This window comes from Mus musculus, chromosome 11 (genome assembly GCF_000001635.26).
Source record: "Mus musculus strain C57BL/6J chromosome 11, GRCm38.p6 C57BL/6J".
In the NCBI taxonomy this organism is placed as follows: Eukaryota; Metazoa; Chordata; class Mammalia; order Rodentia; family Muridae; genus Mus; species Mus musculus.
In genome coordinates, this window is record NC_000077.6 from 61,183,075 (window position 1) to 61,301,249 (window position 118,175).

The window sequence follows — 118,175 nt, forward strand, 5'->3', positions numbered from 1 at the left end:
ATAATACCAGAAATCTTAGCTAGAACAACACAAGAAGGAAACAATGAGTTGTATTTGGGAAAGGAAGAACTGGAAATATCTAGTTATCGGCATAATACTGACCTGCCAAATACAGCTACCCAGGAGGGTTGAGCAGAAAATGCAAGAAACAGGATCTGTAGTGAGAAAGTACAAGAGACCTCTCTGTAGTGAGAATTGGTTTCTTTAAAAACCCAGTTATGGTATGTGACTATGTTTTTGTTTTAACCCCAAGTGTGGTGTAAGAGGCTGCCTCACAGCAGGTGACTATGATTTGTCTTGTGCTCTGGGAGGGGTGGGATTTTTGCCCAGGTTCAGATAGTTTATGTTTGGAATTCTGGGAACTTTTCAGAGGGTGTAAATGCCAGAGCCCTGAGACAGGCCAAGTAAACTCCAAGAAGGTAGTGGTGACTGCTGCTACTGTTGCTGTTATTGTTGCTGCTGTACTGTGCTGTGTGTGCTGTGCTGTGCTGTGCTGTGCTGTGCTGTGCTGTGCTGTGCTGTGCTGTGCTGCCCTGCGCTGCACTGGTTGTTGTTGCTGCAGTTTTTCAAGTGGTCATGAACAAAGAGACAAAAAGAAGAAATTAGATATCCTGACTACAAAGATTGGACTTGGCCCAAGAAACCTGATGACCCTAATCAGCAGGAAGTCATCTAAAGAGGTCTATACCCCGTTTCTCTAACCTTCTTTTTCTCTTACCGAGTGTTGGGGGGTTGGAAGGAATTAGGGTGGAATAAGGGTGGAGAATGGTGGTAGATATAAGAACTCAATAAAGTAGCACAAAAATATGTCAACATCCCTCTCATACATAGACACTCAGGACCTGAAGAGACCATGGGGCACAGGGGGCTGAAGTATCTACCAGGAAAGTGCTTACATACCACACTGCAGAATTCCAAGAACACTGAGGCTGCAGAGCCCAAGACTCCCATGCATACTTCTCCCATAGCACCACATGGAACCTACTAGATCCAGAGGGATCTGAGAGGACACTCCCTTACAACTCAGCAAGACTGTGCCAGCAATGTAAGTGTTCTCTTTGTTTCCTGCTTTCTAAGCAAGGCTGTGCCAGCAATGTAAGTGTTCTCTTCGTTTTCTGTTTTCTATTACAGAGATTCCACTCATATGTAAGTCAGTCCTGTGATGGTTTTGCTTTCTCTTGTATAGTGCTTTGTGGGTCTTACAGCACTCGTTTCTCCGTCTGGTTTTCCATGAGGCATTCTTTACCCTTCAGGCCCATCTCACGGGCCCTTCCCTCTCACATTTCTATGCCTTTTCGTTATCTCATCCTGGTCCTTTTTATTTTTAATTTTTCTTTACTGTATAGTTCTGGCTAGAACTCACTGAGTAGACCAAACTGGCTTCCCAGAGATTCCCCTGCCCCTCCCCTGCCCCTGCCCCTGCCCCTGCCCCTGCCCCTGCCCCTGCCCCTGCCCCTGCCTACCGAGTGCTGAGATTAAAGGCCTGTGTCACCAGCAGTTCTGATCTACAACGCAAGTTCCAGGATGGCCAGGGCTACACAGAAAAACCCTGTCTCGAAAACCTCAAATAAATAGATAATAAAAATAAAGCCACGAGTCACCGTGCCTGCTGCTTCTTAGTTCTAAACTACAACCTTCTATAGGCGGAACATTCTCTAAGACCTGTGTATCCCAATAGTATCCCAACCCGCCTCTCCACCACTTTGCCCACTTGTGTTGTTTTCTTTACACAGTTGAGCTGATAATTATTCTTTATCCTTATCCACCTTACTTCCCTCCCACTTCTAATCTTTTCACTAAAATCCAAGAATACCCCATACTGTCCTTGGGTGTTTATCCTCCAATACTTACTGAAGTCAAAGGGGTCCCTGCTATTGATTCGATAGTATGGAGAAGCTGGGCATGGTGAGGCATGCCTGTAATCTCATCAGAAGTTCAAAATCATCTGTAGTTATGAAGATTTTGAGGACAGCTAAGACCCTGATCAGAAAAAAAAACACAAACAAACAAACAAACAAACAAAAAACCAGAAGAGGGCTTCAGAGAAGGCTCAGTGACTAATAGTGTGAACTGCTCTTGCAGAGGGCCCAAGCTAGATTCCTGGTGCCCATGCCTGACCCTTTGAGCACCTGCACTCACAAATGCACCCCTCCCCCACAGGCATACACATAACTAAAAATAAAATAAATCTTAAACCCACAACAAAATATAAAACAGACAGGAAAAATAGCTCAGGTGTTAGGAGTGCTTCCTGCCCTTCCAGGGGTCCTGAGTTCAGGTCCAGCAAATCAGGTGCTCACAACTGGCTCCCACTTCAGTGAATCTGAGGCCTTCTGCTGGGCTCCGAAGGCATATGCTCACACAGACATATACACATAAATAAATATTTTTAAAAGTCAATTGATAAATTAACACCCACTAATAACAATGTCTATGTAATCCAAGTTAAGGCAAGAAAGGGGGGGGGAGTTAAAGAAATAGAAGTAATCCAACAGCTAACTTTACAGTAAACATGTTGGCAAGTCCACTGAGTATAACTAGAAGGTTTCAAACCATTCGGTGGTGACATATGACTTTAATCCCAGCACTCAGGACTCAGAGGGATCTCTAAGTTTAAGGCCAGCCTGATCTATAGAGCACATTCCAGGATAGCCAGAAATACACACAGAAACCCTGTCTTTAAAAATAAAAATAACTATAGGGTTTCTACTGGTTAGGCTTATTTTGTATTTTATATGGATATGTGTTTTATCCTGCATGGTGTCTGTTTACCACTGGGTGCCATAAGAGGGCACCAGATTCTCTGAAACCCTGAGCTGCCACCATGTGGGTGCTGGGAATTGAACCCAGGTCCTCTGGAAGAGTAGTCGTCTCTCCAGCAGCTCTTAACCACTGAGCCATCCCTCCAGCAGCATCAGTGTTGGTTAGTTTTAACAGTTAACTTGACACAACCTAGGATCATTTGGGAAGGGAGTCTTAATAAAGAAAAGGATAGATCCATTTGACCCGTGGACAACATTGTGGGTGATTGTCTTGTTGGTTGGCAGAAGAAGAAGCAGCCCATCATGGTGGCACCATGATTTCCTAGGCAGTTATGAGAGAAGAAAGCTAGCCAAGAGCAAGCAAGCAAAGGAGTGTTTTTTCTTCCTTATCCCTTGACTGTGAATGTGATATGACTAGTTGCTTCAGTTCCTGACTTGGCTTCTCTGAAATGATGGATCATGGACTATAACTTGGAATTGTAAGTCAAATTCTCCCCTCAGCTATATATATATTTGTTATTGTTGTTTTGGTTTGGTTTGGTTTGGTTTCTGGTACAGGATATTTTATCACAGAAATGAAACGAGAACAGATACCAGGACAGATTTTTCACTCCTGCCTGAGAAACAACACAAACCTGATAAAAAGCAAGAAGTGATGTTTTCTGATGTTTCTTTTTGGTCTTGTTTGTTTATTTTTCTAGTATCAGCGGTTGAGACCGAGGCTTTATGACTGCTAATTGGTGCTTTGTAGGTGAGCTACTTCCTAAACCATCTTTTTACTTTGTATCTTCTGACAAGTTCTCACTAGCTACCCAGCTTGGGCTCTAATGTTCTATCCTCCTGCCTCAGCCTCCCAAGCTGTGATTACAGACCTGTGCCACCAGGCCTGGCCCAGAAACAATGGCTTTCAGACACTAGGAAAGAGTGGGGCTAGAGATGATGGCTCAGTAGGTAAGAGTGCTTGCTGCTTTTGCAGACGACTTGAGTTCAGTTCTCCATGGCTGCTAATACCCACCTATAGCTTTAGTTCAGAGGACCCAATGCCTTCTTCTGGCTCCCACGGGTTATACACATGTGGTATACAGACATACATGTAAGCAAATCACCCATACATGATAAAAATATATATATATATAAACACTGGGAAACAGGAACTACCAAGCTGTGAGCTTGTATAGAAAGGATACAAAGAAACTGAACTAATGGCCCTGTGGGTTACTATTTGGAAAAAAGCTTGTGATATGTGGGTCAAAGGTAGGAGCCTCAGGATCAGTCCTGTTAGGCTTTTTCTAGGATCTCTAGGTCTTGGGTAAACTGGTGTCTTATTTAGGGCTTCACTGCTGTGAAGAGACACCATGACCAAGGTACCTCATAAGACAATATTTAAATGGGGCTGGCCTACAGATTCAGAGGTTCAGTCCATTATTATCAAGGCAGGAGCATGGCAGCATGCAGGCACACATGGGGCAGAAGGAGCTGAGAGTTCCACCCCTTTTTCAGAAGTCAACTAGGAGAAGACTGGCTTCCAGGGAGCTAGGACAAGGGTCTTAAAACCCACATCCACAATGACACACTTTCTCCAACAAGGCCACACCTCCTAAAAGTGCCATTCCCTGGGCCAAGCATATTTAAACCATCACAACTGGGAAGCCATTGAGAATATACAGAGATGGGGCTCTCTGTTGTCTGTCATAAGCCTGACAACCCTACTCCCACCCCCACCCCAGTTTGATGCCCAGGACCTGCACGGTGGAAGGAGAGAACCAACTCCCCAAATTTCTCCTTTGTCTCACACACACACACACACACACACACACACACACACACAAAATAAAAACAATGTAATTTTAAGATAATAAAGAATACAGAGAGGTAATTGTGGCTAGAATGCATAGGGCAGGTGACCAGAGGGCTGTTAAATGTGTCTTCCATTAATCCCCACACTTGGGAGGCAGAGGCAGGCAGGATGTCTGAATTTGAGGGCAGCCTGGTCTACAAAATGAGTTCCAGAACAGCCAAGGCTATGGAGAAAGTCTGTCTTGAAAACACAAAAAACAACAAACCAACAATAACGATAACAGCATAGTTTCTTCCATTAGCAAGTAATAAACCAGAAAGACTGAACATGTTAAAAACATAATAATAAACATACAGGACCCCAGTTATACTAATAGACTTCCAGCAATCAGTAGCTCACCTGTGTAGCACAAACACTAACACCAGAGCACTATGGAGGAGGTTGAGCATCCCTCACAAGGGTGACAGACAGATGAGGGAGAGAATAAGCACCCTATATAACTACTGACTTCCGTTGTTGGGTGCGGCAGACATCCAGTGAACACACCGGCAAGTCTTCAGATCTTGTCATTCTGTGTATAAGCTGCTGGGAGCTATGCTAAGGAGGATGAATAGGTGATTTCCATACCTGGTCCAAGGAGCTGAGTTGGTGAAACTCTTTCTTCCCTGGGATCCATAAGATCCATGAAGTAAAAACCCTGGCGGGCAAGGAGTTCAGTCTTATGGGCACCAAATCACAGCCCAGGCAGATCCTTATTGATGACTGGGATCCATCAAGCAAGACTGCCAAGAACCAGGGATCTCCAAGAAACCGATGGGCATACGGTGTATACAGCCTGCTGGGAGGCTCCAGATCTTAAGACTCACCAGCATGCATGCTATGAGGCTTCCATGTACATGCTGGGGTTCCTCCAAGTCTCTCTTCCAGGTGGACTTTTCTTCTCATTGTGTAAGTAGCCTCTAGTCTAGGCCAACCAGACCAGCACATCCCTTGTTGGACATCTGCAGGCACAGGCATGGACATTTGGACATTGGATCCAGAATGGCCAGCTCATGAACTATCTATGATATCTCTTCAGTCTCCAGTGCAAACTCACTGGCCCCTGGTGTTTTCATTTAGCTCGTGATAAAGAACACACTGAGGGCTGGTGAGATGGCTCAGTGGTTAAGAGCACTGACTGCTCTTCCAAAGGTCCTGAGTTCAAATCCCAGCAACCACATGGTGGCTTACAACCATCCATAAGGAAATCTGATGCCCTCTTCTGGAGTGTCTGAAGACAACTACAGTGTACACACATATAATAAATAAATAAATCTTAAAAAAAAAAGAACACACTGAGACTGACACCATGTGGTGAGCCTGGTTTGCCTGTCTGACATGGACATTGGGACTAGAGTTTGGGGACAGAAGCTAGGCATGGGTCTGCTTCCCACTATTGCCAACCAAAGAAACAGTATGTATGGAAATCAGAGAAAAGAAATGTAATAAGTGTGCATCAGAAAGAGGAACAAAAGGGATCCTTTAGCTCATCTGAAGTATACAACCTGAGCCTTGGGTTTAAGTGGAGGAGTGGAGCAGAGGGAAAGATGCAGAGGATTAGATGGTCCCGACAAAGTCCTAGTTGGTCATTGTCTCAACTCTGGTCTTCCAAGGTGATCTTGGAATAAACTACCAGTCTGCTCTTTACTGTCATTGCCTGAGAAAACCAGAGGTTCCTACGAGATGATCATTCTTGTTCCGGGGTAGAGCTTTGCTATAGTGGATAACCATTCTCTCCAAGAGGATGGTGTGGTGGTTTATATGTGCTCGGCCCAGGGAGTGGCACTATTAGAAGGTGTGGTCCTGTTGGGGTAGGTGTGGCTTTGTTGGAATAGGTGTCACTATGGGTGTGGGCTTTAAGACCCTCCTCCTAGCTAGCAGGCTTCAGATGAAGATGAACTCTCAGCTCCTTCTGCACCATGCTGTATTCTCACTATGATGATAATGGACTGAACTTCTGAACCTGTAAGTCAGCCTCAATTAAATGTCCTTATAAGAATTGTCATAGTGTCTGTTCACAGTGGTAAAATTCTATGACAGATGGTCTGTTCTTAAGAGGCTCTACTTTTCCCAAAATCCAAGCTGACTTCAAGCTTAGGACCATGGCTTATTTCTGCCTTCAGCCTAGGAGGGCAACGAGACGGGTTAGGTAGAGAGAGGCTCCTGTAGTGTTTAACATCCTATAGAAATCGAGCAAGTGCCTGCCCTAAAGTAAAGGTGGCAGGCTCAGAATGAAGGCAAAGGACCAGGCTTTTTAGTTATGTTTATAGTTAGCTTGTTGGTTCGAGTGGGGAGCTTCTGTGTGTCTCTTACAACACCACTTACAGCCAAGAGCAATCGGAGAGGGCACCAGCCTGAATAACAGGCAGGGACATTCTCCAAAGACCTTCTGTCTGAAACTGCAGATCGGGAAATGATGGATGTGGGCAAGGAAATTGAAACAAAGGGAAGGTTTTAAAGCCAGAATGGTGACAGGGGGTCGGGGGGCAGTTATATTGTGGTGTTATTAGGCCCTAGGTTTGAGCCCCAGCATTGAAAAAGAAAAAGAACAAAATGGACCGATGGTTCCTTAGATGCAGGCTTCACTGATCTTGGAGAGTGTGGTAGTTTGAAAGAAAATGGCCGCCATAGGCTCATAGGGAGTGTAGTCATGGCCCAGCTGGTGAAAGTTTGTCACTGGGGATGGGCTTTGAGGTTTCAAATGCTCAAGCCTAGACCAGTGTGGCTCTCTCTTCCTGCTGCCTGCCAATCTGGATGTAGAACTCTCAGCTACCTCTCCAGCACCATGTGTGCCTGCATGTCACCCTGCTTCCCACCATGGTGACAATGGACTAAATCTCTAAACTGTAGGCCAGCCTCGGTTAAATGTTTTCCTTTATAAGAGTTGCTGCAGTCACGGAACTTTGCAGCAATAGAACACTGAACTAAGACAGGGGTCAAAGGCAGGAGGGTAGCATCACAATGAGATGCTATTTGTGGGCAATTATTCTCCTCAGAGCATCACCTTTCAATTGTTGCAGCTTTACAGAACTGTTAGAGGTGATCGTTGTTACAGAAACCTGTGCATATTCATGAGGCTAGTAGTTCATGAGATTCATGTAGAACCCTCTTCTGAGTAGTTCTTGACAGATGACCTATCATTCCAGTGTGTCTGAGGAGAATAAGTTCATCTTGATGTCACTGAGTTTTCTCAAGGGAAAACAAGGCAACCTAGTGGCACTCAAGACGGAAGGACCATGATACAAGAGGATGTATGGAAGGGCCTTAGGGCTTCTGGACCAACTGGCCATGCAGTGCCTGCTAGCTTCAAAACCAGTGTTGCCTTGGAAACCATTCCCAAAGGCTGTGCTTACTCAGCAGTGCTTTATGAGACTGTGAACCGACAAAACTGCTTTGAACCAGATCTCTATAGAAACACACTGATCTTCAAAATCCTGGCTTCACAGAAAGCTCAATGACTGACCTATCAGAAGCCATAAAAAGGTTCATATGGAGCTTTAGATAAGGGGGTTCTCCAACAGATCACCCCACATTTGCTCTTACTTTGAATTTCGGAGGAAATGGGACTTGGGTCCACTTCTCAGCTCAGGGCCATGTTAACTCATCCGTCCATAAATCCTGTGTGACTAAGTCTACCAAGAAAAAAAAAAAAGCACCGCTTCATTTAAGATTTCCCACACATGGCAACCCTTGGTCTTGCAGAGCCCTTGCCTCTCCCTGCGATGCTTATTGTTTTATTTGTTGGTTGTTTGCTGTAGTGTCCCCCACGTGCCCAGCACTGAACTGATCCCTAGGTCTTTGCCTGTGTTGGAGACCTGGGTTTTCTTGTCAAGGTGTCTCACTTGCAGCACAGGAGTTGCAACACTGTCTCTGTATGTGTAGACTATTGGCTTGTCCTTGGTGGATTTTGTTAGAACTGGCAACAGTGTGTTGATAGTCTAACAGAGAGGAAGGAAGTGTTCGAGCCATAGAAAGAACAAAGAACAGATTACAGAGGGATACTCACAGAACCCTGTGTACTTCACAAGAGAAACACTAGGCCTGCGGGATGTCTCAGAGGGTAAAGGCCCTCGCCACCAAACCCGACAGCCTGAATTTGATGCCTGGGGCCCACTTGGTGGCTGAAGAGAGTCAATTCCCAAGTCTTCTGACTCTCACATGTGTGTGGTGGTATGCACACCTATGTGTACCCAAATACACAATAATTAAAAAAAAACCTTTTTTAAATACAAAAACATTTCCATACTTTGCTCCTTTGAGCAACTGTCACAACAGTTGTCCTTTCAAATTGATGCTGAGAACATCTTCTCATGGTGAAATGTATATTTATGCCTGGAGAGATGGCTCAGCAGTTGACTCCAGTTCCAAAGGGATCTGACACCTCTTTCTTCCAGGCATACCTGTACATATATACAGACAGGCACATACCTAATTATAATTCAAATAAAACAAATCTCAAGAATTATATATTTGAATCTCTTTCCAGATAAAATATCCTTTTAAGCATCCTTCCTAGGACATGGTTTACAGACAAAGTATTTGCTTGGCATGAGTGAGGTCCTCAGTTCTAGTCTCAGTACTTCAAAAATATATATAGAAAAAAATATAGTCAATCATTAAGTAAGCATCATCCAGCTTAGACACCAATCAACTTATGGTTCATCTTCTGTTGCCCCCTCCTCCCCCTTCTCCCTCCTCTCTTGCGCGCGCTCGACTGGCCAGGAAGAACGACGCTGCAACAGGATCCTTCTGCACACGTTTATTGGGAGAGCTTGATTGTAGAGGCGAAAAGACTTCGAGCCCAGAACTAGTGCTGCTTTTATAGGCCTAGGAGGGGCGTGTCTCACACCCGGATTGGTTATGCACTAAGCCTCATTTGCATGTTCCTCATCTGATTGGCTACTCTCTCTCAGTACCTTACAGAACCTCATTATCATACCTCATTTGCATGTCTCACATCTGATTGGTTATACTCTCAGTACCTTACAGAACCTCATTATCATACCTCATTTGCATGTCTCACATCTGATTGGTTATACTCTCAGTACCTTACAGAACCTCATTATCATGCCTGGGCCAGGCAGTGTCTTTGCAAAAAACTTTACTGCATATGTACACATTGGTTGTTTGTCCAATCTTATGCGTGGTGGCCAGCAGTAGTCAGTGCCACTCTGCAACGGCACATGTGGCTTCCCACACTCCTCCCTCTCTTCCTCCCCCATTCTCCTCTCTTTCTCCTCCTCCTCCCTTCTTCCCCCCTCCTCCTCTCTCTCCTTCCCCCCTCCTCTCTTTCTCCCCCCATCTTCCATTTCTGTAGATCAAATCTAGAACCTCATACATGATAGGTAAGTGCTGTACTGCTGAGCTACATTTGACCAGAGTGTGGGGTCCTTAGATGGAGGCTGGCCTTCCCACACAAGCAAGGAGAGAGAGATTCCCCCTTCCTACTTTGCAGATTAGACATGATCTCATGGAAGCCCCCTTTTTAAAAAAGGTTTTAAAAGTTGTTACTGTATATTTGGGTACACGTGGGTGCCCATGCCAACACACACACACACACACACACACACACACACACAAACACACGAGTCAGAGGACGTGGGAATTAGTTCTCTCTTGTCACCAAGTGGGCCCCAGGTATCAAACTCGAGCTGTCAGGTTTGGCGGCAAGCTCCTTTACCCTCTGGGCCATCTCACAGGCCTAGTGTTTCTCTTGCAAAGCACACAAGATGCTGTGAGTATCCCTCTGTGATCTGTTCTTTGTTCTTTCTATGGCCCTGAAACTTCCTTCTTATCTGTTAGACTATCATGGGAATTTGGGCATTCTTGGTGGACCACAGTCAGAGGAAGTTGTCCTTGGATTTGGCCTGCTCCACTCTGAGAGACTGCAGCACACAGACACTAGATGGCGCGCTAGGACCTCTTGCGATGCACTGGGCGTGACAGTTGCCGCAGAAGCATCCCGTGCTCACTGTTTCTCTCTTTCCACTTCCATCCGACCCTTCTCGCTCTCAGGGTCTCTTATAGACATTGAAGGCCATGCCTAATAAAGTGGGAAGAGGGTCTCAGAGTCACTGGCGTGATATTTGAAGTTTTTGTTTAAAGTTTGAAGAGGGTTGTCTTATAAAATGTGCATCCAGGCTGGTCTGAGTCTGGAGTTCCCTGTGTTATCCCCACAACCTGTTACAGTAGTGGCTTTTAAAATGGATTTGGCGGATCCTTCCCCCCCATCACTTTCTATGTCCGTGGTTTGATATGATCAGTGAGGTTCCAAATCAGGCAACCAGAGGAGCTTGGCTCCGCTGTAGCTCGATTACAGGTATGAACCCATTAACCCGTCTACACTAAAGATCAGTCTCAGGGTTGCTTATGTGTGCAGCAGGTGGTGGGGACGACACAGACCATCTTGTCATGTTAGGCCAAAAGTCACAGTGTGTCTTCTGAATTCCTGAAAGAAAATATAGGGATCCTGGCTAAATGACCACATCGGATTGTATTTGGGACACAGAGGGGACCTGTAACCAGATGGTACCAACGTCCCCCTTAGCCATCTCATGAAGGGAAGGAAGTCCTCTGAGGAGAATTGTCTCCTCAGTCCCATATATGAAATTCTAAAGTGGATATGTGAGGAGGGGAGTGAGAGAGGGAGATGGAGATGTTAAGGGGGAGGAAGTGGGAGCAGAATTGCCAGGTGGAGGTGTAGATTGTGTGGAGACGCTCAAAGGTGAGTGGGTGCTTGAGTGTGCATCAAAATGGCATCTGGGGTTAAGGTTATGGAGACAGACAGGCTAGTGGACAAGTCTAGAGGGGCATATGACATCCTTCTCACAGCTAAGAGGTCACAGTGCCTTGCATGTGGGGATCCTCAGAGTCGATTTTTAAAATTATGCTGAAAGAATAATTGGAGGGCATGGTTACAGCTTACTGTGCTGTGATGAGATGGCATCTCAGAGTGGATATAAAGGAGCATTCTTGTTAGAAAGGAAAATAAATGCTTTTTTGAGAGTCTAAGGGTCAGGTTTAAACAAGCATTTGACATCCCAGGAATGAAGGAAAGGGAACAGAAGGTGCAAGCCCATTGTGCAGGCGCTACCAGAAGCACAGGATTTACCTAGAAAAGGTCTTTCTAAAATCTATTAGCAGATTGTAAGCGACGGACTGGAACCCAGTGGAAGACATAAAGCACCCAGATCAAGATGAAAATGACATTCAGTAGAAGTAGTCACCAGGAGAGGGGTCAACTTTAATAGTAGCTCCTCCCAGAACATGTGCCGAAAATTATCATCTCATGAGAGGTCAAGGTGGTAAGCCAACCTTCATAGCATTTTCAGTTTTAAATAACATTTACTGTGATGCAATTATTGGCCAACTTTCTTTTCTTCTTTCATTCCTTTTTTTAAAAACTTTTATTGAGGAAGCTGGAGAGATGGCTCAGTGGTTAAGAGCATTCACTGCTCTTCTGAAGGTCCTGAGTTCAAACTCCAGCAACCACATGGTGGCTCACAACTATCCGTAACGAGATCTGGTGCCCTCTTCTGAGGTGTCTGAAGACAGCTACAGTGTACTTACATCTAATAAATAAATAAATCTTTAATAAAAAAAAAACCTTTTATTGATTCTTTGTGAGGTTCCCATCATGCACCCCAGTCCCACTCAGCTCCCAGTTCCCTCATATCTGCCCTTCACTCTTGCAACCTCCCCCCCAATAACACCTAAACAACCCCAAAGAATAGAAAAGATCTCCCCATGCAAGCTGCAGTGTGTCATAGTGTGTCCCACTCTGTCCACACATCTTCACTTGCAAATGTTCACTGCAATGAGTCATTGGCCTGGTTCGAGGTCCCTGGCTTCTGTGACACCATCAATATCGGATCCTCACCTGGACACCTCCCAGTTATCCTGTTGTCGCCCCATGTTGTGAAGATCCTGCAGCTCTGAATCATCGAGACTGGCCCTTTCATGTGTCCCAACCGTTTGTAGATGATATAGATTCTGGGATGGGCCAACTCAGAGCCCTGGCTCTGGGCCTGGGTGGTAGCTGAGCTGGTCAGTTCACCAGCTTCCCCTTTCTCTGCACCGCCAGAGCCAGTTGTCCAGCACTGCTCCAGCTCAGGACGGCTTAGGCGATCCAAGGTAATTTGTGGCTTATACATGGATTTTAGGATTTTTTTTTTTTCAGTTTCTGTAAATAATGCCATTGGTACCTTGATAGAGATTGCACCAACTCTCTGGATTACGGATAAGGATTCTCAGATGCCCTCCTTTCACATTTGTATCCCTGGTGTTTGTTTCTCTTAAAGCTTTAGCTAAGACTGTTCAAGCATTGTCTTGAATAAGGGTGGAGAAAAGAGACACCCTTGTCTCGCTCCTGATTGTTGTCTAAGCACTTGTAATTTCCTCCCAGTTACTGTAAGGCTGGCTGTGTTGCTGTGTGTTATGTAAGCCCTAGTAAGGGCTTATCTCATGAAGAGATAGTAGATTTTTGTTAAAAAGTCTTTCCATCATTTATGTGACTCATATGCACATTACATTATTTCTTTTAGCTCTCTCTGAGTTTTTAAAATATAGGCTTTTGTAAGTATGAACTTCCTTATAAGACTGCAGGGTTATTATTATTATTTTAATCCTCAAGTTTGAATGTGCTGTGTTTTTGTTTTCATTCAATTCTAGAAATATGTATAACTTTAATTTTTGGATAAGCCATTCATCATTTAATAGTTTCTGGTTTGATGTCCACAGGCCAGTGCACATTCTGCAGCTTTTCTCCTGCTGCATATTTCTGGCTTGATTCCATTGCACTCAGTGGGCTCATTGAAAAGAATGGGAGCCCTGTATTTTTGGATGGAATGTTCTATAGATGACAGTTAGGTCCTTTTAACCTCTGATGCCATTTAACTCCAACACTTTTCTGTTTCTTGTTGTTGTTGTTGTTGTGATGACCTATTTATTGCGACGAGTGTGATGCTGAAGTCAGCAACTCTAACTACATTGGGGTTAATCTGTTTTAATAGCTGCTATATGAAAGTGAGTATAGCCATGCCCAGTATACACGTGTTTAGAACTGTTAGTGCACTCCCGGTGACTCTTTCCCTTAGTCGGCGTGAAGTGGTCGGTGTGTTTGGTGTTCTGTGTGCCTCTTGTCCTCAGAAGAGTCGGTGTGAAGTGGTCGGTGTGTTTGGCGTTCTGTGTGCCTCTTGTACTCAGACAAGTCTCTCTTTCCCTAGGTCTGGGAAACTCTGTAACTCTGTGGAGTCAGGCTATGATCAGGGATTCCTGGGCCTGCTTGTGGCTATGATCAGGGATCCCTGGGCCTGCTTGTGAAGATTTCCCAGAGGGAGGCTGGCCCATTTTCTGGTCTCTTATTAATGGTCTCTCCTTCATATCAAGAGAGTCCAAAGGGATCTCAGGAATTAAACAGGGAGATAAAGATTACGTCAAAAACCTGAAGTCATGAATGCAAACCAGGCCATTCGGAAACGCAAACAAAGCGAGTGTTCTGCCAGCAAAGCAAACTTTCTTGTCACATAATCAAACAATTACTTAGCAAATGACAAGCCTTCTGAGTGTACCTGGTTTCCCCAAGACTTTAAAAACTTATTATCCTTTGAACATTTCCATACACATATGTTAACACACACATATGTAGTCCTTTGGTCAAATTGCCCCCATTTTCTCATCTTACAAAAATATCCTCTTCTTTTTTTTCATGCTTGTGTGTGTGTGTGTGTGTGTGTGTGTGTGTGTGTGTGTGTGTGTGTGTGTGTGTGTATGAGAGAGAGACTATATTTAATTAACGTTGACTGCAGGAGCTTGGGGATTATTTACTTGAGCAAGGGCAACTTACCAGAGGCAACACCACTAAAGAATACCATCCCCACCACACCACTTCCACTCCAGCAACCATCAGCTGCCCGAAGCTCATCTGGGGTTCAGGTGGGGCCATATGTGTATCCTTACATTATGTTGTTGAACGTTGATGGTCCAGAATGTGTGCAGGAGGCCGCTGCTGCAAGTTTACGAGCATGACATGTCTAGAAGGCAGCATTCCACAGCTCTCTTCCTATCTTCTGCCTCTTACATTCTTTCCACCCATTTCCCTGATGTCTACTGAGCCGTGGAGGGGAGCATCCAACAGTCACCCAGTCATGGCACTTCTGCCAGTCCTGAGTTGAACTGCTGACTGCTGCCCCTGCTAGCAGAGGCTTCTTTGACCAAGGCTGAGAGCAACATTACTTGGCCTGATTGTTGGGGCTCTTCAGGACTCTGTCAGATTCCCTGAAAGGTTCTCTTAGGTGCACACACACACACACACAGACACACACACACACACACACACACACACACACACACACAGATTCTGCCTTTGATTACAGCTGCAGTCCTACACAGTGGAACCTCTAATCTGGCCATACCTCTGTGAATTCCCTTTGGCTTCTTTTCAAGATTTCTTCACAAATTGGCACCAAAAGCACAAAAGAAACTAAAGTCTTGACTGTGAGAAAGTTTGCCACCAACTTTCCAAATCATAAAACCAAACAGCCAGGACACCATTTACAAATGAGACCAGACCAAAACCCATAGCTCTTTCCCCTTTTCAATTCATAAGTATGTACCATAGCCAGGCAGGGCCACTGGTGGTTGTGTGAGAGCCAAAGTTATGTTTTACATTTTAATTATTGTGCCTCAGAGATCCATGAAACAATAACACCTCTAACCTGTAAGCCCAGGGACAGATACTTCATGAAATGCTGGAGGCATTGTTTATGGGAGAAAACAATCCACATATTTTCAATCCCCTAAACGAGTTTATTTAACTCAACAGCTCCTGGTGTGCTTGCCCATATGTAGGCCCAAGGTCCATGGGCAGGAAATACATCAGGAAGTATGCTTGCCCCTGATTGGACCTTTTGGGAAATACGGTGTCCTTATGGGTGTGCCTTTTTAAGCCTTTGCAAAATGAGATTCATCACCATTTGCTGGGAACCCTGGAATGGTCCTGGCCAGAGTTCACCATCCCATCTAGTATTTAATTAAAGCTTGCTTCAAACTTGGCTCAAAAATTATGGCTCTGGTCTTTATCCCATGTGTCTCAGGTTTAACAGTTGTCCAGGAATGAATCTGTGTGAAGGTCCTTGAACAGACACCCACCCCCCACCCCACCCCTGCTTCAGTACTATTCTACCCTCTACTCCCCTTTTCTGTAAATACTCACACTATTCCTATACGGTATATAAACCCAATGTTCCCTGGACTCAGGGTCACACGCAGTGAGTGCTAGGTGGACAAACTGAGTTCGACCTTGTAAATAAAAGACTCTTGCAAGTTGCAGCAGACTTTGCAATTCTTGGGCTCAGCTGTGTTTCCCGTGGACCTGGGGCATAACATAGGCATACCATACACATGATGCAATCAAAGAACATATATTGAGAGCCAGACCAATCCAAGGCTCTCTCAGAGGCCCTGATCAAAGGACAAAAAGACCCTAGTTCTGTGTCCATGCCCAGGGGCAGACTTGGCAAGGTGAGTCTAGGGCTGGGGTTCAGGGCCTCAAAGGAGTCAAAGTTTCAACTCTTGGGTATGTGGTTCCCCGCTGAAGAGACTGGAGTTTTAGTCTCAAGGCCACTGTGCGTTTAGTCTGTAATGCTCCTGAGATATCCTAACTTTGCCATTGCCTGAGCCTCTGCCGATTTAGTCCCATTGTATTATAGTCTCTGCTGATTCTGTTATTTCTTTCCTGGGATGCTGTACCTTAATGAACAGGCTTGGCACAAGTAATAGGTTGTACAAGCCTCCTGATCCCAAACTTACACCTATCTCTTATCTTCTGATCCTTGCCCATTCTCTCAGGACCCTGACACTGAAGAATGATATGCTGGTCTAAGTTAAATATAAAATAAAATAATTCAATTTAAAACGACAGCAAACATACATGGAAGAGCCTCCCACACTGACCCTGGTCAACATCTGAGACATCCTAGCTCGCCCTCAATCTCTTGAGGTTTGCATACATGCTAGGAGATTAAACTGAAATGTGGACTTCCTTAAGACTGTGAGATGAAGACAACATACGTACAGACAGGAGGACAGTGAGCCAGCTCAGCCTTCAGATATGCTGTGGGTGGTGGAGATGCCAAGAAGCAAGCCACTGCCAAGGGAAACACATCAGTAAAGCCAAACCCAGGGGCAAGAAAGCAATCTTCCCATTTCCTGGCCCAGTTAGGGGCTGTCCTGATGATAAGGAGTACATTCCAGGTGGTAAGGTATGAACACATTCATAAAACTGTCACTAATACAGTGTGCAGTGACCTTTGCCTTGCTAACATGGTAAAAATCACAGTCTGAGGGGGAGACTTAAGAAGGCATGATGAGAACAGGAACAAATAAGTAGATATAACCAGACACCACCTCTATACATGGTGGCATGCAGTCTGGGCCATAAAAGCTCCACACCTTTGTTCTCTGCCTGGGGCAGCTTGGAATTTTCTCTCCCATAGGTTGGTTCCTTTATGCACTCCTGTGCTTGGCGGATTGCCCAAGACTTCTGACAGAGGACTGCCTGGGAATGCACTGAGGAGGTAAGACAATGAACACGTGTTGCTAATACAGCATGCAGTTACCCTTGCTTTGCAAACATAGTAAAAGGCCACAGTGTGAGGAGAGTTGAGATGGCATGATGAGAGAAGGCACAGGACATTGCGAGTGAACATGACCAGAAAATAGAGTTTTGGGCCCCTGATATCCAAAGATCGCCCACAAAACACTTGTACATGACCAGTGAAGGAGTCCACTTGGCTTGAGCTAGAGATAAACAACCTCTATACTTTTTTAAAATTACAGTTTTTTTTAACCAATACACTGCCTCAACTCCCAGCTCCCATAAACTGTCCCTTGACACCCATACCCATCCTGTGCACGGCACGTGTATGGGCCCTGCAAATCTCCCTCCTGCATATACACACAAATGTTAAAAACTTGGAAAACATTGGGAAAACAAAGCAAAAACTCTTCATTCTGGGACATAGCAAAACTGTATTTGGTGGAAAAATTAGAGTTAGATACCTTTTCAATTGGAATAAGAAGGAAAAGCAAAAAACTAAAAGACTGATATAGTTTAAGTTCCAAAGGAGAGGAGAAAGGAACACAAAAGGATCAAAACACAAACTAATGAGTGAGAAAGACAGTCTTCCCTTGCATCCGCGTTGATAAGAAGAACAGCAGCCACCTTGTGCATGATGCCAAACAGCATCCAGGGTGGAGGCAGAAGGACTAGGCTAACACGTACAGGAAGGCTGAGACATAAGCTGTAAATACAGATCCAGGAGGTAGCAAGAGAAGTTTAGGGGAAATAGACTCGAGACTCTGGCACCCGGCTTGAAGACTTGGAGGGAACAAGTTCAGCAGAAGCTCTTTCAGGGGGACATTGAGATGGAATTCCCTCGGTGTGTGGCCTTGGCCAATTACAGCCATCCTGTGCCGGCCCCCCTGGGTCTAATGTTCATAGCTCATTCGTGGTTGTGAAGATAGAATAAGTTGGTGTGGTCAGAACAGTCCCTGCAAAGACACAGCAGGAGGAGTGGTGTTATGACACGCCATGATTACAACTCTCTGACTACCAGAAAGAAATCCACTCACTTCCTATGTGAGCTAAATTCTTTAAAGGTTTATTTATTTATTTGTTTTATGTGTATGAGTACACTGTAGCTGTACTGATGGTTGCGAGTCATCATGTGGTTTTGGTGGGTATTTGAATTCAGGACCTCTGCTTGCTCAGGTCAGCCCAGCTCGCTTCGGCCTACAGATTTATTTATTATTAAGTACACGGTAGCTGTCTTCAGACAGCAACAGAAGAGGGCGTCAAATCTCATTATGGATGGTTGTGAGCCACCATGTAGTTGCTGGGATTTGAACTCAGGATCTTCGGAAGAGCAGTCAGTGCTCTTAACTGCTGAGTCATCTCTCCAGTCCATGAGATAAATTCTTGATGAGTTCAAGACAGACAGTGGAGAGGCCAAAATCTTTCAGGACAACTAGAAAAATTAAAGGATCAATTTAGGAGCAGGGAGGACCCTTCTAACCCAAACTGGAACAAAAAGTTGTGCTTAGCTATATATAAAAATATTTCAAAGCAGACAGACACCACAAGCTGGTCACACAGGAGAGTAAGTGGGTGCAGGACTGCTGCTGACCGATACAAACAGACAGCAAGTGTGGGACAGTACTACTCATACCATCACTCAGGGCAGCACACCCCACCAGCCCACTGTCAAAGCAACAGACTTGCAGGGCAGCCTTGGAGGGAAGGCATCTGGCAACACCCTAATTTTTAAAAGAATTAAAAATAATACACTCCCAGGAAACTTCTATGTGAGAATAAAAGCTCAAGGCCTTTTGTAGAGCCTTTGCCTTTGTGAACTGGAGACACAACGCCTTACAGCTTGTTAATACTGACATCCCTAGACACAGTGCACTTGCACTCGATGAATGATCGTCTCCGCACTCCAGAGTGGGGAGTACAGGAGAGTGTGTATGGGGGGGCCTTTGCTGTTTTCTCCTGGTATCAGCTTAGCCATTGTGTTACTGCTGTGTAAGTCAGGCCTCTGTTACTCCCACCAGTAGCAGGAGGTGAATCGACTTGTAAAGAGGACACATTTCCTTTGGCTCCTGGCCCCTGAGATTTCAGTCCTTAGTAGACTGGTCCTTTTGCTTTGGGCCAGTGGCTGCACAGAATGCGCCAGAGAACACGTGGCAAAAGCAGCTGCTCAGATCACGGCCGGGCCAGAAATGAAAGGGAAAAGATGAAGGGGTGGGCTCGGAATGGCTTCTTCAAGGGCATGTGGATACCAGGGGAACACTTTCCTAAGGCATGCATTCATTCTGTCCTCAGAGGCATCCCCAGACCATTGTGACAAGACATTCTTGCCAGACTCCTTACAACTGCCCAGGGTCACACATGAGCTTTCGTGTTCTGTGTATTATACAAGCACTGGGGGAAAACAGGTGAGCATTAACGAGATGCTGAGCCAAGTAAGTGTGAAAGCAAGGCTCAAGTTGAAACATACATCACACGTGTGTGTCTGCGAAATCTCATCTGTGTAGTTCTCAGGAAGAAATCAAACTTCATGCCTCCTTCTGTGGTGAGCAGGTTGCTTTACAGGTGATAAGATACTCGCTGTGTTGGTTATGATCTGAAGGGAGCCTTCCTAAACTCAGAAAGACCACTACAGCCCACTCAAGTATGCCCTAGTCTGACTTTATGGCATGCCAGCTGTGACCCCTATGGGAGCCCTGCAGCTGGGTCTGCCCAAGGCTGTGACTCAGGCAGGCTCTGCCCGGGCTGGGCATGAATTCCTGCTGCCAGGCAGCAGGTGCCTAACTCACAGTGACTTGCATTTTGCTACACCCAGCCCAGAAGGCTAGCTTAGCCATCTCTAACCTTCCATTGTGTTTTCTGTCCCATCAGATTAGCAAGTTCCACCACTGATGCCTCATCTGGAAAAGACCTCTAGCTGGCTGGAAGGGGCCTCAGAGAGCCTTGGGGTGGGGGAGACCCCCGAGAAAAGTGCCCTCATCCCTATGGACAGACATCATCAAGGATACACATACACAAACACTACAACCTCACTGCTCATGTTGACAGGGACACCCAGGGTGGGGTCGTGCTGTCAAGCCCCTACACAGTCTCTCTGCCTGCACCCTCCTCACTGGCTGGTGCCTGCAGCCCTCACTTAAGGACAGCTGTGCAGAGCAGCCCCACAAACCATAAACTGGTTTGGAAAAGGGAGACAGTTGGGCAAAGCCTTAGTTCCCATCCCTAGCACCGCAAAAGAAAAATAAGTAAATAAAAACTTAAAAGAAAAATATTAAAACTATAGGAATATAGTTCACACACCGTGGTGGTTTGAGTAGGAATGCTCCCCATATATTAGCCATCTGAGAGTGGCACTACTTGAGAAAGATTAGGAGGGGTGGCCTTGTTGAAGTAGGGTGTGGCTTTGTTGGAGGAAATGTGTCATGGCGGGTGGGGTGGGGGGGAGGTCAGTGGTCAGGGGTCCGGGTGGACTTTGAGGTTCCAAAAGCCCAGGACCAATGGCCTTGTCTCTTCCTGCTGCCTGCAGATCCAAATGCAGAAGTGAGCTACTTCTCCAGCACCATGTCTGCCTGCATGCCACCATGCTTCCCTCCATGACGACAATGAACTAAAGCTCTAACACTGTAAGCAAGCTCCAGTTAAATACATCCTGTTATAAGAGTTGCTGACTTAGCAGATAGGAGCACCGACTGCTCTTCTGAAGGTCCTGAGTTCAAATCCCAGCAACCACATGGTGGCTTACAACCATCTGTAATGAGATCTGATGCCTTCTTCTGGGGTGTCTGAAGACAGCTACAGTGTACTTACTTATAATAAATAATTTTATTTTAAAGAGTTGCTGTGGTCATGATGTTTCTTCACAGCAAGAGAACACTGACTAAGACACAACATAATTCACTTGTTTATAGTAGGTAATTAATTTTTTCAGTTCTTATAATAATACCACAATCTACCCATCCTACTGTTCTTTCTGGTGTTTTAAGAAAATGATTGCACCATGAAATACATTTAGACACATGCTCGTTAGCTTCTCTGCCTCTCCAGGCTCTGTCAACCACTTTTTGTGTCTTTTGTGTCTGTGAGAATTTGCTTTCTCTGAGCATTTCCTGTAAGGGAACTACTAGGCATGCATATTTGTGCATCTGGCTCCCTTTCACTTGATGCTATATTTTAAGGTTCATTTTTGCTGGGTCCTGTGTCCATTCTTCATTCCTTTTTGAGGCTGGGTTCACTGCAGGGGTGTGCCCCATGCTGTTTGTCCACCCATGACTCTTGGGCATTTGGGTGGCACCCACTTTGAGCTTCAGGAGTAACCGTGCTGTGAACTCTCCCATGTAGGCTATCTGTAGACACATGTTCTGTTTTCTTTTGTGTGCATACTCAGTCATGGGCCGGGTGGGTCATATGATAGCCATCTATGCTGCACTCAGAGGAACAGCCACACTGTTTCCCAAAGGGGCTGGCTGTACCACTTTACATTCTCCAAGAATTATGCAAGGGACTCCCATCTGTCCACCTTCACATCAGCACTTTCCCCAGTGCCTTTTCCATTCTGACAAGGATGCCTGCTGAGTCCTTGGCACTAGAGCCTCTCACCTTGTTTGCCTGTGGAGGGACAGCCAGGGTATGTTTGTGTGGCTAGAGTTGTGTTGCTGTGCCAACATTTATAAGAAATCTGAAGGAAAAGGGATGCATTTTGAGTCACAGTTACAGAGGAATTTTGCCTCATCCTTGAGGAGAGGGCATGGTGGCAGAAGTGACATAGTCTGTTGTTCGGGAAGGTGGCACAGTCACACTGCAGCTAGACCTGGAAGAAGAGAGCTAGGCAGGACTGGAAGTGGATACAACCTTCAAAGATTCATCCCTTGTGGCTTTCATCTACCAGATAGATCCCAAGGCCTAAAACTTCCTCCATTTCCCCAAACATCATGATGGAGACCAAATATTCAAACGCACAAGCCTGTTGGGGACATTTCACACTCAAACCATAATAGCAGGCCCAGCCTCGGAGCCGCTGCATCCCACCAATCTTGATAATCATGGCTCCTGTACCTAGTAAGCTGGGAGAGCAGCCATGCCAAGGTGGCATGGGGCCCTGCCAACTCTGGCTTCTGCAGTGACTTGCCTGGGCTGGCAGTTCCTGCTGTCCTTGCGGTCGACCCTCAAACAAGCAGTAGCTGAGTTTCCACTTACCTGTGTGCCTGCCAGGCCTGTGCTTATCCTACTGTAGGTGGGTGGCTAGAGTTAGGAGTGGTCTCAGTGTTCATATACACTCTCTGCCTCTCTGATTCCACTGGAGAAGTTTTTTCCTGTCTGACTTGAAGCTTCAAGTGTCTGTGGGGTGTGTGAGGTTCTCACCATGGGTCTTGCTTGCTTATTCTGATTTCAGGGACTTTTCTTTTCTTTTTTTTTTTTTTTTACTCAAAGTGATTTTATTGCTTGTGCACACAACAGCATTTATGCCACTAGAGCAGATGCTGTGGATGACTCATATTTCCAATTGGGTGGGAGCACCCGCTTAGTCTTAAAGTATCAAGCCAATCGGTGAATTCTGGTCTCTATCGGAATCAGGCAGAATTTAGCATCCTTATCCTTTCTGTTCCTCTCAAGGTGCTTTCGGACAGCAACAGCTTTCTTAATCAAATGGTAGAGATCCTCGGGGAGGTCAGGGGCAAGGCCTTTGGACTTGAGGATTCTCAAGATTTTATTTCCAGTCACAAAACGGACCTGGGCCACCCCGTGTGAGTCCCTCAGGATTACACCTATCTGGGAGGGAGTCAGGCCTTTCTTGGCCAATTTGTAAATCTGTTCCTTCACATCATCAGACGTCAACTTCAGCCACGTGGGGACGCTATGGCGGTAGGGCAGCGCTGACTGGGACAGGCCCTTCCCGGGAGCGTGCATGTGACCCATGATGGCGGAGGTCTGGCAGCAAAGAGTCAGGGACTTTTCTAACTCATGGCTGATGCTAACATATGCAGATGGTCCTTCATGGACAGAAGGCTAACAAACCAACATAAGCCAAAAACATCTTAAGTCAGGTCAAGGGCTGTGGCCCAGGGATTGCTGTTGCCAAGGTCAAACCTTCAGGGACTCAAAGATTGCATTTTCTCCCATGAAGCAACAAAGGGCAGTAATAAATGTCAAGTGGGAAGAGAGACAGCCTTTCACCAACAAAAATCCATCTAATGTGTTTAAGGAGGTATCATGGGAGTGTAAGTGGCCAGGATGAGCAGACTGGTGGTGGCCTAGCAGCCAGGGCAGGGAAAACTGGAAGCAGGTATTGTGAATGGATTATCGGGGCTTGCAAAACAAACATTAACATTGGACAGCAGGCATCTGCAAGTTTCTGTTACAGTCAAGCTATTCCAGAACTGGAACATTCCTTTTCTATAATGCTCCGTACTGGGCAAGCACTCTACTGTTCACCACATTCATCCCTAAGGCATTTTTTTTTAACCGAAAAAAGAAGAGGAAACAACCCTGGAGACTTTGTTCTTCAACAATTTAAATGGTTCCGAGGCTACTTGACCTACATTAAGCAGTAGCAAGATACCATTGTCATTGATCACGACAGAAGCAAAACCAAACAATTACTAGATGTGTCCATCTGACCAGCTGCTTGCTGCTCCCCAGGCCATGGCCTAACCCAGTCCATGGGACTCCTTACCTCCTGCAGGCCACAGACACATCAATTGTATGGGTGACAACCATTAGCAGTCACACTCTTCTGCTTCCTGTATCTTTCCTTAACCGGCTGTTCCTTGTCTGAAGACCTGTCTCTGCCTTGGGGTGTCCCTATGCACACCCTCATCATCACAAATACACACGCCCATCACTAATGCACACCCCATCACTAATGCAGACCTCCACCAATCACTAATGCACACCCCCATCACTAATGCACACCCCCATCATTACTACTTTTCACGGTGTTTTGAAATTTGTGTTTTCTTTATTTCACCATTTAGCAAATGTTTACTAAGTGTTCACTTCTCAGATTTCCAGCCCATAGCAGATCCAGTTCTGTTTGGTGAGGGAGGGCCAGAAAGAGAGGCAAGTAGCAGCCAGCACAAAACTGCTGTGTTAATTAACTACAAGGGTATGTTTTCAGCAGGCAATTTTGCCTCTGTGCGGATATCATAAAACACACTTAAACAGACAGGGCTGGTGTAGACTTACTACACAGCTCAGCCACTGCTCCAGGGCCACCATGAACAAAGTAGCACAAAATTAGGTCAAGAAGAGGAAATTATGTGGTAACCACGGTATGCATGGGCAGCTGCTGGCCTCATGTGGCACGCTGTTTTCCTTTCTCCTCTCCTTTCCTTGTGATGATCAGAGGGGGACCCTTTATGATAAGGTAAAGAGCAAATGCAAAAGGCACTAAGTCAGTAGTTAGCCCCAGGTGTTGGTTACTGGAATGTGTGTGTTGTGCCTTGCTGCAGCCGCTGCTATGGCACAAAACCAACGGACAAGAGAAATTTCCAACTCCATTATAATCTTATTACCGATAACTGTAGACACAGGGTGCCAGAGGGCATAGCTGCTCTGGAGGAAAAGACTGACAGGACAAAGTGTTGCTATGTGATATGATGTTGGAGCAGAGCCATGGCGTGTGCAGATTTCGGGGAGAGCAAGAACACAGGCTTGGTGGGAACTTGTCCTTTCAGAGAACTGAAATGCAAAAACAGTGGGTGGGTGAGAGGGCAAAGGGGCCTGGTAGAAAGAGGTCGAGGAGCCCCGTGACAGAGCAGTTGTGGGCTGTGCCGATGGTGGTGACTCATGTCACCCTATACACCACAGTGTGGCACAGGCCAGGGGCTCAGAGAACACTGGCTAAACATACAGAAAGGGACTTCCAGGTTCTGTCCTCCCTGGGTGATACAGAGAGGAAATTCCTGGCAGTTCTGGTGGGGCCTGGCCATGTTTTCCACTAATCTTTGAGGGAACAGATCCACTTACTACTGGGGATGCCTTTAGACATCTCCAACCAGTAGGTTGTGTCTGTGCCTCAGTGGGACCCTTGTGCATACGGCGGTGACAGAGTGGGATGTGATTTTTCTGCCTTTCTTGGGTGCTGTGCCCACAACTGCGTGACTGCGGCTTACACGCTGTAGACCTTACATAACAGGGGACGCAGGGACCAGCATCTGGCAAAAGCAGGAAAAGCATGAACTCCATGCCAGGCTGGATTACTCAGTGGCCCCCACGCCCAGGGCAAACACAGGCTTCTTTTGAGGGCTGGCTAAGAGCCCACACAAACTTTCACAGGCCCATCTTGCATTTCAGAACAGAACAAAACAGACAGCCCAAGACACAATCTTCAAAACCCGTGTGAAGCAGAGGTCTGGATTATGCTGCACCCACATTTGAATATTGTTTTATCTTCGTCACGCGAACTTCCTGGGGAAGGACTCTGAGGTCCAAGTGGGCGGGGAGAAGGGTCCTTAAATGTGTTCTCTCTTGGCTCTTGCTTATTCCAGGAGTTCCAGCTGCTGGAGAGGACTGTGTAGAAGGTAACCTACCCCATCTCTCTTACTTCGTCTCTAGATGGGAGCAGACAAGTACATATAGCCTGCTTGGAGCGAGGACTTTGAAAGGCTGAGACTTGCGTCCACTCTGAGGGCAACTAGTCCAGACTCTGACAGGTCAGCATTTCCTGACTGGGTGCACTGAATGCCAAGCACCAGAGGTCTGTCACCTTCCGACATTGGACCAAGAGAGTCCCAGAGACCCTCAAAGACACAGGAACAGAGGTGTCCTTTGGGTGAGAGACCTGTGCCCTGCCAAGCCTCTCAGCCCCTAGAAAGGCGGCAGGGCTGAGTAGCTGAGTGTGTGCAACTTGGGAGCAGCCTGATTTCAGTGCTTGTCACCTGTGAGGGCAAAGGCAGCATGCTTAATGCCATCAGTCCTACTCTTCTCACCCGTGGAACAGACGCATAACTGACCTTTTTTCGTGACCACTATTAGGGTGCATTTAAAAATCAATCTCTCTCTTTTCTGCTCCTCTTTCTCCACCTTCCCTCATGTGTGTGTCTGTGTGTGTGTGTTTCTGTGTGTGTGTGCGTGCACCATACAGGTATATGTGCCATGACATGTGTGCAGGTCAGTAGACAGCCTTGGTTGTCAGTCCCTGCCTTCTACTTTGTTCAAGGCAGGGTCTATTCTTTATTATTGACTGCTATCCAGGTACACCAAGACAGTTGGCCTGTGAGGTTCCAGGGAGTCTCCTGTCTCTGGCCCCCATCTTATAGCAGGAGTTGTGAGATTTCAGAAATGTGCACCCACATCTAGCTTTATTTGGCATCTTGGCACCCAAACTTGGGTTCTCATGCTTTCCAAGCAAGGACTTCACCCACTGAACCATCTCACCAGCTCCACTATGGCGGTTTTCTGAAACTGAAGGGAGTGGGGAGAAGGCGCTGAGTGTGAACGGGTCTGGAAGGCGGGTATAACCTTTAAGGCTGGCTGGTTCTGAGAGAGGAAAGCCGGCTTGTGTCCCATTCAGGTGCCAGGTGCAGCATCAAATGTGGCTCCACCCAACGGTCAGTAACTCCGCAGACAGCACCGTGGTTAACTGCCTCACAGAGGGGGCCCAGGGACCTAGTTCCTTAAAGCCCACTTAGTTTTGAGAGACGACATGGAGGGGCAAGCCCAGCCCTGTCCAGCTGCATTCACACGAGGCCCTTCTCCTCCGAGGACCCTACCTTTGTGTTTAGTGGCTGAGGCTGTGTGGCTCTGCTTGAAGCTCTGGCTATCAGGAAGGACCTGGCCCACCGGCTGGCAGGACAAACTGGCCCAGTGAAGGCACTGTCCGGTCTCCTGGTGGATCACAAGGAAAGGGGCGTGGCATGTCCAGATTTGAACCCTGGATGCCTCTTCCCAGGGTAGGAAGTCTAAGGGTCAACATGAATAGGTGAGGGTGGTGGTGGAAAGAATCTGCATGCAAAATCAGGCACTCATGTCTGACATCGTCAAACACTATATTTATGTAGATTTATATGGGGGTGAGGCTTGGGGAGCACTTGTATTTTTGTGTGCAATTGCAAGAGCTTCCTCCACATTGCAGTGTTAAATATCATATGGTGCTGGACCAACCATCTCTGGAAGGAGGGTGAGGGTTTGGTACCCGTGACTATGGTTCTCTGTGTAGTAGAAACGGCTTCTTGGGAAGAGAGAGGAAGTGCTTTGAAATGCATCCTCTCTTGTTTCATTCTGCATCATGGCCAGGTTTCTCTGCACAAAGATGCAATAGACATTCAGGAAAATAAGCGCATTGCAAGATGTCAAAAGTCATGAAAAATGAAAAGCAAGGTCACTGCAGCTGGGGTGTAGTGTGGCTGTAGAAGCACGTTTATGATGTACAGGTTCCGGGAGAGGGAGGAAGAGAGAGGGAGGGAAGGAGGAATGGAGGAAGAGAGGGAGAGGGAGCAAGAGAGGGGGGAGGGAGGGAGGGGAGAAGGGAGAGAGAGAGAGAAGAAAGAGAGGGAGGGAAGAAGGAATGGAGGAAGAGAGAGAAAGAGGGGAAGAAAGAGAGGGAGGGAAGGAGGGGTGGAGGAAGAGAGAGGTGTGAGGGATGGAGGGACAGAGAGGGAGGGAAGGAGAAATGGAGGAAGAGAGAAACAGAGAGATGGAGGAAGAGAGAAAAGTCACCAATTATTTTTCTCCCCAGTCGCCCCCTGCCCTCACACCAAGGCTACCCCCACTTTTCTTTCACTCATGCACACACACTACACCCAATGTTTAGGTAACACATGTAGGGCAGGCAGAGCCTTTGTGAATGTGCTTGGTAGTTTTCTGCCTTACTTCTAAATAACCAATCACACGGATGCCACAGGGTTCCTTTAGACTGTCCAGGGCTCCGGGGCTCTTAGACTGTTCCCAATGTGGGTGTCACATGCAAACAGTAAGCACCTTCTTGTTTGTGGTGCCCAGGATGCTGCAGGTACTAGAAATTCCTGCACAGACCTTTGCTACTTCTACACAGACTTACCCTTTAAAACATTTAATTATATGTTTTTTTCAGCATAAAGATCTATTTTGATTATTTTTAGTTGCGTGTATGGGTGTGTGCCTGTGTGTGATTGTGTAATTGTCTGTATGGGAGTGTAAGTGCCTACAGAGGCATCGGATCCCCTGGAGCTGCCGTTACAAGTAAGGGACTGGGACTCAGACCTGAGTGGTTTGGATGAGCAGTGAATGAGCGTGGTGAGCCATCCCACCATGCCCTATAAACACTTTCAAGAGGACTTTGCTGGGTATGGTCAAGTTGTCCCCCTGCGACAGCCACCCCAACTTGCCATCCTCATTTACTGTACTGGAAGCAGCAACCACCTCTGCAATTTTGCACAAGAACCTGAGAGTCTGAAAGACTTTTGTTGGCACTGGCCTGTGTTCCACTGGGGTGGACACATTAATCTAAAAGCTAAGAAGCTCACTTCAGCTTTGCCAGGCAACCAGCACGTTTGAGCACAACGGTGTAGCCAGGAAGGGTGTGTGGGAATTTTGATGCTAGTTTTTCTTTAATTAGGTTGAGAGTGAAATCATGGTCTGTATGCATCCAACAACTTAATCCAAAAAGTTGGTTGCACGGCTCCTGGAAGGTTTACCGGCAAGGAACCTGTCCCATTTTGTAAGTAGGTGGGACTGGAGAGTTGCCAAGAAGCCCCCCTCCCTGCCCCCTTCCTCCTGGCAGATTCTGCTTAAAATGAGTGTGGTTCACTGCAGAATAGTGTCACCTGTCTTCAGATGTCTAAAGACATAAGAAAGGCCTAGCCAGCTAAGTCAGAAAAGGGGACTTTCCGGTGGGAATGCATTTTCCAGTCTCTAGGAGAAGTCTTTATCCAAATAAAATTAGCATAGTGGTGGAGTCACTGCCAGGGCGCTGGTGCGGAAGCACAGCCCAGAGCCGAGGACGTGGCCATCCTCCTTCCTCTGATGCAAAGTGTTCTCTATCCCCAGTTACCATGAGCAATATCAGTAGCATCGTGAACCGGGCCCGTGATGCCTTTAACTCAGGCAAGACTCGACCGCTGCAGTTCCGGGTTGAGCAGCTGGAGGCGTTGCAGCGCATGATCAACGAGAACTTGAAAGGCATCTCCAAGGCGCTGGCCTCTAACCTGCGCAAGGTGCGTTGGGTGTGGGGAGAGAGTGGGGCTGAGTGGTGAGTGGGAGGCTACAAGAAGGGACTAGCAGGGATACAACAGGTACGGGGACAGTCGCACCCTGCGCGTAGGGCATCAGTTGCCGGCCACCCAATTCACCGAGGACTACTCTGCTCCTCAAACACTACATGTGTAGTGCAGTGTTATAGAAGGGAGAGTGAGGCTAGGAAAGGATTAGCAACGCTTTCAGGGTCACCTTCTCCTTCCACCACCGTTGAACAGTCTCCTTCCTTCCGCCTGTCGCTTTTTCTCTATGGCCTTGGCTTCTTCACTGACCCCATTTCAACAGACCCAGCCAGCCCCACTCCCGCCCTCCTGCCTCCGTCTTCCCTGGTCTACCTGACTTGCATACCAGGACCACCAAGATCGTGCTCCTGAACGAGGCAGCTCCATGTGGCTTCCTCTTTCCTCCTGTTCCCTGAGGATGCTCTTTCCGTGGCTCTGAGAAAACCCAGCATCCTCCAGATCCACAAGCCTTTCACTTTGCTGTGGGGACTCACCTGAGACTGCTTCCACCCTCCTTGTGGCGCCGCCCACCCTCTGCCCTGTCAAGACTCACTCACCAAACTACTGTCTGTGCTTCCCCCACTTTGGGCAAGAAAGAGAAAAATTCACTCTTTAGACTTCCCGAAGTCCAGCAAAGAGATGCATACCCCATTGGCGCTCCCTCTTTCTTGTCCCCTTCCCATCCCAGGAGGATCTGGGTTCCCCAGCAGCCCCAGTTCCTGCCTCCCTCTGCCATAGTTCTGGATTTTTGCCTGCCACGCTTGGTCACATCTTCCCGGGTGGGGGTTACACCTGTGTCTACTCAGCACGGTGGTCTCCCAAGCTTTCTTGGATTCGGGTCTCAGTGTGGTCTGTAAGCTTCCAACAATGCAATTTCTTCCTTACCGTTCTGGGTCCTGCCTGTGCCTTCTCTATATCCCACCTCCCTGCTATAGTTATGTTAAACAGCCAGCTCACCAAGGCAAGCAGAGCTTTGATTCTTTGGTCCTCAAGTTCACATGGGGCTTCTCTCTAGAATGAATGGACCTCCTACTACGAGGAGGTGGCTCACGTGCTGGACGAAATCGATTTCACGATTAAGGGGCTCTCCGATTGGGCTGAGGACGAGCCTGTGGCAAAGACTCGTCAGACCCAGGAAGATGACCTCTACATCCACTCGGAGCCCCTGGGCGTGGTCCTTGTCATAGGTGCTTGGAACTACCCATTCAACCTCACCATTCAGCCCATGGTGGGTGCCATCGCTGCAGGTACGGGGGCTCCATTCTGGAGGGACTGTTACAGGGGTTGTGATGGCCAAACCGTCTAGCCGGGTCTCCAGGCTGGCTTCTCCATACTTATGGGGAGAGGTGAAGGGTGAGGACTCTCCACTATGCGTCAGGAGAGGCCAGAGCCACTCTCTCATCCAGCCTGGGCATCTCTGTGTGTGTTCTTTCTTCTCTCCCAGCCTCCCAGCCTTGCTGAGGGGCAGGCGGTGCCGCTCTGACAGCACATGCCAGTGCATGTACCTGCAGCAGCTGTTCATGTGTGTACCTGTGTGTGCTTCAGCCTTGTGTTCCTATATGTGTACCCGTGCTTCTCAGCGTGTGCCTGCATGTACTCACAGCATGCACCCATGTCTAGCCTCCCACCCAACCTTCCACTGCCTTCCAAAGGTACAGATGATACCGTGGAATTTCTGGGCCTGGTCACTGGGTGGGAAGAGTCTTTGAGGAGGTCTCCTGAGGAGTCTTCTGACTTTGTATTCTGCAGGAAATGCTGTGGTCCTCAAGCCCTCGGAAGTGAGTGATCACATGGCAGACCTGCTTTCAACACTTATCCCTCAGTATATGGACAAGGTAAGCCCCCCCCCCCGCCCCCAGCTCAGGGATGACTGTGTGTGTGTGTGGGGGGGGTCAGGTCTTTAAATCCAGGGAGACAGTGGATTATTATTGCAAATGGGAGGAGTCCAGCTTCTAACAACAGGTTAGATGGAACCTTTGAGCTAGGAGAGTGACTTACCTGCTAGGGTGCCCATGTAAGAGCTGAGGGGCAGCCAGTCTCCCATTGGCCATTCTATGTGTGGAGTTGGGAGAGGCAGGGTCTTTGCTGAGCCTCCTCGGTCTCTTTGCTGGAAGGATCTGTACCCAGTGATCAAAGGGGGTGTCCCTGAAACCACGGAGCTGCTCAAAGAGAAGTTTGACCACATCATGTACACAGGGAGCACGGCTGTAGGAAAGATCGTCATGGCGGCTGCCGCCAAGCATCTGACCCCTGTCACCTTGGAGCTTGGAGGAAAGAGCCCTTGTTACGTAGACAAGGACTGTGATCTAGATGTGGCTTGCCGGTAAGGAGACTTGGGCTTGGCCGGCTGCAGAGGCTTGGGGCCTGTCGACCTTTCTACCTTGCTACTACCATGATGGTATCAAGTTTTATGGCTGTACCGAGTACTAAAGATGGTCCCTGCCCTTAGGGAGCCTATAGCGTTGGGATGGTAGGGTTGGGGGGGGCACCATTCATAGACGTCTTCCTAGAGGGGGCCTCCAGAGAGAGCAATGACTCTCTGGCATTCCTAGGGGTAGTGATCTAAGTAGAAGCTACATGAAAGGCTAATGTGGGACACTCAGGGCTTAGAGCCCTTTACCAAGCCCATTGCCCCTCTGCAGGAGATCTCAGGAAAGCCACTTCGCTCAGAGTCTAGGATGGGACTCACATCTGGACTAGCGAGGCCTCTGGTCATCTCTGTACTACAAATATATGGAGGGGCACAAGTAGAGGTGTCACCTGGCTGTGCAAGACTCTGAGAATGTAACCAGAGTCATAGAGTATTTGCCCTAGATGTCCTTAGAATTTCCTCATGTCATTTTCCACGACACACTGGTTGCAGAAAGCCCTGTGGTGCCAGGTGGGGTCGACCAGCTCAGTGTGTCTGTCAGTGAGTTGTTGCTTAGGAAGATTTGCTGTGGCAGCCCCCAGACCATGGGCCGTCCTCTAGCACTCAGCCTTCAGCCGCCTTGCCCCCGAACATGTGGATGTTCTCAAGGGGACTCCCATGATTTACAGACTGTATTTTCACAGGCGTATTGCTTGGGGAAAGTTTATGAACAGTGGCCAGACCTGTGTGGCCCCAGACTACATCCTCTGTGACCCCTCCATTCAGAATGAAATTGTGGAGAAGCTCAAAAAGTCACTGAAAGTGAGTATGGCCCGAGGGTGGGGGTAGGAAGCTGTAAGGCATGTGGGCTGCATTTAGCTTCAGCCAACCTCCAGGACTCTGAAAAATAGTAGCTGTTTATGAAATACAATGTGGTGACAGGGTACCTGGTGAACCTGTGCCAAGGTGTCCCCCTGAGAAATTACTCCATGCAACGGATCTGATATAAAGAGGGTTTATTGGGGGGCAAGGGAGGGCCCAGAGAAGAGGTAGAGGCAGACAGATGGCAGCAGAGCCATGAGGGCAGAGGACAGAAAGGGGGAGAGACTGACTAGGAACACCCAGGAACAGAGAGAGAGAGAGAGAGAGAGAGAGAGACAAAGATGGAGGAGAGCTAGGGTGTCAAGCAGTCCACGCCTCCAGTACCTGGCAGCAGCTGGGTAGTAGCAGTAGATGATGACTAAAGCTGTTGCTAGGTACCTGGGAGGAGCCCAGCAGAATTGCCTGTAAGCTAACAGTGTTTTTCTTCTGCTCACAAAAGAAATATGCGCACACACTGCAGACAATTGGGAAGGGTACAGAGCATAATGGGTGTAGGGAGTGAGGGAAGCTCTTCTCAGATTCCCTCCACCCAGAGGGTGTCATTGCCTAGGGAATAGGAAGTCAAGGCCATGATGGGGCCAGGCCTTCCTTGAGTCCTCATCTCTTCTCAGGATTTCTATGGGGAAGATGCTAAGCAGTCCCATGACTATGGGAGGATCATCAACGACCGGCACTTCCAGCGGGTCATAAATCTGATTGACAGCAAGAAAGTAGCCCATGGAGGCACCTGGGATCAGCCTTCACGATACATAGGTGTGTGTTCTGCCATTAAGAGTGCTGCCTGCTTGCCTGGACTGCCAGGGTCTACAGCAAGTTTACAGGAAGTGGGCACAGGCACTGAGCAAGTAGGCTTTACCAAGTAGGCCTGCAGAAAGCTCTGGGGCCCTCAGAAGGCAAACACTGAGCACGGCTCTTAAGGAATGCCTCTCGACAGACCTAGAAACCTCCCTGTCTTCCACAAGTCAGAGACAAGGGCTTCATCTCCACCTCCAATCTGTGAAAGGGAACAGGAAATGGAGCCAGCAGAGGCCACAAGAGTTCAAGGCAGACCAGGCCGGGAGGAACTCCCAGGACCCTGGCTGGGGGCAACATCAGTTGGAGTTCTTCTGGTCCCCAGTTAACAAGGAGACAGGAGAATTATGGGATGAATACATGGGGCTGGTAGATATAATAACTACCCCTTCAGTGTTTAGAGCCTGTTCCCCCATGCAGGTTAATCTGTAGATATCCCCATGATCTGCCAGGATGTAGTCTAAGCTGCGGGAGTTGGGGTAAAGTGGGTATGAGAAAGCTTTGTTTGCAAAAGGATAGAGGCAGGAGCTAGATGTTGGCACTGGCTGTGTGTATATGTATGTGTGTTGGGGATCTGGGGTGGGTCAGCACAAACAGACTCTGGCTCACTTCCTGCCTCAGCTCCCACCATCCTAGTGGATGTGGACCCCCAGTCCCCGGTGATGCAGGAGGAGATCTTTGGGCCGGTGATGCCCATTGTGTGTGTTCGAAGCTTGGATGAGGCCATTAAATTTATCAACCAGCGCGAGAAGCCCCTGGCACTCTATGTGTTCTCCAACAATGACAAGGTAGGCCTAGGAGTCCCCTTCCCAGATTCCTGGCTCATCAGGCACAGCACTTACATGCAAGGGGGCCCCAGGATCCACAGGCCTGGGTTCAGATTTTTAACTTCCTCATTCATTAGGTGTGTGACCTTGCACCAATCACTTAACCTGTCTGCACTTCTTTGGCCTTATCTGGAAGAGTAGAACAGTCCCATCTTTTTACACCTGTGGATGAAATGGCCATTGCTATTTCCCCATACAGTGCCAAGGGTCATGAGACATTTGCAGAGGGCTGGAGACATGGCAGGGGCTAAGGATGGCTGAGTTGGTGGTTGGGGCTCAGTCTCCACTGGTCCCAGTTCTTGAGACTCCAAGACATGGTCAGAATGGGTGGGAAGAATGCCAGAATGGCAACATGGCTGCCTGGGTCTTTACACAGGTGATCAAGAAAATGATCGCAGAGACATCAAGCGGTGGAGTGACAGCCAATGACGTCATTGTTCACATCACTGTGCCCACTTTGCCCTTTGGGGGTGTGGGTAAGTCTGGTGCTAGTCACCTGGTACTCTGGCCTTTCACAGGGGTCCCAAGCTTGGGGTCACACAACCATTTAATAGCATGACTGGAGTGAGACTCTCTCTGGACACTCTTGTGCCTGACAGAGCTGCCCTAGGGGACACTCTAAGCTTTAGCTAACCCCAGAAGGCTCAGAAAAAGGGATTCATGAGGACTGAGAGTACACGATTGGCTGGGATCCTTTCATTTAGGGAACAGCGGCATGGGGGCCTACCATGGCAAGAAAAGCTTCGAGACCTTTTCCCACCGCCGCTCTTGCCTGGTGAGGTCTCTGCGGAATGAAGAAGCTAACAAGGCCAGGTATCCCCCAAGCCCAGCCAAGGTGAGAGACAAGGCCCTGGGGATTGGGAAATGTGGACTGTGCAGGACTAGGGGTGAGGCCTTGGGTCTCATGTTCTCTCCCTGTCCTAGCAGATGCCCCGGCATTGAGAGGGCTACTTCACCTGACACTTGTTTTGCTGGCTGTCCTGTCCTTGAAGAATTGCTCACGGAGCCTCATCCTGGCTTCTCTCCCACCTGCTGCCCCATGCATGCTCAACTACCCGAAGGCTCTCACCTCCCCCCTCTTGTTCTGCTGTTTGCTGAGCACAGAGACCAATAAAAAAGCCTCTAAAGAAAAGTCGTGCATGCAATGCTTCTTTTTACACCTCGACTCCGAGTCCTTCCAAGTTTGGTCACCTTGACAAGCCTACCTACAAACTCCCTCCCCCCACATGGGCTCATGGGCTGTGAGATGGGAGGCCATGGTTTGGGATGACATTTATCTTCCCCATGTCACATTTGGGATGTCAGCTCCATTCCTGGTGTCTTGAGTGAGAAGAAATGGAGGAGGCTGAACCTTGATGACAGTGGCTCTGGAACAGGTGGCAGTCTACTCTTCTCAAATCAAAGGTGACACCTAGGGAAGGAGTCTCTCTGTGAGACAGCACAGTAGTCAGTACCAACAACACCCACTGTTATAGAGCCAGGCTTGTCCCACCCACTACCCCGTCCTCCAATCACTAAGAGTTTTACAAGAGGATGAGGTTATGAGATTGGCTGAGCTCGGGGCAGAGCTCTACCACTCAAATGCACCTCTCCAAGGAGCGATTGAGAGATGATTGAAGGTCTATGCTTGTGTGGTCAAGTTTCATACCTCATCTTATGATGCATGCTCACTGCATGGTAAGGCCAGCATAACCCAAAGTGTAGTTTTCAGACTCATCAGACCCAAGTGTATGGTTTCAAGAAAAGCATACACTTGTCCCTGGAAAGCAGCCTAGGCAACTGTTCTCATTGTAACCCACTCCACCAATCAGAACATACTAATAAAAGACAAATAGCAATGAATGGCAGAGCAAGAAGATGTAATTAGCATGGCCGTGTTAGGAAGTATGTACACATGACTTATTAGAGTGGCTTATAGGCTATGGTACACTAGTCCAACAATGTCTGTCTCCTGACAGAAAGGTCCAGAACCCAGTAGTTGTTCAGTCTACAGACTAGATGTCACAGCAGTTTGAGTCTGCTGTAGGAGCTCCAAAGACTCCTAGAGAGAGGCTGGTCTTCAATCCATGGGTCTGAGGCCCTGGGAGGCTGATGTGGGCAGGTCAACAATACACATTCACCCAGGATTTAGCCATTCTTTACACAGGCACCCAAGCCTTCCTTAGCTTCCCACAACCTTTGGATGGACATTTACGTGGGAGACAAGCATCTACAGGGCCTTTGCCCTTTTTGAGAGAATATCTACATACTTCTCCAAATGTCTTCCTTACTCAGCTCTAAAGAAAAATGAAGCTAAAATATTTTCATGAAAAGGGATGGACTTAGAATATTTAATATTAATCTAGGTCATACGGTCACAGAAAAATGAATTCCACAAGTAGCATATGTGTGCATGTAAACAAATGTACCCGATGGTGACATTGCAACATGAAGGAAAGAGGAGAAGAAGCCAGGCTAAGTGCTAGGGAAGGAAGAGAACTGGATGTTGGCGATGGGCAAGAATCAGGAAAGAAGATGGAGAGCTAACTTTGTTTCTAGTTCTAATTTTGTTATGGGTTTTTGTTTGTTTGTTTTTGTTTGTTTTGGTGGTGAGTAAGTGAATAAAATATACGCAATATTGAAAGTGTGAAAAATTATTGGGAAATACTACAGCATACTTTCTGAATGCCTAGTCTAACTGTACAGAAGTTCACTGAGTATAGAGACTTCGGGTCTTGTCAATCTTGGCGTGTAACGTTTTCATTTATTTGCAAGGTTTTAAAATAAAGTTAATAAAATAATAAAAATGAAATTATAAAAGTCACAGGTAAATGGATGGAGCTGGAAACACTTGTTCTGGGTGAGGTGACCTAGACCCAGAGACAGACATCATACTTTTTTTTTCCTCTCATTTGTGGCCAGAGCTTTGAGCTTTCTGATACAAATGCTTAATTTGAAATATCCATAGAGGTCAGGGAAGTTTGCAAGAGACTCAAGAGGTCATGTGGAGGGACTTTTCAAGAAAAGGAAGGCAGGATGCAGTGGCTGAAAGGTTTCAATGGAACAGGAATGAGTCAACCTAGAGTTACCCAATAACGGGGTGACAACGCCCCTACCAGACCACAGGTCACCTAACAAAAAGCCCAACGCCAGGAATGTGTTATCTCTTTTTGAACTGTTGGCTGGCGAGGTTCGAGAGATGACAAATATTACTGGAGAAATATCTTTATCAGGGGTTTTCTTCCCCACCCTTTCCCATCTAGCTCCCGAATAAGAGTCCCAGGATCCTGAGATTTTATTTACAAGCAGTAAGCCTAGATTGATTCTGAGCTCTTCTAACTTACTCCCCAGCCACACGCCCCCTTGTGACTTGCTGTTTGAATCTCACCCAGGCTGTTTCTCTTCCTTCAGCCTGGCCTCAGGATCGCTTCTCCTGGCCACATGCTCAAGATCCATCTGGCCTCATGGCAGCCTCCTCCTCTCTCTGTGTTCTCTCTACTCCTCACCACCCCCCACCCTGTCTCTCTGGAAACTGCTCACTCAATCCTCAGATCCTGCCTCCCCCCCACACACACACCAATCACAGGCTCACAAAGGTGTACACGAGACTGACAACCAGATCTTGGGGTTCAGGATTTAGCATTTGTATATATAGCAACAGACCCACCCCCAACACATTACAGGCTATTTATTTATACTGGTATTGGTTTCCCTCCAAAATTTTCCCTCCAAAGACCCTATTGTTGAAGACACCACATAGCTGAGTCACAGAATGTGGAGAAATTAAGCTGGTAGCGACCTGGGCTTTACCTCTACCACCAGCTTTCATGATGCTGAAGGCACTACGGACACTACAGGAGGAAGCAAGTTATTATCCATCCTACCCAGCTACGGTACCCTGAGAGCTGCAGTAACAACCAGCCCAGCAAGACAGTCCACTGGTGCTGAGTCCACTGCTGTCCATCATAATGCCAAGAATGGGCCCCCAAGACCTGGAGTCCCCCATAGACCCGTGGCCCTGTATTTCTGGGGTTTTTTTTTGTTTTTTGTTTTTGTTTTTGTTTTTTTGTTTGTTTGTTTGTTTGTTTTTCGAGACAGGGTTTCTCTGTGTAGCCCTGGCTGTCCTGGCACTCACTTTGTAGACCAGGCTGGCCTCGAACTCAGAAATCCGCCTGCCTCTGCTTCCCGAGTGCTGGGATTAAAGGCATGCACCACCACGCCCAGCTGGCCCTGTATTTCTGATTGGTAAATAAAGATGCCAACTGCCAATAGCTGGGCAGAAGAGACAAAGGTTTAGGTTTCCTAGGCTTGCTGGTCAGAGGAGACCGATAAGGAAGAGAATAAGCAGGAGGAGGAAAGAGAAGCCACCAAGGGTTAGGAATCAAGAAAACATGGCCCTGAAGGCTGGCCAATTGGAGTTAAAGAGCAGCCCAGATGAAACATGGTAAGTAATAACTCAGGGTTATTGATAGGAAAGAAGATTCTAATAACATAGAGGGTAGATATCTGCCCAGTCCTTGTGCTGTTTAGGGCTTATTATAAATCTAAAGGTCGAGTGTGCATTTTATCAGGGAACGAAATAGTTAAAGGTGGAGCAGAAACCCCCGGGTTGGGATTGTATAATTTCTACAACCTACTGGTGCAATCATGGCATGGAAGTCCTGGGGGTAAATTCCTACCCCTGAAGGATGCCTGTGAGGTTAGATTAAGGTCACCCACATGACCTCATTTTACCTTATTAGTCTCTTTAGAAGACTCCAAGACCAGAGTTGCTGACGGTTAACACATAATTGTTCTCTTTGGTGGGCACACATACAATTCAGACCATCACTCAGGGTAAGCCCTAATGAGTGGTGTTGTGGAGTCCTCTCTCCTGAGGACTAGTTAGCTCTCCCCAGAAAACATGCATTGGGTTACACCAGATGTCTGCAAGAGATGAAATTTATTTTTGTCTTCATGCCATATGCTCTATAGGCATGGACCCATCTCTCCATGAGGAAATAAATGAAGGTTCAGCAGGAAATGCCACATCTCACTGTGCTAACTACAGAGCATCTGCCTGATGTTGATCCTTCAGCCCCTGTGCATGACCTGCTGTAGACAGAAGTAGATACTCTTGATTTGGGAAAAGGAGGTGCAGGGACCCCAAAAGTGTCATCTGTATGTTCTGGAGGGATACATGAGAGTATACAAGTGGTGATCAAAATTGCTTTCTCTCTTTCTCTTCCTATTTACTGTTAATATATTTTTTTAAAGTTTTAGCATACAAAATGTGTTTCCCTACGGCATTTCCATACTTATGTCTTATTCATCCCATCTCTATCACTCTCTCTTGTGTCCTTCCCGCTGGGTACCTTCCCCCTGCTGAGCAGTCCTTGTGCTTTCATGGGAGAAAACAGGATGTGTAGTAGTCTAGGTTCCACATACGAGAGCAAGCACACTGAGTTTGTCTCCCTCCCCCATCCACTTTAGACCTGTTCCTCTCCATCCAGAGCCTATCTGCTGCCTTCTCATCCTATGGGCTTTGTTGTTGTTTGTTTTTGCTTTTTGTTTTGTTTTGTTTTCCATCTAGATTCTGGGGCCAGCAAGATGGCTCAGCAGGTAAAGGCATGGGTCTCAAAAGCTAGTGATGACCTGAGTTTTAGTTCCAGCTCCCACATGATGGAAGAAGAAAGCCAACCCCCAAAAGACGTCTTCTGACCTGGGCTTGTGCACCCATGCAGGTCCTTAAGCATACTCTCTGTCTCTCCGTAAATGTAAAATTAGGACAGTTAAAATGAACCCAGGTTCTGCATGGGAGAGTCTGCCATATTTCTGCCAACGTAATGGTCTCCAGCTTTTCCACTGCAAACGATATAACTTCTTATCTCTTCATGGCTGAATAGGGTTCACTGTATCTATATGAACCCATTCATCTGTTGATGGGCAGCTAAGCTGGTTTCTTATCTATGCTCTTATGAACATGGATATGCTGGTGTCTGCCATGTGCTGACTTAGGTTTCTTTTGTTACATAACTGGCAGTTTAAGAATTTTTATAATACATTTTTTTAAAAATAAAACCCCAAAGCTGAGCAGTTCTTGACTAACACTATTTTCAAAGTAGATCTGAAGGCAAAACAATTGAAGAACAAAACACACACACCCTGGTCTAAGCCCAACATCTTTATTCAATCTATTTCTATTGCATGGGTTAGGTACTAATCTAAATTATGAGTCAGTTCTTCCAACTATTGCTTCCATCCAGCACACGATCAGCCAAGACTTTTCGAAACTCATGTGTTACCAGGGAGAGCATGCGACATCTCTGGCTTTTCCGAAGTAGTGTATTACAACATGCGACCCATTGGCTGAGAGCCACAGCCTTAGCAAATCACCTACAGTCCCATCACTTGCCCCCTTGACTGTCTAGATGCTCAGGTTAAATGTGACTTCTGCTTTGTTTCAACTCTGTAACCATGCGTGGAAGGCACAGCTCCCAGAAAGCTTTTGAAAACTCAGATTTGTTAAACATGCAGGCTTTTTTTTTTTTCTTCAAGGGAAAGAATGGATGACGCCTGTTCACCTGGAAGGCTGGAGTGGACTTTGTCTAACAACCTGGTGACCTTGTGCTAGTCTGTGTAGCCAGCCTCCACCTGAGTCCACCAAAACCCTGAGCATTGTCTAGACCCTAGTCATGAGCTTTGTCTGTCAGTGAAAACCCATTCTCAAGATGGTTCTATTGTACTTTGCATTCTCAATGAACAGAGCCCATCCTTAGACCTATTGCAAATCCCTCCTCCCTAGATCCTTGGCTGCACACCGTTTCTCTGTGAATAACAACCCATTCTTACTCAATAAAGACTCGTCCTTTGCAAAGGAGTTTCCATGTAGCCACATCTAAAGCTCTGTTGTGATAATTGTCTTGTGGAAACCTTTCCCCAAATGTTTGCTGTGTAAATGTGTAATAAACTGCTTTCAGACTCTAGTGGTTTGGGGCTCAGCAGATACTTGAAGAGACACCCCCCCTCACCCACCCCCCAGTCATGGTCACTCCCAAGTTACTGTCTGTGGGGCAAAGCTTGACTCAGCAGGCAACCTCTGTCTCAGTCACTCTGGCTGTCTTGTTACAGGACAGAAAGGAGGAGCTCACTCACTTTCTATTCACTTGTATTCGTTGGATGGAATGTTCCAGGCACAGGCACCAGAGATTGTGGTGAAAGAAAGAAGCCAGACGTCTTTCTTCTAATCACACTATCTGTATTTGGTCAGCAGAGACTAGCTTCTGCTACCAGAGAAAGTTCACCTCAAGATGCTGGCGGTTAAGTTGGCAGGAGACTCCGGTGTCACCTAAGCAGGGGGAGGAGGAGACAGGGAAGTCCACCAGATCAGCATCTCTCAAACTCGACTGGACAGAGTCTGGGTTCCTGGAGCGGACAGGATGCTGGAAACATGGGGAAGCAACAGTTATTTGTGAGCAACAAGGGTGTCTACCATATATATGGGCAGAGAAAGCCAAACACAAATGAATGAATAAGAAAAATCCAAGGCAGCCATGTTGTGAAGATAATGAAACTCCCAGTAGCCAAAGAAAACAGTTATGTGTGGAAAGTGGCTTGGGGGAGTCCAGCATAATCGGTAGAGTGTTTGCCTAGCACGAAACCCAAGTTTCTATCTCCAGCATTGTGTACAACCCTCATGGTGCCTGTGATCCCCGCACTAGAGAAAAGGAGGCAGGAGGATCCGAAGGATGGATGTTTAGGGCCATCCTTAGCCGGAGAGAGGAAGCACAGCCTGGGCTAGGAACCCTGTCTCGAAAGTAAGGAAGTAAAGACGGCCCAGCTTTCACTAGGGATTAGCATGACTGGGTGTGGCAGTTGCGTCTTCTCTTAGAAGATCTAATGGGAGAGCGTGCCGGGAGGGTGTGGAGCCAGATGCCAGCCTTGCTTTGTATTTGTTATGGAGCTATACCAGCCAGGCGTAAGTACCCGAAGTAAACCAGTCTGAGTTTTCAACAGAAAAGGGCTTTGGGACTCTGCAGAAGCAGCAAGAGAGCCAGATGAGGAGGCAAGGCTTGCACAGGCCCCCAAGAAGGGTCCCTGGGATGCATCGATCCCATGTGGACGCATCTATCTGTGGTATTTAAGGACTCATGGTTTTGGTCTCATCCCAAGGATCAGACAATGGTATGGAGAACTGGTTCAACTGCCTTTGACTCCCAACAAAGAGGTGACTGGACACAGGATTTACTGGCTCACCCTCATTCAAAGTACCTGTCGATCAAAAGCAGCCAAGTTTCATACAATGTCTCTAAATGGCAGACCTTAATTTTTACCTAATGTCCTGACTCCAAGGGAGTATGGGAAATGTTCAGATTTCTGGCCGCTGATGCTGAGAAAGTTGTAAGGAGAAGTGAGAATGGCAGGGGTGGGGCAGGTGAGGGTGGAGGGTGGTTGTGCCATGTTTTCAGCACTAGTTGGGGGAGGGGCAAGGGAGGGCAGGGCAGGGAGGGTTGTTGCTCAGCTCCCATGCCTACGTTTTTCATAACTGACTATAGTTCTCATGTTTGCCTCCTAGGGCTGGCCTGTGGCTTAGATGAGCTCATTTGTTGACGTCCTGCCTTTGCAAGGGACAGTTTGTTAGCTATTATTTTGGATACTCCTGAAGTTTCCCTTATTCTGGAATGGGCTCCAAGATTGCAGTTGGTAGAAAGCTTGCAGAAGGCTTAGAAAGAATGGCCCTGAGAGGGTGGCTCAGTGGTAGTCTGGGGACAGCTGAGCCCCTCCCTGTCTGTTAATATGTCCTGGACAGGCTGCTGTCCTATTTGAAGCAAGGGAGCCATCCAGCGAGGGTGTTACATAAGCCATATCTTTCCCTTTGTTTACAGGAAATTCTGAGAAGATCAACTGGGCTTGGCCTAAACTGCTTAAATCCTCAAGGCAACAGAAATTGTCCGGGCAAGCCAGGCAACCATATGCAAACCATCTGCCCAGGCCCATCGCCAGGCTGGCAGGCTGGGCGGCTGCTGACAGCCTCTCACCAGCCACCTTCTCTCCAAGATCTGGGGCCTGGCGCAGGAAGCTATGTAGTATATGGGCAGCAACCATGCACCCACCATGGCCCTGGGCTTGCTGCCTCTGCTCTCCTTGCAGGGCAGAGGGGGAGGCGCTTTCACCCAGCGCTGAGAGGATGGATAGGTGGGGAGCAGGCCGCCTCTGCTCTGATTTGAGCTTCTAAGTAGAGGATGAGAACACACACACAGCGTCTTTCTCCCTCACAATGACAGTGGCTGGAGGAAGCTTCAAAATTCCCCAGGGTCAATACTCTTGTCCTCCCGAGAATGCTGCCAGGCCTGGTCCCAAGCACTGTGATCACAGTGTTATCCTGGGAGCAGGTGTCAGATGTGACCTTCCAGGTCCTCATGCTACCTTCGAGGAAATGAATGTCACTGCTGGTAACAGTCTGTCTAGCTTGAGAAAGACTGCTCTGTTTCCAGTGGCTCGAGTGTCTGCTGGAGGGTTAGTTGTTGGGAAACTGAGTGGCATTCCAGCTACTTTTCCTACCGTGAGAAGGCCAAGGGTATACACCAGAGAAGTCCTGGCCTCAGCTAGCAGCTCTGACAGAAGACAGTTGGACCTTACAGAGTGTCTAGACAGAGTTCTGTTTTTCAAGCCAACCTCAGCTTTGTAAGGGTTCGAAAATCACTGAAGGAAGGCCCCAGACTCAAGCAGTGTGCAAAAATAAAGAGCCTTTATTCTGCAGAAATAACCAGCATGTGTGGGTCTACCATTATCTAAAATGGTGAGCCCAGACAAAGATGTGCAGGTCTTCTTATAGGGAACTGGGGGGAACTCTCTAGAAGGATTGGGTAATCTAAAATTTCATTGGTGGATGCTGGAAGGGGGGGTGTCACAGGTTGTCAGTGGTCTGTATTTCTATGTCATAAATGTTTAACTTAGGATGAAATATGGCTGCCCAGTGCAGATGGCCCATTCTGAGATAAGATATTTCCCCACTTTTGTGGTTATCCCCAGGCTGTTCTTTGGGAGGGGGTTTGGTGATCTTGTTCTGGACTTTATGGTCTGTTCTTAGAGCTTGTGTCTTATGATTTAGTTCCTGGAACTTATGGTCTATTCCTGAATGCCTTACCACAATTTTTTGTTGTTGTTGTTTTTGCTTTTTTTGTTTTTTTGAAATTGGGCCTGGCCCTTAAATGGAGACAAATGGTGATTATGTTGCCCTTTCAGCATAAAAGGTGGAATAAACATTTTCTTTTCCCACTAACTAAGCTGTTTGATGCAGGTGGAGAGGCCCTGCACAGCGCACATAACTACTCCACAGCCCACTCCCATGGCAGGCATCACTAGTCGATCACCATATACTTCTCTGCTGAGTTGTCTGAGGTTCATTGTGAGGCTATATGGTATAGTGGAACTGTTATGAAATATAATGTGGCAAAGGGACATCACACCGTGCAACAGATCTGGTGTAAAGGGGATTTACTTGGGGGGGGGGGGAGTGAGGGCCTGGAGAAGGGGTAAAGGCGGAGAGATGGGAGCAGAGCCATGAGGGCAGAGAAAGGGGGGACAGAAAAGGACAGAAAATGGGGAGAGAGATCTGGGGGTGGGGAGGCAGTCCTTTTATACACAGCCCTTACCCGGAGGCAGGCAATGACTGCAGATGATGCCCTAAGCTGTTTCCAGGTCCCTGGGAGGAGCCTAGCAAAATCGCCTACAAGCTAACAGGAACACTGGCCAGCTAGGCAGAGCTAGCCAGGCTAGAGAAACCTCATGTGCCATCTGTTGACATTTAATTGCAATCTACAGCAGTGCAAAGAAGAGGGATCTTAAAGGGTATTCAGTCATGAGAACGGGTACTCACGTGATGCTCAGGGCAGTGGGCTTGCTATCACGGTGCTCCCTCCGTATGGAAGGGGAGCTCGCCCCGTTTACACCTTCATCTCACCATCCATGGTGGTGAGACAAACCAGAGGGCCCTTGCTGGCTGCCAGATACTTACTCTTGGACTCAGCAACCTTCAGAACATTGAGAAACACATTTTTTCCCCCTGCATCTAACATAGTCTCGACAGAAACTTCTAAACCTGGAAGACAAGATGGAGGGACAAAGGAGACGCTTAGGTTCAGAGCCTCTGCCAGGCACTCAGTCAGCCTGGTTCTGGCACACTGAGAGGGGAGCAGTGACCTTGGCTTATCTAGAGTGAAAGAGCCCACTACTTCCCTCCCTCATCCCCTATCTTCTCCCCTTCCACCTCCCCTCCCTCCTCTTCTCTTTCTTTCCTAAAGGCAGCTGGCCTAAGGCCAGTGCAGCAATAGTGGCTTGAGTGGACCACTCTGGGCTCCTGGGCTCAAGAACATTCCAAGGCTTGAGTCTGGCCTCCAGAGACTCTGTGCAGTGCCTCCTGCTGCCCTCAAGCAAATCTGCTGTCGACTCTGAATCTGACTCAGCTAGGGCAGGGAGATAGCTGTTCTGACTCCACAAAGAGTAATGTTGCCTAAGCTCACCTGCCGGGCCTGGAACCGTCCTCAACACTCCCTTTGTGGTTGTGTGCGAGCTGGGAGGTCAGCCTCCTTCCCCAATTTCTAATTAGGAATTTCTAATTTCTAGTAGGATAGAATTCATGCACCACAGTTACCATTTCCAGGCATACAAATGGCTTTTAGTTATTAATGCTGACTCATTTGATAGGAGCCAAAACCACCCGTGAGACAAGCCTATGGGCATACTTTGAGAGAGTCTCAGATTGGGTTAGCCTCCTGACAAGTACTTAATAAAACTTAATGGCTAAGATCAAAAATTCAGGTGACAGCAGATGCTGGTGAGGATGTGGAGAAAGAGAAACACTCCTCCATTGTTGGTGGGATTGCAAGCTTGTACAACCACTCTGGAAATCAGTCTGGCGATTCCTCAGAAAATTGGACATAGTACTACCGGAGGATCCCGCAATACCTCTCCTGGGCATATATCCAGAAGATGTTCCAACTGGTAAGAAGGACACATGCTCCACTATGTTCATAGCAGCCTTATTTATAATAGCCAGAAGCTGGAAAGAACCCAGATGTCCCTCAACAGAGGAATGGATACAGAAAATGTGGTACATTTACACAATGGAGTACTACTCAGCTATTAAAAAGAATGAATTTATGAAATTCCTAGGCAAATGGATAGACCTGGAGGGCATCATCCTGAGTGAGGTAACCCAATCACAAAAGAACTCACATGATATGTACTCACTGATAAGTGGATATTAGCCCAGAAACTTAGAACACCCAAGATACAAGATACAATTTGCAAAACACATGAAACTCAAGAAGAACGAAGACCAAAGTGTGGACACTTTGCACCTTCTTAGAATTGGGAATAAAACACCCATGGAAGGAGTTACAGAGACAAAGTTTGGAGCTGAGACAAAAGGATGGACCATCTAGAGACAGCCATATCCGGGGATCCATTCCATAATCAGCTTCCAAACCCTGACACCATTGCATACACTAGCAAGATTTTGCTGAAAGGACCCTGATATACCTGTGTCTTGTGAGGCTATGCCGGGGCCTAGCAAACACAGAAGTGGATGCTCACAGTCAGCTATTGGATGGATCACAGGGCCCCCAATGGAGGAGCTAGAGAAAGTACCCAAGGAGCTAAAGGGATCTGCAACCCTATAGGTGGAACAACAATATGAACTAACCAGTACCCCCAGAGCTCATGTATCTAGCTGCATATGTATCAGAAGATGGCCTAGTTGGCCATCAGTGGAAAGAGAGGCCCATTGGTCTTGCAAACTTTATATGCCTCAGTACAGGGGAACGCCAGGGCCAAGATGTGGGAATGGGTGGGTAGGGAAGTGGGGGGGAGGGTATGGGGGACTTTTGGGATAGCATTGGAAATGTAAATGAAGAAAATACCTAATTAAAAAAAAAAGAAAAAAGAAAAAAATCTTACTTCAAATTTAGCTCAAAAATTGTGGTAGTGATTTTATTCTCCCTTGATGGGATTAACAGATAAAATCATAAATGCGGCCGTGGAGCCAGAAGGCCATGTCTGGTGGCAACAATCACAGTGACAATAAGACCTCTTCCCTTCCCTCTTGCAGAGTGGTTTTAGTTGTTAGATTTACTATGTTGTGGTTATTTTGTTGCCTTTGAGACAAGCTCGTCTGTATCCCAAGCTGGCTTCAAACTCACTTTGTAGCCAAGGGTGGCCTTGAGCTTCAGCTCCTCTCCTGTCTCCCAGTGGCTAGACTCACGGGGATGGATGTACTGCCAGACCAAGTGGGGAAACCCCCACTCAATTCCTGATCCGGGGTGCACCCAAGAATCACGAACAGAACAGATCGCCTTGATGTAATTACATGAGGTCATTTAATTACGGAGCTTCCGGACTGACATGCATCCCACACAGGAGATAACAGATGTCGGCCACAAGGCTCGAAAGCTAGGGGTTTTTATGGGGTAAGGGGCTTAGGGGTATGGAATTCAGCATAGCAACACACTATTGGCTTATTCAAACATCAGCAGAAAAATTACATGTACGTGCAGGGTGTCAGAGTTCTGTGAGTTGTTGACTCAGTTTAGATAGCCCTGCTATGTCTTCACATTCCCCTTTATCTTTAAGGTTAAGCTGTTCCCGGGAATGTTTTAACTAAGGGGCATACCCGGGTTTGTTTTTCTTTTTTCTCAGCCCCAGGCAGCCTCTAGGCTCACAAACAACCAGCAATTTCTGAGTAGTTTATATGACTTACAGATCTTGAAATTTCATCTTTCTTTCAGTACCACCAGGCCTTATTGATGCAGTGCTGGGGACTGAACCTCGGCTTCTGCTTCCATGTAAGCACTCTGCCAACTGAGATTTATTATTTAGTGCACAGGTTGGAGACCATCTCTGGTGAAGGGAAAGAAAGGGAACCACCCAGGTCTCCTGCGTACAAACACCCCTGGAGCATTTTTTTTTTTTTTTTGGAATTGGGCGTGGCACGATGGGAAGGGTGTGATGTCTCTTTATCTCTTGTTTTGCTTATCTCTTCATCTCCTCTGGAACTGTGTCTTTGGATTCTGCTGTCCACTCCTTCACTGCTCCAGTGGATCCAGGACCCAACCCTCCTTACTGTCTGGCTTCCTCCCTCCCTTACCCCCTCTTAATTATTCTCCCTGATCCCAGACTGAGACTGGTTAAATAATGCGTTGTTCTGAGCCTTCCATGTGCATCTGGTCGAGCAGGCATCTGGCTGGGTGACCTAAAGTGGGTGGGGAAAAAAAGCACCATGCAACAGCAGCATGCTGCTCCCTCTATAACCAGCAGGGGCAGACAGAGGACAATTTTTATGGGGAAAGTGATCATAAAAAGGTCCCGCTTATTAGCCGATTTTGAGGAAATGAGGTATGCACCAGCTCCAGAAGGACGCCGGCATCCGAGCCCACAGCCAGTAGCTTACGGAAACGTCCTCTTGCTAGGCTGCCTTGTTCATAGACCACGTACACATCATTTGATTACTTTTTAATTATATAAGATAAGAGGTCTCATTGGGGGATGTTGATTTGTTTTGTGTTGTGTTGTTTTACAAACTAAACATCACTCTAGATTTCAACTCCCTAACCACAAAGCTGTCTCTTGGGCTCTGCCTTCTGGCTCCTGCATCTGGAAGCCACCAAGCTTGAGTTTTTAATATCCTGTTCAGAAACGTGCGGGTTCTGGTGAAGTTCCTTTTCAAAGGAGGGGCAGGAGGACCTGCTCTCCTGCCCAGCTTCAGGCTGGTCAACCTCTGAGCTCCTTTATCTAGAAGGTGGTTGGGACTCTTGTGTGGATGTGTACCTAGTACTTCCTGTCTTATGAGGACTTCGTGACACTCCCCTGAATTCTTATGGGAAATCTGATCTGGTAATTTCCTTATGGTGTACTATTGGAAGCAGAGTCTCTTGATTAACGGCTTTTGAAATTCAATGTCAAACTGTAGTGACTCTTACCCAGCAGCAAAAGTTCACTAGCACTGAGAGTAAAAATATTTTTATTGCAGGTTTTCTGTCCCACCCTTTCCCATTTAGCTCCCAAATAAGAGACACAGAAAATAATTTCTAATACCAAGCTACAATCCTAGACTGGGCAGGTTCTGAGCTATTCTAACTTACACCCCAAGCAAGGTCCTGTGTTAACTGCTTGCTCTGTTTGATATGTGTTCTCCTAGCCATTCATTCATGGTCCATCCTGCGTCATGGGGACCTTCTTCGCAACTCTCTCTCCTTCTCTTACCTTGTGGTCTCTCTCGAGACCTGTCACTTGATCCTAAGTTCTGCCTTCCTGTCCTCTCTGCCCAGTCATAGGGTCCAGCCTTTTATTAAGCAATCAGGGACAGGCTAACACTGTGCCCCAAGACCAGGCTGCAGTCTGAACAGGGCCACAGAACCCAGCTTCTGAATTCATAGCACACAAGACTTAACCCCGACAAGTGTCAGTTTCTATTATTTTTGTCTGTTTGTTTACTCTTACTACAATTTTCCCAATGGTAAAGAAATTGCTCTGACATGCATTTTCCTTATTGCTTATAAAACCAAGTTGTTTTTATGTGTTGATGGTTCTCTGGTTTCCTCTTGTTAATAGTTTCTATTCCTCACTTATTTTAGTACCTTAAATTTTCCCCATCATTATAACCCTCATTTAATAATGAAATTCTTTTCTACCTACATTGAAAACATTTTCCAGTTTACAATTTTGCTTTTAATTTTATTTCACATTAAAATGACCTTTGTTTTGTCTCAAACCAAGAGACACCAGCACATCTGGGCTCATACATACTCAGCCTTCTACTCACACCAACCAATTGTAACACCCAGTAGCTGTGGGTGGGACAGCAGGAAGTGATCGTGGCAGGACCCTTCTATGAAATGTCTGTCCCTCCTGCACTACCATGGTCACTCCGGGTGCTCGTGTGGGTCTTGGAGAGCTGACTGTATAGGTCACATGCATCCTGGCAAGTGTTATAATCCGTGTTTCTGTGGTGTGTTCTGGGTGGAGTCAGTATTTTGTTGGGGACATCCAGGTATTGGAAAACCAGGCATGTTAAACATGCAGGGTTATCTCTTCAAAGGAAGAGATGTATAACCCAGTTTCCCTCATGAAGGCTGGGAATGGAGGAGGTTAACAGGCCAGGTGACCTCTGTAGGGTCAGGCCACACCTGGCTGCCCCAGACCCTTACAAACTGGACCAGAGGTGGTTAACAGCCTAGAGACTTGTGCACCATCTGTATGACCTAGATCACACCAGCTCCTAACATATGCAGTCTATGTATAGAACCCACCTGCACGGAAGGAGTGTCATGTGCTTTGAGAAGAGTTTCGATGTAATTATGTCTTCTTATTGTGCACACAGGATTGTGTTATACCAGGAAACTTCATTTGCAAATTGTATTGTACTTAAACATTGCCTAAAATAAACTGCCCCTTGTCAGCCTCTAGATGTTTGAATCAACACTGTCTACCGAGCCATGTAGAACTGGACTGTCTTCTTGTCCCACACAGACAACCTCAGACCCTGGTGTTTGGTTTCACACCTGGGACAAGGGACTGAGGTAGATATTTTAGTACCAAAGTAGACCTGGCCTCCAGGTTCTTTCAGCATCCTTCAGTCCCTACCTGCATACACTGTCCCCATCCTTGAATTTTCCAGCTCAGGGGCTGGGCTGCCCTTCTCCCAGTGGCCCCTCCTTATGTACTCCAGACATTTTGCACCCCCTCTCTCTTGCCTCCCTCTTCCTCCCTCTCCCTCTCCCTCTCCTCCCTTCCCCTCCCCTCTCTTCCCCTCCTCTCCTCTCCTCTCCTCTCCTCTCCTCTCCTCTCCTCTCCTCTCCTCTCCTCTCCTCTCCTCTCTTCTCTGTACACATGCCCTTTCTCTTTTTCTCCCCTCTATCTCCCCTTCTCTAGGCTTCAATCCTTGGGGACCAGTGAACTTCTCTGAGAGCAGCTTCCCAATAAACCTGCCTTTAATATAATCTAATCTGGTTTGAATTAACTTATTTCACTGGTGGACAAATAACCTCTCACCTGGTGTTTGTAGAGACCTTCGCAATGTTTGAATGAACAGACTGAGTTCAGTGGATGGTCCTCCCGAGGGGGGATGGCCTCACCCGGGCAGTTGAAGGTCCAAACATCTGATACTGGGCAGTTTATTTTAGGCATGTTTACATACAGTACAATTTGCAAACGAAGTTTCCTGGCGGGACACTTTGTGTGCATATATATAAGGCATAGTTACATTGAAACTTTTCTCAAAGTGTCTTGACTATTAAACCTCAGGTGATCCCAGAAGTGCCTCCCCCTGCTCCCCAACAGTGCAGGCACATACCCACAGGGTTCTTCACTTTCATCTTAGTGTTTGAGAGGCTCTAGAAGTTATTATTGTAACCCCCGAATTACTGATACTGGAAAGACTTCAGTGTTGTGGACAGACAGTTTGCCTCTGCGTTCCCTGCCCCCTGCCCCCTCCAGAAGCTCCCATCCTCCCTCCAACTTGCACCCCCACCATACTCAGACAGCTGGCTTCTGTGCTGCTTCCACCTGCAGGGAGCAAGCTCGGGACTCCCTCCTCCTCCCCTAGCGTTAGAATGGCACTACCCATAAAACTCCCCCTTAATGAGGACATTCTTAGGAGACAGCATGAGACATCTTCCCCACCATTGTGTCTCCAAAAACCAGCCCTCCTCCTGATAACTCTCCAGGTGCCTGTCCTCGAGACCTTAGAGAAATAACAAGCTCAAGAGAGATCAGAGGTCAGGTCACGACTGGCCATAAAATTAGTCCCTGAACAGATACCCATTAACCGCCCCCTCCTGCTTTAGTACCATTCCACCAAAATGATTACAGCCCTCTACTCCCCTTTTCTGTACACATTCACAAGATTCCTAACTATACTGCATATAAACCCAGTGTTTTCTGGACTCAGGGTTGTTTGCCAGCATTCAAGCGGTGAGTTCGAGGCAGGCAATCTGAGTTCAAACTTAAAACAATAAAAGACTCTTTTTCGAGTTACAGCAGACTTTGCAATTCTTAGGCTCATCTGGGTTTCCCGGTGACTCAAGAAACAACACTATCCAAACCGCACTGCACAGTAGCCTTTGGGATATTTTGTCCAGCCATAGACCAGTAGGAGCATTCATAGTTATGAGCTGGGATGGGTTAGCAGGTTAGGTGTAGTCAATGTGTTGATGATATACATGGTATTTTCTCTGTTTTCGAGTACTTTAAGAATGTAGTTATTGTTATTTAGTCATTTCATTCACACACACACACACACAAACACACACACACACACACACACACACACACACACACACACACACACACTGGTCATCCCCACCTTACATTCTCATCCACTCTTGCTGAGTATCTCTTCCCACAAGGTCCCTCCTACTTTCCTATCCTGTTTGGCTGGCTTACTGTATGTGGTCCACAGCACCATTAACCACCAATGCCTGACCTGTACAGTCAACTCCACCTTAATCTAGTATTTTTCAAGCACAAAGTATAATTTTGCCATACTTTGTTCTATGCTAAGTTAACTAGAAGAGCCCCCATTCCATATATTATCTGATATTTCCATCTGACCCAGAAGTCTACTGGGACCCTGTGTGGTGTAATTAGATCCACAGTCCGCTGACACCTGGTACCACGCGGTGGCACAGTTTTCCTGGTGCTTTAAATTCAAGTCCTTCATCCTCCCACACAGAGCTCTCTGGCGAGACACTGGCAAAAACAGAGAGCAAACTGCCCCAAGCACACCCAAACTTGCTAGGCTACACTCCATCCGTACCCACCCAAAGGAAAGGCCAGAGCCATTGACTTCTTACAGGCAGCGATAGGTTCTGTGTGCTTCATGGAAACCTCTGGAATGGTCTGTTATCTCTCCTAAAGTCTGCACCCTTCAGACCAAGCTAATGGGATCTGGTCAAACAGGACTTTGGAAAGCTGGCTCTAGGAAACGCCCTGTTGTAATATCACTGCAACAAACAAACCAGACCTTTCCTAGATACCACTGCAAAGTTTAACTGCTGATAGCAGTGCCAATGAATAATATTTACACAGTGCCTAGCACATGGTGTGCAACAATGTGCCACAACTGCTTTGAAAGCATTTTATAATATTGAAGTTCTAATATGTGTTTGCTACATAGAGGCATATGTACTCTCACAATCATGTCTATGATATGTGCAGAAACTTAGCATTCCCCAGACCACACAGCTCATACGGAGCAGAGTCGGGATTTGAACTCAGGCTCTCTACCCTCAGCTTACAGAAAAGAAAAGCTAAAGAAAGTGATGATGAGACAGAAAAGCTCAGGCCTGGGCCGGGATTCTACTGATGTTCCCATTGCAGTCGCTGGTTTGCACGCACTCCTTCTGACCTCTGCAGACAGAAGGGCCTCCCACCACCCAAAAGGGTCTACACCATGTTCTATAGTCAGCAAGGCTCAGTTCCCACCACAGCCCCAGTCTAAGACCACTCCCTTCAAAACTTGATCTCTGGAAGCCAGTCAGTCCCTAAGATGGTCTGTGTTGCCCTGTCCAGCAAGCCAACAGCACCAACTATCACCATCTGTGTCCTTGCCCAGGCCACCAGGAGTAGCCATGGGGTGTTGGGGAGGCCTGCTGGTCCCTCAGGTTCTGAGAGCCTATGATACCATTTGGGTAGGAGGCATACCACTGCCTATGCGGCCTAGGTCACTGTGAAAGGCAGAGAGCTGGGGACAGGAGTTTGTAGAGGACACTGGAGGAATGACTGCTGGGGTAGAGGGGAGGTAGTTAAGGGGCCTACAGCCCCCAGGAAGCTGATTCCAGGCTAAGGGAGTAAAGGAACTAATGAGGGATGCCTGAGCTCCCCTCCCTCCTGCCCTTCCATCCCTAAAGCAAGGGCTCTGCAGAACAGAGTATATTGCCCCAGTCCAGCCTCCCTGTGGCCCAGGGGCTGTCTGTGCACAACTAACTCATCTGGACACAAGAGCAGGCGCACTGGGTGCTGCTGCTTTGGGAGGCAGCCATCTTGGTACTACCTCTCTGCTATGGGAGGTAGACACCATGTTTAGGGCAGCTTCCTTGTTCCTTCAGAACCCACTTTCCCATCCATCTTCTGTGTAGAGCCCAATGCAGGGATGTGGCAGGAGCCTTTGGAGGAGCCTGGCCCAGTGAGCTCCTTCTTGGGTTCCACCCAAGATAATGATGGGTGGTGACTAAGAGGACTCACAGGTAAAATGAAAAGGTACATGCTGTGTGTCCTACATTCCTGACCTCAAAAACACCACAGCCCCGTGTTGCTCTCCTTCTTGATGAGTCTGAGACAGAGGTTGGCTCATTTCCCAAACACCAGGGCTGCACCTGAGCCCCAAGCCTCTGGTGAGCAAACTGCAATGGGACAGTACTCCCTACCAGGTCTTTCACCAACAGCTCTGCTGGGGTCTTGCTCCTCCTGGTGAGTCCTGCCTGGCTGGGCCTATCTCACAAGCTGGAAAGCTCTATCTGCTCATACATTCCTTCAGTGACCTTGACCTGTCATTTTCAGATGAGAAGCCAGCCTGGGAAGGGCAGGTAGTTACTCAAGATCTCACAGTGTGGAAGGTGAGCGGGGATGGAGCCTGGCATGCCCTGGACCCTAACCAGGCCACCTCATGGTGCTGACCAGGTGACTCTGGTTCATGTCCCTGCTTGCTCTTCCATCAACACCAGCAGCAGCCCAATCTACTGCCCCCCATGGACCTTTCACAGAGCCATGGTCTAGGTCTGTGTGCCTGGGGGCAGGAAGAGCTCTTCAAAGTCACGTTTATGCCTTTTGTACTCAAGCAAAGCTGTCAGCTCAGGGTCTAGAGCATCTCCCTTGTGCCTGGGGCCCTGGGTGGGTGGGACACTGGCTCCAATCTGCCTCAGGAGGTGGGTCTCCCCAGTCAGGTTTTTATACACAAGATGGCCACCACCCAGGGGCACCTACCCTGTTTTCACCTGATGTCTTAGAAGGGTCACAGGAGATGAACAGATAAACACTGTCTTCAGAGGATCCTTCTGGTCTCTCAGCACCCTCAGAGCACACCTCATATGTCAGTCATTAATACCTCAAATATATAAAACACTCAAAAATTGAAGGGACAAAAAAAAAACCCTGCCTATAAATGAGCAAAAGAACTGACAGACATTTTTCAAGAGAGAAGATATACAGATGGCCAATAAATTACTGAAAAAAAAGTTCCTCTCTCACCCTCAAGGAGATGAAATTTAAAATAACACAAATCTCTTTTCACTCCAGTCAAAATGGCTTTCCTTAGGCAGGGTGTGTGTGTGTGTGTGTGTGTGTGTGTGTGCTGACTCTGACAAGGAGGGGATGGGCAATGATTCTTATGCTCTGTTAGTAAGACTGTAAATTAAACTACCACTGTGTAAGTAAATCCAAAAAGAGATGGCTCAGTGGTTAAGAGCAGTGGGTGCTCTTACGAGGACCCAGATTTGGTTCCTGGTTCCTGTGACGTGACAGGTCACAACTATCTGTAACTCCAGCTCCCCAGCATCCCATGTCTTCTTCTGTCTTACACAGGTACCAGGCACACATGTTGTGCACATGTATATATGCAGGCAAAGTACTAGTGCACATAAAAACTAATATTTTAAAACCTTCATAAAAACAAACAAACAAACAAACAAACCTAAAGACAGAACTACCCTATGACCCAGCCACATTTCTATGGCTAGCTTTAGCAATCAACTTGCTATAACATAGACTCATCTGGAAAGAGAGTCTAAATGAAGAACTGTCTACACTGGGTTTGCCTCTGACATGACTGTGGGGACTGGGGACTGACTTAGATAAGTTAATTGATGTGGCAAGATGCAGCCTAGAGTGGGCAACACAATGTCTTAGAGGGCCCTGAAATGTCTAAGAATGAAGAAGACATGTGAGCATGCATGAGATAATTTCTCTCTCTCTCTCTCTCTCTCTCTCCCTCCCTCCCTCCCTCCCTCCCTCCCTCCCTCCCTCCCTCCCTCTCTCTCTCTCTCTCTCTCTCTCTCTCTCTCTCTCTCTCCCCCTCTCTTTGGTTTTTCGAGACAGGATTTCTCTGTGTAGTTCTGGCTGTCCTGGAACTCACTCTGTAGACCAGGCTGGCCTCAAACTCAGAAATCCGCCTGCCTCTGCCTCTGCCTCCCAAGTGCTGGGATTAAAGGTGTGTGCCATCACACCTGGCTGAGACAATTTCTCTTTACTCTAGACAGTGGATGTGATTCTCCAAGCTCCTGCCACCATGACTACCACAATAGAATGGGCTGTAACCCAGAATTTCGAGCTAGAATCCTTTCTTTCTTAGTGCCTTAGTTAGGGTTTCTATTGGTGTGAAGAGACACCATGACCACAGCAATTCTTATAAAGGAAAACATTTAAATGTTAGTCAATTAACTGGGGCTGGCTTATAGTCCAGAGGTTTAGTCCATTATTCTCATGGTGGGAAACATGGCTGCATACAGGCAGACATGGTGCTGGAGAGGGAGAGTAGAGAGCTCTACATCCACATCGGCAGGCAGCAGGAAGAGAGCAACATTGGGTCTAGCTTGAGTTTCTGACTCCTCAAAGCCCACCCTCAGTGACACACTTCCTCCAATAAGGCCACACCTACTCCAATGAGACCACGCCTCCTAATAATGCCCTTCGCTATGAGCCTATGAGGGCCATTTTCATTCAAACCGTCACACCCAGGTTGCTTTTTATCTGGATTTTTTTTTAAAAGGAACATAAATGAAACTAGGGTACTACCTAAAGGAATTGTATCATCATATAGAGATACATGTATACCCAACATAGAGATACATGTATACCCATCATAGAGATACATGTATACCCATCATAGAGATACATGTATATCCATCATAGAGATACATGTATACCCATTGTGCTGGATAGTGTTATGGCTAAAGAAGTTCCATCTTATGCTAGGCATCCATCTTGGTATCCACTACCCATTTGTCTCCAACTCCAGTCCCTCAAAGATATGTGTCTGGTAACCCTGACTCAGTGACCCCCACCCAGTAATGTATAGCCATATCTTGTTTTGATATGACTGGGGGTTTCTTTGGTTTTGTTATTATTATTATTATTATTATTATTATTATATTATTATTATTTTGCTTTGGTAACTTGCTTACACTGATACCCTAAGGTTGTTTTGAGTTGCTTTAATCTTTTTTTTTAACTTGGCAGAACACAACAATTTTTATTTACTTGCATAGATATTGAAGGTGTTTGTGTGGTCCCCTTTAAAAGGCCTTCCCCATCCCCTTCTGTGGTGGTTTGAATATGCTTGGCCCACAGGGAGTGGTACTATGGGGAGGGTGTTAGGAGGTGTGGACTTATTAGAGGAAGTATGTCACTGTGGGGGGGGGAGGTTCAGGGGATTTGAAGCTCTGCCCAATGCAGAAGAGTCAGTTTTCTCCTGGCTGCAGTCAGATCAAGATATGTAGAACTCTCAATTCCTCCTGTGCCATGCCTGCCTGGATACTGCCATGCTTCCTGCCTTGATGATAATGGATTAAACCTCTGAGCCTATAACCCAGCCCCAAATTAAATATTGTCTTCTACAAGAGTTGCCTTGGTCATGGCATCTCTTCCTAGCAATGGAAACTCTTAACGAAGATACCCTCCTTCACAGCAAACTCAAATTTGGCTTGGAGATTATTCATCCTCCTAGCAGCTAACCAATAAATCTGTTAATTATAATTAGATTGAGTCTATGCTTTCCCCCACCCCAGGGGTCACAAACTCCATTGATTTTATGCCAACTTGCCACAAGTTACAGCTATCCAAAAGGAGGGGATTTCAACTGGGGAGATACTTCCATAAGTTCTGGCTAGAGTGCGTTTTCTTAATTAATGATTGATGGGGTAGAGCCAAGAAAGCAGGCTGAGCAAGCCATGAGGAGCAAGACAGTAAGCACCACCCCTCCACTGCCTCTTTATCAGCTCCTGCCTCCCATCCCTCATTCCTACCCTGTTTGCATTCCTGTCTTGGTTTCCTTCAGTGATAAGCCAAGATGTGGAAGTGTCAGCCAAATAAACCCTTTCCTTCCCAACTTGCTCTTAGGCATGGTGTTTGATCCTAGAACCCTGACTAAGACAACCATGTTCATAGAACCACACCATAGAAGCTGCCTGGATGCCCATCCATTGATGAATGGATAACAAGGAAATAATATTTGTCTACAACAGAGTTTTATTCCATTATAAAGGAGGAAATAGTGTCACAGGAAAACTCATAGATCTGGAAATCATATTAAGTGAAGTAAGCCAGAAAAACAACTATCACGAACTTCCTTTCATTATATGGACTCTGGAAAAAGTAGGGGGAGGGGACTTGCTGTCATTAGTTCAGATCCCAAGCATCTACGTAAAAAGCAGACATGGTGGCTCAAGCCTGAAACCTCAGCCGTCTGAGGGCAGAAATGGGCAGGTCCTTGGTGCCCACTGGCCCATCTACACAATTGGTGAACTCTAGATTCAGACAGTGATAGTCTCAAAAAAATAAGGTAGAAGGCAACTGAGGACTATACCTTACATCAGTCTAAACACACACACACACACACACACACACACACACACACACACACACACACGGGGAGCATTTGGAGAAAAGGAAGGGACCATATAAAATTATACATGTATCTGACAAAAAAATGTTACTTTGTACTATATACATTAAAAACATGTGAGCCTCCACACCCAGCCACCACCACCCCTGCCAAAAAAAAAAAAAAAAAAAAACCCTGGGCATGGTAGGCCACTTCTTTAATCCCAACACTAGGGAAGCAGAAGCAGGTGGATCTTTGTGAGTTCAAAGCTAGCCTGGTCTAATATACAGTGTTTCAGGGCATCCAGAGCTACATAGTGAGATCCTTTCTCTACCTCCTATATTTCAGAACCTATGCTGGATGGTACACAGGATTTTACAGATACTTTAAGGATCTTGAGGTGGGGTGATAGCTGGATTAAATTGATGTAATCCCAAGGGTCTTCATAAGGAAGGCAGGAAGGATGCAGTGCCCTGACCTCTGCCATAGACTCCTCAGGAGAGAAGAGATGAGAACACTCAGCCCTAGAAGCAAATGAGGCTGGGTGGAGTCGCATGCCCAGGTTGTCTCCTAATGGCAGTCATCAATGTACCCAATGAGTCCTGGGAGACCCTGGGCATGCCATCATGTGCTGTACCACTGGCTTCCCTCTGTGATCTCACTGCTACAGTGCTCGCCTTGATAGTAAAGAATCATAGGTGGCCACGAGTGGGCAGTGTGAGGATGTCAGGAGACTCGGAGTCACTTGGTCTCATTCACCACTTCTCTCTGGCAGGCCCCCGGAGCTTTGCAGTCATGTGCAGTTGGATTGGAAGCTTGCTCTCTAGTGTCCATCAGCTTCTGCTGGCAACCAGTCACACACTGTGCCTGGTCTGTGTAGGCAGAATAACTGTTCAGCCAGAAGTACCCAGAGGGCGTGGGATGTAGGGTACCCAAGCCTTAGCATCTGCAGTTATAGACACAAAAAAGGGCAGAAGCCCCCAAAGCTATCCCACAGTGCTGAAAGGGTTCAAACTGGCCTGGACCTGGGCAAGCAGCCCAAGAGACCTGAAAGATGAGCTTGTCCTGACACCATCTTCTTGACCTGATGTTCTAAGCAGAGCCTGAGTCCTACTACAGTGTGGCTTTGCCTCTGCAATCAGATGAAGTCATCCTGGCAGCTAGGAAACTGACTACAGGCTTAAAATCTCCTACTATGAAGACAGCTACAGACTGCTTTAATGTGTGTGTGTGTGTGTGTGTGTGTGTGTGTGTGTGTGTGTGCACGTGGGCACTCGAGAGTGCATGTGTGTGTTTTCCAAGACAAGTTTTCTCTGTGTAGCCCTGACTGTCCTGGAAATCTCTCTGTAGACCAGGCTGGCCTCAAATTCACACAGATCCACCTGCCTCTGCCTCCTGAGTGCTGGGACTAAAGGCATGTGCCATTACCACCCATTAAATTTTATCTTTCACAATATATTTTGATCATAGTCTTTGCCTTCCCTAGTCCCTCCCAGATCCTCCTACTTCTCCACCCACCCAACTTCGTGTTTTTTCTTTCTCTCTAAAATAAAACAGGAAACCAATAAAAACAAAAACATTCCAAAATTAAAACAGACCAAAACCAAAATCAGTAAGACAAAAAATACCAAAACAAAATGGAAGTACACAAAACACCATTGAGTTCACTGTTGTCAGCCACTGAGTTCACTACTCCTGAGCACTGGGCTTGCTCTGGAGTGTGGCTGCTACACCAATGACACTCCACTGGAGAAAATACAATTGTCCTTTCCCAACAGATATGGGACTGTGTCCACCTCTCCTTCTCAGTGCTGGGACTCTGTCTGGTTTGAACCTGTGCAGGGCTTGTACATGCTGTCACAGCCTAAGTTCACATGTGTATCATCAGTCCTGTGCTGTCTGGATGATACTATTCTGCCATGCATTTTCTCTCCTGAGGCCCAGCCAATGCAGCTCACTGTAACCTGGACTTCCTGCTGTGCGATTTCCCTGTCCCTGTACTCTGGAGTCTGTTTATGCAGTGCTTAGGACAGCTACCCCAGAATTAACTTCATGATGGGGTCAAGGCTGAGTGTTATGTACTCCGGGCAGGGGTATCCTTTCACATCCAGCCAGCAGAGAAAATGGGAACACCACCTGGGGGCTCCTCTAGGAGTAGCATCTTCTCACAAGTTGGGCCACTGTCATTAGAGCCCTCTAGACACTATAGGAAGTGAGAAACAAAGAAAGCCAGGCATCCATCCGTCACCAGCATATACCCCCCGTTCCATGAACAAGTGATCAAGTGCAGAAGGATCCTGCACACTTCCTTGGCACCTTTTGGTGACACTCAATTACACAGAGTGATGGTTATGCTGTGACCAACCAGGCTTTCTCATCTCTGACCCAGACTGTTCTTTGGAACATTAGCCTAACCGAAGAGTGAGAGTCCAGAGATGGTTGGTCTTTTTCCAGGATATAAATTGGATTTTAAATAAAACAAAATTTCAAAAAGCACTGATAACATTCCAGTCTTTCCTGGCGCTGTCTACCAGTCTTTGTGGAGCTGTGAGAAGGGTGAGCAAGCCCTTAGCTAGGCAGCTCTGGGTACCCTGGAGGCCACAGGTGGGAAGCCCGGCCAGGCAGCCCTCCTCTGCCTCAGTTCACCTGTCTCAGACTGAGAAGTGCTTGCTCTGTGGTGCTCTCCTTTACAGCGGTGCTACGGTGTGAGCAGAGCTGTAAAGCCCAGCTTGTCTGGTCACACAGCCTCAGGATGGCAGATGGCGCTGATCCAAATTCTCGGTTGTTTTCGGGCCTGTGACTGGTGGACACAGCTCTAGGCTCAGTGGTGACACATGGCACAATGACCATCACATACTCACAGAACAGAATGTGAGGTCTGAGAAAATTTCAAATAAAAAAGCATGACAACCAATGTTAGCAAACGACATCCTTGAGGGATAGAAAGGAAAAATGGATTTACAAAGGAACTTTGCATCATATCTCCATTTCTGAGGTCAAAATTAACACACAATAATTTATGAAATACATTTATTTTGAAGATCAGTAGAGTAAGTATTTTGGCCTAGCTAGAAGCTGTGATTTATAATTTACTATAACAACAGTAAGTGCAAGTTCAACATTGAAATTTTGTGCAAAATATTTTATGATTAGTCTATGACAACTGCTACTTAAGCAACTATTTGCTATAACGGGCCAATGATTTGTTCTTGATACTTCCTTCATACAATACACTTCAGATAGCCTCAACGGTGGGACAGGTTACTCAGCAAACACGGCTATACATTCAATAAGCATGTTACGTTCTCATTGAGTAGGCCGAGTTAATTAGGACCCCAGGAAGGCAGTGAGGCTTGGAGCTTTGGGCCCAGCCAGGCCCCAGCAGCAGGAAGCCAGATCCACACAGATCTCTCTGCCACATCCCTGCTTAGCCACACTAGGATCTAAGGGAGAATGATGCCCCGCTTGCTCGGGAGCGCCTCTGACCATCCCATCCCTTAAGTGTGCTCCACAGCTCGCAGTGTTCTCCAGCAATCCCTGTCCTGTGAGTTCTGAAGCCCTGGGGTATAATAACCCCCCCTTCACTACAGGAATGGCTCCATGCTTTATAGATCTGTAGGAATCTCTCTAAGATTTAAAAAGTAAAATTTCCTTGCATTGTGCTAGGAGAATAAGCAGAAGGCTTATCCTTGAAGATCTACAAAACATTCAACTTGAGGATCTTGAGGGGATTTTTATGAAGAATGGGGAGGGTCCCCATCATGTTGCCTAGGTTGGCTTCAAAGTCCTGGGTTAGGGAATCTTCTGGCCTCAGGCTCAGGAACAGCTGTGACTGCAAGATGCTCTGAGTGGCCTTCACAAAAAAAGCATTGCTTCTTGGCAAGAGACTCAGTGCAGTTTAGGTCATCACAAAGGCACTGGGACAGTCCCCACAGACTGTCACAAACACACAGACTTTGGGTGGTGCGCTATGAATAAGAAAGGATGTTTAAATGGAGAGCGGACTCCTGAAGGCCGGTCTCAAGCCACAATGGATGAGATGGACATACCCACCTGCAGTTTTAGTACCTCAATGCCTAACAGTAGCTGGGAGGACCTAGCCTCAGCTCTCAAGATAACAGAGGTCAGCTGGAAAGCCTGGGCGGTGTTTGACACTGGAGTGGGCAGAGCTATGGGCTGGAGGAAAATGAATGGCCAAGGAGCAGTTATCGAGTCTCCCTGACTCATCATCGTGGACTGGGATCTAGTGTGACATGTTCTCGCCCCAGCCCAGTCTACATCCTCTCAGCACTTGCACTGCTCTCAATTGCGGAGATTTGGCTCAAACACTGAGTTTCATTAGTGGTTTGTGGCAACAGCTTAGGTTTGATTGCAGTACATCTGTGAATTTCCTGGTTTGGGTACAATTTTAAAAGTATTGGTTTGTTAACCATTTAGTAGAGTGATACTTCAGGAGAGGCAACAAGGAAGTCATTACAGCTGATCCTAAGGAGAGGAGAAAAGGATTCATGTTATCCTGTTATGAAAAAACCCACCCACATCAAGCCTTAGAACATAAGCCCAGACTAAATTCATAACAGAAAAAAAGAAAAAGCTATGTGTTCCTAAAAAGCCATAGTGCCGCTTCAACTGAAAATAAAGGATTATGCTTTTCCTCAATAATGACAATAAGACAGAGGGGGCAGACTGCACACTGTGCAAAGCAGCAGACATTACAGAAGTGTGCACTATTCCGGCACTGTGGTAGGAGTCCAAGCATTGGCATGACATCTAAAACTGAGGAACTTATTTCTTTTTTTTTTCTTTTTTTCTTTTATTTTTATTTTTATTTTTTTTATTAGGTATTTTCCTCATTTACATTTTCAATGCTATCCCAAAGGTCCCCCATACCCCCCCCCAATCCCCTACCCACCCACTCCCCCTTTTTGGCCCTGGCGTTCCCCTGTACTGGGGCATATAAAGTTTGCAAGGAACTTATTTCTAAGTTCAAGAGCGGCATCAATGTTTTTAGAATGTTTTTAAAGACCCAAAGGAGCAACACAAGCTACACTCTGAATCACTGTTTAGAATAAAATATGCTTTGATACAAACAGGATAAAAGGTCAGAGAAGAGAGCAAAGAGGCAGCAAAGGGAAAAGGCCAGATCTCCACCTGACTCCATCCCAGGTTAAAAAAGAAGTGAATGTATCGGCCGATAGTAAGGAGATGGGAGAAGCTGAAATTGGCCTGGGAAATTGCAAACTCCCCCACACTCTGTAGGGACGATCCAAGTAGAAGCTTTGACAAAAATCTTAACTTTGTAATCAAGCCAAGGATCAAGCCTGCATGCTCTCATTCCCACTAAAGACCCTGGCTAAGGAAGACCTGTCTGCCACACCCTTTCGGGAACTCAAGGCTGCCTTGTGTGATGCACTGATAGCTAGATGGGCCTTCTTGGGGACAAGGTAGGCCTGGGAAGCACTAACTCAGCCTGGTCCTCTATGTCACCCCAGAGGCTGAGATATTCTACCCCAACCAATAGTATGCACCTTAGGCTAAGGGATCAATGTCAAATGAAATGACCAGAGACCCAAGCCTACCTCCAACCAGATCTCCAGCCTCAAAAAAGGGAAAAGAGGGAAAGCCCCGAACTGCCACAGTGAATCCCTAAGCTGAAGGGGTTTATTTTTAATTAAAAATGAAACAACTGAGATTTAAAAATATATATTCTCAAATTATGAAACAAACATTAAACATGCAGATAGTGACTGTGGACTGGCGCTGCACGGTGCATCCTCCCGGACTGACGGAGGCAGCGGTGCAGCTCAACATGTGGCCACTCACTTTTAATCAGGACGCAGGCTTTGCCAGACTCAGCCTAGACACTACTCTTATACATTTCTCTCAGATTACCAGGACCCATCCATGTCCCTTTAAAATGATGCCTAGATTAAGTTTTAACACCGATTAGCTCCAGACCAAGGTCCAGTATATGTAAGTAAGTTAAACCTTCTGTCAGTAACCCCAAACCGTCAGCTAATAGAAACAACTAAAACCAAACAGAACCTAGCCTGGCCCACCTCACACACAGAAGGAAAATAGGAAACTCCTACCTCACTCTCAACAGACAGCTGGGGCCTGACCGTCAGTGCTTACTGGACCAGCGCCGTCTATGAACTATCAGAGAAGCCAACAGGGCTTTTCCCCTCGGCAGAGCTTGGTATTTCTGAGAAAACCCAAATGATTTCAAATGCAGCTGTTATCACCAATCCATCAGCGTGGCGATAGTGTAAGACAACAACTTTTCACATTTTAACCACATCTATAAACATGGCAGTTCCGTCATGCCTCTCATCCACGGCCACTTTTCACAGTCATTGTCCCACATGTCCTAGTTAGCTGTCTGAGGAAACCCTTTCCCCTCTCCACCTTGACATTCATTCCCACAGACTCCCTCCTTCACCCCAGGGATGACAGCTGCCCAGAAAAGGAGGCTCTCACGAGGGCCTCTTTGCAATGTCACCTCTGTGATGACCTGTGGCCCAAGACAAACTTTATCTGGCAATCAGGGAAAGTATGCCTAATAAGAACTACACCCCTTGCCTATTTCTTTCCAGTACCACCATTCCGTATCACCAGGACGACTTCACGCACGTTCCAGAACAAACTAAAATTGAACAGAGAATACCAATCAATACCCAGAGGAGCAGAGAGCTGACAGCTCAGAATCTTCCAGAAAGCTCCACAGTGTCTTAGACTCTCATAAAAGTTGGTAAAGTCCTGTAATCATTTTGAGTTTATAGGACGTTCAGCCTTCAGAGCTACTGAAGGTTGACACTGCAGCCGAGAAGCAGCTAGGACAGCAGATGCCGTGTTTACAGAAACAGGGAGCTGGCCATCTGACAGACTTTAGAAGCTGGTTGATGTAGCTACAGCAGCCCCCGGCGAGGAGGAAGGACCAGGCAGGATAACAGATGGACTTACAGCAGCCTGGCCCAGATAGGAAGGGTCAGAAGGACTGGTTTGTCCGGAGGAGAGGGACTCACCTTGACAATCACAGCTGCAACAGCAACCAGGCACACAAACAACAGCATCCCCAGCCTTCCTTTGTTGAACTGCTTCAGCAGGAAGAACTTGGCCCAGCTGACCTTGGACTCGCTGTTGGGCGGGTACCTGAGCTTGTTGACGCTTTCCCCCTTTAACCCTTTTAACAAGCAGGGGCGCTGATGAGAAAAGGTATCAAAACTGTATTTTCCATGATACGCCCCCATTCCACTGGCACCTGAAATAAATGGAAGAGAAGAAACGAATTTCAGTGTGGGGGTTTCCCACTTCAACACAGACTGAGAAAGCCTGGCTGTGCTCTGCCTGAGAGGGAGACATTCAACTTCTTGGACTTTCCCCCCAGAAGTCCTTTCCCAGCTTGGCTCCCAGCACAACCATCCGCCCTCTCAGGCAGGATGCAGGGTCAGGATCTGCAGCCCCTCTGGGGTTGTGCTGTCCTTTATACCAGAAGTGTGCTAAGTGTTTCGGGGTGTTCTTTGGGGACTCCCACCACAACCCTGTGGTGGTCTGAACCTCTAACCCAGAGCCAGCCGATCTGCCTAAGGTCACATGGCTGCTAAACGAGGAAGCTAAAAGTGAGCTAAGGTTAGTCTGATCTGACGCTCAATGCTGTACGTGTGTTTTCCCATCAGTCCACGTGACCTTATTTATCCATGGCTCCCCTCACTTGTTTCCTCTAAATTCTTGAAGAGCAACTGAAAATGGGGTAACAAGGTTAGGCGGCCAGATAAGAATAATCAAGGAAAAACTTCTGTCTTCTTGGAAGCCACGCTATAATACACAATGCACACAACAGACTGCAGATGAAACTGTCCTGCGCAGTGGCAATGGACAACGGCGGAAGGCAGGCAGGCAGGCTGCCTGGAAGCCGGGGACAGTTAGCTGGGGCCAGGTCACAGCTCAGTCACCAGTGTTTTGTGGGAAGGGATCAGTCAGAAAGCAAGACTGATTCATTGGAGAGACAATGACACCAGAGAGAAAACCCGAGGACACTGAGGGAGGGGAAGAGGGGCCAGCAAAAGCCATTACCAGGGTAGGAAGGACCCAGAGGAAAGGACCAGACTGCATCCACAATGCTTCCCCAATAACAAAATGCCCCTTGCCCATCCTTTAGAGAATGGGGGACTCTCACGCCTCAAATCAAGCAGCACACGAGGAAAGGCTGCCCTTCCCCATGGAGGCTTGGGGGGCTAGTGCATGTAGCACTGACTACCCACCTCAGCATCAACTCCAGTAGAACACAGAGGGATTCTGTTTCTGGCATTCTAAACCTTTCTCTCACTGTACTGCACTTAAATACAGGTATCTCGCTAATTAATCTGAAACCTGATTCTTGGCCCTTAAGCTGGGAAGATCTGGTAGCTTAGTCAGTAAGGGAAGTAATGAGTTGAAGAAAAGTCATCACAGCTGTGGTCAGTGACGATGAGGACAGAGTATGACGGGACAGACGGTACTGCGCAGGCCATCAGGAAATGACCGCAAGCCAGGTGAGCAGCAACCAGAAAATGACCCTAAGCCGAGTGGCCGGAGGAGGACACGGTCCCAGGGACATGCACAATAAACACTACCCAACTTTCAACAGCTCGTACAAGAAATCTGGGAAACATGCTTCTGGCACATTTCTATTCAGAGAAGGTCGCTATGGTGACTTGGGAAGCCATTCTCATAAGCTCCTAGGTCTGTTTGGTCCCTATTAGTGGAACTGTTTGGGTAGGATTAGGTGTGGCCTTGTTGGAATGGGTGTGGCCTTTTTGGAGGTATACCACTGGGGCTTTGAGGTTTCAAAAGCCCACTCCAGGTCGAGTCTGAACCTGAGTGTCTTTGCCTGCAACTTGCAGAGCAGATATGAGCTCTCTGCAAACTGCTCCAGCTCTATGCCTGTCTACCTCCTCTATGCTCCCTGTCAGGATGATAGAGTAACCCTCTGAAACTGTCAGGATGATGGAGAGTAACCATCTGAAACTATAAGCAAGCCCTCAGTTAAATGTTTTCTCTTTTAGATTGTCTTGCTCACGGTGTCTCATGACAGCAATAGAATAATAATGAAGACAGTCATACTTACCCACACCTCCAAAGGGCAGAGAATTAACAGTGAAGTGCATGATGACATCATTGCCGGTGACTCCACCACTGGAGGTCTCATCTATCACCCGTTTGATGAGCTGAGGGACAGACCAAAGGCACCCAGGTCAGACCTAAGGTCCTATCACTCCAGTGTCTTGGAAGGCACTCACTGTGGTCTCTAAGGACATTCATTCTGGCTTTGTGTGTTGGTGCAAGTTCTTAAGTTTGGGGAGACACAAAGTTCATGTCAAAATCTAAAAATATTGTATAAAATTATCTTCGGGTTATGAATACATCATCTCATGAAACACAGAAGGGGTCTGTGCTTAAACCTAGGTCCCATCAGCTCATAATTCACAGGGAAATATTCCAAAACCTGAAAACATTCTGCAATCGAGCTGCGTGGCACACGCTTGTATCTCAGCAACTGAGAAGCTGGCGCAGGAGAAGCATGAATTTAAGGCCAGCCTAGGGTACACAGTACCTTAAGAATTCTGAAATCTGAAACACATTTGGTCCCCAGCACATAGGCTGTAGATGAAGAGTGGCTCTGAACCTTTGTTTACTGGTCAACATCAAGTTCTGTAGTCCAACATAGTACCAACAATTTAGAAATAGTTACTTCTCTGAAGTTGGTACTGACCAGAAGGGTTCTGCCCTGAATAGCTTTCACAGTACCATGGGATGCTAACAGGCTGTTGGAGGTGAGGGAATCAGGGGTTGGGGGGAGTCTTATGCGGCAGTGAACCTGTGAACTGTGATGATGACCAGCACAAGGGATGCCAGTGGGCGCAGGGGTGGCAGGAATGATATGGGGGTAGCACCGCAGCAGGAGCACGCCTAGCACCACAAATCAAGAGTCCTTGGCGGCTGGGGAGCTTAGAGCGTTCCTAACAATGAACCTACGACAAGGAGTATTCTGCTAAGTGCTTAGTGTCAAACTACCCTCTACATTTGCATTTCTATACCCATAGATTAGTACACTTCTCGACATCATCAGAGAGGTTTCCTTGTGCAGAGGAGAGCAGTTACCACAGAAACTCTCAACTGCCCAAAGAGAAGACAGGAAGTATCTGTAGAGTGTGCAGACTACATTTAGATCACACTCCTACCCGTGGGAGTTGAGGATTACCAACGAGAGGGTGGTGACTGAAGAGCCAGAGGTGCGGAGGAGCAACTAAGACCACTGCGCTCCTGAGAGCGCGCAGCTGTGGGTGACCGTGTAAGATTAAGCCAGTCAACACTGCATTGTGGATGGGGAGAGATTAGTGAGCCCCTATCCCTTAGCTAAAGCGATGCTGACAGTTGGATGGCTCTGGGAGCAGGAGAGTCTGTTTCATTACAGGTATGCCCCCTAGAATCTCAACCACGCTCCAGTGGATGACCCCACACCATGAGTAAGTGGGCAAAGGAGAGTTAGGAGAGAACTAGGGGGTGGATGTGTCAAAATATATTGTATGCATGCATGAAATTTTCAAAGAGTAAATAAAAACAGTACATTAAAATTATTATATCTCAATCTCTGATCTAAACTGTACTACATGATTAACAGGTATGAAGGGCAAAAAGACTTTAGACTTATCTTATTTTTGAATACACAGTTAGTTGACCTAAGATCAAAAAAGCCACAAGCTGAGTGTGGTGGTGCTCGCCTTTAATCCTGGCTCTCGGGAGGCACAGGCAGGTGGATCTCTGTGAGTTCAAGGCTAGTCTGATCTACGAATTGAATCCAGGACAGCCATGGCTCTGTTACACAGAGAAACCCTTTCTCAAACAAAACAAAACAAAACAAAACAAAACAAAACAAAACAAAACAAAACAAAACAGCCTCAATGATACTGAACTAACAACCATCATTCCACTTAGGTACTAATAATACGCCCTGAGAATTCATGGCGGGTTTCAAATGGGATTTCCTAGTGACCACAGGGGAAGAGCTCGGCACTCAGTCGAATGCTGCTAGCAGACTTTACTGAAGCGTGCACACTTATCTCTTTTCAAGTATGTGTGGCCATGAGAATTCCCTAGCACTGCGAGCTCCCGAAGCCACCGCGTCACTACAGCACCTCACTATCAGAAACTGCACATGGCCCCTGGCCAAGGAACTCCTCACACTGACTGGTCCCTTCTTCCCCGTTCTCATTTTCCATTTCTCTAGGAGGATCCTGGACCTACATGTCCACATGGAAGCCACATGGAAGCTAAGAGCAGTCACCTACTGACGGAAACGGCAGACCACACAGGAGGAGACAAGAGCTACTTGCCTGTTGATACAGGGCTGCCATCCTTTGGGAACCTGAAACCCAAGTTCTCTCAGCCATATATATGATGGTGCCAGAGGCCTTTGCCTTCCCCAGCCCCATCTGAGTGGCTAGTAATGCCATCTGAGCCACAGGGGCAGGCTCTATGGAGCCATGTCACAAAAAGCTCCACGTGCTGGTACATGTAGGTTTTCTAATTATCCTGGAGGTGTTTGTCATTTAAAAGCCCACTCGCCCCTGTGGATTCGGCTCTAACCCTAGGGGATAAGGATACAGCGATAAACCAAGGCTTCCGGACCTAAGACAGCAAGCTATTAATAGTCGGTCAGTCAACGTTGATATACAAATAAACCATCTGTGTTTTATAGCAATAAAGAAGTCTGATTCTTGAGGGTGGATTGTTCTCTGTAAAGCGTACCTTATTGTTACGAGAAAATACGTAGAGAGCCAGGGGCTTTTCACGGTCATTTATGAAATTTATGGCTTCGTCTACATTTTTCACAGACACTATTGGAAGAATTGGTCCAAAAATTTCTTCTTGCATCACCTTGGAGTTAGGATCAACATCTGTAAGTATGGTTGGGGCTAAAAACAAACAAACAAACAAACAAACAAACAAACAAACAAATGATAGATACAAATGGTCAAGCTTAGGACAAAGAAAGCAAAACTCAAACTTCCTCTTTATTCCTCTGGGTTAACCACCCACTGGGCATCCACTACACAAGGCCTATTGGCTTGTCCTCCATGTGCCAGGCCTAGTTTTGAGTGACAGAAGCTCTGACTCCTCCCAAATTCTGCTTTCCAAATCCACTGTGGAGCTCGGGGAGGAGCCCTACTTTAGACTAAGCTGATCTCCAGGTTCCTTTCTTTTGCCTCTTCTAGGTCACACTGTGGTCACACTGTGACCTAGAAGACTGGAAGAAGAAGAGTGGGATGGAAGAATTCTGTTTTCCAATGGTAGTAACAACCTCAGAAACATCCAACAACTCAGGAGAATCTCTATGAATTTCCTTATTATTTGTATCCTTCTAAGATTTTTTTTAACAGCTGATAAAAAAAGATAAGTAAATTAATTTGGGGTCAGGTCTCTGGCCCACCACGCGTGCTTGTATTTCTCCCATCATCTTGTGTGCTAGTTTTGGAAATTGTATTTAAAAATCCAGTAAGAGCCGGTGGCATGGCTCAGCAAGCAAAGGTATGAGTACAGTGCTGAGGCACTGAGCCTACCCACTTGGTTTAAATCCCTAAAACCCACACAGAAGGAGAGAAAACGTCCCTCAAGTCATCTCCCGACTTTTACATATATGCTAGTTCGTTTTTATGTCCACTTGAGTTATTTGAGAAGAGGAACCTCAGTTGAGAAGATACCTCCATCAGATCGCCTACAGGCAAATCTCCTGATTAATGATGTGGACAGGCCCAGGACACAGGGGTGGTGTCCCACCTTGGGCGGGTCATCCTAGGATGTTTAAGAAAGCAGGCTGCGCAAGCCATGAGGAGCAAGCTAGCGAGCAGGGGTCCTCCATGGCTTCTGCTTAGGTCCCTGCCTCCAGGTACCTGTTTCCCTTCCCTTGGGGACGGGGAATGACCTGAGAGTAATAAGCTGTGAGGAACCTTTCCTCCTCAAGTTGCTTCTGGTGATAACGTTTTATCTCAGCAACAGAAACACAACTAAGATAGGAACTGGCGCTAGGATCACCCCATGTCACCATGTTGACAGTGGTATAGATGATGGAGGCCTGGCTTGTGGAGTTTCAGAGGGAAGTTCAGAAGAGTCCCTTAAAGACAATAAATATCAAGGCCATTCAATATTTTGAATTGTAATCTGTAGCTCTGGTGAGCTGGGGCTGAAAAATCATCTCTGACTAAGAAGGGACCAACATCAATGAGGTGCAATCTTCTAGGAAATGGTTCTTCAGGGTCAGGACACAGCAGTCCTGTGGCCAAGACTGTACCTTGTGCTGGCAGCTGAACATGGTAACGTGTAAGAGACTCCCAGGTGGTACTGGATTTGAAGCCGTGACAGGCCCATGAGGAGCAGCTAAGGCTTGGAACCAAGCTTGAAAGGCCACTGGGGCAAGTGTAGCCTCAGCTGCAGTAAAAGCTCCAGGATTAAAGTGGACACCGAGAAAAGCTGAGTCTCCGCACCATGTGGCAGAGAGCCCAGGAGAGTCTACTGGTGAAGAGGCAGCCCAGTTGCAACAGTGAGCCCAGAATTTTGGAGACGCCAGGTACCAGGCGAAGACCACCAAGCACAGTGGTGGCTGTGAAGTGGAGCCAGCCTCTGAGACCTTGAATATGTTGGAGATGCTTTGCAATTTTAGGAAGACGGGAGTTTCAGAGAAACTCTGGATATCTAATGAAACCGAACTTAAAGTGTTTGATTTTTTAAAGAACATGGGACTTTTAAAAGTTGGAATGTCTGTCTTTTATTGTAATGTTGATATTAATATGAGATCTTATGGATTAACTAGGAGGGAAAGGTTATGGCTTAGTAAGGACAGAGAGAAAGGGGGAGGGCTGTGAGAGTGTGAGTGTGTGTGTGTGTGTGTGTGTGTCAAGCTGACAAGTGGCCAACAGTTAGTTTTATGTCACTTAACACAAACTAGAGTCACTTGGGGAAAGGAAACTGCCAACTGAGCAGATGCCCCCATTAGACTGACCTGTGGACAAGCCTGTGATGCATGTTCTTGGTTAACAATGGCTGTGGGAGGCCCAGATGACCCTGGGCGGTGCCAACCCCAGGCAGATGGTCCTAATGTGTATACGAAAGCAGGCTGAGCAAGCCCCTGGGAGCAAGCCAGTAAGCAGCACCCCTCCATGGCCTCTGCTTTCGTTCCTGTTCTAGGTTCCTGCCTTGAGCCCCTGCCCTGGCTTCCCTCAGCGATGAGCTGAGAGTTGTAGGATGAAACAAACCCCTTTTCTCCTCAAGCTGCTTTTACTGTGGTGCTTTATCACAGCAACGGAAACGTGAGTCACTACGGCACCTGTATGTGTGTGTGCACATACACATACACACATAAAGTAAATAGAATGGAAAATCAAGATAAACAAATTAAATTCAATATAACAAGGGCTGGGTAATGTAGCCCAGTGGCAGATTACCTGTGCAGCATGTGTGGAGCCCTAGGTTCCATATAAGATGAAATTCGAAGTAATATATATTCATGGCAAAGAGGCAAAATACACAAGGAGTGTGAACAAGCGAAGGCCAAGACCAGCAACTCAAAGCACCATCTCTGGAAGGGTTTGCTGCTATTTAATGGTGGGATTCTGAGCTATGTTCTCATCTATAAATGGGGATAATTATGTAAAATTCCCTTCTGCTTCTCATGATTTCAGAATAAAAGAATCAAGTAACATACAAGAAAATATAAGAAAATGAAAGTGACAAGATCATCTAAAAGGGGCATGCATACATGCACTTTAAGAAGCCCACCAAAAGCAATATTTACAGCTTGTGTAGGAACAGTAAATGTTGGGTGATGCCAAATTGCTAACTTCTACAGGAAAAGGTGATTTTCCTTTACCTAAGTAGCGTGTGGCCTCATCCATCTCTCCACCGAAAGCTATTTTCTGGCCTTTAAGCAGACTTTGTAACCTCTTAAAGTGACGAAGATTGATGATCCTTTCATAGTCAGGAGAAGCCTTTATGTTTTCCCCATAAAAGTCCTATTAAAAACAACAGGAGTTATTTAATTGTGACAAAACCCATATGCCTATTTCTTTAATAAGTTAAAAATCTACTGGTGTTTAAAAACTGATCTGGCTTATATCCTCATCAAATCCAACACCCACTCTTTAAATAATTTTAGTACTAGCACATAGTCATAATTTCAAGTTTTTAGACAAGTCAAGCATTAACAAATAAGATAGGTACTCAGACATTCACACCCTCACACACACACACAAACACACACACAAACACACACATGCACACATTCTTTCTCTCTCTCTCTCTTTCTCTCTCTCTCTCTCTCTCTCTCTCTCTCTCTCTCTCTCTCATGCACACGCACGCACACACACGTGCGTGCACCCTTCTGCCTGCACTTCTCTTGTTTCAGGTTCCTAGAGATCCCCCAGTCTCCTCACAGCCCTTCCTGGTGGAAGTGGAACTGATGTCAGGGAGAGGCTATTTGTTTGACCATCAGTGAGTCTCTCCCAGAAGCTGGGCAGTTGCTGCAGAGTCTCTTACCAGTCACTGATAACAGTTCAACTATTCAATGTATCAAGATATATCCTTGTTAAATTACCAGGCCTGTTAAAATGTATGCTCTATCTGAGGCTAAGGCCACCAACACAGCCAGGTTTTCAGGTTAACTGAATCACAGAATAACAAGCTGGGGGTGGGGACCACACCAGAGCAATCACAGTCCTTAAGATAAGGGCTAGAGACTTACTTTAAGTGGCTCCCTAGCTATTCCAACACATTATTTAACTGGGAACTCTTATGTCATAGCACAAACTCCTCAAAGGCAGGAAGAGGGGCCCTTGATCCTCTGGAACTCATCATCATATTCAATAAAGCACAGTCCTAATTCCCAACTGCATTCAGTCTCACGGGGACATTGATCCACTCTTCTGTCTACCGCCCCTGATCTAGACAGCATTGATGTTCTCCTTGTCTGACTCCTCAGTCTCACCTATGCCATCTCTCTATACTTCCTGGTCTCACTCTCTTCATACATTACTCCTTGCTATTCTCTACCCTTTCTGATGATCAACTAACAAAAAGTTCATCTCTGCGAGGTGGCTTAGCGCTCTTCAAACCCTAGTCAAACACTCTCTAACAGTGAAAATCCCATCTCTCCCTCAAGCCTTAGCATAGTTACCAGAACACAGTCTTCATTAGTTCCTTGATATACTCTAGAAGATGGATAACCCTCCATAGCAGAAATTCTCAACTGTGGGTCGTGACCCCCACCCCGACCCCGGGAGCTGAACGACCTTTTCACAGGGTAATAGATTAGATATCCTGTGTATCAGATATTTACATTACAATTCCTAATAGCAGCAAAATTACAGTTATGAATAGCAATAAAAAATAATTTTATGGTTGGGAGTCACATAAAATGAGGAACTGTATTAAAGGGTCACAGCATTAGGAAGGTTGGCACCACTGCTCTACAGGGTGGACTTTAAGAAGGCATTTACTTCAGTCCTTCAAACTACTGGCCACCTGGTCCTCTACAGACATGACAACTTGATAAACTTCATCAGCAAGAAGCAATAAGGGCTCTCTTCCAGTGATTTGGAAACATTCTCTCAAAGCCACAGGCAACACTGACATTTAACTATATGCCTCCACTAATTGTCAACAAATCAATAACCTGATTTAAGTGGACATGCATCAACTCAGCCTTGACCCCTGCAGATGCAGGGTTCTCAGCTAGCCCGGGAGTGAATGCAGTCACACGTGTGACTGGGGTTGTCTGGGTTGGGAGTAGAGGTGAACAGAGATGCTGTCTGCAAGTACTTCACTCGACGATCACCCTACTGAAATCAGTGGGATCGCAATTGCTGGACACAGACCTTCACCGTTTCCTTAATCTTCTGTACGATTTGATTCTGGAGGGAGGCTTCGCACAGGATATAGTCAGGAGCAATGCAGGTTTGACCACAATTCATGTACTTTCCCCAGGCTATGCGTCTAAGGAGAAAAAAAAACAAAAACAAACCAAAAACAGATTATCTATACAATTCAGTCTCTTTTCCTTCCTTCCTTCCTTCCTTCCTTCCTTCCTTCCTTCCTTCCTTCCTTCCTTCCTTCCTTCCTTTCTTTTTTTAATGTATATGAGTGATCTGTCTTCAGACACACCAGAAGAGGGAATCAGATTCCATTACAGATGGCTGTGAGCCATCATGTGGGTGTTGGGAATTAAACTCAGGATCGCTGGGAAGAGCAGCTTCTTAACCAAGAGTGCTCATAACTGCAGAGCCACCCTCCCGCCCCCATTGTTTCCATTTTAATGTCTTCCAATGGATTAGTTACTTTACACGTTGCTTTAACAAAACATCTGACAAAGGTAACTTCAGGAAGGAAGAGCTGGCTTTGGCTCACAGTTGAAGGGTACTACATCAGGGCAGGAAGTCATGGTGGCAGGAGCTTGATGTCTGGTCACATGACACCCACCGCCAGGAAGGAGCGAGCGGCCAATTCTTATGCTCAGTTTGACTTTTGTTTCACCCATAACCCCAGACTTAGGGTGGGTCTCCCTACTTCAATCAACCTGATCTGGATAATCCCTCAAAGACAAGCCCAGAGATTTGTTTTCACGGTAATTCTAAATGCCATCCAGTTGACAGCTAAGGTTAACCATCATGCCAACCGATAGGGTTCTGTATACTCAGTAATTGTTAAAAACAAGATAAATAAAAACTGGAGCTGTAGATCATCTAGTTAAAACTTAGAATGCATTTTCAGGTTTCTTTTCGATTTTGTGTGTGTGCATGTGTGTACATGGAAGCATGCATGCCAGTGTGTATGCGCACGCGCGCACACACACACACACACACACACACGTACACACACACACACACACACACACATGTGTAGGCCAGACGACAACATCCTGGGAGCTGGTTCTCTCATTCTACCCCACTGATGCAGCATCTCTCATTTCTGCTGCTCTGCTCGCTCCATACTTGAGGCCTCCCATCTACTCAGAATCTGGCTTTTTAGAAACATGAGCTCCAGGTATCAAACTCAGATGGTCAGGTTTGTGCATCAAGTATGTTGACCCACTGAACCATCTCGCCAGCCTTTAGAACGCATTTTCAACGGAGGTAAAATATTCTAAGTAGCAAGAAAACGAGTCTTCCTGGTAAACAGTACCTAACAAGCTATGAAGACTTGGCCTGCAGGAAAAGAGAGTGGCCTCCCAACACTCCTCCCTTGCTTATCCAGCCAAAAGGCCATTTGGGATAGTGAGTGAGCACAGACCAGGTTCCAGTTTTCCACTGTGGCTGCAGTATTGCTGGCCAGCTGTGCAGGTGCAGAAGGCATAGCCAGCATCCTCTACCAGGCTCCTCTTTGTAGACCCTCCCCCTTCCTACATACAGACAAAGCCCTAGCACAAAACCTAGCACTCACCACTGGTCTCTTTTTCTTGATGTTCTACTCTATTCTAAGAGGCCAAGCGGCAACCATGACCTAACTCCCTATCTCCTCCACGGTGCCACAGCTCTGAAGAAGAGAAAATTTTATCACCCAGAGCATGGAGACAGTCATTCCCTTGCAGTCAAACCTAATTTAGTGAAGAGGGGCTGAACTTTTTTTTGTTTGTTTGTTTGTTTGAGACAGGGTTTCTCTGTGTAGCCCTGGCTGTCCTGGAACTCACTTTGTAGACCAGGCTGGCCTCGAACTCAGAAATCCGCCTGCCTCTGCTGGGACTAAAGGCGTGTGCCACTGGTTTGTACGGGTTGTTTCTGATGCTTTGATGGGGACCATTGAGAGAGGTTATAGAGTGGAAGATGTGTTTTTCAGATGGTGTAACAGGCTAAAATCTAAACATAATCCAGGGATAGGATCATAATTTTTAAAGTTAGGAATGATAGTAGAGTACTTTATCTAGCTGACAAACATGATGGGCTGGATGTTAGCGGTGTGTCATACTAACTGACAAACATGATGGGCTGGATGTTAGTGGTGTGTCATACTAACTGACAAACATGATGGGCTGGATGTTAGCGGTGTGTCATACTAACTGACAAACATGATGGGCTGGCTGGATGTTAGCGGTGTGTCATACTAACTGACAAACATGATGGGCTGGCTGGATGTTAGCGGTGTGTCATACTAACTGACAAACATGATGGGCTGGCTGGATGTTAGCGGTGTGTCATACTAACTGACAAACATGATGGGCTGGCTGGATGTTAGTGGTGTGTCATACTAACTGACAAACATGATGGGCTGGATGTTAGCGGTGTGTCATACTAACTGACAAACATGATGGGCTGGATGTTAGCGGTGTGTCATACTAACTGACAAACATGATGGGCTGGATGTTAGCGGTGTGTCATACTAACTGACAAACATGATGGGCTGGATGTTAGCGGTGTGTCATACTAACTGACAAACATGATGGGCTGGCTGGATGTTAGCGGTGTGTCATACTAACTGACAAACATGATGGGCTGGCTGGATGTTAGCGGTGTGTCATACTAACTGACAAACATGATGGGCTGGCTGGATGTTAGTGGTGTGTCATACTAACTGTGTGATTTACATGATTGTTATGGTTTTGTTCCATTTATGTCTGGGAGAAGATTGTTTGTTTGTTTGTTTGTTTGTAATTGGACAGAAAAGATGAGATGTAGGGTTAGTTCTGATGCTCTGATCAGGAACCTGCCTGTGAATGCTGAAGGTCCTGTTCCTCATTTGGTTCTTGATCAATCAATAACTATACCCACAGCCAATCGCTGGTTGGAAGAGGTGGGGCTTCCAGTTTCCTGCCGGCAGAACAAGCTATACTGGTTCCCAGATGCAAACCACTATTCAAAATATCTGTCATATTGTTTTGTTAGTAAAAGATCTCAGCAGAGTAGTGAACACAATGCCCTTCCAACTGAGAATTTAAACACTTTACTAATACACTTAACCCTTTGAACTATCTATTTCATCAACCAGCAAAACATCAGGATTCCTTGCCACGGGCTCCGAGTGCAGCTCAATGTGGACCACAGGCTTGCTGTAATAAAGCTCCAGAGTCATTCCCGGCACTGGGAGGGGGAGGACAGGGGGGAGGCAACGCTGGGCAAAATGTCTTGCCAGGTTTATATCCATAAGAATATTTCCAAACTTCCTAAGGAAAATGCCATGCTGGCAGGCCCTATGTGTGGCATCAGAAGACAGTTCGAGAGGCTCCAGTTATTCCTGAGCACACCAACCACTAAAGTCTGATGACCATTGAGGCTGTAAGTCATGAGGTTCAAGCATGAAGGAAAACAAGCCATTAGCAAACCTTCCACCCGCTAGGGAAAACCTCAGGATCAAAGCCAGTCCCACCTGCAAGCCACGTCCAGATCACAGTCTCTGTCAATGTAACAAGGGCTTTTCCCGCCGAGTTCCAGGGTCACAGGGGTCAGATGCTTGGCAGCAGCTTCCATGACAATTTTTCCAACTGCAGTGTTCCCTGTATAGAGAATGTGGTCAAACCGCTGCTTCAGAAGCTCCGTGGTTTCCGGGATACCGCCATTAACAATCGCATACAGGTCCTTAAAGAGAGAAACAGATTCCTGCTTTGTCAAACTAATCTTATTGCCTCATGTCAGAGATTTTTTTCCCCCAGCATAAATAAGTAGCACTCAGCAAAACCAAAAGATTAAAATCCCCTCCTGAGAACGACCGATCAGAGCGGTGATCCAAGAAAAATGGAGGACAACGTATCTGCTGGCAACTGGGAACCACCAAGCTACGCAGGACGGAAAGTTCAGTATTTCCTATGAGACCTCATCAATGAAAGCACTACTGATAGCCAATGCGCCCCACAGAGGTCACGTGGGAGCTGAGAGCCAATGCGCCCCACAGGGGTCACGTGGGAGACGAGGGGCGGATGCTCTAAGGGAATTTTGTGGCTCTCTCATTCTGTTTTGCACAGTGTGGGGAGCCAGTCCAGAGCCTTGTACACACCAGGCCAGTATTCCACCTCCTGACGCATCTCCAGCCCCGCACTTAGCTGTCTTAATCCCTATATGCTCTCTTTGTCCACGATACAAGGAGGGAGGCTAAGACTACGGTGAATCAGTCCCTGTCTGCTGAACAAACAGGACGAACTCAGAGCACCAGATCTGAGGAGTTTGGTTCTGAAGTAGATCTGGATTGGATCTAGGCTCTGTCCCTCACTAGCATCAGTGACTTCAGACACTCTCTGAGCTTGTTATTGGGAAAAGTTCCATGTCACATAACGTCTGTACCCTACCCGGTACATGCACTACGCCTCCGTTAGGTAGCTAACCGAGAGAAAAGACCTTGAATTATAACAGCATGGAAACACAAGTAAAGACCGAGAGGAAATGGCAAGGCAAGCATGAGATACACAAGGGCGTCTGAGCTGTCAGATGGAGGATGAATGAGCTGGCCTGGCAATCTCTGCTTCTCATCTGATCTCCTGCTGATTCCATCTTATTCACTTTAGAGTCCAGCAGACGAGTGTAAGTTTTAATGTATCCATGCCTTACTCCATAGGTAATCTGGCAAATCAAGGCCTTAATAACCCTGTGTCTTCTGCTTCCAAGTCCCACTTGATCTATGACCTTCACTATCTTCCATTTCATTCTTCTACATTGGATAACCAAGCTAGAGAACAGAGCTGTTCTGTGAGCTATGACAATGGTGCTACGGCAATGAACAGAACAAAATTACTCTAGGGACTGAAGTCGGGTGCAGGGAAATTACAAATTAATAAATATAACACAAATCAGGGGTTTCCAAGTTGCCTTTTGATAAAAGCTAAGTAGATAACATCCCCTGCAGATGCACGTGGGACCCCGCAGTCACAATGCAATCAACTTCCTCTCTAGAGAACAGGAGAGCTTCTGAATTTGATCCCCTACCCAAAAACTGGGGGTAGGACACTTCCCCTAGTCGGCCTTTGATGTTCTCAATACCCGCATGTTAACTCGGAGTGCTGGGTCAGGAAGGCACTTTCTTTACAAAACAGAAGTACTCATGTAATAACACAGTGATATTTGGTTAGGAAAAAAACCAAGTGATCAAAACATGCTAGCTTCTCATTAACTATTTCACTAAATAAACCATGTCTAAAATTGTATCCTCCCAAGTGGCAGAGGGTAGAAAGAGATGAAAGATATGTATAAAAGCCACAGGCCAAGGTACACTGTACTGAGCAAGCACAGTTGCTGGGTCATTCTACAGGGTGTTTTGGAACCTGGCTTCCTTTATTAAGCCAACTGTTGTGGACTTAAGGAAATCGTATTGATCCCCAGCCAGCAATGACATCCACTAGCACAAGAATTGTATCTGTGTTTTCTACCATAAACAGGTGTGTTGAAGATGGATCAAGATACTCTTACCTGGTCTAAGTACTGAGGGAGGAGTTCAGCCAAGATCTTGGCCGTGTTTTCACTGAGTTCTGAGGGCTTAACAATGGCAGCATTTCCTAAATAAAGCAAATAGCACAATGACATCATCCAGGACTTGAGTAACTTTGATAGCTACCCCATGTACAGGTCCAGGCTAAGTTTCACTTATTTTTGCAGCTCTTAGGTCTGCCCCCCAACCCCCCAGATCTCCTGTCCTCTTTCTGTTCATGTTTTCCTTCTCAAGTGCTAACCCGTTAGCTCTCAGCATCTCACTGACAACAGGATCTGCCAGTTCCTCACAGTCCCCCAGATTTCTATCTCTTTCTTTGTAGCTCTGCCTGGAGGGTTTCCTCTCTGCTCAGACTCATTGAGCTAACAGGCTAGGTCAACATAAGCGTTGATCTGGAACTTCCACCTGTTGGGATTCACTGGACACTCTAGCTAGCATTACGCCCAATACCTTCATGTAAATAAAGAAACTGGTCAGACTTGGATTTTAGACTGGTTTGTGTAAAGACGGAGGCCAGTAAACTGAAACCACATTAGAATATGAATGCCTGACTCCAAAGACTTGGGACTACTGACTCAATCAGATGCCTCTGAGTCTCACAGATTCATGCCCCCCGTACTTCAGTAGTCATGGAAAACTTCAACTTCTCAGCAGCACTCATCCACGTACATACACGAATGGATTCTCAATAAATTGCTGCTGCCGACCACTAGAGAAAATGTATTCTAGACACTTACAAACACTAAGACAAAATACAACTCTCGACCAAGGAATAAAGACACCACAGCTGGCGCCAGACCTGCAGCAATGGCTCCCACCAGCGGTTGCATGGTAAGAACGAAAGGGTAATTCCAAGCTCCAATAATCAGTACGACTCCCAGAGGCTCGGGCTGAACGTAGGCCTCATCCATCATGGTTAGCAGGTTCTTCTTAGCCGGTCTCGCAGAAGCCAATTCAGGAAGATTCCCCAACATAAAATCAATCTCTCCAAGGATGGTAATGACTTCATGACTGTATGCATTGAGTTCACTCTGGAAGAGAAGGTCAGTTACTCTTACACAAACTGTGTAATACTTGGCTTAGGACAGCGGTTCTCACTCTGTGGATTGTGACTCTCACAGGGGTCTCGTATCAGACATTTTACATTATGATTCATAACAACAGCAAAATTACAGTGATGAAGAAGCAATGAAAATAATTTTATGTTTGGAGGTCACCACAACTGTTTGGAGGGTGGCTGCATTAGAAGGTTGAGAACCACTAACTTAGGATGTCACAACGCTCAGACCAAGTATACTTGCAGTGACAACTGGTATTATTAGACACCACCCCCTCCCCCGGTTTGCTATCAGATTTTTTTTTTTATTTCCAAGTTCTCAATAAGGCACACCCTGGATACTCAGGATGATTCTTCCTCTCTAATACATTCAGAGCCTCTAACGTCTTCACTACCGATCCAAGCCTTTTAAAATAGGGTTAAAAATGATCCCTTTCAGCATCACCTCCCGATTAATAACAGCCTCCCGAAGTCACGATGTAGGTACCGTGGCAACTTTGCTTTTGAGCAGCATCTTGATACTTCATCCTTAACGCACTGGTTTATAACCAGAGTCACACCTGCATATGTTCTACTTTGGAGCCAGATTTTAAATTCTGGACTTAATATATTTTCTTCAGGAACGCTATGTATGAACAAACATACACAAACTATCTGATGTTTGAGGAGTGGATGATTCACAGAGTTTTAATATTCACTATCCTATCTTGTTTACTAATTACCACAGCCCCTCTTTACCAGAAGTACTCTGAAGGAAGGTTTCTAGATTCTACTACAACTACTGTTACCACTTTTTGAAGCAGTCTTTGATTGAAAATCTGAAAATAGAGGTCTTACCATGCCTGGAATACAGATAGAAAGTAAAAGGGAGAAATAATATTACTAGAGAGTACAACAGACCATAGTTGTACCTTGAACACTACTTAAAACCTTGGTACTCAAAGCTTGCTTCTAAACAGGCCATATGTTATCACCTGGGCCCTCATTAGAAATCTCAGACACAGTCTCACGAGGACTAAGTCAGGATTTGTATTTTATCAGGTCCCCAGGGTGATTGTCTGTATACTGGAGGTCAATCATGTATATGATTAATGTCACACAAAGTCATATGGGGAATTTCAGTGCTGAAGATTATAGGAAATAAAAAGAACTGTCAACAAAAAGAAACCATTCTTTTAACGTCATGAAATAAAGACAGGGAGTGAAATAGCTGAAACCTACCAAGCAGACAAACTACTGAGATCCAGCCTATCCAGAGTTAACTGCACATTGTAAGGAAAGAGACTATGAACGCAGCAGAAATGGGCAAGGCTATACAGAGCGTTCGCAGACGAGAAATTGCCGGCGCCAAGTAAAGTATGCACTTCAATATGAGTGCAAATACAACAGTTTGGGCTCTAAGCGGGGCTGGAGAGTCCAGAGTCCAGGGTACTCTGCTTCCTCTTAACTGCTGGATAAACAAAACCAAACAACCTGCTACAGAGAAGGAATAAGGTGGCTCATCGGGCCCCTCCCACCCTGTGGAGGCTCACTTTGCTCAGGTCTGCCGCGATGGCTGCTAAGATTTCCTTCTCGCGCTCTTGCACCATCCTCCGCAGGGCCTCAAGCTGCTGCAATCGGAAGCGCAGCGGCCGAGATCGGCCGGACCGGAACGCCTGGCGAAGCCGTAGGACCTGGCGCTCCATGGCCGGGCCTGAGGAGAACGCGGAGCGAGGCAGGTGAGGGAGCACAGTACCAGTAAGGAGCTGCTATGGATGATGCCACAGCTCACTGCCACTTTCCGCTGCTGGGTCCTATCCGCCTACTGGCCTAGACCCGGCCCGGGTGTGGGCCAAACCCCAGCACTTCCCTGCTAACGACAAAGTGCGCACTCATTGGCTGAGCTGCTGCACGTGACTATGAGGCCCCGCCCCTTACCTCTAATCTAGCCGCGGGATTGCGGTCCCCGGGCGCCGGGTGTGTAGGTGCAATTTTTGGCACGCGAAGACGCGGAAGAAGTCCTTCTGGCTTCAGAAAAGAGCCAAGCGTCCTCTAGGAGGAGGAACTGAGGCCCGAGGGTGCTCACCCGGCCGGAAGTAGTCTCCCTTCGCCTGCAGTGCCTCAGATTCAGAGGCAAAGTCGCTGGGCCTGGGTAGGGCGGGCCTGGGTGGGGCGGGCCGGGTGACGCACGCGAAGGAGGTGAATCCAGTGTATACACACACACACACACACACACACACAAGCATTGTCATCGCCCACACTGATTTTCAATCCTCTCTACTGCGTACCATCCAAGGTTTTTTCCCAAATTTCCTCTCCAGGCTAATTAGCAATGGTTGACTTTCGTACCCATCTGGGGCTGCTCAGCGACGGCGGTCACTTTGTGTTGTCCTTCCCATCTTCTGGAAACATTTCCGCTTCCCTTCCTTGGCGTTCCCTAGGTTTTCCATCTCTGGATTTCTCCCTTTTCTGACCCATTAAAGTATTCAAATGTCTGGGACTAAGTTCTCTCCGCGCAGTCACTCATCTAATTCTACCAGTAGAGAGCAGAGAAGGCTCTCACCCAATCTTTCCTTGGACTCCCAAGGACACATTTAAATGCTAATCTCTATTTACACTTATAATGGACTTCTTATAGTTAATTTCATTAGAACTTTTTATTATTCTTCAGCAAACAACTCATACTTCCTACAGTGTTCCCTGTCTCTTTGACTTGATCTTCAAAATATATGTTGAGCCCAATAATGAGTGGTTCAAACCATACTACATATCTACTATATATAGCAATAGCACTCTAATAGGCTGCTTGCTTGATTGGTTGGCGACTATGAATCTGTTACTTCTTAGCTCTGTACTTACCGTTTTACACTCTGTAGTTCAGGAGCCCAGAGTAGGTTCTCCTCCCTCCTTGGCCTCCCAGGAAGTTCTGCCAGAGGAAGAAAGTAAGGAAGGAAGGAAGGACAGACTACCAGGACACTAAAGATTTCTGTTTCCCCATGGACTCAGTAGTGTGGCAGGTGCTGGCATTTCTATCGTGGAAGGAGAGTCAGTATATTCCTGCCTCTAGGAATTTCTTGGACAAGGTGGCTCCTAGTCCTAGAGGATGACAGTCACAGTGTCTCCAAATGGCACAGAAGTGGGCAGTACTGCAATGAGTTTCAGCTGAGATTCATTGGAGCAGTTTCTGATCTTTGAGACCATCCGCCCCACTCCACCCCCATGCTTCCTTCATTATTCCTGAAATCCTTCCTGCATGAAGTAACTGGGTGGGTTTGACTAGTTCCCCTTCAGCGTCACTGATACATTCAGAATGTACGGTGACCTTTATTAGTCAGTCCCTCTCTCAAAACTCTCCAGAGAATAAAATTCAAAGCCCATATAATCCTCTATAAGCCTATAAGTCTTGGCCTCTGGATGTGCCTCTTCTTATAGGATTTGCCCACGTAATGAGTTTTAGCCAGAGTGGCTTCCTTGCTGTTCACTGAACACTTGGGCACATTGCTATCCCAGGGCTTTTTTGGCATTCTGTGTCCTCTGTCTAGAGTGTCCAGCTAACTTCCCCAACTTTGTAGCTTTCACAATGGCCGGTGAGTTGAGGCTTATCTGAGGCGCTTCTTGGTGAAGCAAGACCACCCCACCCTTCACCTCTGCTTTGCCCTTACTGAAGCAAGCCAAAACAAGCTGCACAGCTTTCTCTTTGAAGGTTTCATGGTTGAAGCTGGTGGACTGCAGCTGAGAAAGTGTAAGAGGAGCAGGCTTCTCTGTTACAAAACCAATCAGGACCCTGCACCCTCCAACTCAGAATCACCTGTACTGAGCAAGCCCGCTGCTGAGGGTCAAAATCTAGCACTGTGTGGCAATGTTTAAATTAGCTCAGAGTTCACCTTAGGAGTGTGCTTGGTTATCTTTTCTTATCTGACCTGAGAGTGACCAATTTTAAACTCTTGAGTTAATAAGCATTGTGTGAGTATGAGCTATAGAAGATAAATTGAGGCGTGTTCTATGACATATAAGTCGTAGAATTCTAGTGTGAACTAGAACAGGAATCTATATTACCTAGGGCAAGTTGATCAGAGTGGCAACAAAGCTGCTTTTCTTCCCGAGAACGAAACTGAGGGCTGCCTTAAGAATATACCAGCATGGTGATGAACATCTTTAATCCCAACACTTGAGAGGAAGAGGCTGGTGGATCTCTGTGATTTTAAGGCCAGCCTGGTTTGCATAGAGAATTCCTGGGCAGCTAATTTTATGTAGTTAGACCTTGTCCCAGAGAACAAACAAACAGAAATATTGTGCATAATCACTGAAAGTTTGACTCTTCATTGTCTCTTGAATATTTTCCTTATTGGAGAAATCAGTTGTCTTGGGTTTTTTATTACAGTGATAAAACACCGTAACCAAAGCAGCTTGGGGTGGAAAGAGTTTATTTCATCTTACAATTCCACATCACAGTCTTATCAGTGAGGAAAGTCACGACAGGAACTCAAAACAAGACAGGAAGCTAGAGGCAGAAACTGATGCAGAGGCCATGAAGGATTGTTGCTTACAGGCTTGTTCCTCTCGGCTTGCTCTGCCTGCCTTTTTATAGCACCCAGGAGAATGCCACCTCTTACAGTGAGCCCAATTCCCCTCAGAGTCTCTTCAGGATGGAAATCTATCCAGAGTACAGCAATTACTTTAGCCATGGGCTGGTGGTCCAAACCTGACCAGAGGAAAGCTCTCCCTGGAACTTTGTGAGGATTCTCAGGAAAGAGGCATGAAGGGCAAGAGCATGCCGTGGCTTATTTTTTGACAACCAAAGGAAACTGAGTCGCTGAGAATAAAGATGATTCAGAAGGAAACAGAACTCAGAGGCGATGCCTTAATATTGTACTGAATAAACAAGCTTGAAGCATACTTTCCTGCATGCATCGTTTCAGGAGCCAATACATTTCCAAATTGTAGTTTGAATTGCAACTGCCAGAAGAGTTTTCTTGGGTACACATGGATTTGGGGGCGCCAGGGTACAGATAAGAATCTTGTCCTCTTGAAAATGCCACTGTGTAGCTTAAAAAGAAATTTTCTTTAATTAATATTCTCCCCCTTTCCTTTTTTCTCTCTGTCTTGTCTCCCTTCCTTCCTCCTGCCTTGAAGCCTGGGCTCAAGCGATCCTCCTGAATGGCTCATGGACAGACACACGGCATGCCTCATCTCTCTTTTTAGTGATGGGCACAGGACGGACCCCATGGTGTTGGATTAATCTCAAGCTGGAATTTCAGCACTCTCTATTTGGAAATGAAGCTGCCAACTATTAACTCTTTATACTGGCTCTTCTCCAGCAAACACTGTGCCAGGGGAAATAACCTTAAACCAAGGCAGCAGTCTCTAATGGGCTCCTGGGATTTTGTGTTTTCTTAGCTTGGACAAAACATAAAAAGCAACCCCTAAGCTTAGGCTCTAAGCGCCATCAGAATCAGCACCATGGTGGAGCCCGCTGTTTGCCCACTAATGAGTTTCAGGCTACTGTACACAGCAATTGCTCAGATTCACTAGTAACATTTTAATTGAGAAAAATTTTGTGTGAACATAGACATTTGGAGAAAATGCATAAAATATAAAAATTGAAATGTTTCCCCTCATGTGTAAATTGAACCATTTTAGCATGTTTTATCCTAGCATAGCTTCTGTTACTCACAGATGTAAGGTCACACACGATATTTTCATAACCCCTTTCCCCATGCATTTGTTAAGGATGTGGATTTTAATAACTATGTCTATCGGTTTCTTGTGTCCCGTTTGCTGCTTCCCCACGAGTGGACACTGAATTGCTTCTCTCTTATTTTGCTTTTATAAGTGTTTCACTTTTGAAAAAAAAAATAAAGTGAGCGTCCTATATTTATGAATGAGTGGCATTTCTGGGCCCTTCATAGTGTATAAACTGTAACTGTATCTACACTGCAGAGATCGTTCCTATTTTAATTTTTAAGAGTGAATGTGAGACTATCTGTTTAACATAAAATATACGTCTCCTGTGTTGGTTTAAAGGCCCTGCTTGTTTACTATTTATGGACCCATTGGCTGCTCTTTCTACTCAGTTTGCCCCTGCATCGCTAAAAAAAGTAGTGTGTTTTATGTCTGGAATCCATAGGCTCTGCACTTTGGAGGACAATCATTATAAACAGAGCATCATGATTCTGGCCTGCGTAAGCCTCTGTGAATTGAACTGTGAGCTCGCTTGTGTGTCAAACTAGCATTGAGATGGATGGGTGGTTGCCAGGAGAAATCTTTATTTATTTAAAAAAAAAATTCAAGATACAGTCTTGCCAATAGCCCTGGCTGTTCTGAAAACCTGTAGACCAGGTTGGCCTAGAACTCACAGAAATCTGCCTGCCTCTGTCTCTGAGTCCTGGGACTAAAGGTGTGCACCAATACACCCAGTTTAAGACAGGTATCTTAATAAAGAGAGATGAAATTGAGATTATGTGCATAAACTTTCACCTCCTAACCTTTGAACATCTTTCCTGTTTCATAACCCTTTGAGCTTGCCTAATCAAAATAGATTATTTTCTTATCTTCAATTTGATTTGTTTAGAGACTAAATCATGTAGTAGGTTACATTGAGTGTAGAAGACTCACTTTATGACAGTTCCATTAACCTTTAAATACCTTTCCTTAAAACACCAATTTCTAGATCAGTGAACAAAGAGGAAGACCCCACTGAAGGCAACTTCCTCAGCTCCTCACACCTGCTCTTCCAACCCGTATAGACCTGGCTTTCCACCAAACAAGTCTTAAAGCATGCTATAACCAAGCACACAGTCTGAAGACAGTGTGAACACCAGAAATAGATTCAAATACAACAGAGCCTATGGAATGATCAGACTGGAAATTTTAAATAATTGATTAATATGCTAAGGGGATAACAATTAAACATTATATTACATATGAGGAAGGTAAACATACAGATGAAAACATTTTTAAGATGTATTTTTATTTTTAATGATGTGTATATATGTGTTTTTGCATGTGGGTTTCTGCATGTCTAAATATACATGTAAATGCACTCTACCCATGGAGGCCAGAAGGTGTCAGATCCCTTGGACCTGAAGAAGAGGAGAAGGGAAAGTGAGAAGTTTCAAACAGTAACTACAAGCACACAGCTCCTGCGAGGGACCTAGGTTTGGCTCCTAGCACCCATGGCCAGGGTCTCACAGTTACCTGTAACTCCAGGTCCAAGGGGTCTGACACCTTGAGGAAACTCTCTGACAGCACGTATGTAGAAGGCAGAATATCAAAGACATGAAGAAAATATGAAAATCAGAGAAAATTCTGCCATGGAGGAACACTGAGAACAACTGCATCAGACTGTCCAGGGAGCACAAGGGAGGAGCACTGAGAACAACTGCATCAGACTGTCCAGGAAGCACAAGGGAGGTACACTGAGAACAACTGGATCAGACTGTCCAGGGAGCATGAGAGTAAGACAAGAATGGAGCAACACATTTAAATTATCCAAAGAAAAAATAGTCCTTTGAAATGATGAAAAAGAAACAGCTTTCACTATGTCCTGGCTGGTTTCATGTCAGCTTGTCACAAGCTAAAGTCACCTGAGAGGAGGGACCCTCAGTTAAGACAATGCCTCCAGAGGATGGGGCTGTACCCAAGCCTGCAGTGCATTGAGTCTAACCCATTGTCAGTGGTGCCATCCCTGGGATGGTGGTCCTGGGTTTAAAAAAAAATAAAGGCAGGCTGAGCCAGTTCTGTAGAGCAAGGCAGAAAACTACACCTCTCCGTGGCCTCTGCCTCAGCTCCTGCCTCCAGGTCCCTGCACTACTGAGTCCCTGTCCTGACTTCCTTTGATGATGAACAGCAATGTGGAAGTGTAAGCTGAATAAACCCTCTCCTCCTCGACTTGCTTTTTGCTCATGGTGTTTCACTGCAGTGATAGAAACCCTAAGTAACAGACACTTCGAAGAAACCAGAGAGATAGTTAATTCAGGACTTGGATATGAGTCACTACAGCATGGGACACGGATTCGGGACTCTCCAAATGCCATGTCCTAGTGAGGGAGCAGTTTCAGAAAAGTTTTATAACAACAGAACAAAATCATAAGTCAACTCACTTTACACATATTTGGGTGTGTTCCTCAGGTAGAGGGGTTACAGTAAAGGGAGGGGGAACCTCTGTCCTAGACCTCACATGCACTTTGATGGGATCAGTAGCCTTTTGGTTTGTGGGGACTAGCAGTTGGTGCCTTCATTTCATAGAATGTGCCTGATGGCCACAAAGATGTTAGGTGATGCACAGAGGCAGGGAATAAATGGCTCGTAAGGGGTCTAAAGGTGGCCCAAGGTGACTTGGCTGCGGCTGTACAGCATTGCAGCCTCTCCACATCAGTGAAGTTTGAGTCACCCAACCTCTGTAGTCACAGCTTCCCCAGAATTCTCATTCACAGAAAGCAGAGAAGAAAAACTTGATACCCAAACTTGTATTCAAGCTGTGGACATTTGCTAGCAAACCACATAAGAACGAGGTATGTGTTTGTAGGCTTGCCTTGTGCTCCTTACTGAGAAGAAAATAGTGTACACTGGAAATGTAGATTCACAAAGTGAGACATGATAGCAAGATAGAGAAAAAACAGTGTGGGGTCCCAGCCCTAGTGTTCAGAAGAGAGTAAGGTTACACTAGGTTGGAAGGATGAAGAAAATCAGAGGCACACGGGCAAGCACTGGCAAGCACAGACACACATGCAGACCTATGCTCACTAAAGTTAGGCACACACAGGCCTTCATAGGCTGGCCAAGGCAAAGCAGAGGCAAAAGGCTTGACCTCAAAGTCATATTTACACAAAAATCACACAATAGTGCCATTCTGCCAGAAATGGCTATTTAACCGATGACATCATTGCTCACTTTGGAATTCTCTGAACATCTGATGCTACCATCTCTAGCTAACTCAAACTGCATGTCTAGGCCAGTACCATGATGTATAAACATAAACTGGCCAGTATGGACTCCTGTGCCCTATGTGTGGGAAGTGGAAGGAGTCTGGGCAGAGCCTCTCTCCAGCTGAAAGTCAAGAATGTCAGCACCGTCAACATTCTCCGTGATGATTGCCAACAGAGAGATGATTCTCACCGCACATAAGGGAGAACGTTAAAAGAGCAAGGAATCAGCTAGGGCCTAAACCTATATGGCCTTTCAATATGAGTAAACATTTGTTTACAGTTTAAAAACAAACCACTTAACTTGCTGTGCAGCCTTTACCATATTGGCTATAAAACATCAAGAGCCACCACATAATCTCATTTACCAAAAAGAAAAGTTTCCATAGCAACCCTCTGATAAGTAATACCAGAAGTCACCCCAAAGCAGTATAATACTGCTACTGTAAAGGCAATTGCAGACTGATGTGTGAGTTTGATCCTGGAGCCCACAAGGTAGGAGAGAACTGATTCCTGTAAGCTATTGACCTCTACCTACAGCACTCACACACACACACACACACACACACACACACACACACACATGAATATTTAAAAACTAAGGTAGTTGCAACTATTTTTAAACTAGCCCACATCCATGCTTTCATGTGTGTCTTGTTTTCTTGCTGAACACCTCATATTTAATCTTCATATTTAAAATCTATGTTGACAATGTCGTTTAGTAAAATCCTACTCTACTCCACACTGGCTAATCCTGAAATTCTCTTCTATGGAGAAATAAAGAGACTGGCTTTACGTAAGTCAGAAGTCTCAGGATTAAGGGCTCTCCTCCGACGATCCGCTGTGTGGCTTTTGACCTGACCGTGGCCTAGAGAAATGGACGAAATGACACAGAATTACTGTGTTGATTACTCTTCGCCAGTCTAAAAGCATTTGTTGAGTTAATAACAATATTTAACTAGCAAAGCTTAAGCATGTTTGGAATAGACGATAGCACTCCACGAGGAAAGGGGAGCAGGGCTGGGGGTTATCTCTCAGTCGCAGTGCAGGACCTCTGAAGCAGAAGGACGGTGTTCAGAAGTGGAACTGCACATGTTGGATGTGCACATGTCAAACTCCAAAAACATTAACGTTTAACTGAGAAGTGTTGATAAGATGGAGCCATGTAACGGTCATTGTGGTTAGTCTTTATTGTGGACTCAATGTGGAATCCCTAGGAGTCATACCTTTGGGCTTGTGTCTGAGGGTACTCCTAGGGAGTGAGCAGAGGAGAGAAGGGCCCACCCTGAGGGCAGGTGGTCCTGTCTCAGGGGCTGTGGTTCTGGGCCTCGTGTAAAAGGAAAGAGGGGAAGCCAGAGGTGTGTGAGAAGGAGATGGACAGCCTCTGCCGCCTCTGTGCCTTTCCTTCCAAAATGGGCTGTGACCTCAAACTATGAGACAAACTAGTTGCTTCCTCCTCTAAGTTGCTTCTTGTAAACGATTTGGTTACAGCAATGAAAAAATTAGTCATCTTAGGTTTCTGACGCTGTGATTTAAACACCATGACCAAAAGCAACATGGGAAGGAAAGGGTTTATTTCAGTTTTCAGCTTGTAGTCCATCATCCAGGGCAGGTAAGACAGAAGTGGATGTTCCACGACAAAACCAAATTCACCCATTATCTCTCCACGAATCCAGCCCTTCAAAGGATAATAACAGAAAAAAACCAATACAAGGACGGGAACAACGCAGAGTCACATCCACGGAGGAGTTCCGCTGACTGGCTTGTTTCTCAGACTTGCTAAGCCCTTCTTCTTCTTCTTCTTCTTCTTCTTCTTCTTCTTCTTCTTCTTCTTCTTCTTCTTCTCCTTCTCCTTCTCCTTCTCCTTCTCCTTCTCCTTCTCCTTCTCCTTCTCCTTCTCCTTCTCCTTCTCCTTCTCCTTCTCCTTCTCCTTCTCCTTCTCCTTCTCCTTCTTCTCCTTCTCCTTCTCCTTCTCCTTCTCCTTCTCTTCCTCCTCCTCCTCCTCCTCCTCCTCCTCCTCCTCCTCTTCCTTCTTCTTCTTCTTTGTGTGTGTGTGTGTGTGTGTGTGTTTGTTTGTTTGTTTTTTGAGACAGGGTTTCTCTGTATAGCCCTGGCTATCCTGGAACTCACTGAATAGACCAGGCTGGCCTTGAACTCAGAAATCCACCTGCCTCTGCCTCCCGAGTGCTGGGATTAAAGGCATGCACCACCACAGCACCCAGGACCACCAGGTCAGGAATGCCACTGCATGCACTGAGCTAGGCCCTCCCAACCATCAATCAAGAAAATGCACCACAGGCTCTCTGACAGGCCAGTCTGGTGGGGGCATTTTCTCAGCTGAGATTCCCTCTTCCAAAACAACTTTAGCCTCTGTCATAAAACCAGCCTGCACAGAAGTCAATACAGTTATAAAAACCACACACACACACACACACACACACACACACACACACACACAAAAGATAAAGGAAAAGAGAACAAATAGAAAAATAATAAGATAAATGTTAACCCAACCATATCTTTCCAAAACAGTTAAAAGCATGGGACTAAAAAGACGCTCCTGTCAATAGTAAAAGGACAGAGACTCGGCTCCACAGAGCCGTCCTCACTGACCTGAGGAGTTCTCTGAGATTATCAGAACTGTGACTCCAGCCAAGCCATGGTTTATAGTTTCAACACCGGAAGGGATTTCAGGACTAGCCAGTTTCAGTGAAGAAAGGTTGGTGGTTTTATTAAAGACTTCAATATAGGCTGACACGTGAGGGTTAAATGAGGGTCTCAGAAGAAAGTGTGAGGCCCCTGAGTGTGGGCACAGGCTCCTCAAGTGGGGAGAAGCAAGTGGCTGTCTTAGCATCGGTTGAATTCACCATTTCAATGGCTCTTACGTCACAGCTCTAAAGGCTGCTAAGGAAGCTGAGCCCCTGCCCCCATATACTACGTGGTTTACGAGGTTCCTATGGAGACCCCTTGGATGGGATTAGAATCTGGTCGTGTACAACCAGAAGCCACTAGAGTTGAACACGGGTTGGGTGCATACAATTCTCTGTAAATGGGGCTTCTGGTGGATTCCTAGGACTTCCATCCAGGTTTGTGGCTAGAAAGGGAGAAAAGTCTTAAGCAATCCGTAACGGTGCTGGAATTCTTGGCTTCTCTGGGGCCTAAAGCTTTAACTGGAGCCCAGAGTGTCTCCTCTGCTTGGGTTTCCCCCAATTCTCTGCCTCCCTGTCTTGCCTCACCTGCTCTCCTAATGTTCTAAAAGCTACACATAGAAAACCCACAGTTAACATCATACGGTCTCACACTCAGACCCAGGGAACAGTGCTGCCTGCCCGTAGCCAGTCCTGCACAGACACACCCACAGGCCAATCTAGACCCTACCTCACTAAGACTCTCTTCTCACGTGAATCTAGCTTGAATAAAACTGACCACTGCACAATGCAAATCTGAAAATGAAATTAATAAAATTAGCCTGGGTCAAACTTGCAGCTCACCAGCAGAATATATGCTTCACACACACACACACACACACACATACACACACACACACACACACACACAGCTGGTGATTCTACTCTCAGCTTGTTAACCAAGGAATCCAGGGCTCCTTCTGAGGGTTCTCACTAATAAACAGAATTTAAAAATAACTCAGAAGGAGTTCCAAAGACCATTTTGTAGCGTTTAAAAGAAAATAGCTGGGCAGACAAGCTGAAAAATCCCAGCAGCTGCTGGGAGGAGGGAGCTGGAGGGAAAGTCCTGCCTTTTAAATTAGGTGGAGAGGTCAGAGAGAGACTGAGGGAAGCATGCATCGGCTTTTGGCTGGTATCTGAAGAAGAGAGAAAGAGAAAGGGAAGAAAAAAACACATTTAGTGCTGGGCCACAGATTTGAGTTCAGAGGACACCAAATTCCAGGCTCTTATGATTCAGGAGAAAGGACTGTGCCAGGACACATGGTAAGACACAGAAATAGACAGCATTTATTAAGAAAACCCAAGCCCTGAGTCTTACCCCCCAGTTCTATAGCAGACCAGCTGCTTCATCTCCCTTCTCTCTGCTTTATCTATAGCTGACCATACAGATCTTCTCAGCAAACCTTCCTCCCGACTTGTTCCATCTCAGCCCTAACTCCAGCAAACTTTTGCCAAGCCTTCCAGAGAAGTAAGTAGGCCAGCTAAACACACAGGTGAGCTCCAGATCTTTACCCCTCTCCTTCCCCCAAATCCAACCCCTTAGTCTCATCCCCAGCACTGGAGCAGACCATCCACTGAGGCCTCCTCACACCAGAGGCCCCCAGCCCCTATCTCCCATAGGACTAGGCAGATCCTGGTGGGACGCCTGCCTTCTTTCCTTCTGTGGATCCCTTCACCTGCCCCTGTCCAGCTCACCCGCATTCCTAAGTATCAGCTTCTAAAACCTAGAAACACAGTGTATCCAGCACCCTCTGTGGCCACGCCTCCCAGGATCCCAGAGCTTTCCCTGTCAGCCACCACACAGCCACCACACCCTTCTAAGACCAGAGTGAGCAACAGAAACCCAGGAAGAAAACACCCACTCAACAAAGACAAGACCAGATATATCAGCGCCTAGAATCACAGTCATCCCAAAACCAGATGCCCAGATGCCAGAATAAAAACACAGTAACAGCGAGGACAATATGTCTCCACTAGAGCCCAGCAACCCTCCTACAGTATCCTACAGCAGGCCCTGAGAATTGCGACATAGCTGACGCATAAGATAAGGATCTTAGCAGAGCCTTACGAATATGATAGATGTCCTAAAGAGGAAAGGAATAAACCCATTCAATCTATGAAAACACAAACAGTGGAAGGAAATGAATAAAACAGTTCAAGACCTGAAAGTGGAAATAGAATCAATATAGTAAAACCAAAACAAAGGAAATCTGGAAATGAAAAAATTAGGAACTTGAACGGTGCAAGCTTCACCAACAGAATAAAAGAGATGGAGGAGAAAAGTTTAGGTACATAAGACCAGATAGAAGAAATGGATACCTCAACCAAAGAAAGTGTTAAATCTGAAAAAAAAATTTTTTTTGACACAAAACACTAAGAAATCTGCCACACTATGAGAAGACCAAATCTGAGAAGAAACTCAGATTAAAGGCACAGAAAATATTTTCAACAAAGTCATATAAGAAAATCTCCCTAACCTAAAGGAGAAGATGCCTATCAAGGTACAAGAAACACACAAACACCAAATAGACTGGACCAGAATAGAAAGTCCCCCTAGCTCATAATATCAAAACACTAAACGTACAGAACAAACACAGGATATGAAAAGACCAAGTCACATATTAAGGCAGGCTATTAGAGTAACACTTGACTTCTCAATGGAGGCTCTAAAAGCCAAAACTCCGAGAGACTACAAATACCAGCCCCACCATAACTTTCAATCACAATAATTGGAGGAAAAGATATTCCAAGACAAAAATCAAATTTAAGTAGTATCTATCTATAAAGACACCTGCTCAACCATTTTCATTGTTGTTGTATTCATAATAGTTAGATGAAAGATAAAGAAAATGTGGTACATGTACACAGTGGAATATTACTCTGCCATTAAAAATAATGAATTCACAAAATTTGCACTCAATGGATGGAACTAGAAAAAAACCATCCCGAGTAAAGTAACCCAAACCCAGAAAGTCAAATATTGTATTCACTCACTTATATGAGGATATTACATGCTAAGTAAAAGATAGACAAGCTACAATCTGTAGAACCACAGAGACTAAGTATAAAGTAAGGAAATGGGGGAAGGACAGATCCCCCTAGGAAAGGGAAACAGAATAGATAGTTGTGTCTGGATGGTGATGGGGTGAAGTGGAAATGTAAGGGTTCTTTGGTCAGTTGGATGGTGTTTTTCTGGGGCAAACACATGAAGGAACGTTTTGTTAAAGTGGACACAGACATGAAAAGCTCAGGCACACTCGTGAAGGAACATTTTGCTGAAGCAGACACAGGAGAGAGGATGTTCTGCTAAGGCAAGCACATGAAAGGACATGTGATGAAGGATTCTCTGTTAAGGACACACATGTCTTGGTCCACCTTGCATTATGTAATTGAGCTGCATCTGTCAGGACTCCATAGGGAGAAATGTACCAAAAACAAAACAAAACAAAAACAACTTCTGGTGGTGTGCTGTAGCTTCTTGCTACTTCAGAGAACTCGGGCTTATTGGATGCATGTGCTGAGGCATGGCACGTGGAAGACACGTGATGTTTGGAGGGTATAAATAGGACTTCAAGTGACAGAGACAGAGCTTGACTTGTTGGTACAGCTAGCTATACAACGCTTGTGGGTCTGGAGTCTTCACTGATCTTCGCTTCCCTGAGAGAGGCACACCTGAGAACTTCTCCTGGTTCAACAAATTATGGGGGAGACAGAGCCCCAACTAGACTTCTTTCATCACCTTGAAGCTTCATTACTGAGAAAGGGTTACATCTAATCAAACTGCTGGCAAAGGAGTCCCATGGGAACCCCCAAACAACCCAGGCGGTTCCAAAGGCCTGGAACCTTACAGGCAAGACTCTATTGCTGAAAATGACATCTACACAACTCATTGGAGAACTAGAGCTGGTGCCTACGCCTACTTGCTAGTGTGCTTGGTACTAGATGGTAGTCTGCAGTCCAACGAAGGAGAAATATAAGCACCAACACAGCTACAAACCTTTCCATGGTGTCCTGCCTGAAAGACATGTCAGTGCAATGGTGGCACAATACTTGTGGGAGGAACCAACCAATATCTGCCTTGATTTAAGGCCTAGTCCGTGTGATGGAACCCATACCCAATGGTACTTGAGTGGCCCAAAACCTTAGACTATATAACTCAGGGACCCAGGGGGAACCAAATACTACTGTTGTACAAATGAAGCATTGCGGTAGATACACTCCTAATGATACTCTGCTGTTCTCATAGATCAGTGCCTGGCTCGGCCATCATCCACAGACCCACAGCCAGACGATAAGCAGGGACTGAGTGAGGCTCAGGGAACCTGTGGGAGAGGAGGCAGGAGTGTAAGAGCCTGAGGCATAGAGGATACCAAGGACAGAGCCTTCTAACCTTACAGGACTGATGCAAATATGACCTCACAGAGACCAAGGTAGCCTGCTCAGGGTCTGCACGAGTCTGCACCAGACAGGGTCCTAGAGCTGTGAAAAGTGGACACGTGCCCCATCCCTAAGTCAGAAGCTATCTCCAAGAGATAACCGCTTGCAAATAAAACATTAACCTCCTCCAAGGGAGACTCACTGGGGAAACTAACTACTCTTACGGGTGGGCTTCGTGCCCAGCGGTGGGTGACCAACAGAAAAATACACTCAGTAACATCTCTGGAGGTTCTTTGTCTCATAATGTCATATCAGGGCCTTTTATTTTTGAATTTTATTTTTACTCTTATTTACTCTTTTTCTCCTTACAGGTTTTGCAGATATACTTTGCATATATATTATGGCCTACAGTTTTGTGTTCTTATGGGATTCCTGGATGTACAAGTGTGTGTCTCTGTGTCTATATCTGTTTCTTGTACTTTTTCTTGGGCGTTTTTTCCTTCTACTTGTTTGTTTGACCCTATTTCAATTAGTTTCTTTTTCTTTTACCTCTATTACTATATTTTATTTAGTTGTTGTCCCTTAGATACCCGCCTGTTTTCTAATGAGAGACACAAAGGGGTTGGACTTAGATGGGTGGGGAGGGGGGAGGACCTGGGAGGGGTAGAGGAAGAGGAAGCCATAATCAGGATATATTGTATGGGAAAATCTATTTTCCTTTTTTGCCCATAATATTTTTATTGATTATTTGGGAACTTCACATTATGAACCCCAATCACATTCACTTCCCAGTCCTTCCAGGTCCACCCCTCACCTTTGTGACCTTCTCCCATTACCACACCACCCCCACACCCAAAAAAGAAAACTGCTACATCTGCTCCAGTAGTGACTCGCTTGGCAGGCCTAAAAACCTGGAAGCAGTCCTGAGGCAAAGAGTTTCAAGGAAACTCAGCCTCCTGGAACCTTGGCATTCCCATAGCTAGAATGCCCCAGATTTGTCCCTGCAACATCGTGGAGGGTCTTGCATGCTTTCTTACAGTATTTTACTGCATAAGAGTTAGAAATCTTATGCAGTAAAAGGGCAAGCTTAGCAAAGTATACTTAGAATCTTCACTACAGCCAGGTACAGCAGGCTACATTGCATATTAGAAGCAAGTTGGTGAATTCTTCTGACAAATGGAGATTCCCCACAGATACTTAAAAGAACAGCCAAGTTACACTCATGCAAGAATTTATCAGGGCCTAGGAAATAGGGGGTTGTGGTATTGCATTATTCATGAGAAGGTCTGCTAGAGCAGAACCCCCTGGTGCTAGCTTTCACAAGGCTCAAAGGAGTAGCACAAATTGTGACTAGGGTGTGAAATCCTTACCTATCATTAGCTGAACCTAGGCAGAGTTGTTCTATCTTTTTTCTTTCTTTCTTTCTTTTTTGGTTTTTCGAGACAGGGTTTCTCTGTGTAGCCTTGGCTGTCCTGGAACTCACACTGTAGACCAGGCTGGCCTCGAACTCAGAAATTCACCTGCCTCTGCCTCCCAAGTGCTGGGATTAAAGGCGTGCGTCAGTCACCACGCTCTGGCGAGCTGTTCTATCTTTACTGTAAATATTACCTGGTTCCTGTAAGTTCCTTTGAAGTCATTCCTTTGTTTGTTTTGTGTCAGGTAACTTCAATGTACTTTGCCTGCTGTGACATCCTACCCCTTTGTTTTCTGTATTATATAAACACTGGCATTCACTTTGTGACATTACATTTAGATTCAACACACTCTCTCATGTCGTCTCTGTGTCTCTGTTTGTCACTCCCTGACTCTATGCCCATCTGTCCAAGACCTTGATTCGCACGGATTGAGGAGGGCCCACTGAGCCCCTGTCTGTGGCAGAAAACAACAACAACAACAACCAAGTCCAATTTGTGTTGTCCACATACTCAGTGGAACATTATCAAGCTCCCAGTGGCCAGCCCCTTCCCTACCCGCACAGTTGCCAGAAGTCATCGTTGCGGAGAGCTACATTTCAAGCATCCTTATGGCATTTTTTAAAAGTTCTCTTCAACAGCTTTCTGTCTAGACTCTTGCTTTAAAAAAAAAAATTAAATCTATTCTCAATAAAAGAGAAAAGTAAATTTAAAAAATAAATAAGAGGCATTCCCAGGAATGGAAGCGGGCTATGAACTGAGAAGGGAAGACCCCCAAGTGTGGCTGCGAGGCTCAGAACCCTTTCAAAAGGACAATTCTCTCACAGAGCACTGGCTTCTCCATGTGACCGGCTTTGCTTGCTCAGGCTCTTGGCAAATGGAACACAGGAGGAGAAGAGCTCCCAGGCTTCCTCAGCTGACTGGCTTTCATCTGATAATCTTGATACTTCCGCCTGTGGTTCCCACTCTCTTCCCACAAGCACACACACACACATGCACCCACACAGGTGGACACACACACAATTCTGCTTTCAGTAACACCGAAAAGAGGGGAGAATTAGACAAGGGTTCGAATGCTTATAGATTACAACATCAAGACACTAATGATCTAAGTGTTGAGTAATAGGAAAAATATGTTGTTACTGGCGTGCCTGGAAGGAATGAGGTATCTTTGTGTTTCTTTGTATCGTTGGTTGGTTGGTTTAGTTTGGTTTGCCAGGCAAGGTTTCTGTGTGTAGCCTTGTGTGTATGGCTGGCCTGGAGTTCACTCTGTAGAGACCAGGTTGGTCTCAAACTCACAGAGATCCTCCTGCCTCTGCCTCCCGCATGCTGGGATGAAAGGCGTGTGCCAGCACCATCCAGCTTGAATGAGGGATTCTAAAAGAGCTTTGTGCCCCTGTCACCCAGGGCATTGGGAGTCCCCTGGGAATTACATTCTGGAAAGGAAAAGATGAAAGCCTGAGTCAGCCAAAGGGAAAACTTTTCTCCTGGAAAGGGAGTCGGGTAAGAACACGCTGGTCAATGGTGAGCACACTGTGAGCAGGATCATACTTGAGCCAGGATCACTTAAATATGCAGATTTCTTGCCTTATATTTAAATTTGACCCCCATGTTAGGACCCTGAAGATAACTTGAGTATGGGGAGTTGCTGGACCTGTTTTCCCAACGGGATCACATGGAGTAAATTACCTTTTTCTGCTAACTTGGCCTTTAAAAGGCTTATTGAGGACAGGTGGCTGAGCCTGGCCTGTTCGTGCTGCCTGAGGCACAGGATCTGACCCTGACGCTAGTAACATTTTTGGCAGCCGTGAAGGTACATTTCTGGATATCTCCTGCTTGCAGCAGCTTGATCCCAGATGAAGAGGAAAGATTGGAAAAACCCCAGCAACTGAGGGAGTAATTTTATCCAAGCAGCTGTAAAGGAAGAAAGAAAGCCGCTTTTGTTCACAGATCACATCATAGGCTGTGTAGAAATCAGAAAGCCTGTTGTCCCAACTAGGTAGGAAGCCGAAGAAGGTGGCAGGTCTCAATTGTCAGGGCTCAAGAGGGGCACCGAGGTGGATTGTCCTTTGGGGTAAATGAATGATTAACGCCATAGAAAGACAACCTGGTAGGGACTCTGAGCATTCAGAACCATGGGTCTAAGCTGGGGTCCCTTCCTCCAGGTTTCAGAGATAGAGGTCTCATACCATGTGGTAGATGAACTGCCCACAGTACACACTTGCTGACTGTATGATTCCCAGGTGGCGGTGAAAGGGGAGGGGTTGGTGGTTTGTCTCTGTAGTGTGTGTGTGTGTGTGTGTGTGTGCGCATGTGTGTGAGTGTGTGTCTCCATCATGTGAAACATGTGACCTATAGCCTGAAGCACTCGGTAGCCTTCCTTTGGGGAAAACCAAGATTACAGCCACTGACCGCCAAAGGACGGTGATTGCTTTCTTTTTCTTTCTTTTTTCCTTCCGGCTTTTTGCAAAAGGGTTTCTCTGTGTAGCCCAGCCTGTCCTGGAACTCACTCTGTATATCAGGTTGGACTCAAACACAGAGAAACCCTCTGCCTCTGCCTCCCCAGAGCTGGGATTAAAGGCGTGCGCCACCACTGCCTGGCTTCTTTGCCCTTCTTACACAGCGTTTATGAGGACAGAGAAAGAGGCTACTGCAGATGGGCACGAGTCCCTATCCCAAACCTAACAGAAATACGATAACTTCAAGGCTGGGCAATTTGGTGAGATTCTCTTGTCTACAAATAGAAAAAAAGGAAAAAAAATATCTAAAAGACTAAAAACCTCTCTGGCATCAATAGACGATTACTCAAGTTTTCAGGGTACACGCTTAGTATAGAAAAGCCACTGGTTCTATATCAGCATTAACCCACTTGAAATTGGAATTAGAATAAGGTAGACTAGAAAGGAAAAACTGGGGACATGACAAATGTAAAAACCACAGGTCCCATCTTAAAGAGAATAAGAGAGAGTTTATCCCTGAGCCATTCTGAGTGAGTATGGCCCAGGAACACAGAGCTGGGTCGCCCCAAATTCCATGTGGAAGCAGTCTCATGAAGCTTTACAGTTTTACCAAACAAAGACATTCATAAATTGAGGCAAATTTAAAATACATTGGTAGGTGCACCAGAGAGGTGCCTACAGCAAGATGGGGGAAGCGTTCCCCAGGCCTCGAATGTTCTCTGATGATATTCTTGGCTTGGTGTGGAAAGCAGTGTAAACCCTCCCTTCCCCCCTCTGCTCACTAGTGTGTAATCAGGAAGGCGCAACCCTACGGCTCATCTAGGACTTACCTTTCCTACAGTGACTCACAGTTGTCTTTTTCCTCAATAAAAATAGCATATGGGCTCATCTCTACTTTTTTTTACATCTTGTTTATTTTAAAACTTATCAGGCAAGCTTGGCTGAGTAGTCTTCTACTTTAAAGTCTAATGTGGGTACTGGGGCAATAGCTTGGCCAAGTTGGGGCTGGGGAGAATGCTACAGGGATTCACAGGGGTGTAATATTTTCTGTTCACTTGTATCTGGACCATAAGCTGGCTCAAGGCAACTTTGAGACCGAGCCATCAGATTTTATTTCTAACAGGTAATGCATTTTATGACACCATTTGTCCTTTGAGACTGGCCATTTGGGGTGAGATGCCATTTGTCATTAGGTGTTAGGCTGTAATTATTTCTATAAAGCGCCACAAGTCAGCCAGTAAGGATCTAACAGTTAGAGATTGGAGCTTTTGCTTTTTGGTTTTGGCCCTTTTTGTCTTTATCTTTCCTTGAAGACATTAGTGAGCTCAAATCACTAACAAATGACAGAGGTATCATTTCAGAACTGCTTTAGAGTTAAGAATGAGCATCTCAGTGAAGTCGAGGCACCAGGAGCTTGTAGAAGCTAGTCACACTGAATCCCCAGTCAGGAGACAGGAATGAATGTATTCATGCTCTCTCACTTTCTCTACTCTTGTACAGTCCAGGATCCCCTTCATAGAGAATGGTGCCACCCACAATGGACAGGTCTTCCCAGGTTAAGTAATGCAATCACAGACATGCCCACATGCCAACCTAACCTAGATAATCCCTCACTGAAATCCTTCTCAGATGATTCTAGACCTCGTCAAGTTGACATTAATGCTAACTACCATGGACCATATGACTTAAAAAGCTTGAGCTACATTTTCAGAGAGAGGCGATGTGATTATTATACGAGGTTGGAGGCTGAAGTGAAACATTGATTGAAGGTCAAGAGGTCCTCAGAGATAGGAGCCAGGTGTTGGAGTTAATTATAATGGTTGTTTTTCTGGAGACAATACCTTTGGGAGCTTGGTGGTCTGCAATCTAAAGGAGAGCAATCGTATGAGGTTAAGTAAGCAAAAGCCAAAGACACCGAGCAGAATTAAAAACAAAAAAGGCCAACAGAAAGCTATACTGTCATTAGTGTCCTCTAAGGTCTAAAGGAGGCACTAGCCCTGCTGGGGGCTCTGTGCCAAATTTTTATTTTAATTTGGGCTTTCTAGTATTTTGCCATTTTATTTTATTTTTAGGCGATCTTCCAATACTTCTCCTGAAATAATAACCCAGAAGCAACAAATTTCACATAAGGAGGGTGCATGTGCTTCCGGCTTCTGCAGCAAGCATATATAGGGAAATATAGGGAGACTAGGTGGAGTTCAGGATTACCTACCATAGCCTTCTGGGTACACTGTAGAATGAGATTTCCCATACCCACTTCTATCGCTTAGGTTCAAATCTGCCAAAAGAATCCTCTAAGAATAGACCAGCCCGAAGTTGCCCCTCCTACCACCAGTTTGTCATTAGGAACGCTAGGCATGCCTGAGATTTTGCTTTAGTTACATTTGAAGCAGGAATGTGAAGGTGAGAAAGAGTGTGTCCTCTAGAAAGGACCCAAGATTGGGAAAAGCATTTGGAAGACAGGAAATCTGAAATACTGACAACCTAGACATCAGGGACAGCCACCACCATCTATCAGCACAACCTTGTAGTCAAGAGGGCTGGGGGGAGGTCAAAGCCACACAGAAAATAGTAGTGTGTCCTCCTGAGGCTCACTCTAGCAGGTGGCCCTGGAATCCACAGATAGCACCAGTTTGTCAATAGAGTGATATAATTGGCTGGAATTGAGATGCTCCGGGGCCTCAGAGATTGAATCTTTTTGGCATTTGTGTGTGTGAATTTGGCACAAGCTAGAATCATTCAGGAAGAGGGACTCTTGAGAAAAATGCCTGTGTAAGATTGGCATATAAGCAAGTCTGTCATGCATTTGACAATTAATAATTCATGTGGGAAGGCCCAGGCCACTGGGGGTATTCCCAGCCTTGAGCAGGTGGTCCTGAGTTGTAGAAAAAAAAAAAAAAAGGCAGACTGTGCAAGCCATGAGAAGCAAGCCAGTAAGCAGCACTCCTCCGTGTTGTTTCAGTTTCCTGCCTTGACTTCACTCAGTGATGGAGTGGGGTTCCAGAGTTGCAAGATGAATGTATTAGTTTCTTTTCTATTGCTGGGGGGAAAAAAACAGCATGAGCCACTCAACTTATTTTTTAAAAAGTGTTTAATTGGGCTTATGGTTTCAGAGGGTTAGAGTCCATGGTAGTGGAGAAATGGCATGGTGGCAGGAATAGCTGAGCTCACATCTTGATCTGCAAGCAGAAGACACAGAGCATCTAGGAGTAGCATGAATCTAAAATCCCGCCCCTAGTGACATACCTCCTCCAATAAGGCCACACCTTTTCATCCTTCTCAAACAGTTTTACCAACTGGAGATCAAGTATTCAAACATATGAGCCTAGGGGGGCCATCCTCATTCAAACGACCACATTCCACTCCCCGACTGCCATAGATCATGACCAAATCATAATGCAAAATGCATTTAATACAACTTCAATTTTTCCCATAGTCTTTCACAGTCTCAACACTGTTTTAAAGCCCAAAGCTTCTCTTTAAGACTCAAGGCAACCTCATAATTGCATCTGTTAGGTTTCAGGAAGTGCATATGTCCAGCAATGAGCTCAAGCTGGACCACAGAAGGATTTCTGGTGATTAGATAAAAGCCAGCATTCCTCAGGAACCTGAGAGACCAGATTTTGGGTTCAGACTACATCTTAAAGAACCTGACCTAAGGCTGAAGTCGAGTTAACGAACAAGCACCTAGCACCAGTTTCCAGGTTACTCTCTTTAACAAGCCCGCCCCTGACACTTCACTTCCTATCAACCACCAATGGAGGAAAGCAGAAGTTAAGTTTACAATTTGGCTCCAGCCAATTATGTTAAAGGACAATTAAATTCCATAATGCCCCCCCCCCCCCGCATCAGATGTGTGCCAGGTTAGAATACCCTTCATTTGCTTATCATTTCCCACTGAGAGCTTGGGGCTTCACCCTCCTGCTCTGCTGTGTCAGAGATGATGGTGACTCAGGCTCGAACTTGATTAAAGAAACCCTAGTGCTTCAGGAGTCAGCTCCTTGGTAGTCCTTTGGGGTTTACGAATGCATTTTGAATGGGCACAACACTGTGCCAAAAGGAGTCCTTTCCTTTGCCTCTTGCAGAAGCGACATTTGGTTCTCTGTTGACATATACCAGTGGTTGCATATCAAGGCCCATGCTGGCTCCATGACCCCTCAGTTCCTATTCCTAAGTGCTCATCATATATTCCAAAGCCCCCACACTAGCATTGCAGCCTCTCATCTCCTCTTTTACCCTAAATGCCCAGACCTGCTCCAGCTCACAGGCTCCCCTCCCCCAGTTCCTCATTCCCCTTGCTGTATTATTGTTTGTTTCCACACCCCCACCTCACCAGCCCTGGCCATGTCCAGTCTACTTATTTTTCTCACTGCTCCAGACTCTTCCAGGTGTTCTCTCTTTCTTATCCACAATAAAAACCTTCCCCACTAATCATGGAATGACCGTTTGGGTAGTTTCTTTACTGCACCCCTCACGTACTGGTAGAACCTAGGTAAAATATTAAGACCTAGATGGAATGTTAGGGCCAATTATTTAGTAAAATATTAAGATCTAGGTAAAATATTAAAGCCCAGGTAAAATGTTAAGGCCTAGGTAACAGTTACCTGGCTAGCCTGCCACTATAAAGAAACTTTCTCATAGGTTTCTGCTGTTAATTACTAGGGAACTTTCTAAAGCCACGATGTATTACATGTTCTGTTCTGTTCTGTGCACTTGGAAACCAGTCACGTTAGAAGTCAGTAGAACTGCTTTGTATAGTTACCCACAACAAGCTTGGATAGGTACCACCCAGCTGCACTTCCTGCGCCTGTGTATAAGCTTTCACGGTCTTTGCTTCTTCAAGCTGTCCCTGGGATGGACTCCAACATAAGAGAGACACCTGCACCAATATAAGAAACTATTTGGAATGAGACTTCCATTTTGAGTAGTACCAGGAAAGTTTAAGTTCCCAAGACCTCCCTGGGAGGCACTGACATCCTACTTGGCAGAAAGATGCATGCACATGGGTACCTGACATCTTGGTTGACAACTATTTAGTTAATAGGCCCATTTTTCTGGTACATCGATTGGCTTAAAGGTAGCCATTTTGTCCCCTGTGCCAGGGACTTTCCTTTTGACTTAGCATTTCAGCTTGTTGGGAGTGGGGTGGCTGGAGAGGGACAACATGCTTTCTTCTGTAACTACTTCCAGCTGATACGAGGGCATTGTTGCCAAGGCCGAGGAAGGCTGAAAGGCTAGTCAAGGGCTGGGCAATGGGGCACTCAACAGAAGCCTCCGATGAGCTGATCCAGTGGGAGAGACAGGGAGCAGTCACACCCACTGGTCTAGTTTATAGCAGCTTTCAGCAAGTCCGGAGCTCAGCAGTTTGCAGTCTGCAAGTGACGCCTAATTGGAGTCTGTCAGTTCAGTGAAAAATCTGTTGAAACAAATACACACTAGAGACAGAAGTTAAAATTTCCTAGTGATTGGGAAGGGGAAGGAATCTCAAGACCAGGGGGAAAATCCTGTTCTCGGGGACAGACAGGTGCAGGAACTCAGGCAGAGCTTACCTGGAGCCATTCAATCTATGACAGGCGGGTCCAAGTCTATGACTTCTTTGATTTCCTGAAGCTTACATGAATTTTTAGTTTATAAAAGAGGCGTATTGGCATTATCATTGTATTGAAATCAACATTGTAAAAAAATATCATTCAATGGATGTCTGAACGGCAGTAGACTCACATCTTTGAGTTTTAAAAAAGCACTATGGCTTTAGGGTTAAAGGCATGAGCAGTATTTCTGTCCAGAGAGCCAGGTATATAGATTGGACAGAGATGTTTTAGCCTGATGAAAAGCATCTATAAGTCTATGTCTTAGTTAGGGTTTCTATTCCTGCACAAAACATCATGACCAAGAAGCAAGTTGGGGAGGGAAGGGTTTATTCAGCTTACACTTCCATACTGCTGTTCATCACCAAGGAAGTCAGGACTGGAACTCAAGCAGGTCAGAAAGCAGGAGCTGATGCAGAGCCATGGAGGGATGTTCTTTACTGGCTTGCTTCCCCTGGCTTGCTCAGCCTGCTCTCTTATAGAACCCAAGACTACCAGCCCAGGGATGATACAAGGGCCCTCCCCACTTCATCACTAACTGAAAAAAATGCCTTACAGTTGGATCTCATGGAGGCATTTTCCTCACCTGAAACTCCTTTTTCTGTGATAACTCCAGCTGTGTCATGTTGACACACAAAACCAGCCAGTACAATCTATGTGTAAAAGATAACTAAAGAAAATGTAAAATCTTGAGCTTGTGACTGAGTAGCAAGTAGCCAGTGCTCCATCAAACTCTGAACCTTTGAAATCTCAGGGTAATGGTAGTACAGAAGGGGAGAAACCTGAAACTATATATATATATATATATGTGTGTGTGTGTGTGTGTGTGTGTGTGTGTATGTATATGTATGTGTATGTGTATGTGTATATGTATGTGTGTATATATATACTTTAAACCATTTTTGAGACCCTCAGAATTTAGGTTTTTTTTTTTTTTTTTTTTTTTAAGATTTATTTATTATTATATGTAAGTACACTGTAGCTGTCTTCAGATGCACCAGAAGAGGGAGTCAGATCATGTTACAGATGGTTGTGAGCCACCATGTGGTTGCTGGGATTTGAACTCTGGACCTTCGGAAGAGCAGTCGGGTGCTCTTACCCACTGAGCCATCTCACCAGCCCAGAATTTAGGTTTTTATATCTTTGAAATTTTAAATGCCTCAGAGCAAACTTTTATTTAATCATTTGCCAGTGACATGAGATACCAATAGGTATTATTGAGAGCTGTGATTGTAAAACATCTTTAGTGGAAAGTTACATCTGAAACCTGTTTATCCTTTAATACGAAGCCTCTGAGCAAGGCAAACCTGTTTGCCCTCCTTTAATAAGAGACCTAGTAGTTTTAACTAGCTAATGAACTGACTAACAAACAAACAAACAAAAAAGGTGGTTGACTACACTGGGGGGTAAGGAGCCAGCTGCCTGTTGTTCCCTAGCTTATAAAACTACAGTTAGCTTAGCAGTCAATATGATCTGAGACCTGAGAAGGATAAATTCTAATCTAAATGGCCTACGGATTAATTAAGGTGTCAGGCACTAGTCCATTATCTAGACAGTTATCCCAGGTCCCTGTGGTTCCCATGGGAGGGGGCAGGCAGAGGAATCAGACCATTAGGCCCATGAGCTAAGAGGCTTTTCTGTGGAGGAGGAACATGGGGACACTGCCCTGACTTTATCTAGGTAAAGTGGGGCAATCAACTCTTCAGTGTCCTGCTTGTCCAGTTTGGGCTGAGTCCTAGCAGTGGGTAAGGAATTGTGGCGGTCTTGTCTAGTGGTTAGTGTTGCTACAATCCAGGTGGAGGTGTTTGTCAATCTGCCCATTATCTTCTTGGGGACCTTGGGGGGTCACTGCTAGGACTGGGAGTCTTGGCTGTCATAGTAAGTTTAAACATCTTAAATGCCATATTCAGCAGATCTCTGACAAGTTTGAGGGCTAGTGTCCATCTAGCATATCTGAGTTACAACATTTAGGTGGATCTTGAAAACATATACAAGAGGCTAAGTAAGACTTACTCTTGTAATCAATTATATTAGCACTTAGGATAACTACAATTATAATTCTGAACATATTAAGGAATTTGATCTTTTATAAGGCGAATAATAACTTGTATTTCATAGTTATCCTTAATGGTTTATAATAAGTTAGTTTTCATAAGACTAGGACTTTACATTACATCCTTGTTAGGTTCAACCTTAAAAGAATAATTTACAATCGAAGCTCTTCTAGTATCAAAGTAAAACTTTTATTTCATAAACACAGTTCTAAGGAGACTGGGAACCTTCCTGATCCTTACACAATGTTCCACTACAAAATGTAACAGTTTTCTGGGTGAGTCAGTTTCCCAAAACAGCTAAAGCTTAAAAACAGTAGCAAAAGCAAGGTTGGACGTAAGCCTTAAGTCAGACTCGTTAGCCTGAACAGACCTTAGGTAAAGAGAATCATATTTTTCAAGCCAGTGATTTTCAACTTTTTTCAATGCAGTAACCCTATAAAACAGGTTTGTTTGTTTTTTTTTTTTTTTTTTTTAATGTTTTGGTCACTTCAACCATAAAAATTGTTCTAGTTGCTATTTTACACCTGTAATTTTGCAATCGTATTGTTACATTTGCAATCGCAATGTAACTATCTGACTTGCAGACAGACCACCCTAGGCTATCCCTGTAAAAAGGTCTTTTGTTCCCCAAAGGGTCATGACCCTTAGGTTGAGAAACTGTTCCAAGTCATCTGTTATCCTGCTTAAGGTCATTCTTATTGTCTCATCAGATAAGAATTCCTCAGTCTTTGTTTAGCTGTGGCCATAACTTTTTAGCCTTCTGTTTGTTAAGATTACATATTAATAGAGACATTATAATAAAATACCTTATAAACTGTAAAATGTCCCATAGCCTTATAAGCTTAAATATTTTTAAAGCTGCTTTTTTTAATATTCAGGTTTTTATTTTTCTGCAAAATTCTAAAACTTCTTTGAGAGGTTTAAAATGTCTTAACTGTGTTTTTGCAATATCAAAGGAAAGCACCTTTCATAAGAGTGAAGACACAGAGCACAACCATAATATTTAGAAGGCAAAACTAAGTTCTTACAGTGCAAATCATTTACTATCTCTAAAATCAATACTGAGTGGGTCACTCTCACAAGGGACGGCCATGAAAACATGGACGTGCATTTATAATACCTCATTAAACAAACATTGTCTTAAATCCTTTTTTTTTTTTTTTAAATAAACCTGCTTTTTAAGACAGGACAGGAATTATACAAAAACCTTATCCTAATTTAAAAGCATCTTTGGGGTTCTGTTGTCTCCTTGGTTGGCTCCCACCATGTGGTTGCCCTTAGTCAAAATGGCGCTGAAGTCAGATGACTTGCATCTTCTCTAACCTTAGCAAAGATGTCTGCTAGCCCCACGGCTGCTCTTAAGCAAGATGGCAGTGAAGCCATGACTCTGCCTTTCCCAACCCTAGCAAAGATGACAGCCACAGCCACGTGTTGTTTATATCCCAGAATAGAGTCACACCTTATGGGTTTTTAAAAATTATCTAAGCACATACTTTCAAGTACCAACCCTGAGTAACAAGTTTTAAATTAATTCTGTTACAGATATCACAGATTTTTAATCATACCCCCAATAACTTACATGCTAATAATCTCTTTAGTTTCTGGCCTGGACATAGACTTAAAAACATGCCTGGGTCTGAAAAAGGATGAGCCATAACCCAATTTCAGAGCTAACTCTTAATAAAGTAGACCAGAACAAAACAACATTTAGGCTCACACATTATTATTTGAATAAACAAACAGGCAGTGCCCAGCTGTAACAGATGCAGCTGAACAATTATCAAGATACACAGAACACAATGAACTCAGGCATTCCAGAGAAGCCAGTCAGTAAACAAGCCTGCAGCAGTCATTGTGCACTTATCACACACATAAAATAAACAGACCGAACTGTTACTCCTCCTGTGCTGGAACTTCAGGGGCGGAGTGCCTCCATTTTCACAAGGACAGTGGCGTCTTGGTGGGATTGGCTGCTGAATCAGTTTTTAAAATCCTGCAGAACTCTGGGTTTTTCAAAGCTGCCCACTGGCCCCAAGCATTGTATTTTGTGACTCTCATCCCCAAAAGCTGTTTGTTTAGGAGTAAACTTTTCATCAGAGATCCCGTGGCCCAGCCTCAATGTCAGCTAGACCTGGGCAGGAGGTAGGGCTGCGCAGGGGGCACCTGGTTGTGATTCAGTCCCAAATCAAAACCCATACAGATACACCAGACATAGGAGCCAAAGCAACAATAGAAAAATGAGACAGTGACATTTAATAACTGGAGTTCCCTGCTTCTGAAGTCCCCCTCCCATGGTCCTTTTTTTTCACCACCAAAGTGCCAGGCTTCTCCAAGCACAAAGCTTTTAAAAATTATAACTTTGGGTCTCAGTCTCACCAAGGGGTTCCCAGGACACAAAACTCCCAATTAACCAGAAATAAAAATAACCAATGGGCTGTGGGAAGCTTCCCTAAGCCCTAGATGAAGGATTAGGGAGTGGGCTCTGCACTAAGTCTTTATCACCAGATAGGGTATCCCAAAACCAGAAAATCTAGAAACCAGAAAGAAAATTGGCATGGAAAACTATCCAAAAAAAAAAAAAAAAAAAAAAGCTTGCTGTTTTCCTTTGAATGTAACCATTCATCTCTGGAGTCTGCAAAGTAATAAGTAATTCCTGGAGACCTTAGGACAGCTGGGTTAGCTATCCCATGGTGTGTGCACCCCTGAGTAGGTTCACTCAAAGATTATGGAGTGAAGAGAGAATTTGGGGTGGAGTTATCTCGCTGGGGCCTCCATATGTTTATCCTGAGATTCACTGGAGAAAAACCAATTCCACCATTTTGGGCCAAACCTAGATCAAGTTTATTAAATATTAAATACTGTCCAAGAGATGGACTTTGGTCAGGACCATTCCCTGGAATTTCCTAGCCAAAATGGTCCTGAGTCACATGTTGCAGGGGTTTATAAGGACATTGTACTTCTCCACTGGGCTTTATTTTCCAAGATCTACAACTCCCAGCATTCTAGACAGTTACCTGGTCCTTGGCCAGGTGGCGCTTACAGATTAGTTTAGGGCATTACACTGGCCCTGGTGGCATGATCAAGGGAGAGTTGGTGGACTGACTAATTCAGCTACAACCCAGGCCCTGATCTAGGGCTTTGAGTTGGCCCACCCCAACATCTACCCCATTGATGAACTGCTAGATCACTTGAAGGGGCTGGTCCTGCAGATCCAAAGCTGCAGGATCTCCATGACAACACAGTATCTGAGAGGAGTCCTTGTAAGGATCCAGTATTGACAGTATAGCAGAAGCCAGAGGCCTCAAACCAGATCATGGTAATTAACATTTACAAGAAAGCAGTCCAGTCAAAAGTATATACTGTGTGACACACTACAGCTTTCACAGCGAGATGGGTTTTCTTTTTCCATTTTATTTTTTTATATTTTGTTTTCTTTTGAGGGGGAGGTTGCAAGGGCAGAGAGTTGATATGGAGGGACAGGGAGATGAATGGAACTGGGATGCATGTTATGAAATTCACAAAGAATCAATAAATTGTTTTTTTTTTAAGAGCAAATCACATTTTTCCAACATACAATTGCATACTTCCTAGAAGTGTTATAGCTCTGAGGGGAAAACCTTCCCCAATGGGGCTGTTACCACTCTCCTGGCAAAAGTATCCTTGGAACTTGGAGTGAAGGAATACTACAATGTCACATCACACATCAAACCTCACACAAAAGATTAGGAGGGGGAAAACCCAGTGTCTACCTCTACTCAGACAGAAACAGCAGGAAACAGAACAGAAGACAGGCTGTATATAGGGTCTCTTGAGGGAGTGGAGATTTCCAGGGTAGCCTGGGATTGGAGGGACTCTGTGGCCTGATCTTAAAGCCCAGGGATTGGTGTTTGTTTGTTTGGTTTTGTTTTTTTCCCCTTGTTCCTGGTCTGGGGCCTTGGGGTCAAGTCAGGGTCAGGGTTTTCTTTCCTTGACCCTTTTACCCTACACTTTCAATATAAAGAATATAAATTACCATTACAAAAGGGAGGAGACTGGGTATAGGGAGGAAACACTAGGCCAAAGCAAGACTGAGACCCAGCAGGGCAAACCAAGTTCTATAGCCCCGTATCTGTAGTCAGAGGGCTTAGATGAAGCAGCCCTTCCAGCTTTGCTACCTGAAGTACATGTCTGTATCCTGGACTAGTTCTGTTCCCTGTGTGGAGATGCCATGGCTCTGGGGGATCTCAAACACAATCCAGGATTCACTTTCACAGCTTTGTGCAATGATCTCTCAGGGTCTCCTCTGCTACGTACCTGACCTCAGTAGCGTTCCTTAACAGTAGAGGAAGATTCTAAATACTAAACGGGAAATACTAAAAAAGAACCGGCACGTTTCCATGCTTGTGCGGGCAATGGCCGGCCTATTATCTTGTGGAGACTCTGACTCAGAACTTCAAAATCTCCACCCAGCTCACTAGGTTCCCACTCATGGGTTGCTACCACGCCAGCCCCGTGCTTCAATACCCCCGCGGCCTTTGAGGTGCACATCAGGTAAACCCATGCTTTGCTGCTGTACCTTTCTCTCTGGAACTGAGAGAAGAAAAACACCGCACAAACTTAGTTCAGAAACAAGGATAACCTGGAAGTCCCTCTTACTCCCCCAGTGATTGCCTCCTTTATTCACTAGGGGATTGGTTCACAAGAAGTCACCTGAGTGTGTGACTCACTCCTTGTCTGCAACTCCTCCCAGGAGAGCAGAATTAGCATCAAAATGCAAACAGCCCCAGGCCCATGCACAGCATCCCACCACCTCTTTATCTGCGAAACTATGTGGATGATATTGCTAAGTTTGACTCTGGACTTGAGGAAACAAACACAAGTTGGAAGCTTAGCTTGGTAGGTTCTTCCACTGGGAGGAGAGGAAAGCAACTAGGGTTGGCAACCATTCTCCAGGGTGCCACGGATCCCTTTTTAGAACCTGTTGGGTTTCCTGAGGGTTATACAAAGAATGAAGGAGTGTGGCTTTGGGCATTTAGGCTTGTAGAGAGAATCTCTTGTGTACTGTGTGGAAGCATCACCTGTCAATAAAAACTGATGGCCAGTAAACTGGGGAAGGATTAGAAGATGGGACACCTGGCAGAGAGAGAGAGAGAGAGACAGACAGAGAGAGAGAGAGAGAGAGAGAGAGAGAGAGAGAGAGAGAGAGAGAGAATGAATTCTGGTAAGCAGCCAGGAATTCTGGTAAGCAGCCAGGTGTGAGAGATTCGTCATGAGGACTCAAAGGAAGTCAGATGTATGAAATGGAGGAAAGGTAACCAGCCACGTGGCACTGTATAAAAGAGTAAATAGTTAACTGAGTTATGAGCTGGCCAGAGAACAAGCCTAGTTTGAGGCAGAGGCATTTATTAATAAATAGCAAGCCTCCAAGTTGTCATTCAGAAACTGGGGCACAGGTGGAAAAGCCCATAGGCTGCATTGAGTGGAAGCCATGATGGCTGTTAGTGCAGGTGATGTCACCAGACAACTGTCAGTGTAGTCCTCTGGGTGGACATTGTGATGCTTCATGGCCACTGATTTGGAAGGCAGACGGCTTCAGCTAGGTACAAAATCAGGGTCATGCTTAATAGTAATCATTTTATGAACACTGAAGAGGCTCCTTTGTCATGGTTAAAATTAATTGGGGGTTTCTACCCGCTTATGATCATTTAGTTCCCAAATAAAAGACAGAGAACTCTTTTTAAAATTTTTTACTAGATATTTTATTTACTTTTTTTGTTTGTTTGTTTTTGGTTTTGTTTTGTTTTTGTTTTTCTTTGAGACAGGGTTTCTCTGTATACCCCTGGCTGTCCTGGAACTCACTCTGTAGACCAGGCTGGCCTTGAACTCAGAAATCTGCCTTCCTCTGCCTTCTGAGTCCTGGGATTAAAGGTGTGTGCCACCATGCCCGGCTATTTACATTTTAAATGTTATCCCCTTTCCTAGTTTCCCCTCCGAAAATCCCCTTCCCTCTCCCCCTGCTCCCCAGCCCACCCACTCCCATTCCTGGCCCTGGCACAGAGAGCTCTTATATTCATAACGAGCCTTAACGGCACTAGAGCTGGGCAGATATCAGCCCTCTATGGTATTTTTGTCTACTTCCCTGTCAATAACCCCGAGTTATAACTTGTTTCACCGGAGCTGCTCTTACTTTGACTGGCTGGCCCTCATGGCCATGTTCCCACAATCCATCTACCACGGCATCTTCTTCCTTTTTCCTCTCTCCTCGTCTCATGGTCTGTGTCTCGGATCCTAAACCTGGCAACCAAAACCCTGCCTCCCTCTCTTCTGCCTAACTACATCCTGTCAGCATCTTTATTTGACCAATAGTTTTAAATTAAGAAGTAAGGTTATATACATAGCAACAGAACAAATCTCAACACCCCTTCCCTCCAGATGGCATCGGGTGAGGGTCATGTGGGTAGATGGGCGGGAGCTGTGTGAATGCTGTGTCATTTCCAGGCCAGCTGGAGAGCCCTAGTGGAGGCATCAGTTGAGCTTTTCAGGCTAATATGAAATTACCCAAATGGGTCTAAGACTCTACCAGGCTTACTATCAAATACCCTGAGAGCCCATGTCCCACTGTATAAAACTGTTTCTGTCTATGAACACTTTAGCTTCATGTCTGGAATGTGGAGAGTCCTGTAACTCCGCTCTACCCCCACAGGTAAGGCCAATTATCTCCACACAGATTCAAAGCGTCAGACATAGTTCCTTCAAAGGTGGAATAGCTCAGAGGTAAATCCAGACACAGGAAAAGTTAGTGTTTTCTAGGGGTTGGGAGAAAAAGGCTTGACCACCATCTTGATAAACTGGGGGTGTCTTTGTAGGTGATGAAATGCTTTGCAACTTGGCAAGGCTATATCTTTGCACTTGTACTGAATGCTGCTGAGGGCCACACTAACAAGTGGTCTAAATTTACCTCGAAATATTTTATCCTATTCCGTAAGGTGGTTATAATATTTTCTATCGTCGCTTTGATGGAGTAAGCCATTTCCCCATAAAACTCACTGTTTATTATGGATTTCTTTATCAGCTTTTCAGAGAGGGCTGATGATCCTGGGTTGTCTTCTGATCCTCAAGAGAGAATCAAATAAGCAAAAGGGAGTGCTGGCTGCCTGGCAGGTGCAGTAGCATTTGCTGAAAACTGTGTGTTAAAGGCTTACTCCCCAGTGCAGGGCTAGGGGAGACCGTGAAACCTTTAAGAGGTGGGGCCTAGTGGAAGGTTGTCCAGTAACTGGGATCCACTAATGGGACTGTGTGAGCCCAGCCTCTTTCTTTTCCCTTGGCTCCAGGTCATAAAGGGAGCTTCTTTTGCTGCTCCAACACAGACTCCCCAAAACAACACTGCAGCTGACCATGGGCTGAAGCTTCCTAAACAAATTAAATGTTGTTTCTTTATCTACTTGTGGGACCATGAAAGACAGCCTGTTTTCTGGTTGAGCTAGGATTAAACCCCAGAGACCCAGCGGGTGTTCCTGCAAGGAAGGAAAGGTGTAGCACCCCCAGACACCAGGCTCCCGACAGGAGGCCCCACCTCCATGATTCTGGGGCCATCAGTAACATAGTGCAATGACCCAAGCTCCTGGTATTCTGTCTGGACTCCACCCCCACAGTTATCTGATAACAGCGAGGTAGGCCTGGCCTACTATATAAGGGACTGCTTGCCCCCTCCTCTCTCTCTTACTCTCTTGCCTCTCTTTCTTGCCCCCTTGCTCCCCCTCTCTCTGCATTCCCTTCTCCCTCTCTCCATTTGTTTATGGCCTGCCTCTACTTCTCTACTCTCTCCCTCTTTCTGCCTTTCTCTGCCTCTACTACCTTCTTAGCTCCCCTCTCCTAACCTCAGACCTGCCTTGAGAAAAGGGGGTACAGTTTCACTCCTCACAACTCTCTGCCATGACAATAAATGCCTTAAAACCATGGACTGCCTCTTTTCATGGGGATCCAACCAAGCCGGAGCAATGGAGCAGGTCTTCTTCTAAAGAGCTGCACCTAATCTCACGCAGGAGGCCCTGTGTTCCCAGCCACAGCTTTCACCAAGCCAAGCAACCCGCTGAGCAAGCCAAGGACTCTCCTCCCAGAGGGACCCAGCTGGAGTGCCTCCCGCCCTTTTCCCGCCCTTTTCCCCGCCCCCGCCCCCCCCCCCGCCCTTTTCCCTTTGGCGCAAGCTAGAGCCAGCCCTGCGGCCCCTACTCCATTCTCAGCTCTTCCATGACATTGAGGGGTGTCTGAGGTGTCCAAGAGCTAAAACCTGCCGTCCCTGTCCCTGGCCTCCATGCGGCCCAGAGACTAGATAGCTGAACACCGCAGTTTCCAGGGGACCTCAGACCGCACCCCCTCACCCCGGGAGTGGGGTCCTGCAGCTTTGTCTTTGTCTGTGGTGGCAGCATGGGGTGTGCACAGTCAAACTTCCTGCGTCCAGGGATGCAGGAC

At 46.1% G+C, this 118,175-nt stretch overlaps 2 protein-coding genes, 1 long non-coding RNA gene and 1 pseudogene across 17 annotated transcripts; 2 read left to right on the plus strand and 2 right to left on the minus strand.

The window, feature by feature from the left end:
* Positions 1 to 12,624: 12,624 nt before the first annotated feature.
* Positions 12,625 to 21,015, plus strand: Gm42080. The gene is made up of 3 exons (XR_879911.2): positions 12,625 to 12,732; positions 17,094 to 17,174; positions 19,484 to 21,015. It is a non-coding gene; the product is annotated as a predicted gene, 42080 (long non-coding RNA).
* Rps13-ps5 (ribosomal protein S13, pseudogene 5) lies at positions 22,606 to 23,127 on the minus strand (annotated as a pseudogene).
* Positions 25,436 to 35,344, plus strand: Aldh3a1 (aldehyde dehydrogenase family 3, subfamily A1). Of its 7 annotated transcripts, none has more exons than XM_006532024.3 (12): positions 25,436 to 25,536; positions 25,742 to 25,839; positions 29,153 to 29,319; positions 30,377 to 30,608; positions 31,111 to 31,196; positions 31,476 to 31,684; positions 32,416 to 32,533; positions 33,205 to 33,346; positions 34,007 to 34,173; positions 34,589 to 34,688; positions 34,917 to 35,047; positions 35,137 to 35,344. In XM_006532024.3, the coding sequence occupies exons 3-12, from the start codon at positions 29,158 to 29,160 to the stop codon at positions 35,152 to 35,154; spliced, it is 1,365 nt and encodes a 454-aa protein (XP_006532087.1). In that variant the 5' UTR covers positions 25,436 to 25,536; positions 25,742 to 25,839; positions 29,153 to 29,157; the 3' UTR covers positions 35,155 to 35,344. The 7 variants fall into 7 exon arrangements, with proteins under 7 accessions (XP_006532087.1, XP_006532090.1, XP_006532086.1 ...); XM_006532027.3 differs by having other exon boundaries at positions 25,437 to 25,536; positions 35,140 to 35,344; XM_006532023.1 differs by lacking the exon at positions 25,742 to 25,839 and adding an exon at positions 25,675 to 25,707 and having other exon boundaries at positions 25,518 to 25,536.
* A 4,998-nt stretch (positions 35,345 to 40,342) lies between these two features.
* Aldh3a2 (aldehyde dehydrogenase family 3, subfamily A2) lies at positions 40,343 to 84,454 on the minus strand. Of its 9 annotated transcripts, none has more exons than NR_138545.1 (11): positions 84,165 to 84,454; positions 81,990 to 82,221; positions 81,172 to 81,257; positions 79,145 to 79,353; positions 75,667 to 75,784; positions 73,665 to 73,806; positions 70,550 to 70,716; positions 67,869 to 67,968; positions 65,788 to 66,023; positions 45,050 to 45,271; positions 40,343 to 41,612 (listed from the first exon to the last, which is right to left on the minus strand). NR_138545.1 is itself a non-coding variant. In NM_001331115.1 (11 exons), exons 2-10 carry the CDS (start codon positions 82,162 to 82,164, stop codon positions 64,887 to 64,889), a joined length of 1,314 nt encoding a protein of 437 aa, NP_001318044.1. In that variant the 5' UTR covers positions 82,165 to 82,221; positions 84,165 to 84,454; the 3' UTR covers positions 61,678 to 63,247; positions 64,855 to 64,886. The 9 variants fall into 9 exon arrangements, 6 of the variants coding, with proteins under 6 accessions (XP_006532094.1, NP_001318044.1, NP_001318043.1 ...); XR_388332.4 differs by lacking the exon at positions 84,165 to 84,454 and adding an exon at positions 83,780 to 84,113 and having other exon boundaries at positions 41,412 to 41,612; positions 45,188 to 45,271; XR_388331.4 differs by lacking the exon at positions 84,165 to 84,454 and adding an exon at positions 83,780 to 84,113 and having other exon boundaries at positions 41,412 to 41,612.
* Positions 84,455 to 118,175: the final 33,721 nt, after the last annotated feature.

What these genes read in the sequence shown, in the direction of transcription:
- Aldh3a1 (XM_006532024.3), top strand. Translation starts at nt 29,158, where the DNA reads ATGAGCAATATCAGTAGCATCGTGAACCGGGCCCGTGATGCCTTTAAC. An exon ending in TCCCTCAGTATATGGACAAG is followed by an intron (nt 31,197 to 31,475) that starts GTAAGCCCCCCC and finishes CTTTGCTGGAAG; the next exon opens with GATCTGTACCCAGTGATCAA. An exon ending in TGTTCTCCAACAATGACAAG is followed by an intron (nt 34,174 to 34,588) that starts GTAGGCCTAGGA and finishes GTCTTTACACAG; the next exon opens with GTGATCAAGAAAATGATCGC.
- Aldh3a2 (NM_001331114.1), bottom strand. Translation starts at nt 83,932, where the DNA reads ATGGAGCGCCAGGTCCTACGGCTTCGCCAGGCGTTCCGGTCCGGCCGA. An exon ending in TCGCGGCAGACCTGAGCAAA is followed by an intron (nt 82,222 to 83,779) that starts GTGAGCCTCCAC and finishes CTTCTCTTCCAG; the next exon opens with AGTGAACTCAATGCATACAG. An exon ending in TTGCAGCTGTGATTGTCAAG is followed by an intron (nt 64,968 to 65,787) that starts GTGAGTCCCTCT and finishes GGGTTTTCTCAG; the next exon opens with AAATACCAAGCTCTGCCGAG.